The sequence below is a fragment of the Melitaea cinxia genome, chromosome 19 (assembly GCF_905220565.1).
Source record: "Melitaea cinxia chromosome 19, ilMelCinx1.1, whole genome shotgun sequence".
Lineage (NCBI taxonomy): Eukaryota > Metazoa > Arthropoda > Insecta > Lepidoptera > Nymphalidae > Melitaea > Melitaea cinxia.
Window position 1 is genome coordinate 3,006,987 of NC_059412.1, and position 144,179 is coordinate 3,151,165.

General features: G+C 36.4%; 7 protein-coding genes, 2 long non-coding RNA genes and 5 pseudogenes across 10 annotated transcripts; 4 read left to right on the forward strand and 10 right to left on the reverse strand.

The window, feature by feature from the left end:
- Positions 1–17,122: 17,122 nt before the first annotated feature.
- Positions 17,123–19,159, reverse strand: LOC123663058 (piggyBac transposable element-derived protein 4-like). The gene has a single exon (XM_045597798.1). It carries the CDS (start codon positions 19,157–19,159, stop codon positions 17,123–17,125), a length of 2,037 nt encoding a protein of 678 aa, XP_045453754.1.
- A 13,365-nt stretch (positions 19,160–32,524) lies between these two features.
- LOC123663059 lies at positions 32,525–33,841 on the reverse strand (annotated as a pseudogene).
- A 221-nt stretch (positions 33,842–34,062) lies between these two features.
- On the reverse strand, positions 34,063–37,178 carry LOC123662897 (annotated as a pseudogene).
- A 5,063-nt stretch (positions 37,179–42,241) lies between these two features.
- Positions 42,242–43,837, forward strand: LOC123663060. The gene is made up of 4 exons (XM_045597800.1): positions 42,242–42,455; positions 42,713–42,779; positions 42,911–43,013; positions 43,120–43,837. Exons 1-4 carry the CDS (start codon positions 42,242–42,244, stop codon positions 43,489–43,491), a joined length of 756 nt encoding a protein of 251 aa, XP_045453756.1. The 3' UTR covers positions 43,492–43,837.
- Positions 43,838–44,356: 519 nt separating this feature from the next.
- LOC123662665 lies at positions 44,357–45,717 on the reverse strand (annotated as a pseudogene).
- A 14,388-nt stretch (positions 45,718–60,105) lies between these two features.
- LOC123662576 lies at positions 60,106–61,221 on the reverse strand. The gene is made up of 3 exons (XR_006744506.1): positions 61,202–61,221; positions 60,712–60,807; positions 60,106–60,174 (listed from the first exon to the last, which is right to left on the reverse strand). It is a non-coding gene; the product is annotated as an uncharacterized LOC123662576 (long non-coding RNA).
- A 430-nt stretch (positions 61,222–61,651) lies between these two features.
- On the reverse strand, positions 61,652–62,759 carry LOC123663061 (annotated as a pseudogene).
- Positions 62,760–75,774: 13,015 nt separating this feature from the next.
- Positions 75,775–76,815, forward strand: LOC123663062. The gene has a single exon (XM_045597801.1). It carries the CDS (start codon positions 75,775–75,777, stop codon positions 76,813–76,815), a length of 1,041 nt encoding a protein of 346 aa, XP_045453757.1.
- A 6,085-nt stretch (positions 76,816–82,900) lies between these two features.
- On the reverse strand, positions 82,901–85,416 carry LOC123662922. 2 transcript variants are annotated; one of them, XM_045597691.1, is made up of 3 exons: positions 85,202–85,416; positions 83,309–83,887; positions 82,901–83,248 (listed from the first exon to the last, which is right to left on the reverse strand). In XM_045597691.1, exons 1-3 carry the CDS (start codon positions 85,350–85,352, stop codon positions 82,998–83,000), a joined length of 981 nt encoding a protein of 326 aa, XP_045453647.1. In that variant the 5' UTR covers positions 85,353–85,416; the 3' UTR covers positions 82,901–82,997. The 2 variants fall into 2 exon arrangements, with proteins under 2 accessions (XP_045453647.1, XP_045453646.1); XM_045597690.1 differs by having other exon boundaries at positions 82,901–83,887; positions 85,202–85,413.
- Positions 85,417–85,766: 350 nt separating this feature from the next.
- Positions 85,767–86,501, reverse strand: LOC123662923. The gene has a single exon (XM_045597693.1). It carries the CDS (start codon positions 86,469–86,471, stop codon positions 85,986–85,988), a length of 486 nt encoding a protein of 161 aa, XP_045453649.1. The 5' UTR covers positions 86,472–86,501; the 3' UTR covers positions 85,767–85,985.
- A 2,617-nt stretch (positions 86,502–89,118) lies between these two features.
- Positions 89,119–90,694, reverse strand: LOC123663064 (putative nuclease HARBI1). Its single transcript, XM_045597802.1, has 5 exons — positions 90,471–90,694; positions 90,082–90,371; positions 89,831–90,015; positions 89,426–89,648; positions 89,119–89,334 (listed from the first exon to the last, which is right to left on the reverse strand). The coding sequence occupies exons 1-5, from the start codon at positions 90,692–90,694 to the stop codon at positions 89,147–89,149; spliced, it is 1,110 nt and encodes a 369-aa protein (XP_045453758.1). The 3' UTR covers positions 89,119–89,146.
- Positions 90,695–93,744: 3,050 nt separating this feature from the next.
- Positions 93,745–97,885, forward strand: LOC123663065. Its single transcript, XM_045597803.1, has 2 exons — positions 93,745–94,722; positions 97,772–97,885. Exons 1-2 carry the CDS (start codon positions 93,745–93,747, stop codon positions 97,883–97,885), a joined length of 1,092 nt encoding a protein of 363 aa, XP_045453759.1.
- Positions 97,886–110,969: 13,084 nt separating this feature from the next.
- LOC123662921 lies at positions 110,970–111,623 on the reverse strand (annotated as a pseudogene).
- A 12,812-nt stretch (positions 111,624–124,435) lies between these two features.
- Positions 124,436–125,758, forward strand: LOC123662912. The gene is made up of 2 exons (XR_006744568.1): positions 124,436–125,238; positions 125,652–125,758. It is a non-coding gene; the product is annotated as an uncharacterized LOC123662912 (long non-coding RNA).
- The last annotated feature ends 18,421 nt before the right edge of the window (positions 125,759–144,179 follow it).

Below are 144,179 nucleotides of genomic sequence, written 5' to 3' on the forward strand. Positions count from 1 at the left end.
TACATGCCCCTTTACTTGCGCCCATATCAATTCGATAGGGTTCAGCTCGCAATGGTAAGGGGGCAGTCTTAAAACCGTGATCCCATGTTGTGCTGCCATTTCGTCTACAGCGTACTTATTAAAAGACTCGTTATATGGAATCAGTTCTAAAAGCGTAGCTTTAACCATATCTGGTTCGTAATGAATATTTTTATTTAAAAGCCAGTCTTGAATGGCAGCTTTTTTCCAGCTCATTTTTGGTGCCGTTTCCAATTTTCGGGAGTGGTAAGGTGCATTATCAATCACCACAATTGAGTTTGGTCTTAATTTTGGTAAGACTCACCGAACCACTCCTCAAAACAAACTGCATTCATCTCATCATGGTAATCTTCACAATTTTTCTTTGCTTCAAAAATCATGAGCCCCTTTTCCAGGAAGCCTTCTTCACTACTTATATGGCTAATTATGAGACGTTTACCTTTTCCAGATGGATTTTTTAATCCAGTGGTCAGTCCCTCCAAAAACGCTTGCCGAGAAGATTTGACTTTCTTGTCCACCCAACTTTTTTTTACAGTATGACCTTAAAATAAATATAGTACATGAACATTCAATATTACTATTAAATTTAATGTAAAATGTGTACCTATATATACCATTACCTGCGTTAACCCAAGTTTCATCTAGATAATATATATGTCTCCCTTCTTGTCGAAACTGACATATAGATCGCAAATAATGCTGGCGCCATGTTATTATATCATTTCGATCAATAAGTGTGCTCTTGCGTCACCGAGCAACAAATTTAAAAATAAGATGCTTCAAACTTTTTCTGAGGGTGTCTTTGGAAACCTTGGGTATTTCTGGATCATCGTTCATCACTTTTAAAATCTAAAATAGTAAATTTTATAATAGTTTGGAATCATTACTTATGTATATAAAAGATGTAGGTATAAAATAATACTGTCTGACTGATTGACTAACCTTTGCAATGGTTGGAGGTTCATTTCGGTAAAAGAACTGATGAACAATTCTTCTTATGGCGGAGAATGTAAATTCATCCATTTTATCTTTGAAACTTCGTTTTGGTCCAGTTTTTTTTAGGAGGAGTTGGCGGCGCACCTTTTTTTACATCCTTCAAAACGTTACAAATAGAGCGTGAGATTATTCCCAATATGTGAGCAACTTTGCTCACACATTCATTTTCTTCCACAACTTCATAAGCCTCCAACTGCGCAGAAGTTTCATTTATCACGTACTTTGTAGGCGTTGCGGATCATTACTTTTTCAGTAACAGTGAAAGCTTTTCGTGGACGTTTTTTTCTTGGTGACACGAAAACATCCACGTCTTTTTGTGATGTACTTTGCTGAGGATCAATTTTGATGGAAAACCAAAACAAAAAATAGATTCACTCAACGTTCACAAAAAACTATAAACGTAACAACAAACACAACGTAACAAAACTTTAACAAAAACCCAACAAAATAACAAAATATCGATTTGCAATGAAACAAGATATTCGTGCAGTCAGACTGGGAGAATGGAGCCGAATGACAAGATAAACAAAGTGGTAATAGCTGCATGAGCACGCACGGGTTGCCAATACAGAAAACTAACTAGGCTCTTTTATTATAAGTTTTGTTTTTAATATAAAAAATAAAAATATTAACTTTTTATACAATAAAGCAGCGGCTACTAATTAATAAATAATTATTATGAATAATTATGTATTTAAATTGTAATAATTTTACTTTCAATAAATCAGTTTTATTCATATATTTCTCCCCAAAACAATTTTTTTAATGGCGTTTTCATTACGAAGAGTTCGTTATATTTTTTAAAATTTTCTTCCGATATGCACTGTGTAGATGTACTCGGTATAGATGTACTTTTATGGTCATTTATATAGCTTTATCAGGTAAATCGGGAATATCAGCACAACAATTAGTGTTCTTGCTCCATGCCTCATCGTTTTCATCCCCAAGTTTTACCAATGAACCTATTAATAAAATTCATCATCACCATCATTCCAGCCTATTGCAGTCCATTGCTGGACATAGACCTCCACAAGTTCGCGCCAAAAATGCGTGAACTCATGTGTGTTGCCCATAGTCACCACGCTGGGCAGGCGGGTTGGTCTGGGCAGCAGGGCTGGCTTTGTCGCACCTAAGACGCTGCTGCCTGTCTTCGGCCTGTGTGTTTTAAAGCCAGTGGTTAGATGGTTATCCCGCCATCGGTCGGCTTCTTAAGTTTCAAGGTGGTACTGGAACCTTGTTACCCCTTAGTCGCCTCTTACGACACCCACGGGAAGAGAGGGGGTGTCTATATTCTTTGGTGCCGTAGCCACACAGCACATTAATAAAATTAAATATGATTAATTTAGAAGAGCGCTGATTGTGTTCGTTTTTTTTTTGCACGACAGTATCTCATCATATTTTTGAATGACATTTAAAAATAAATCCTTTTCTAGTGACGAGAAAGGTTTTTTCGTCTCAATATCGCTCATTTTCTCAGGACAAAGTACGTATTTATACTGAACAAGTAATAAATAAATTCAATACAACAAGCAACCAACAATTAATGAATTGCAATCAGTGTTGCTAACTAGTCTAATACAAAATTTGCTAAACTGCTGTTAAAGTTTTGCACCAATTAAACTAAGTGCTTCAAAATAATGCCAAAAATATGCTAATATTTTTCAAATAAAACTCAAAATATTTTGAATATTTATGACTTAATTATTTTACGTTCTAATATACTATGTTTTCAAACAAAATGTTAATATATTGGTTTTCATCGGCAGCCGATGTACTTGTAGAAGCAGAAGCCTCATTGTCAAGACTGTAACTCTCCTTGGTATCTATAGAGCGCCGTATGTTATCTGGAACTGTTTAAAAATAACAGCATTTCCCCGATCTCTTTAGGCCAAATCTGATGTATAAAATGGCATTTCAAGTTTTTATCGATAAACGGTTGCGAAGTTTAATTTTAACAAAATTCATCTGGCTGAAAACGCGTTCAATTTCTCCGTTAGCATGTGGTGGTGATAATAAAGATAATGCCCATCGAGATAAATCTGCAAAGGGGTTATTGCCAGCTGCGTCCTTGTAATCCATAACTTCATTCCAAAATTCTGTGACAGCCTCTGACTTAATCTGAGACTCAGCCTATCTATTGTATCTGCATCTACTTTGAATTCTTGGGCAATATTAATTATAGAAGGTTTGACTACTTTTAAAGTTTCTTCTACGGAAAATAAAGATATCTTCTCAAGTACTTCAAAATTAATTGGTAATATAGATCGCAATTCTGTTACAAGTTCCAGGGTTAAATCCAGGCAACGTTAACGTAAATTATTTTCCACTAAAGGCTGAACGTGGTATTCCTGTAATTTTGTTTCAAAGGCTATCCCATGTATGGTTTTGGATATAAAACCAAATAACTTTCTATATTTTGTCTAAAAATATCGACTCTCGCGGTTGGATTTAAAATACGCCGACTTGTAGATTTAACCAAGGCACTCAAATCTTTGTAAAATTTGTTGGGTCAGCATTGTTGCTTTGAAACAGCTTGTTCACATCTTGAACTTCCTCCAAAATATGTTTTGAAATACAATAAATATAAATGATTCACAGGATCATTATACATGTTGTATAGTGTTTCTGCCATATAGCAATTGTTATCGCGCCTGGCAATTTCAAATAGGAGTTTCAATTCCAGCCATTGCTCCAGAATATGGTTAACTGCTGGCTCAATTGATATCCATCGGGCGTTACATATCTGTCGAATTAACAATGGTTCGGAACCATTTTTAATGGTTTGACAGATTTTTTTTGTATTATAGCCGACGGTTCGATGAATGATTTAACCAATTATAGGTTTCTTATAAGGTATTTGATATTACGTGGCAGAGTTTCTTCTGAAGCATGAGATAAAGCCAACTGTAAAGAATAACGCACGCAGCGAGCTAAAACCAAATTATCATTACCAGTTGCATTTTTAGTAGGGCATGCACTCCGTTGTTAGTACCTGTCATCACCGTAGCATTATCTGTTCCGATACCGAACATTTTTTATTTATTTCAATGTTCAGATCTGATAATAATCCTTTAATGTCGTTGACTATACTACTTCGTCGTATCATTTTCGACAGGCTGTAACCAGTCCTTAAAATCCAGCATTTGCTCCCACTCAGACCGATAATGTTGACAGTATTTAGGCGACATGATAACTACTTCACAGAAAAACACTTTCTTTCATTTACAGTAAACTATCACTCCCTGCAACTACTCACTGAAGTATGCGGTAAAATTGTTAAGTTATATTTTAGAATATTTTATTATTTTGGTTTAGTTATATTCTATTTCACTTATTTCTTATAAGAAGGAGGAAGTAAAAGAATCCTGTTCGTCTATAGTATTGTATGTATAGTATTTGAATGACATTTATTGGGGACCCCCCCCCCCAAAAAAAGTAAAGAGCGTTAGTTATTAAGTTTACAATTTTGTCGTTAAGTTGGCACCGTGTCTTATCTAATATTGCAGTATTTCTAACACAACCTAATTAAAAATCAAAGTGTAAATATAAACTTAGATAATAAAACTGACAGTAGGAATACAAAAAATATATAATATATAGTAATTAATATATATAGAAGTAAATTTAGTATAACTTTAAATTTTTGGTCGGTGGACTCACGTAGGATTAGAGATACTAAGTCTAGTTTAATTAGTCCTCTAAGTTGCATGTGTAAGTACCAAGTTATCGAAACTAACAAAGTAATATTGGAATAATAAAAGCACGGGCATTATGAGCCCGTGGATATAAAAAAAAAAAAAAAAAAAAAAAAATTAAAAATCATCTAATCAACACAATTGGGCGATAATTAATACTTTGAGTATATTTCAAATATATATTTGACGTATACGGGCTAAATAAAGTGAAGTAAACTTTCATAATTAATGATTAATTTTTATTATGCTAAAAAAATATACTATATGCTAACCACCAAATATTAATGCCAAACAACATAAAAATATGCCAATTTTAGCATAAAATATGCCAAGTTGGCAACACTGATTACAATAAACCATGTTGATTCGACATGACTGACACTCATGAGCGTTTCATTTTACACAAACTTGTAATGAAAGAAACTTGTTTTTTTTTTATTTTATATATTAATATTATTATTAATTATTTATATAGAAATAAGAAAGTAGATATATAGATATATAATTTCTTATATCCTTTTGATTTATCAAATAATTACAAATAGCAATTATTTTTGCATGTTGATATAATTATTTAAATTTTGTTAAATATTTATTATTGAACTTCTTATTATTGAATTTATTATTATTGAATGCTAGCTATGTTTGATTGTTAATATTATCTTAACTTTACTTTTTTATATAAATTTGATCAATGACCTTTTTAAATGAATTTTATTGTTAACAAGTAGGATCTTTACTTTTAATTTTTATGCGAAGTAATTTTAATTATACTTGCTTCATGGCATTAATATATTGTGGAATGTTGTGTACCCCGTAATGGGATACATATTAGATAATAATGTAATGGTAAATCATATATAATGTTCTATATGTAAGTAAATAGATAAATAAATAATTATGTAGTGAAATTTAAGTTTTTTTTTTGTATTAACGCAAAATTTTATTTATACAAAATATTATACATATTTACAATTCACAACTTAAGAACTAAATATTTACAGATAGTTTTGGTATAAATCATGTCCGCGTGGAATTGTGCCAAGAATGCTGGCAGCATTTCCCCGTTGAATCGCTATGCCGATTCTCTGGGCAAAAAATGCACCAGCCCACTTGTCACCAGTGGAGGCAATAAGGCGAGGTGTTATTTCATTTAAAAATTTTTTTAGCACTGCTACTCCAAGGTCCAAGTGTTGCAGCGAGGCTTCCATCTCGGACGAGCCCCGGCAAAGGGCCGACACCTACAGTAAGTAGGATGAACAAGGACAAGGCGGGGGCGGTGGGGGTTCCAGAGTCGCCGGAAGAGGCCATACTCTGCAGTCCCCATCTTCTTTCCCGCCAATCCATAGAGGAGACCAGGAGTAGCTCCAGAATGGAGGCAGCTGATGAATTGGTGCACCTCTGTTCGACGGCTACAACCAATTCAAAAAATCTGAAAAGGGAGTATAAGAAAATGATAGGGCAGGCCATCGATGGCCTCTATGAATTGCTCGAGGCGAGTGAGGCGGAACTCGGGAGGTTGAAGGCTCGAGTGGGTGAGGGGGATGCGGTAGGGGTGGGACCGTTATCTGATGATGCCGGCCCCGCACCTGCAGTGGCCCTGAGCCCCTCGTTGAGCCAGAAGCTCGAGGAGCACACCCGCCTCCTGCTCGAAAACGGGCAGCGCCTGAAGGACCTGCAGGAGCAACTTAGTAAACAAGAGCAGGTGGTCGCAGCGCAGAGGTCATATGCGAGTGTGACTGCGGCTGGATCTCCGCCGAGAGGACAGGCCGCTCTACACTCGCTGGTTGTCTCGTCCACGGACGAGACAATGACGGGGGACGATGTACTCTCCCAACTTAGGGAAGCGGTTCAGGCGAAGGATGGCTGGACAAAAGTGGAAAGGGTGCGCAAGGCCAAAGACAAAAAAGTTATTATGGCCTTCAGCACGAAGGAAGAGCGGAGCAAGGTCCGAGAAAGGGTGGAAGAGAAAGGTAAGGGCCTCTTGGTCGAGGAGGTCAGTAACAGGGACCCGCTTCTGGTTCTGAGGGGCGTCCTCTCAGTTAACACTGACGAGGATGTGTTGAAGGCCCTAAGGAACCAGAATCGGGAGCTGTTCGATGGCCTCGACCAAGAGACAAACAGGGTTCGGGTTCGATTCCGCAAAAAGGCCAGGAATCCGCATGCGGGCCACGTGGTGCTGGAAACCTCGCCCACCCTCTGGAATAGGATTGTCCAAAAAGGATATGTACATATCGACCTCCAGAGGGTTAGGGCTGAGGACCAATCGCCGCTGGTCCAGTGCGCGCGATGCCTGGGATACGGCCACAGCAAGAGGTTTTGTGCGGAGTTGGCGGACGTGTGCAGTCACTGTGGCGGCCCGCACCTCAAGAATGACTGTGTAGACTGGGCGGCGGCCGTCCCTCCCTCGTGTAGGAACTGCAGGCGGGCGAAGCTGGACAGCGTAGACCATAACGCGTTCAGCAACGACTGCCCGGTCAGGAAGAGGTGGGACGACCTAGCGCGATCGACAGTCGCATATTCTTGAGGGTGCGATGGTTGGCGCGGTGGCATGCAAACGAGTAGTCTCAAGCCCCCTGGCGAGATACGCGTGGGACGGTCTGCGTGGGTCCTGGCTTCGGAGGAAACTTATATGTTTGTTGCGGAACAAGACCCGCGCAGAGCAAGAGGGGAGCGCGTGGCCACCGACCGCCGCACAGAACTCCTGCAACCAGTCGAACAGGGCAGCTTACACTACAAAGGGTCTGCGAACTTGGTGGCGAGTCCTATATTTAATGTAACACGGAGGCATTTAAATTAGTCGCTCTTCAATAAAGAGGCAGGCAATTATGCTATTTCTATATAATAAGTATATAGGTAGATAGCATAGGTTAAGTAGTAAATTTTAGCATTAGAATTAGTCATCAGTTCTTGCAAGTAAGTTTTTAGTATTTAGTTTAAAGTTTCAATGTAATAAAACCTAAGATCAAGATTAATAAATAAATTGTTAATAAGTAAGTAGACGTATAAATTAAAAATATAAAAAATTTGTAAAAATAACTTTAAGCATAGAATTAAGACCCTGTAGAATAAGAGTAACAATCTGTAGTGTTAAGAGATTGTAAAAAATTAATAAAAGTTGTAATGGTAATGATAATATCACCAAGACAAATAAAAATTTTATGTACAAAATAACAACTGAAAAACAGCCCTGTTAAAACAAAAATTAATACAAAACTGAACTATGTGTAATCATTTACCTTTAGAGTTAGAAATGATAAGTAAGGTACCCAGAATAAAGTAGGCCAAACAGTAGTGGGGAACCCACCCCGAGTAAGAGAGAGATGTATGAAAGAAAGAACAAGTATGCGGCATGAAAGTACGAGAGGCATGAAAGCGAGAACTGGAATGAAAGAGTAATTGCAGAAAACGTGCTCCGACCCCCATGTTGGAGGTATAGAAAAAAAAAAAAAAAAAAAAAAAAAAGGTCCAAGTGTTTCGACTGCAAACGGCACAAAGATGTAATTTGGAATTAGTGACGAATATTTGTGCCCTTTAGTCGTTTCAGCTTTTTCCGTTGCGGCTCCCGCTTTTAAGGCTGTTTCCCTGACATGAGACGGAGCAAGTGTGTCAACGCAGGTTGCGTCCCACAAAAGCGCCCGTCCCCTTTCCCAGGGAACCAACGTCAATCCATCAGGTCTCTTGCCATCATTGCGACTAATTCCAGTTGGCTCGATAAGAGCAGGAACGTCGATGGTGGCAAGAGCTCTTTTTATGGTATCGTTTAGGGAACCGTGGCGGGAAAACCTACCTGAACTCTTGTTACAGGAAAGGCCGTGTAGTCCGAAAGAATCGACCTCTTTTCCTCACGGACATCTTTGTTCAAAGCACAGTGGAGCTCCCAACCGGAGACCGAGAGCAATTCTAAAACTTTCATTGTCTAAAAGTGTCCCAAGATTTTTTGACGGTATTGCGTGTAACCAGTGACCTGACTCTTTATTTGACACAGCTAGAAGCCTGGCACGGTTTTTGTCACTTGTAAGATTTTGCGTCAAACTTATATGAGTATTGTGAACTATCGACATTATAGAGAACGGACAAGTTTCAACTTGTTAAAATTTTAAGTTCGTAAATATTTATCTAATTTATATAAAAATGAGTAGATGAATTCATACATGTTTATTTGTTTCCAAACACGTTAAATTTTGTTGACTAGTGTTGTCAAAGGATAACTAATTAAGTGATTTACACAATAGATTGAGTAATTAATTATCATTAAAACAGGAACCAAATAAAACCCTGTCTTCGTACCCGTACTTATTCAATTAATTATTCAAATTTTTTATTATTTCTGATTGATGCTAAGGGTTCGCACTCGAGTAAAATAAAAGACAATACTCAAATCGAATAACTATTTATTGATTGTGCATTATTTTAACCGATATTTAAAAGTACAAAACAATTATAATAAGTGTGATTGTAAACAATAAACAAGTCGAGAACATTAATATGTATTAAAATGTATCTAATTATTAAAGAATATTGAAAACAAAATAAAGAATAAACAATAAAGATATGTGTATCCCATTATTTATTTTGAATACGTGCATATAATAACATTAACTCTTATTAAAATTAACTATATTTTAAACGAATAATGACAAACAGAAGCTTTGATCAGATAAATACATAAATTTGTACAGTCAAATACAGGTAAAGCTTTATACTTGCAATACACTTTACTGTATACAGTGTAGATTGCAACATTTCGAATATTACAGTATAATAAATCATTATTAAATATCTGTGAAATGGTCGAAAACACGTCAGACATAAACCTGGCGATTTGGGACAATCACGACAGAAATAAATAGAGTCTACCCTTATTTTATTTATGAGACAATACCTACATTTTTTCATTTGGTGCGTTGAGATGGACCACGTGGCAAAACTAACGGCAAATGAATTTATGTTGTGGTAGTGGAGTGATCATAATACGAGTTTGAACTCGAAGAAGAGATTCGAATAATTTTATTCTAAAATCGTAAAACGTCAAAGATGTTTCATTGCACATTTTGAACAGTTGGTACGAATTTATGACACATATTTGAATAATGTGAATAGTTACTTTCTTATACCATTTTAAACTTTTGTGTTCACTATTGTAGTATGAAAGCAATTGATCGATCTTATCTACATTGCGCATATATTTTATATATTTTACAATAGTATTCGGCTTTAAAGTTCTTAGTTCTGGTCGTCGCAAGTTTTGCATAGAAACCATATCAGCGTTATGTTCGCTAAACAAAGCTATGACCTCTCTATTGCTATGCCATTTACAAAATGTTAAATTTTGTTCATTATTTAGTATTTATACATTCTCCCTTTTGTTATTTCGTGTCAATTTTTTTTTGGATTCCCAGCCCTGTTTTTGCGTAAAGTTGCCGTACAAAAGGTCTTTTTATTCAAAAGTTGAGTCAATTTTTTTTGGATTCCCAGCCCTGTTTTTGCGTAAAGTTGCCGTACATAAGGTCTTTTTATTCAAAAGTTGAGTTGCTAAAGGTAGGCTTGTTTATACTAGGATAATAATTGTTAATATACAAAAAATGGCCACAATTGAGGTACTCTTGTAAATAACAAATGGACCACTTTTTCGACATGACCACGGCCTCCTACCAGCAGATCTCTCGACCCGCCATATTTGTGTAATTTCTGACATATGCCAAAATTATCTGCCAGAACATAAATTTTATGCCATAACGACTGGCTTTTGATTTCATATACTGCCTAAATGAAAGTCTACCTCTCCAAAGCATCAAAGATTCATCTATAGCCAATTCTCTTGTTGGATAGTAATTTTTTCATTAAATGCATTAATCAACGTATGACTTTTATTAAACTCTTGTACATTTAAGACTTTTAAAATATTAAAAAATCGGTCTCTCCTCATGTGTTGACTAAATATACTTGATGGGAAAAGGTAATGAGACTTCCAAAAATCATTTAGTCTGTTCATTTTTACGTTTCCCATGTGTATTATGAGACCCATAAAAGTCTTTAATTCATCCATAGTCAGCGGATGCCAGCCTTTCATTCTACTAAAGTTTTTGAGATTTTGACTGATTATTTTAGATGCATACCGGTTAGAATAAGTTACAATGAGATTCATTATACGATCCAACATCAAAAGAAAAAATCTACTGGTTCTTTTTTTCTCATGCCTACTTTCAAACCAGTACGTTGTTGAAAATCGAGAAAATTCTAGGAATGTGGATTTTCAATGCACCAATCATTGACTGGTTTCACCACATCATCTTCAAAGTTTTCTTGAGGATGATCATCCTCATCTACGTCGATTTCCTCATTCAGTAAATGATCGTTATTACCTGATAATTTGTCGTAGAGATCTTGTTCACCCAAACTCTCCTGCGTTTGCATGACATAATCAGGTAATGCCATGTGAGCTAGGTGAAAATATCGCTGATAATATATTTTCCAGAGGTTTATCTAGATTGTGTCTGCGACCCGTGTCAAAACTTGACACTTGACACATATTGAATTGTAAGACTAAGAATTGAATACCTTGTTTTATATAAAATGTTCCTTGAGCCCTTAACAAATTTAACCTGAACCACAGCCTTTAGCTCAAACTCTTTAAGAGGCTCTCCAGCGCGACCAGCCTTTTTTTTTCTTTGGCCATTCATGACGCTGTTGAATTTCGACAATTTTGATGCACTTTCGTGCTCTAAGGACACAGTCTTTTAAATCTGAGAAATCATAAATTCCTCTTTGGCGCTTTATTTTCCGTACAATTCTTAACTTCCTCTTCATAAAATGTATAATCTCCACATTTATCACCTTTCGGCATATTAAATGAAATATTAAATCTTTTTATTGTTTGCCGGTAAACTTCAATACTACAACGATTATGTGGATGCTTGCGTTTATAATCTGCGTGCATTTGCTTTAGAGTGAGTTCTCGTGGTAAATATTTTACGTTTGGGGGCTTTATGTCTCCGGTAATGGCTAACTACTGGCTGATAACTGAAAATATGTTGCTCAATATCACTTTTCTGTATTTCCCTTCTCTTACCTCCACGGCCATTGTTTAATACTTTTCCGTACAATTTGCCGTTCTTTATTGCTTTACTTAATGCTATAAGAACACCATCTGTGGTAAAACCCAAGGTATCAAGGAAAAATTTGTGACACACAGGAACTAAAGAATCACATTTAGGAAAATAGTAGTACCCAGTTCTTTTTTAATAATTTCCTTATTGCAAGTGTCTATTTTGCGTTTTTAAATGCCCGTTATTTGAACCCATTTGTTCAAAGTTTCTTCGTGATAAAAAATTAAGGTTCCAATAACTATCCCAAAGGGGACTGTCCATTTTCAGCCCAGCGTGAACAGGATTTATACAAAAAAACAAATATACCAAAAATTTTCATATATTAAATCATAATTATTCGTGATTTTCAGTTGTATCAATATAAACTGATAAAAAGTTTATTTAATGAGTATTTTAATTCATTAATTGTATACTTCTAGTTTATTTTCGGTAGCTGATTTGATTATACAACGTTGCCAGTCTTAAACAAACAATAATTATCAACGAACAATCGATTTTAAAATGTTTTTAAATCAATTATTTGTTAAAATCGATTAAAAGTATTGTTAAATCGAATAAATAAGAAAAAAAGTTATCTATAAAAGTGTATTTAGTAAAAATACATTTAACTTTGGTGAAAAATAAACTACTTCAGAAACATTGTTATTGACTAAATAAAAAGCAAGCAATTAATTATATTAAATTCGATTATCGATTTAATCGATTTATTTGTTTATTGAAAATATTATTTATTATGGAAAACCTAAACTACAGACTTTTGCGTCATTCGGTCATTTGACTTCCATATTGCTTTAATTTAATTTAATTTACTCTTTATTGTACACATAAAAAAGTTTACAATTAACAAAACGATTCACAAAAAGAAATGTATAACAGGCGGTCTTATTGCTAAACAGCGATCTCTTCCAGACAACCAGCTTGGAGGAGAAAATGTGAAAAAAGCGGAAAGGGTGTACAGAATTAAAATTAATAGAACAGGAAGAAAACCAAATATACACACATACATACATACATATACACACATACACATATTAAAAATATATTAACTATACAAAAAAAACTTACAGAACACATTAGGGGAGAGTTGGATAATACCGTGCCCCTAAGGACTTGGACCTATAATTAGGAAACTGTATGATATTAAAAGAAACAAAATTGAGTAATTTGTAGGACATTTATTCAGCTACACATGCCGTATAACAAAAACTTCCAAAATATAAACAAAAAGTAATTACTGTCAATTTACAAAAAAAAAAGTAAAGACGCGGTATTGTCAAACTGGTCTGATAATATCGTGCCCAGGGTTGACAAAATCGTGCCCATATTAATTTCACAAAAATGGGTAAGTAATAAAAGTAAAAAATAGAAAAAATGAATACCATTCTAAGTAATTTTCTTGCGTGAAGATAGGGAGACCCAAATCTTTTTCAAATCAGTATATTAAGTATCACGCGATAAGTATTAACAAAACCTTAAATTCTTTATAACAACAAAAAGTAAATATATTTTTTTTATAACTAGAAGTCTTAGTAAATCTTTGAATTATATATGGACTAGTCAGTCTCAAAAATATACCTAATATCAATTAAATATCAGACAGCAAGTTATATTAATCACAACAAAAATCACATAAAAAATCTTTGGCAGAATCTTTTCCGCTACATGCCTTATGTATCCAATTCGAGCATCTACAACAACGGAACCACATTTCTCCATTACGACCAAATTCTTGACATACGGCGCAAATATCACGATTCTCTATGTCGTCATCTTCATCATCATCGCAAAGATGAGTTAGGGGCACATCATCCATACTATCTTCACTGCTGCTGTCGATACATCTCTTAGACTTCCCTTTGCCTTTCTTTTTTCCTTGCCTGACCTTTTTCTTCTTGCTTTTCATATTATTATCTTCATCCTTACTACTTTCGCTACTGTTCAAAACTTTTCTCTTGACAGACTTTCCTTTACTTTGTTTATTTTCTTTAGCTATCTTCTCTGCAGCGTTCTTTTCTTTTGCTCTCTTCATTTGTCGTTTTCGTTCTTTTTCCTCTAACTGCTCCTTTAACAGGTTGAATGCCGGAATCCCCGCGCGGAGTTGGCGGAAAATCCCTTACAGTGCCGCCGACTCCGCGCGGGGATGTCTAGCAGTTACGTTTCTAAGCCTCAGTGGAAAAATGTTTGCGCTCTGCCGACGACTCCTCGTGGGCACTCGTATATATATATTTATAACTTATATGTATACATGATGTATACTATATGCTTTGTAACATTGTTTTTACTTCTTTTATTTATATAGGTGCACATTTAAAAAAAAACAGTAACTGGCATCGCGGATATTTTTTATTGTATGAAGCTAAATTCCGGCAATGAACCTGTTAATGGTGTTGATGTGAGCACAATAAAGTACAGTTTTTTAACACGTTTCTGTATTTTTATTTTCTTTTGTGGTATAGGGCTCAACTCTTCTAAAATACTTAGTGAAGTGCTCGGCTCAGAGATATCCTTTCTAATATCTTTACTTAAAGCAGCGGAAGGCGTGTTTTCATTTCTATTGCTGTTAAATGGTATGTCTGATGCTGTTTCTTCAGCAAACATGTTAACAAGATTCTGGTCAGTTTGTCCTTGGGGAGTATGAGATCTAATTTCGTTAGACTGGTCTAAAATTGATGGTGATAATGGTAGACTATAAGTGGATTTGTCATGGCCAATTGCTAGTTCTATAAACTTCTTTTCGACACCTGATTGACTAACTTGCCTGGATGCTTCTTCAACGATAGGATCAGCAGTTAAAATATTGTCATCGTCGAAAATATGGGGATTTAACGGATATATCAGCGTCACTTTAAATCCCTTGACGGCTTTTTCCATCGTAGCCACTCGAGTATAAGCTTTATTAAAAATTGAAGCTAAGTGGTCATGTGTAATTTTTTCAAATGGGTGCATTTTCATAAATAAATCACACTCGCGAGAATACGCGGATTTTAATGGGCCGTAAAGTGTTATATCGAGTGGTTGCATCTTATGTGATGTATGAGGTGGCAGAGACAGGAGATGGATTCTATTTTCGCGACAAAATTCATATGCGTCGAGCGATTGATGACTGCAATGATTGTCTAGGATAAGAAGCGCTGGATTTTGCTTATGAGCCCCAATATTTTTAGCAAAATGGTGCAACCATTTCGTGAAAAGCTCTTCGTTTATCCACCCAGATTTAGAGCATTCATAGAGTGCTCCCGGTGGGCCACCAATTTTCAGGGAAGATTTAATTCTCTGTCGTGGATAAATAAACATCGGAGGAACATATATTTCTGTTGCGCTAAATGCACATAAAACTGTTAATTACTTACCTCTTTTCGAAAGTGCACGAAAAATTATAAGGAGTGTCGAAAAAAACATCTACAGCTCGTTGTATCTCCGTCGATGCGCGGACCGTAATGGCGGTGCGCAGGAAAGGATGTAGGCATGTCCGGCTTTGATGTATACGCACTGCATCGCAGAACTAGTGGAAAGTTTTTGAATTACACTAACGCGCGGAATTATCAACCGCGCGGTATTATCCATCTCTCCCCTACATAATATGTACACACTACGCATATACATGTCAACATAAGCACATATATACACACACATACATACATAATATTATAAATAACTAAGTATTATTAAGTAACAGTCGTAGAACAAATAAGAATATATAAATATATACAAATATCAGTGACTAATGACGAACTGGACGACAGTATTTCAAAGTCTTGAGTAGTATTTTTTAACCATCTTTTTAAAGGAATCCAGTGATGTTGCACCTCTAATGTGTAATGGCAAAGTATTCCATAGTCGTGCAGCCTCAATGCTAAAAGACTTGCTGTAGAAGGCAGTAGAGTGATTACAGATCTTCAGAGTTAGATTTTCACTAGAACGAAGTGATCTATTGTGTGAGTCACAGAGAAATTCAAAGCGTTCTTTCAAATAAGAAGGAAGGAAGGGATTAAATAATACAGAATATAGGAGAGATAATATATGAGTATTCCTGCTTTCATAGTGATATAGCAACCTACTGAAAGGTTTTCCGTCAACCGAGAATTCATCACTACTACGACGTAAAATACACAGTAGGCACATAAATAGGAAAATATATTTTGTATTTATTTCATATGTAAACAATAAAGGTCAGGCAGAGAAGCCATAAAAAAATATTATTGCAATTGCATGGTTGGTCGACGGACAGTAGGTTGTTGTGCCCATGTTATGACAATTATTTGGTTTTTGGGCTGGAAAAGGTTTCAAGATTTTATAAATCTACCTGCCTAGTTTTTAGATAACATTCTGTTAACGTACGAATCCGATTAATAAAACAAAAATAACAAAAACAATGATTGTTTATTTCAGAAACCTTCTTGTAATTATCCACAAATAAACAAAAAATGAAACACCTGGACACAAAACTATATCATTTTTCTAATTCCTACTTGTTATTACTACTAACTTAATATATAATTATTATTCTCAGTGACTGTCCACTCGGGGCCGAAACCCCCATACAAAGTGGACTCTATCTTCGAATGTAAATGATTTACATTTACGAGTACATTTTCTTGTACAGTTCTCAACTATCATTTGATGTTTCGTTTTTTGTTTTAACACGTTGGTGGACAGTACAAGTTAAGAATTTCTTCCTAAATGACACTTCTTATTCTCATACATTGCCTATGGGCGTAGTGTCAATGCGGTTGTATGTACAATGTTGTTGAGTGACAGAACGCCTATAGGCGCTTACGTCTATGAGCGTACTGTCATGTTGCATGTCATGAAAACTACGCATAGGGACTACACGCCTATAGCCGTAAAGTTGATTATACAGATAATAGTAATAAAACCAGTATTTTATATATAAATTTGTTTAATAATAATCACAAAATTAATCAGCCTCTTTTATAATTAACAAGTTGCTAATATAATCATCTTTTTATCTTGCCTGTATTGAAATTCAAATAAAACATTAAAACTCTTTTAGCTTTAGATGTACGTTTACCACTAGGTATTATGATAGTAATCACAGCAACATTTCACTAACAATGTTATTTAAGTACTAACTTGAACACAATACTATTCTATAAGGTTAATTTTAATTTAAATTTACTTATGTAATCAGCCTTTTTTAAATTCCGAAATTAAATTATCAAAATATTGTAGTCTGCCAGCATTATATTTTAAGAAGCAATCTAATGACAAAATCTGACCTTAATATTAATAATATTTTCTTGTAAGTTAAAACTTATTTAAATCAACTCGTTACAATATAATTTAATCATCATCAGGATTTAGTAAACTTGCATGATATGGTTCAAAGCAAGATGGGCAAAGAGGAGGTTTATCAGAACAGCCTTTACAACGATAACTCGTTTCCTTTCGTATCTTTTTTTGTGTACAAAATTTGCATTTCAAAAATGCAAATTTTTTTGTAGTTCCAGGTCGTGCAGGCATTTGTTCTGGCCAGTGACCTTGAATTACACTCCCATCATTATCGGGTATATTAGCAGTGCATGTCGTCGTGGGTCGGAATCGCCTGTTATCGTGAATACTGGACGTCTTTATCAAGTCGCTTCCCTTCAAATTTTTGTCCAGCCCAATAAATTCCTGTATCAGTTCTTCTCGGTAGTTTATGTACGAGTACAAGCTTGAATTATTTTTTTTATATTTTCTATAAAGAAAAAAGGCGTTCCACACTACAATGTCCATCATGTAAAATATTACTTTCTTGTACCATCTGATGGTTTTTCGGGGACAAGAATAGTAAGATACCATCTGATCACAACGATCAATGCCAGACATGTTTCTGTTATATGTATCAACTTCGGCAGGCTTTAAACGGGATTTGCCAAATCTGTTTGAAACTTCTATAATCGAGGGATGAACTTTAGTTGTAACCATCAGGACAGGGCGTTTATCTTTCCAATTGGAAACATATACCTTGTTTTTGCGAGCCCATACATGCTCGCCTTTTTTCAATTTTTTTGTCGTAATAAATTTAGGATTATCTTTACGACTCTTACGTAAGGTGCCGGTGCTATGAGTGTTCAAATCAAGCAATTTCTGTGACAACTTTACAGAGTTATAATAGTTGTCCATGAATAAGTGATGACCACGAAGCAAATATGGCCGCATCAACCTTAATACTAGTTTTTCTGTCTTAGATTCATCGCCATCCATATTCTGATTTGTTGTTTCCTTACCAGAGTACATCAATATATTGAGTACATAGCCATCAAACGTAGTAAGTTCATAGAATTTAATTCCGTATCGGGCTTTTTTTGACTTTATATATTGTCGAAAATGTAGCCGACCCCGAAATAGAAGTAGGGACTCATCTAATGACAAATTCTCGCCTGCACTATATATTTTTCTGAAGTTAATAGTCAACATATCTATGAATTTTATAATCTTCTGTTGTCCTTTAGCCTCCAATTCCGATGCATATAGACAGCGTAATAATTGTTCATACCGTCGCCCTGACATAGTGTAGGTAAAGATCGGATGATAATACATTGCTTTGGTTAAAGTAAAAAGGTTCCTTTGTTTAGGACATTTTATATGACCTTTCAGAAGGCTAAGTCCTAGAAATTTCAGCATTTCTTCATAATTGGTTTCACGAAAGACAGCTTTGCGGCTATATCTTGTATGTGGTTTGTTAGTTTGGCACAAAGATTTACCATAATTATTAGTACATATTACCAGATATTCAACGAAATTCCGTGGAAAAACAAGATGAAAAAAGTCCATAACATTTTCTATGTTATCAATGTTTACTTGAATACCAGAAGCAGCGTTATCAAAATTAAAATCAGGTATATCGGTCACCGTGTCAGACCAACCTTCTACTACTGAAGGTATCTCAGCAGATGTCCTGGGAGCATGACTGATTGGGCTAGTAAGCTGATCAGAAATATCTGGTGAATTGGGGCGATCATCTTGATTTATAAGCCGATCGTTTGACGATAAAGGAATGCCAGATGACGTCGCCTCCGAAACATGAAGGTTTTGGGTAACTGAAATATTCTCATTCCGTTGTTCGTCCTCGGAAGGGCAAAATGTTTTTTCACTATCATCCGAATCACTAGACGAAGAAGACTCACCAGATGAGTTACTAGCGTGTTTTTGTGGGCGGCGTCCAGCAGCATCGTCAGAACTCAACGACTCGTCGCCTGAAGGATAGTAGTCCTTGTCGGACCCGTATTCCCCATCATCAGCATATGGATCTTCACTAGATTCCGGAGTTTCAACTTCATTGAACAATTCTAACAACCGTTTTTGTTCCCTTTCGTACGGATCTCCAGGCGCCATCTGCAGATAAATTCATTATTGTTTCAATACCAAAAAACCGCATTCAAAACAAGCAACTACTAATATTAGAAGCACAATTACCTTATACGTAAGTTACATGAATTGAATTTGAATGTTTCGATAAATAAAAACACAAAAATACGTTGATAACTTAGCACTCGAACCGTTATTTGCGCGCGAAAGTATGAGGTGACACTAATCCTCCCGCCGACGCGCACTACGTGACTAAATGTATGAAAACACGACGCCCACGAGCGTACTGTGCGGGGAGAGGGGTACCGGAATTCTGTCAATGTGTGTGTAACTTGACATGTTGTAGAACTATGTACGATGACAGTAGGAAAGCCGCATTACTTTTGCGGTGACATTACAACATGTTCTTCCTTGTAAAAGTATTGAAAATCAAACGCCGTCAGACGTACTGCCGTGACACGAGTAATAACTATGACATCTACAGGCGTTCTGTCGTATCATTATTTACTATCTGAACGTCCGTGGACGTTACTGTCCACCAACGTGTTAACGATTTTTTTTTGTACGTTATTTTTTGTGAGTTATTTTATTTTTCGATTGAATGTTTGTCAGTGTAAATTGGACCAGGATAGCAAGCAATAAAAACTGTCTCATTATTATTGACACTGGAAGTAACCTCAGTTTCACGTTGCCACGTTAGTTTGGGTGGCGTCAGATAAAATTTGATAGGATTGCTTGTTGTTGGGCATTCATTTTCATAAGAACTGGAGCTATCATAGATAGAGTTTGACGGCAAATAGTCGACATCGGCGACAGAATCATCTAAATCGCTCAACGTAAACAGATCTTCTGTATCATTTAACTTTTCCACGCCATTATAGGGTTTTAAATAGTTTTTATCTATATTATTAAGTTCTGATTCGTTACGTGTTACAATTGAGTTGGTATTTGACGTATAGTTCGCGTCATGTAAAAAGAACGCTGAAAGAAACTGGAGGGGGTGCGTTTGCGCATGGGTATACTCGCGCACAAGTACTACTGTTTTATTTTTTAATTAGGCTTTCACTCGCGGCTTCGTATAATGGTTATTGGTTAATGGTTATTGGTTATTGCGAATTATTCGGACTAAATAAGTATAATAATTATCACTTTACAATATCACATTTTTTTTTTAAACAAAAGCAATAACAAATTTTTTTAGTTATCGAAATGTCGTATTCAAAAATAATAATTATCTGTACTCTCGATATTCGTATTTTAATAGTTTTTATGTGTTTAAAATGATAAATTGATAATTGTTTTTTAGTGAAATAAATAGTAAATGGAGAATTTTGTAATTTAAAACTTTTGTGCGCGATAATAATTTGAGTCGACGCACAGAGGGGTATTTGACCCAAAAAGTCGATCAAAAGTCGGAAATAATAAACTAACAAATTTCAGGTAGCCATTGCTATCTGGCCGGCGGTAAGGGTCTAAGGAACAATATTCTGTTATATTTATTTGTAAAGCATCACTCACCACCGCATGATCAGTCGTCTTTTGAGCGCATTGCTAATCGCACGTACTGTTACAAAGTGAATACACAAAAAAAAAAAATCTGTTAAGTTATAAGTGTTTTTGTGTCCAATCAAGTAAACTGTGGTTATTTTGATAATGGATATTGTAGAGTCAGGTATGTAGAAACTATATCATAAGCTTATTTTATAATTTTTATATAACATAATTAGTTCTGTTGATTTTTGAGAAGTGATCTACTTTGTCATTTTTGTTTTGTTTTGTAATTATGTTAAGAAGCTACTTGGTTATATTTCCGGACCTTTCCGAGATCTAATTTCTTTTACATCTTTTTACTTGATGTGTAATCTTTGCGTGTTTTTAAAAACCAGCTGCCAGAAAGTGCCAAAAATATGAATTCAGTAGATAAAAATTTAGTTGTGGTTTGCCAGGACATACTTGTTTTTGCGGTTACCTCTATTTATCTAAGCTTTTCCTTGTTATAGGCCCGTCTGGTTTGAAGATTGTGACACGGGAATACATCTATCGCATGACAAAAGAATACGAAGTAAAAGATTTTGCAAAAAAATTGGATTTAGTCGAGAAGCAAATTATAAATCGATCTACTATCCCGACCGAGCAAACGCAACAGTTTCTTCGAAAATTTTCGCGACTTAAATCGGAAATGAAAGCAAAATGGCAGGCTTCTAAGAGAACTGAGAAAGTATTTTTACAAAAATACCATGATTGGTTGCAAGTCACTCTCGAAATACCATTGAAATGTGCATCAAATATTGTAGGCCGTCCAAAGAAAGCCTTTGAAGAATTAACCGATTGCAGTAAACGTCGCAAAACAGTACATTTGAGAACGCAAAATCAGGCACAAAGTCTTGTTTATGCTGGTCAAATGGCACTTAGAGAATCTGGGAATGTTAGTGGAGCACAGGTTATAAAAGATATAATTTCATCACCATCACGTGCTAATAAATATCGAGATGTACTCAGAAAAAGGAATACCCCTGAGTGGAAAGTTACCCAATTAACGCCAACGTAAGCCTTATCTATGTTTGTTGAAGCATCTTTAACAAGAAAGCAATATGAAATCGTAAGAGAAAGTTCAAAGAAACTATATCCGTGCTACTCCATCCTTCAAAAAGCAAAATCAGATTGCTACCCAGGTACTGACGCTTACCGTGTCACTGAAACATGTGCGGAAATAAAATTACAGGCATTACTGGATCACACAGCCAAACGATTTATTTTGTACTTGGAAGAAGTATTGACATCACTAACACAAGAAGAATCAGCTCACTTGGAGCTCACTTATAAATGGGGTTGTGATGGCTCCCAGCAAGCTCAATTTAAACAAAGGTTTTCCAGTAGTAGTGACTCTGACGCCAACATTTTTCAGTCTTCACTGGTACCCCTTCAGCTCGTATGTAAGACCAATAACAAAGTAATTTGGCATAACCCATCGCCCTCTTCACCACGCTTCTGCAGACCAATGCGAATTAGATTCATTCAAGAATCAAAGGATATAACAAATGAAGAAATAATCTATCACAAAGAACAAATCGAACATTTATCAGGAACCAAAATAACTGTGGGGTCTGGAGAAGTGGTTGTCAACCACAAATTGCTATTTACCATGGTAGATGGTAAAGTCTGCAATGCAGCTACAAATACAACCTCGACCATGCGATGCTATATTTGCAAAGCTACCTCCAAAGAATTCAATAATTTATCAAAATTTGAAGGAATACATATAGACCCGAAAGATTTGGAATTTGGTTTATCCATTTTGCATGCAAAAATCAGATTTTTTGAATCAATACTGCATATTTCATATAAGCTACCAATAAAAAAGTGGCAAGTCCGAACAGAAGCTGAAAAGAATATTATAAAAGAAAGAAAGCAACATATCCAAGAAAAATTCAGAAGTGAGCTTGGACTAATAGTAGACGTATCTAAGGCTAATTATGGCAACAGCAACGATGGCAACACCAGCAGAAGGTTCTTCGCTAATGCTGAAACGTCCGCAAGCATTACAGGAATAAATAAAACTTTAACAGAGAGATTTGCTACTGTCCTGGAGGTAATATCTTGTGGACACGAGATCGACATAAACAAATTTGATGTCTACTGCCGAGATACAGCCAACCTTTACGTCCAGTTGTATTCATGGCATCCGATGTCGCCTACCGTACATAAAATATTGATACACGGCCCAACAGTTATCCAACATGCGCTTTTACCCATAGGAACTCTGTCGGAAGAAGCAGCAGAAGCACGAAATAAACATTTCAGACAGTACAGGGAAAGGTTTTCAAGGAAATTTAGCCGGATTCAGTGCAACATGGATGTCATTAATAGACTTTTATTAAAATCAGATCCATTTCTAAGTTGCATCAGACCCAAACCTCCAAAAAAATCAAAACCTTTTAAACCAGTAACAATGGAAATTCAGATGAAGAAAGATGGGATGGTTCTTCAAATTCTTATTAATTTCTTTTTGGAAAATTAAACATAAATAACATTATGAATGACTGTTTAATTTTTAAACCTATTAATATACCTTTATTTTACTATTTTTAACTCCAATGCTTATTTTTATAGTTATTTGTTCAAATAGAATTAAAATAAAAAGAAACTACAGATAAATTTTGATCGACTTTTTGGGCCAAATACCCCTCTGTGCGACGTCGAACTGTCAACCGCTGTCAACCAATAGCACACCGGCAAGCATGCGACACATGATAAACACTCCCGTCTCCCTACCCCGTACCACCAAATAGACCGATAAATCGCTTCTGCGCAGCTTCAAGGCCAGCGTTCTTTTTACATGACGCGAACTATACTAGGGTGTGGTTCTGTTAGTGAAAGCATATATTAGCATTAAGCATGTACCACATGCGTCCCAAATCAAAAATTATAAATTTATTTATTTAAATTAAAAATTTGTTATTAGATACGAGAAGAAGAGGTACTCAATTTATGTTTCATTTTCTAAGAATTTTTAACTTTTTTTGTTTTTAAGTATAATAAAAAAAAAAAACAATTATTTGATATTATTATTTTATTTCTTTAAATACATTTAAACACGTTATTTAACAAACTTTATTGAAATATTAAAAAATAACTCCGTTATCGTTTAAAAATTGGTTGTGACAAATTGACCTCACGTTATGCTATTGGGGTTATCTAGAAACGTTATGTATCTAGGGTTAAGGACAAATCAAACTTCATTTTCAAAAATCAAATGTATTAAAAAAAATTACAGTTACAATTTTTTTTACTGTTGAGAGTAACATTTCGAAATTATCTTTTTCATATAAAATATTTTAAGACTATCGTATTTTTAACTAAAAATTACATTCTTCTAAGGTTTGCCGTAGATAGAAAGAGATACTAAAAGATGACAGGATCAAAAATCAAATCCACCAAAATAGACATCAATTGGCACTAATAGTAGACATGACTATAACATCACTATAATACATGTTATATGTATCAAAACAAATAAAAAAAATCCTTTGAAATGAAAACCGAGCACAGCTTGTGCTTTAAAATTTTTAATTAAGTAACAAATTATAATCAAATCAAATAACATACAAAAAATATTCTCAGAAAATGAATATTTAGCCATATTGCTTGTTAATGTTTGTTGTGTCTAATTAGTTTTCGACATTTTAATTACTTTAAAACAGGTATTCAAAATTTAAACATAATTAAGTAATATCACATCAAGTCACCTGTTAACATTAATTATTATTACTTAATCCTATTACCTGCAACAATCATTTTTGGCGCATTGAGAACTTCTATTTGATTTATTCACTTACAATACTAATATCTTTTTCATTTTACTTTAAATACAGTTTTGGTTTCATCACAGCTTACCATTGCTATAACTTCAATCTCTTTGCCCGATATTTATTGGACAACGCAAAAAAACTTATGAAACTTCCCTTTTCCAGGAAAGTTAATAATTACATAATAAATAACCAGGCGTGATCTTATTTTCGTTATGGTAATTTTCTTCATCAGTATATATACTGAAAAATTACAGTAAAAAAATTAAAATTTAATAATTTTAATTTAATAATTTTTTTTTTTAATTTTAAATATACAGTAAGCGTATTTCGAGGTTCTTAATAAAATTGCTGCATAATCGTAATGTAAAATGTTCTCCATGACGAGTTGGTAATATAATGTTCCACAAATACAGCGCTGTGATCGGAAGATGTCTCCGAGTGAATCTCCATGTTGTCGTTTTAACGTCTTCTTTAGACCATCATATTTATTTATATGTATTGCAGTATAGCAATATTTCTTTTCGCATGGCTCTGATGAAAAGTACAAATCTGGATACAAAACTTTTAACTTTAATTTTGTGGAACAATCACTAAAATTGCCAATTATTTGCAATTCATCTAGATTTAATTTCGAAAAGTCAGGAGAAACTTTACATCCTCGATACGCGCGGTTCGCCTTCTTATATGTGCCGCGATACCGTTTTCTTACAATTAGGCCCAAATTCATAACTGTCTCAAACCTGGATTCTTGATCCGGTCTGGAATCACCTCCTAGTTTATTGTCACGCCTTTTATAAAAATTTGCCATAGGTCGAATGGTCTTCTTGAGGGATCCATCAGCATTGACTTTTTCTTTATTAAACGTCGATACGTTAACAACATCGACTGTGCCAACCAATTCGTTCTTAACTAACGTTACATCCTGTTTTACGATGGCATCAGGGATGTAATCAGATGGAGATTCATTCACTAATGAATTTTCGCAATGTTCTATAACTTCAGCAACAGCTACGAAGTGCGCTGTAGTAAGTGATAATACGTTGACGGCTTCTGTTGCTGTTTCATACGAAATAGGATCACACGTTATGATTTCTGGTGTGTGTATCGTCTTCTGAATGTTTGGCGTTTGATGGTAGATGGGCTTCTCAGGTTTAATCATATCAATTTTGATTTCGCCATGCTTTTCTTCAAGTTCTTTTACGAAGTTTTCAATATAGCCATCTTTCATAAGGTCAAATGGACTTGGGCCTTGTCCATATGGTATCAAGCCCCTCAAAGTAGCGGCATTAATATTTTCGTTGTAATACATAAATAGCGTTCCACGATAGACTTTGAACGCTTTCATCCGCTCTTTATCTCTAGGTGTTAAATGCGGCATTGTGACAATAAATGTTCCGGTAAGATTTTCTCAAAACGTCGCGGTGTAAACCGTAAGCTGGAAATCCACGCTTAAAACTTTACATAGCGACGCAGGAGCGGGACTGGAATCAGCACCCCTTTTATAAAATCTTAATCTTCATTGTCAATCTCACGATCGTCAGTTAGATAGATCACCTAAGCTATCTGCAGATTATATCCATTCCTCTTCAGTACTTGAGCCACTCTAGATATCATTCTTATTAGTTTTCTTTTTCACAACCTTTTGACTTTTGTTAGCTAATTTCTGAGCAGCCTTAAGTTTTCTTACTTCTTCTTTCTTTCTTCTAATCTTTTTTTTTTTCTTCATTACTTCCATTTCTTTTTTTTCTCTCCTTATTTTCGTAATATTGATGCCATTGCGTAACGTCTGTGGGATAATATCTTGTCCTCCAACATCCCCGCCGTCAACAGAATAGGATGTCAAATTGTAAGCTTGAGAACATATATCTTCTCTAATTATAGCTGCTGCTGCTGATACTATTCCTAGACGCTCTTTGTACTGATCAGATAGTGTCTCTTGGAACCAATTTCTGTGAATTATTTTATCCACAGATTCACAGGACCGCGCTTAGGACAACTGGTTGTTATTAAATCTTTCCCAATATGTTGAATAAGTTTTTCTTTTAGATATTGAGTAGTAGGTATACCCATCATCTCCGTCGAGAATTTGAGACATGCGCTCAATAATGTCTGATAATAAATACTGACATTCATCGCCGCTTTCGATTTCAGTACGAAGCTTCTGAAATGCTAGTTCTTTTTTATTTAACGGAGGCCTAGTACGGTCCCTTGGAATTTGTAAAAAAATTACATAACAGTCTTTGTGGGTAACGGCTTTCTGCTGCCACTAAATCAATAATTCATGATATTCTTTCTTTGACTCCCTTACCGAAATCATCACCACGTTTGTCGGCAACAGAGGTCAATTTATTTATTAGATTTAAAGTGCTATCCTCACATATTGTACGTCTGTATTTTTGAGGACGCTTTTTTTCTTTTTCAATATCAGCTTCGTTTCTACAGATAACGCACGATTTTTTGAAGTCAAAAGTAGATACACTAGACCGTGTCAATATTGTATGTGACACATTACTATCCGTAGTAGTTTTGCTGCTTTTAATAAATGATGGCCGAGTATAGTTTTTTCTACATTGTTCGTGCACAGTAAGCGGATTCGTTTGTTTTAACGCATTTTCAAGGCCATGCTCGCCTTTATTAATGTTTCATTGCCTCTGTTCACTGTTACCACTTTGCCAGTTTCAAGTGAAAGATTACACAATAAACACTCATTCATCGTTGTTCACTACTTCGAACCAACTATAGAAACGAAAAATAAAACGCCATGTAAAGGCAGAAATACTAATTGAAGGCCGCGCGATCGCTCGGGTCGTTGCAAAAAGTGACACGTATCAAGTAAAACAAGGCCGATGGCCGAATGTGTACGCGGCGGGCGTTGTTTACTCGATTCCCATAAGCACGAGTGGGATGGGAAGGGGACAGGGGTGTATTTAGGAACGCAAGCGGAGGGGTGGGGAGTTTTAGGACATTAAATTTCTATGTATTATGAGTACGTATGCAAATATTTAGCTAGTTAAAAGAGATTTTACGTTTAAAACCTAATACTCCTGAGCTAAAAATCGGTATGTCCTGATTCAAAAACTGCTGAATACTTATCTATGAGCCGAACAAAAGCAAGATCTATTGTAGTAAATGTGACAGGAAAAACCGCTGAAGAAAACTTCATAAAAAATTACAGGAAAACGAGTTTGCATTGATGGTAGATGAGAGCACAGATAAGTTGACAATCAAGCATTTAGCTTTAATAGCGAGGATAGTTAATATAAATTATGAAGTAGAAGATAGATTTCTAGCTTTGATACCGATCACCGACGGCTCAGCGAAAGTTTAGTACAAAAAAAAAAAAAAAACTGTCGGATATTTTAATGAAAAAGAAATTCCATACAAAAAGATATTTTTAGAAATAACTCGATGATCACTCATTTGAAGAATGACGTACCTAATCTTTTCACAATGAAATGTATATGCCATTCATTTGCGCTTTGCGCATCCCAGGTTCGTGAAAAATTACCGAGGGGTCTTGAAGATTTTTGCCGCGAAGTTTTCAATCACATCCAAAATTCACCTAAATGCATCGGTGATTTTAATACTTTTCAGGCGTTTACAAATATAAAACCACATAAAATGTTACACCCTGCACAAACCAGATGGCTATCGGTGAACGATGCCGTGAATAGATTGTTGGAACAACTTTCAACTATAAAATTATATTTCCAATCAGCAGTGTTTACAGATCGTCTTCTTTCTGCCCAAAGCATTTTAACAAAAGCCATGGAACTGACAACCGAATTATACTTGGAATTCCCACGATTTGCTTTACCAATATTCACAGATGTGAATAAAGAAATGCAGGCAGAAAAACCAAAGTTGTACTTATTACATGAGCACATCTACACAGCATATGTGACAATTTTAGAATGCTTTGTACAACTGGTTTATTTAGAACTAACAAAAGAAGAGATAAACAAAGCCAAAGATATCTTAAATGCCAAAGAACAAAAAATATTAAGTTGATGTAAACGACGTGCGAATGCATTTGTCGTTAATGGAAACATATGTTGCAGGAATGGTACCAAATGCCACGGACGAAAATGGGCCTGAACTTTACGGTCCGTTACATTATTGAAATATTTATCAATATTCGTTTCAAGTTTTTTCATTCCAAATGGCGAAACGATTCGTTATTTTACCATGGGATAGTAAATTGATTAATAAATTGAAACATTTTTGTTTTCCTGTGCCCTAGTACTTTATTCTGTTCTATAGGGACACTTCAAATGTTGCTAGGTGAGAAAAACGAATTATTGGATTACCAAAACGTTTTTTTTTTTGTCTTTCTTTTTAAGGTTTTTTTATTATGTACTTATGTTGCATAATAAGAGTATGCAATGCTATCATAATTTGCAATTGGTATAATGCTTTTATCTTAAGAGATTCTAATTATAAAAAAACCACTACTTTTATTTTTTAAGGTGACAATCGAAAGCGTAAAAAAATTAAGTCAGGTGTCAGTCAAGTGTCAGAGTCATTCGCTCGTGTTGCCACGGAGCATAGAGAATGTAGCATATGTAGTAGAGCATGAAGAATATACAGGGTTATTTGTAAAACACCAGCATCCTTGTAGGACAAGATAGTTAACATCATAAGTAACAACATTTGTTCTACGACTTTTGATATAACTCAATACATTAATTAAAAATGATTTTTTAAGCTTTTATTGTACTGTCCTGACATTTGTAAGTCTATGTTTCATTCATTATCGAAAGGACTGTGCGAGGCTCGCGCGCGCTCGCGCGCTCTTGCACTGCTAATAATAGTAATAAATAACACCTTTTCTGCCCGATAATTCTAGTTAATAAAATTAATATAAATTGCTTGGTGGGTTTGTAGGCAGTATCACAATATGTATGTCGCAGTAACTTAAGTGAAAAATCAAATTTTTGTTTTATCATGCCCCTGCAATACGTACACTGAGTCCACAATCCCTTCATACTTTACCAGGCTTAGGACTGGCTATATTAAACAAAATAAATAAATAAATCGTATGTATAGGAGGGCAAAACGGCAACATATCTGATCTGCATAACCTCTGGTTGTGCGGTAGACATCCGGTAGTTATCCGGTTCCCCACCTATACTATAAAAAAGTAGGTATCTAGATTAGCTATCTGAATTCTGAACATCGAAAATATGTGAAAATTATTAACGTAGCTAATTATTCTTTAACGTTTACTAAAGTTTAATTAAACCAATTTAATATCAAATAATGGCAGCTAGGTATTATTCACTTTTCATTGTTTAATGTAGGCGTATTTAAAAAGTGGAATCAACGTATTTACAATAATTAAAAAATAAAAAATAATTGACAATAAAATAATATTTACAAACTAAATATTACCTCTAAGGTTAAAGTCCCTTGCATGTCGGTGCCTATCGCGCACATAGCGTTCAAAATAGTCACCATCACAACCAACACACAGACCACATCTAAAAATCAGCTGTTCACTAACACGTGCTAACACTTCCGAATTAGTTTTTATTTGATTGAACGCACAAATTATTTTGTTAATGAGCATGTCACGGCTCGTAATTTCGCGACCACTGTACACTATTGTTTTAACGTGTCCCCATAAATAAAAGTCCATTGGTGTAATGTCCGGTGACCTTGGGGGCCATGCACGAGGTCCCCCACGTCCAATCCATCGACCAGGATACACCGTATTTAAATGTTGTCGTACCTCACGACAATAGTGCGCTAGTGCGCCGTCATGTTGAAAATACATATCTCGTAAGTAGGCGAGAGGTATACTTTCGTATTCCAACACTGGCAGCGTTTCAGTGAGAAACTGTAAATATGTTTCACCATTAAGTCGATCTAAGAAAACGGGGCCCAGTAACGTGGAATTTACTATTCCCGCCCAAACATTCACGCTGAATCGGTGCTGATAATTATGTGGTCTGGGTTCATGCGGGTTTTCGTAACACCACAAATGTTCGTTACGTGTATTGAATAAACCCACTGTACCAAATGTGGCTTCATCAGTCCAAAGAATTGTAGGCCGTTCAGCAAGCAACCAGTTACAAAAATTCACTCGTGCTGTTTTATCAGATTCGGTGAGTTCCTGAACACGATGAAGGTGAAATGGGTATTTGCCTTCATTGTGAATGATACTCCACGCGAAGTACTGTGACACATTGAATCTTTGCGCTGCGTCATTTGTGCTCGCTGCGGGGTCCGCCTCAAAGAACTCCAGGATCTCGTCGTGTTCATGTACAGTACGCCTTGGGGGACGGCCACTATCCCTCATCCTGTGCTGGAACTGGCCGTAATCTCGTAGTCGCTGTGTGGCTGCTAACATTGTCTCACGGCTCGGTGTAGGTAAATTCGGATACCTAGCTGCATATTGCCGACAGGCTTCTGACACATTGTCATCACACCTAGCCAGCGTCCTCACCATTTCCGTGTATTCAACATTAGAATAGCGGTACGCCATGGTTATAAAATTACTTTAGAGATAGAGATACAATGCAATACATCGATCGATACGAATAAAATAAGTACAAGTGGCATACAAAATCATATGACGCGGGCGCATCAAAGTCGCCGCGCTGACTGCCGCGGCTAGCGAAATAGTTCAAGTTCAAGGGCGCTAGCGCCGCTCCGTCCCTACCTCCCCCCTCACATTCACACCCGCAAGTGGTAACTGCTTACCTAATCTTTGGATGCGCGTAGAGTTTATAACATTCAAACGGAAAATTAAATTAATATTTTTTTTGTATGAAAATAAAATCTAACAAATTATCAAAAGTCGTAGAACAAATGTTGTTGTACATGATATTAGCTACCTTTTCCTGCAAGGATGCTGGTGTTTTACAAGTAACCCTGTATATGTGTAAATAGTAATTTGTATGTTTCATAAGTTGCTATTTCTTTGCAGATGAACTTCCAAATAAAGCACATGCAACTGCAAGTTTTGTCTCAAAATTAGACGAGCTGTTTGATGCTGTCAATGCAGATAACCCTGACCTGCGTAGAGGAAAAAAGCATTCCACAAACTTGACTTCACGGAGTCCACATATAGCCCTTTTTAGTGAAATGAGAAGGTTTATTTCTACTATGAAATACCTTTGGAGCAAAACAATTCCTCCTTCTCAACAAGGATGGGTACACACCTTAAATGCCATAGAAAGGTTGTGGAACAATTTACAGGCCAAAAACATTAAGAGCCTTTCCACGCGCCGGCGTCGTCTGAATCAAGATCCGTTGGAAAACTGTTTCGGCTGCATCAGATATAACTGTGGGTGCAATTATAATCCCACAATAGAACAATTTGTGGCAGGGGTTAAAACGGCTATTATAACCAATTTAAGGCATACATGGGATAAAAAAAAAATTGTGAAAATGGTACTGCCATGTTAGAAAATAATCTTTCAACGTTTTTAACGGCAGATTTTCAACAACAGCAACATGCAGCTATTGAAAATTTGACTGCAGAAAATTCTGCTAATCTAGACCTGGAAGTCATTGTAACTGATGCAGTTGAAGCAGTGGAACAGGCGACTCCAGAAGCACAAGCTTGTGCATATGTGTGTGGCTTTATTTTTAAAAAAACTAAGAAATAGTGACTGTAAAAATTGCCGAAAGGTATTTTTAACAGATGACCCTGAAGCCATACACCTGTTCACAACTTTTAGAGAGTATAATACTTCTCAAAATACCTTAAACTATTTAAATAAGGATATTGTAATATGTGTCGAAAGTATTGCGACAATTACTAATAATTACTTTCAAGAAAATGGTTTTGTTATTATTTTTTTTAAGATTTTAGATTAACATGGTTACTTCTATTACGAAAATTATTCGAAAACGGGATATTTACTTTATTGTTTTTTAAATGATATAAAAAAACATAATGATACTTTTTGTTTGTATTATGGTTATGAAGTAACTTAATACACATACGAATGCCGTTACGTAAATTAGTATTGATGGATAGTATAATCAAATTAACTTCCGGTCATACTTTATCCAGGCTTAGGACTGGCTGCAAAACATGTTATTTAAATTACTTTTTTGATTTTTGTATAGACGTAATAGTCGATGCAGGCGTATTTAGAGAAGGTCATTTGATTTTGTGTTCAGTTTTTAATTATTTTTCGAGATCTAAATACAAAATATTTATACAAAATAATTTTATTTACATTATGAATCGGTTTGGATCCAGATTCACATTTAAATAAGTGAGCTGAGCCACTTTATGTGTTTTAAGACGGGTGCGACGGTTATTAATTATGAGGCCTGTTTTACTAAATATCCGCTCACAAAGAACGGAAGTAGCCACTATATTCCCGTATTTCTGTACCAAAACGCTAGGTTGGGATAAATGTGACGGTTTAAGCGCCACCATTCCACCACTAATTATTCAACATTTTTTCTGGTTCTAGTAGCTGGAACTGGGTCTGAAAATACATTAATTTTGTTACGGGGGTCTAAGAATGTGCAAATACTAAAGGTAGCACTTCGCTCTAACCCTTCGAAACGCGTTTCTATTTATATTATTTCTTTATTTCTATTGCAAATAACTGATTTAGTTACGTTGCAAAAGGTTTCTCCCATAAGCTGGTCACTGGATCCTTTTAAGCACCTGGTCATTACAATAATTGTGCTGGCCGTAATAGAATTTTCTCCACTCATCGTTTTAGTGGCTCATCAAATGGTTTTAATACTCTGCAAAGCTCTGTTAACATTATCCACTCCTCATTTAATATAATGGGTAGATCTCTATTTAAAACTGCGATCGTGGCACGTATGTAGCTTTCGAGTTCTACAAATCTTTCCAGCATGTGAAAAGTCGAATTCAATCTTGTTGGAACATCTTGAATTAGGCGCTTCGGTATTTGATCAGGTTTTTACTGGGTTTGCACCTTCTATTGAAGGAAATACACCTCTCTAAAGCACTGGTGCTAGTTTTAAAATGACGAACTATATATTTTACCTTATCAAGTATATCTTGTACAATTCCTACGCTGTCTTGTATTATTAAATTTAGAGCGTGACTGTAGCAGCCATAATATTTCCAGCCCAAGTCCTTTATGGCTTTTTTTACATTTGGTGCATTGTCACTTATTACAAAATTGACTTTGTTAGAGATGTTGTCTTCGGTAGTTTCTTGTAACGCAATTTGTATATTTTCACTAGTGTGTGCACCTTGGAATGCTGCACATTTCAATAAAACCAATTTCATCTCTAGCTGTTCTGTTATGTAATGGCCAGTTATGGCAATATAAACATCATTAACTCTGGACGTCCACAGATCCTTAGTTAACACGTTCGCTGCGGCACCAATTTTTGCATACTTTCCATTCCTGCAGCACGAGGTGTTATCGGCCCGCACCGTAACCATACGTTAGGGCTACACGCGGTCTCTTAGACCCCACCTCCTTTAACAGACTAAAATCCATTTTCTGGCGCTAAAACAATGTATGTACATCATATATATTTTATAGTTTTATATTTCTCTTTTTTTAGAAGTTACGGGGGAACACATTTTACCACTTTAGAAGTGTCTCTCTTTGAAGTGTGTCTGTAGATATTAGAAACCTCAATATCATTTTTTTGTTTTTATATATTTTTTTAGTTTATATTTTTTTTACCGTTTTGTTTTTGTTTTTTTCCTATTTATCTGTGTGAAGTCTGAAAATCAGTGTCTACACACTGAGCTTGGACCCTCTGTGTAATGACAACACTCATATGCATTAGTGTATAAAACTATGTGCTTGAGGTGACTAGTATGTATATCCGTTTTTTTGTGTTGAAATGTTGTAGAAATGTTATTTTAATATACATATATCCGTTTTTTGTATTATACTCTTGTGTCGTCATGTTGTAAAAATGTATGTGTGTTGTCTTGCTGTAATAAACGTTTTATCTATCTATTTATTTTTGTGTGAAAATCTTAATGTGGTTCAGAGAATAGAAAAAAAAGGAAACAAGAAGTAGAAAAGAAACAATCCTATTTATCCTCGTTCCTGCCTCGTTATTTAAAAATACACTTAATAGAACGTGAATTAACCTAAAAAAAACAGTATCAATTTTAAAAAAAAAAATCTCAAAATATATTTTATACTTATTTATGAGTGTTTTTCATTGAAACAGAGTAGACAATAAGATTTTTTACACTGAGTGCACTGAGTCAAAATCTTTATGGATTTTTTGTCAGCTTCACGACATGGTAAAGATATGTGTAGTTTCTGGTAACAACCAACACATCTTCTTCGTTTTTCACCATTTTCGAGGCAATGTGCGCTGCTTTCAGGTTCTGAAAAATAACAAAAATGTTAAGATAATGTAATAAAACTGGTATTGTTACTAAAGTTAAATAGTAGATGAGAATAACAATGAAAAGGTATAAATGCATGAAATGAATGAGTTTGCTTTATGCTTAAAATATTGAAAGAGTAGGTAATAACTAAATAATGACCAAATGTCAAGTCTTAGTTTATGAAAGCTTCGACACGTTGACAATCGTCAGCCTATTGAAAATTTACTTATTTTAACTGTCAAGAGCAAGATTTAGAAATCTGAGTATTACATTACGTGAGATGTCATCAATTTCCTTTTTTTGTTAAAGATACTATAAGGTTCTCCACAAAGAGTCTTTTTGGTAATTTTTTTCCATAATTTTGGATTGAATTAAACACAATCCAGGCATTATTTAGCGCCGTACCGAATTTTAGTTCTATTAAAATTTTTCTCCACCATTTGATTCCTCTCTTCAACGTTGTATAATAAGAAGACATCAGCAGGCCTAGCATGCACGCCACGACAAAATTTTGTCTACCCCTTTTCTCGTATTATCTCTCTATGTCTACAGTAGCTAACATGCGTGCATGTGATACTCTTCTCGTTACGTCAATAGAAGAGATAATCATTAAATTTTAGTGATCTGTGATATTTATCTCTACGGAAGCTAACATGACATCGTAATTTTGTCGAATTTTGCCGTTTTAGGAAGAGAAACTTCTCGTCTTCAATATTATCGACGAGAAAGACGATAAATAAAAAATAAATAAAACCGGGTGCCTATTTTTTGTATACCATGGCGTTTCCCTATTATAATTATATAATTTCGGTAATTTCTTCTTATTCTAAATAATAATAATAATAATACTTTATTTCAGACCAAAGTATAAGTCCATATTGGGTTAGTACAACAAGACAAGACAACATTCAGAATAAAAAACAAAACAAAATTATATTAAAAAAATCAATAAGTAAAAATAAAATTAAATAGAATAAAAGTAAAATCAATAATCAAAAAAAAAATTCAAAAATTCAAAAAATTTTAAAAATTAAAAAAAAAAAAAAAAAAAACGATGCGTGATAGAATTACAATTATCTAATGTGCGACAAGATATAAAGCACAACACGAGCATATTGTTTTACATATATAATTAAATTCATTTCCTTACGCCGTTTTATTTTCCATATTAGATTTTTTAAATTAGATATACACTTTTTATCTTAGCCAAAAGGCCGAGAACATTGTTAAATAAAACATGTGTCACTCGTTTGAAATTATACAAACGTTGGCTCATCCCGGTTTGGCACGATTGGTCAATAACCTTGTAAATTCAACTTTACGACATAAGAAATAAGAATGATATTCAGTTGTGATTATGGTTGATAATGTTTCTCTACTCGACAAGGCGAAGTCTTCGGAAGAGATTTTGTCTCTCGTAGTGCGCATGTTAGGGTAATCGAGAAAATACTCGATGTAGACATTATCTCTCTCTCTCGTCAAGAGATATCTCGTTGTATGCATGCTAGGCCGGCTGGTCATAAAAGTAAATTCTTTTTTTGTTTTTGTTTTATTGTACAGCAGAACACATCGTGGTTTTTTTATGCATTCGTCGGTTTCTCTCTTCTTATTTACAGTATCTGTCAGGTTATCATCGTGATCTTTGCACGTAGTCAACATCAAAACATTCCGTTTATCCATCCATTTAATTACCTTAACGCCCTTTTTATTCATTTTTCCAATATTTTTGCCTTTGTTCAATTTGTAACTGGTAACTGTCTTTGGCAGATATTTTTGTATTTTATTAAGTGTTCCGCATATAAATGTTTTTTTTTTTTTGTGACAGAAGATCTTCTGCCAGGCCCAACGATGTGTAGTAATTGTCTACTATTACGATTCTTCCCACTTCTGTTAGATTTCTCTTCAGTCTTAACACTACTTTTTTAATGTGTTCTAATTCTTTTTTCTCAGTTTTTTTCCTGTATAAACCTCCAACTCATACTTCTTTCTCTAGTCATTACTGAACATATAAACTCGTTTCGATACAATTTGTTTCTGCTCCAGTACAAATTTAAATTAGGAACTTAACACAAACCCATTGCCATTAAAACAGCCAAAAATGTTTTCATTTCCTGAGAACTGGTGTCACTCCATTTTTTCATGCGTGAATTACGTTTCATATTTTGTTCATTTATTTGTATATACTTGTGCGTAAGCATTTGTTTCAGATACCATTATATCAATCATCTCATCTGTGACAAACATCTTGTATATATCTTCAGGTGTAAACCCCACAGATAAGGGTAAATTAAAAGTACATTTTCCATCGAATTCATTAAAGGTTATGGAACTTTTTTTATTCTTAAAAAAAATTGTAGGTTTTGTCACACAGTGACCATGTCACCTCCATCGTTCTTGACTACATCAATAACGTCTCTTTAAATATATTAGGGCTAATTTATAAACATTTCTAGCCTCTTCAGAAGTTGGAGAAGCCAGGATACTGTTGAATACCCCCACATTATTTAAATTAAATGCTGGGTACCGCATAAAAAAACAAACTTCTTTCAGTTTTGATTCGTACAAATTCCATTAAAACATGATGAACCTGTACAAACCAGGGACCCCGCGATAAAGCCGGTTGAATAGTTTTGTAACATATTCCTTTGCTTAAGGCTCTTTCATCAAAATATTCTTTCCACTCCTTCCAACACATATCTTTTAACGAGCCCAGTAGTTCCGAAAAGTATGGTACACAGTGTAATTCTATTCCCTCTACTATTGCGTTTCGAGCTAAGTTGTCCACTTTTTCATTCCCTGGAATGCCGACATGTGAAGGTATCCATTGCAGTATCACTTTTCTATTTTGTGCAATCATTTCATACATAGACCGCATTAAAGAGTATGCTATCGGAAATCATCGAACGGTTGAGGCGCAGCGAGCCACGTGCTGTAGTGCACTTTTCGAGTCCGATAAAATGACTATATTCTGATCCGGAGTATCAGTAACATAAGACAAAGCTTCTGCTATGGCAATTAATTCCAGACGCATTACTGAGATATTTGACGTAATTTTGAAGCAAGTCTGACTGTTATTTTGAACATCATAAAAAGCTGCACCTACACCTGTTCGATCTTTGGAACCGTCTGTAAAATTCTTGTATGAAATAATTACACATATTAGCTAATAAACTATTGCTATAATTATATTTAGTTACAACGATACCATCAATGTTTGATTGAATAGCTGGCCCAAGATCCATATTACTAACCCGGGTCTGAAGAGAAAACATTTCTAATTTATCACTACTATAAACCTGTTTATTTTTTAAAACTTGATGTAATTGCAGGAGCAGGGGTTTTTTTATCTCTCCAATAACTATTGTTGATTCGATTTTCTAAATTATTAAATAAATAACGCACATCTTTACTTCTTAATGATTTACATTTTAATAAACAGGTCCCTGCCAAATATTTTCTACAAAAACTTAGAGGAGGTAAGTTTAATTCGCATTCCATAACATAAATAGCTGTAGTTCTAATAAAACCACCTATTATTCGCATACATTGGTTCTGTATTACATCAAGTTTGTTTAAAAGAGTCTTACCACATACATGTATCATAAAAAAAACTACCATAGTCTAACCTACTTCTAATAATAGCTATGTACAAACGGCGTAAGTGTGATGAGTGTATACCCCAACCCGATCCCACAAAAACTCTGAAGATGTTTAAAAACTGCGACATTTTCTATAATTTCTTTAATGTGTTTTGACCATTTCAACGACTTATCCAACGACATTCCTAAATATCTAACACTGTCCACCGACTGCAAATCCTGATTTCCTAAAGTAAGGTATACAGATTCCCGTCTCCATCCTCTTTTAAAAATGCACACTTTACTTTTAGGTGGAGATATTTCTAAACCCAGATTTGAAAGTAACTGTGATAAAACGTTAAATGCTATTTGTAATTTATGACTACACACCTCTGCATTTATACCAGTCGTATATAGGGCAAAATCGTCTGCGTATTGGGACATATAACGTTTTTTATATATCTAGAAACATGCAATGTAGCCTGATTAAAAAGGAGTTGTAAAATAGGATCACCTTGCGCCAAACCACGGCCTGTATAACGACACATGATACCATCATTTAGTTGTATAGTAAGCCGTCTTTCTGTAAAAAAAATCCACAAATATGTGCATATTTTAATTCCTATTCATAGATCATTTATTATTTTAAGTAGTGATGTAATATCAGTATTATTATACGCATTATCTATGTCCAGAAAACATCCTACTGTGCATTTTTTGTCAGAAAATCAAGTCTGTATATTAGTAACCAATGAAGAAAGGTTATCGTAAGTCGAATATTATTTTCTAAAACCTGTAGTATTCCTTGAGAAAAGACCTTTTTGTTCACAAAACCATTGCAATTGTTTGTTAATAATACTGTGAAAAAGTTAACAAATACAAGACATCATTGAAATAGGGCGCAAAGAAGATATAGAACTGACTTCTCGGCCTGATTGGGGAATTGCTACAATCGTTAAGTCCCTCCTCTGGTTGGGAATAAACCCAGCTGTAAAAAAAATTATTAAACAATGTCAACAATATTTCTTTTCTATTACATGGAAAAAGTCTTAGCATACAATACGGAATGGCATCATAACCAGGGGAGGTATTTTTAGCATGTTTTAGGCACTGTGTTAACCCTGACATGGTGGTATCATTGTTCATAAATGACGGTGGTTTCGTAAAAACATAATCAGGCGTAAGATTTAATAATAATTCAGTAACCAGTATTTAGGTACTTGGCTTTTTGGTCCTTTAAATCCTTTGATCCGTTTCATTTTGCGCCACATATCACTCGATGAAACTGTGTGGTCTACCGAAGGCCAATACTTTTGCCTATCTATAAAAATAGCCTTTTTGTATACGGTTTGCGCCACACTGATTTTTATTTTAATACATCTAAATTAGCTGGAGTAGGATTTCTTCGTAAATTGATAATGCAAGTCGACGTTCTGCTACTATTTTTGATAAATCTGATGACCAATAAGATTTAGGAACAAAATTACTGCACGGGTTTTCATTTATTTTAATGTATGGAATGTGGATATCGGTGGCTAAGTTCAAATTATCAACAAACAAATTGTAAACCGACTGTATATTATTCTGAACAAAGAAATTACTAGAGAATAAATTATCTAACAAACAAGTATATGAGAACCAATCTGCCTTTTTAAAATTTTTTTTCAATAATGTAGGTTTACACTTTTCTAAAAAACAAGACAAAACAATTATTCTATGGTCACTGCCTAATGTTTCATTTGTGATATTCTAGTTAAACTTAAGTGCATCTGTTGATGCGAAAGTGTTGTCGGGCGATAGCTGTTGTAATATACCGTTACTTAACTTTATATGAGTCGGTGTACAGTCATTCAATGATACAAATGAGTTGTCTAGAATAAATTAACCAATTCTAAAAAGTTTCCTCTATTGGTACTGGTGTCGTTTTCTATATGTCCACGTAAAGCTAAATTTCGTTTTATATTTTATGTATTTTCGCAAGGAATCAATCTTACGATATCAAACATTCTGATAAGAATTTCCTGCCATTTCTTTGTTTCCTTTGCCACTATGTCTTGCTCTTTTTTGTCGATAGTTTGTCGTTTTTGAAGCCTGCTCTCCAATTCCTTCCATTTGCAATAATTTTGGTTGTGTATTGCACTTTATTCGTGAAATGAAACCTTACGATTTAATTTCCACCATGTATTAAATCCATCAGATGAGCAAAATTTTGATCTATTCGGTGTATCTACGTTCTCAAATAATCGACAGCAAAAGCAAAATAATGATGCTTTGAATGGAGAATAAGCCATCCAAGTACGTAAAACTTTTTCATCGTTAGTCATTGTACGGTAAAACCATTCTTTAGTAAGCCGTCTTGTTACTCCTTTTAATGTTAAAGAGCACGAATCTGAGCATGCTACTGTTGTCATTTCAGCGAAATTAGTACCAATATGCTGAAAAATTTATTGTCCTTGCTGAATAAGATGCATTCGAAGATTGTCGTCTATGTGTTCAGGCCATTTTCCAATGTCGTCGAATTTTGGTATTGGATAGCGGTCAATGCCGATGTTGTATCAATCTTTCTTCGGAACTATATAGAGTCTTCAGCTGTACGTCCACGTCTGGACATACAAATGAAGAATCTAATTCAGGGGATATTATTGGAATTTGATCTTTAGGAAAAATTTCAACACTTCTATCAGGTACTAAATTAACATGTCAAGGTCTTGTAATTTTTCAGCTTATTCTGTGTTTGATGGCCCAGTTGTCTGTGAGTGATGAATTTAAGCCTAACGTGGAATCTGACGTCTCAGGAACAAAACTTTTCACATACTTAAGTAAAGCCCCTTCATTTGCTCTAATATTTTTTAACTTAGCTTTTCTCTTACTACGGTAGATGCCCTACATTCTTTTACTCTTTTCATTTTTGATGCTAAAATCAAAAAATATTTAATGATAAATAAAAGTCCAAGTTGGAGTTGTAAACGAAACTATCGAACATTTCAAAAGATACCTAATAAATTTAAAAAAAAATCGTGCTTTACTATAATTTTCCGTTTTTAGGGTTTCGTACTTCAAAAGGAAAAAATGGATCATTTATTTATCTTTACTTTTATTAAATCATTTAATTGTCCCTCTAACTCTAATTGTCTGTCTGTTGTCCCTTTTTCATAGAAACGAGTACCTAAACATATTAAATTGAAATTTATATCTTTCCGGTCTAGCTAGATCCCTTTAAAATGTGAAAAAACCAAACTTGTAGGTGAACGCGATCAGATGTGACCATTTATGTTGTAAAATCTCGCAATTTAAAATATTACCGTAAATATTTTAGTTTAGTCAACAAGTTCACAAACGTGTTAAATAGAAATAAAGCTCCTAAAAATATGTGCGATAACTCATTCGATTTGGAATGACGTCTAGAAAAATGTTTTTAAGGGTTTACTAGCGCATAAAAAATGCTATTGTTATTAACAAAATAAGATTAAAAAGGTATTTAGTTTTTCGTTAATAATTTTTAAAATAATGATATTTACGGAATTTTGAAAAAAGATCCGGAAAGAGGATGAAATTACTCGCTCTATTATTTATATTTTTTTAACTCTGAAAATAGTGCTCCGCGAGCTCGTTATGGCATAGACGCGCCGTCTAAAAAGCCGGTATATATTACTTTAAATATTTTTTGACGTAACAACGTCTAATAAATCGATGAGTATCGGCAGCATCGGCAACATCACCTTCTATACAACTTACATACATTCACCCGGATTTCAATAATGAAAAGTTACACTATTCTGCAAATGATTCCGCCCCTTTTGTTGTCCATGTTTCAAAATGTGAATTAGAACCTAATAGTGAGATGATACTCCGATCCATACAGTTTGGAAATTTTTTGTTTAAAAACAATATAAAAAACGTCGTTATGGATGGTATTAAGAGGATAGGTCGTAATCGTATCTCTATTGAGTTTAAGTCAGCTGACCACGCCAATACCTTTTTGGACTTACCAGCAATCAGTGCTGCGGGATACATAGCTTCGATCCCCTCCTACAGCGTTTCTCGTATGAGAGTTGTTAGAGAGGTGCCCGTTGAATGGTCCATGGAGGAGTTAGCAGAAAACTTAGAAATCCCAAATGGTTATGGAAAAGTAGTTAGAGCACGGAGAATGAGCCGGAAATCATTTTCGGCCGATTCCAATATTCAAACTTCGATCTAGAGATCGTGGCAATCGAAGATAGAATTCTTTCTCTCGATCGATCCTCGATCTGCGTTTCAATACAACGATCTTCAAACGCCGATCGAGTTTCGACGAGCGTTTGGAGATCAATCCGTACCCTTCCTTGCGTTCCATTCTAATCAGTATTTATGTGACTGAGTTTTACTCATATTTTAGATTTGAGAGCATTTGATAACTTAACTACGCTACCCCTGGTACCACTGTCAAACCTCAGAACCCTATGGTTATGGAGATATCCATGGTTAAAGTTTTGAGGTTAGAAGAATAATTTCGTAGCTTTCACACGTTATTTTCACATTTCACACGCGTTTTTTCAAATTAATCTACCACCTTTAAAGTTAGAGGAACGCTTGGCTCCGGCGCTGCGGGAAGTGCAGCCCTTCCGCCCTTGCGTGCGAAAGCAAAAAAAAATAATTCTCGCAAACGCAATACATTAATTAGGATGAACAACATTAAGGTCAGCATCTTGTATTATAGATTATGTATTTAGGTACTTGCTTTACTGGTTTGTATTAGTTGTACATCGTTATGGTTAAGTTTATAAAGTTATCTTGTTTTTTAAGACTGGTGGTGGTGGTCCAGATTACATACCTCCGGATGAAGTCCTAGATAAGGTAGCTACTTTGTTAGGCAATAGGGTGGATGGTTTCACTTTCGAATATGGTGGCGATGCTGAACTTGTGCCGGAGCCAACAAACTGCTGGGTTTCTGCTAATGTAATTATTGCTGATGGTGGTGGTAGTGGGAGTGATTTTGTTTTAGAACCACAAATTATAAAATTAGATGCCAGCTTCATCTCCTGGTGTCAAGTTTTACAAAATGACGTATTAAATGATGCAGAAGACTCAGGAAAGTGTTCAGCAAAAGAACTGAAGAAATATTTATTCACTCCTAGAGCTAGTGGTATTGTATTATCTGCTTTTTTTATATTATAGTATAATTTTCAGTTAAACCTTTATAGACTACTTACTACTGCTGGTGCAGACCCGACAACTCAACTTTTTTTAATAACTATGATCGGATGGCAAGCAGAACAAGTAGTAAGCTTGATGGTTTGCATGATGTTTGCTCTTAACTTTTATTGCAATCTTGGACTTAAGGGGGCTGTAATAGAGGTTTTTGCTAACCCATTATGTTAGATGTTTACATAGAGTGGTAGACTGTAAGTCATTAGCAATTCATAATGATACTAAATCTCTGAACTCCTACAGGTTCCAAAAGAAAACTCTTCACCAAGGGTGATAAAAACCGTTCTGCCAGAGAACTTGGAAAAGGTGTTATTAGAAAAAAAAAAAAATTACAACTAGAGATAGATAATTTACAAAAAGATAAAAGTTAAATAAGATATTTATTGTTATTTTTATTTTAATTCATTAAATTATATTTTGTATTTTGATTTAATTTTGTAGAATAATAATAAGTTGCGAGTGTAAAAATGTTTGTTTTCTGTATTCCTTTTTTGATTTGTATTTTGTGTTATATTTCTATGTAATAAATATATTTTATAATATCTGCTTATTTTAATGTAAAAATAAACACAGTATTTTAAGTAAAGAAAATATTTATTTATTTGAGCACCAGCAAAGTACATACTAAACACATAACATACACACAAAACAGATAGAGTAAGTACCTTATAATAGTATATGAAAAGGCAAAATAACATTAATAATATTAAAAAATTCTAAAAAAAAATACAATGCTTAACAAATAAGCTTACAAATAAAAATTAGTTTATTAAAATAATAACAGCTAAATATTACTGACAACTTAGGAAATTAAATTTTATTAATTAGAAAATAATACTAATAACATTAAAATAATTTATACTATTTACTTTATATATTAGATACTAAAAATTCATCAATAATATTGAATTCCTCTTACAAAGTCGAAAAATATCCATTTATAAGCTAATTCCTTTCAACAATATCTTGCAATCCTAGAGCTTGAGATTGAGTGTCTGCAACAGAAGGATCTGTTACTAGGCTTGCTGGCAACTCTACTTCTGAAGGCATTTCTTGCATGTTGTATTTTCTACAGATATTGTGTAGAACTGCTGTTGCTATTATAACTGCTTGAACATTTGCAAGTGACAAGCGCAGAGGCAAAAAAATAACTGGGAAACGACACTTCCATACACCAAAAGTACTGAAAATAAGTTTTTTGTTAGTATAACATTAACAACAACTTATATTTGATTTTTATAGAAGTGTAGGTAGAAAATAAAAAAGTATTTGTAGTACCGTTCAATTAGATTCCTTGTTGCAATATGAGCATCATTGTATTTTTGTTCTGAGCTATTACTTGGATTTAAAACTGGTGTTAGTAAATATGCTCTATTGGGATAGGCACTATCAACAAGTAACCAGCGGTTGCCAAAGGTCCCAATGTCAAAATGAGCTGTAAGCAATAAATATATAGGCGAGATAAAAATCCATCTACATATGTATATGTATTTGGAATTACCCAAGGCTATGAATTTTAAAACTAGAATCCAATATTTAATTGTTTCTTGCCTCTCAAAACAGAATTGTTAAAGATAGTTAGAAGTAGCATCATGTGCAGAACCAGGCCAATGAGCTACTACATTCATCAGTCTCAAATCTGCATCACATACAGCCTGAACGTTTAAAGAAAAGTAACATTTTCTATTCCTGAATTCTTCACCGATTGCTTGCACTGAAAAACAAACCTATAAATCTTTTCTAAAAAAGTACCTTTTTTAAACTATAAATATATTTACTAACTTGGAGACTGTATACGTATATGAGTACCATGTACTGCACCAAGAATACGTGGGAAATGGGTTTTTTGGTAAAACTTATTAACACTGTTTTGGTGCATATAAATGTACTTGTTATATAACTTTGCAATTTATTTCGATATATTTTGAACAATTTTGCATGCTGTTGACTTTGACACCCCTACAAAGTCTCCTACAGTAATAAGTATTGTGCCTAACGCATAGAATCGAAGAGTCAGCAATAGCTGGTGAAGCGGTGAAACCCCATTATTTCTGGAAACAATAAATATTGTTTAATGATAAATCCTCATAAATGTTTTATTGATAACTGGCAATAGTACAACGCACAAAGGACAAAAGTAGATATTGAGACATTGCTTACTTACCGCTTTGAGGTTACTTTTATAAATGGCATAATTTCTGATAAAAGTAACTCTCATTCATTCATTTTTCGCTCTCTCAACTCTACCGCAGTTTTATTGATTCTAAATCTAAATGTAAATTCAGCTTCATTTAGTAAGCGCAAGTGGTTGATCCGCGTAGAAATTTACGAGGCGCCGGAAGAATTTCGTCATCATCGCAATCTGAAAGCTGTTCTAGCACTTCCAACTCCAAGTCACTTTGATTGTCAATTTGATTGGTATTAAGGTAAATAAGGTGATAACATTTAAAAAGGTGAAGTACCTAATTGATGAAAAGTAATAAAGAAAAAAAGATCGCAACGAAAACCACCAAATGTTAGGGATTGCAAATTTGGATCACACATAAGCAGAGCATGCACCCGGGTTTACCAGGTTCTCAAAAACCCGGGTTTTTCGTTGATCTTGAGAACCGGTTCTAAATAATATGAAACCCGGTTCTTCCGGTTCCGACCAAAATATTAAAATATAAAGTATTATTTATGTGGGATTAAAATCAAATAATCCAGTCGTTAAATTACTGATTTAATTGAATACACAGAAAATGGAATTACACACGTCTTGCCGTCTTTACTCTCTTAGCGCCACACCCAAACTCTCTGTCACACGTTCGTCTGTCAATGTCAATCATTCTTCACATCATGCATACTAACTCTTACATTCCCTTTCACGCATTCGTCTTTAAAGTTACACATCCTACAATCGGCCATTCCTGATCATGAGACTGGCCTCAGGCTCCACACATTCTACATAATAACTTAAAACTAACACATAAAAATACAATAAATAATAACAATATAGGTTAACAACAAATACACAGAAAATTACCTAGCATAGTAGCAGTTTTCCCTCACCACTAACCCGCAACATGGTTGTAAAATAAAATTGGAACAAATAAAAAATAAAAAAAATAAAAAACAGTACCGACTTGACTACAAACTTTCCTGGTCAGTAGTATCATAGTCCCCTCCGAGGTCATCTGGCCATGGTTTCATACAGTCTGCAGCGCTAGATGTCTTTATGGGTCCCTCACTATTGCTACTATACTTTACAACATCATACCTATCTTTACCCTTGACTTTATCCACTCTATAGGGTCCTAGGTACTTGGGTTTAAGTTTCATACCTACACCAAATTGTGTTCTCTTTATAGCCACCATATCGCCTTCTCTATATTTCCGACTTTCCTTTCGCTTATTATTAAAATATTGTCGATTTTCTTCCTGGACTTTGAGGATTTGTTTTTTAGCTTGCATTCTCAGCTCATCTCTAGTGTTAACAAAAATAGCTCTATGTTCTTGCTCCAGCAACTTATGAATTTCAATGTCCTCTCTCTAAGTCGCATTTTCGTTCCAATTAATAACTCAAAAGGACTTGTGTTAATACTCCTTTGAAATGTGCTATTCAGTGCCCGCTGAACTTTGCTCACATGTCTATACCACTGGGTAGGGTCGTCTATACATAGTTTAGTAAGAACGGATATTACAACACGGTTCACTCTCTCAACCTGTCCGTTACTCCTCGGGATACCAGTTGTTATTAGAATGTGTTTTATTTTCTCTTCCGTACAATAGTTCTCAAACTCCAAACTCGTGAATGCTGTTCCTCTATCAGTTATAATTCGTGTTGGATTTCCAAAGCACTGCTGATGTATTTGCAGCTTTTCTAAAGTATCTTTGCTTGTTGTGTCTTACAAGGGAAAAGCCAAGTAAACTTAGTGAACGCATCAACTAATGTTAGGGTATAATTGTACTGCTTCTTAGTCGTTGTCATTGGGCCGATATGATCTAAATGCAAGGTATGTAAGGCTATCCTCCTTCTCAATAGGATTCAGAAATCCTTCTGCCTTCCCTTCTTTTCTGCTGGCCAACAGACACGGAACACACGTAACAATAAAGTCTTCTATTTTTTGTGCTAAATTTTTGATATAATAATCTTTGTCAATTAGCTCAATCATTTTCTTTTTTGAAAAATGACCATTTGAATGAATTTTACTAATAATTTGTTTTTCAAAACCTTTAGGTATAACCAATTTTTCGTCTAATCCCTTGACTAACAGGCCATTACTTATCCAATAGTCCTTATAGGTTCCACTCTGTAATATTTCCTTTATAGCATTAATAATAATAATAATACTTTATTTCAGACCAAGTTATAAGTCCATATTGGGTTAGTACAACAAGACAACATTCAGAATAAGAAACAAAACAAAATTATATTAAAAAATCAATATATAAAAATAAATTAAATAGAATAAAAGTAAAATCAATAATCAAAAAAAAAAAAAATTCAAAAATTCAAAAAAATTTTAAAAATTTAAAAAAAAAGAAAAAAACAAGTTACAAATGGTGTTAGTAGATAAAACAGAAAATTAAGAAAATAAAATAATTAACAAAAAAAACTTATACGAAACTTAACTATGGCAATTTTCATTAAAAAGGCTAAGTACACACACGCTTGTTTGCATGTGTGTGTGCACCATTCCAGCTTCTCCAGAGTGGGCTGTCGAGTTTGTACGCCAATGTGCTGAGAAGGGCATTGGTGCTATTCACCAGTCGGCTCATCATAGACGATACACGTTTCCGGAAGATCGCGTAGAAGTCGTCCACACGAGCCTCCGCAAACATGGCAGATGCACTGCAGTAACGTGGCCTCCCCAGTAGCACTCTCAGCACATTGTTGTAGTGCACGCGAAGAGCTCTGAAGGCCCTCTGCGTATAGTCCGCCCACAGACTGCACGTGTAAAAGGTTTGGCAGTATGCTCTAAACAGCGTTAACTTTACCTTTTCGTTACAACGAGCAAATCTGCGGGCCAACATATTGCCCCGGACCGACAGCGCCCTTCGCTCCCTCTCTAAATCGCCGTCGTCCACGAGGCGCTCGTTAACTATATGGCCGAGATACTTGAACTCAGCCACCTGTTTCAGGGGAGATCCACACAATCTTATAATGGGCTGAAAGTTCGTGGGTTTGTTTTTTCCCCTGAACACAAGGAACTCGCTCTTTTTGGCGTTGTATTTGAGCCCATTTTTCTCTGCATACTCCTCACAGATTTTGAGTAGCTTCCGGAGGCCACTGACCGAAGGACTAAGCAGAACCATGTCATCCGCATAGCTGATGTTGTTCATAAAAACACCATCAACCGAATATCCGACACCGGCTCTGCCAAGCCCCTCTATCAGCTGGTTAATAAAAAGGTTGAACAGCCTTGGTGACGTAAGCCCACCCTGCCTCACTCCACAATTGAGCTTGTAGGGGTCACTCATAGCGTCTCCCCATTTAATTACATTGGACTGGTTACCATACCAGTACTGCAACAACGACAACAGCTCCGGCCTTAGACTCGTTTCCGTCCTAAGTTTGTGCCACAGAACTTTATACGAGACAAGGTCAAAAGCTTTGGACAGGTCCAAGAAGCACGCATACACCTGCGTTTTCCGGTCTGTGTAGTACCGCACAGTCTGCTTGAGACACATAATCGCGCTCTCCGTAGACAATTCGGGTTTAAAACCGAATTGAGCATCATGAATATTGGTGGCTTTCTTTAGATGTGTATCAAGCAGATTGTCCAGAACCTTAGCTATGATAGTCGCTAGGGATATCGGCCTGTAGTTGGACCCATCCGCCACATCACCCGTCCTGTTCTTCACTATAGGCACAACCACCGTCATCATCATTGCATCCGGCAGGTGACCATGCCTGACACAGAGGTTGTAGAGCATGGTAAGGACGCTGGAAAGGTGCACTCCAGCATATCGCAAGTTTTCGACACTCAGGCCATCATGTCCCGGGGATCTCCCCCGCTTCATGCTCCTTATTGCGTCATTAACCTCACATACAGAGAAGCTCAATGGGTCCATCCCGGGGTCCACAGTGTCCCGAGTACCATTCTCCGTAGGATCAACTGTATTTAGAGGTTCCACCCTAAAATGAGTCTTAAACATATTGGCAATGTTTTGACCTCCTGTTATACCTCCCACTTCCACAGGAAGGCCCGCCCGTGCATTCAGCCTATTTGTTTGCTGCCAAAATCTACCAAACTGCTTCGTCTCATGTGTAGAAGCCAAGATGTCCATTTTAATTTGGTCCTCGTGGTCCTGACACCATTTAAGTTTATTTTTGAAAAGCCTACGAGACTCCCGCATATTGTCATATATAACTCCACTACTCGGTCTCCCAGCCATAACCCATGACTGAAAACACAGACGAGCTCTCCCGTGTAGTGGCCTTACATGCCTATTCCATCCCGTAACATAACCTTTTTTATTTCGCCGTACAATTTTATGACTAGCCATTGCTCCTGACTGCAATATGCTTACAATATGAGAGTACATATTATCGATAACTAGTTTATGTTCAGCTTTACAGCAGGTTTTGCTACAACATTCTATAAGCTCCATAGGATAAACTATTTTACTTAATTTATCATCACAAAAATCCGTAAATAGCTTAGTCTGATCACTATCTCTCTGCCCCCAAAATATCTTATTATGACTACCTCGAGATGAAACAAACTGAGTATGTAAGGGGTTTAGGTTACAAAAAAATTCCAAAGGATAGTGTGGTCAGACCACGAGACACTATTATTTACGGTTATATTCTCAATGTAGCCCCTAGCCATGCTAGTTACTAAGCAATGGTCAAGCCAACGTGTACACCCATGAACATCACTAAAATAAGTAAACGTCTCCCCATTGTTTGGCAAAAGTTCAAAGTCTGCACAACACCATTTTTGTTCAACACAAAATTGCTGCATTTCATTAAAAAATAATTCACCGGGTTGAGCATTAAAGTCTCCTAACACAAAAACCATACTAATTCCACTGTCCTCCACAACCGCATTAATTTCGCTCAAACAGTCTGTGAATTCTGGCAAGTTGTCAGTACAGTCAGTAGGCATGTAGACCGAGAATATTAACACGTTATACTCACGTATTGTATACTTTATAGCACAGAGCCTCACATTATTGCACTTCACAACAGATACAGCAGTAAAAGCACACTTACGCCACAACAGCGCGACGCCCCCGTAGGGACGGCCGCGCAACATGCCTGCACTCGTATCTACTGCTGACGTCCCCGTGGCTACAAAATCGTCATTCACAGTACTTAGGTAGGCCAAATCATGCGGTAGCAACCAAGTTTTAGTGACTTACAGTTAAAGCTAGTTAGCTTTAATTTATACTTATCATCTCTAGTTGCCTTCTGATCCATTATTTATATTGTTTTTCTTCGTATCCCGTTCTGTCGTTGCCATCCTTCCCTTCCCAAATATTATATATCTTCTAAAGTATATATTTTCCGGCCACAATTCATTATTTGTAAATAATGACAATTTACTTCTAGGTATACAAAACTTAAAGGACGTATAGTCTTTTTCAGCTTTATTATTCTTTACTCTCTCTGGCAGTATATGTATTTGTGTTTTCTCAAAGATATATTCAGCAACATCCCGCTCTGTAGCCAATTACGTTTACTGCAGCCGATGGATCGAAAAAAAACCAAAATGACTTAAAAAATACTTTAATTAATTAAAATAAAATTACAATTAAGAGATGTGAAACCTATTCGATGCGAGAATTAGGAATGACAAAATTTTGTATAAAAATTAATAATGAAATTAAATTTAAAATATGACGAAATCGCTGCGTCGGCGGCTCGTGGCTGGACGGACGTTGCGACATGGGCTGCATCGGTTTTCCGTTGTTTATTGAATATGGATATTAAATGCATGCTCGGCATTTTCATGGATGAGCTTAGGGTACTGTATGATAGATAGTACGGTTCCGTACTTAACACCTCCACCCGCAGAACAGCAACTATTTTGTCAGCTTCAGAGAAAACGTTGCTGGAAGTTCATCTCGTCTCTTGATGCCTTTATCCATATCTTCATATACTGGTGTCTTAGGCGTTTGCTGCTTCTCTTCATTTTCTGATTTTAAGGGCCAACATCTATATTTTCGGCTTACTAATACAACGATAACTACTGATACACATAAAATTAAGATATAAAATGGTATCGTTGTATGGTATAAAACAATTGATTGTGTCTTGTCAATCTGTATAGGGGTTTCTAGTAACAATTTATCTTGGATGCTGTGAAGATCATCTAGACTAATCATCTTGGAACCGGTATGGGTATAGGTAGTCGTTTGGTTAATTTGGTTGTATGGGATCCTTGATAGCTTCAGCGGCTGGCCTTTTATCTCATCATTTTCGTTGATAACGGTGAATTCTTTAGTTCGCAACAGGCAGTTCATGGGAATAGTGGCCAAATAGCTTCCTTGTAGTATATTGAATTCTTTTCTCTCACAGGCTAACTGTACTTTCTCCGGCTTAGGTAATGAAATAACATAGTGTTGATCATCCAGTTTATCTATTGCTACAGCAGACAACATAACCTTCGTGAAGTGGCAGGTTTCCTTAAGATTTTGGTTGATAATAAGCTCTTGAATGCAGTCTGGTTCTGTACGAATTTGATGACTTATTTTTTGGTCACAGAGATATAATATCCTGCTATACTTCGGGCATTCAGCCTCTATGTACACGAATGCTTTTTCGTTTGTTGCTATATAAGGAAAGGGAGGAATAAGGGCTAGTTGTTTTTCATTTGGAACGATGGATAGTTTGTACAAGTTATACCTGTCTATGTATATTATAGGAAATTTGTAAACTATAACTATTGTTCTATCATGATAGTATGAACCTGGTTTGATTAAGTCATAATATTCCCGTAATTCTAAATCAGGAATTTGCTCCTTACTGTATATAGTTATTAACTTATCTAACATCGTTTTTAATACTCCTATATCTATCATAGAATGATGAGTGCTGGAGGCACGAATAAAAGCCATTATATTTTCTAATCTAATTATTTCTAGCACTAAATCCTCTACATTATTACTTATAATTCCTAATAATTGGGCAAACTGAGCAGACTGGACTAAACTGTTGTCTCTACGAGTATTTACTTCTATAAGAAATTCTAATGTGTTATTAATTTTTTCTTGATTTATAGTTAACTGATCTAAAATACCTTTATGTTGTAACATCCATTCTTTACTAAGACTAATATGACTATTGAATTCGGAAATAATTTTATTCTGGTTGTTTTGCAATATTTGAATAGCCTCATTATACTTTTGAGCATCAAGATAGTCTAAATTACCAGTAACACTTTTTATTAATGATCCAAGACTATCTACAAGACCTCTTTTAACTCTAATGGGTTCTAAAGATTTAACTTGACTTAGTACCTTGTTTAGCTTGTCTGTAAGATAATTAATCTGGTACTCGTAAAGAATGTAAGTTTCATTGTTCAGTCTGGTCTTAAAAGTGTTAAGTTGTGTCTGTACAGAATTTATCTTATCTTCAATATCAGTCAATTTTACATACTGTATAAAGGAGTGGTAATGTGATATTAGTCTGGTCGGTCCTAATTTGTAGGGCAAAAGTCCAGGTCCATCGGCTAAGCTCTCAAGTCTTATGGTTTGAGGATGCGTCACGTGTATTGTCAGCAGTAGCAGAATCCTGTAACAATCGGTTATTTTTAGGGGCGCGTTTTAGACGTGACTTAGCTACGGGGCCTCGCTTTTTTGATGTGTATATATGAATTGGTAAATCAGCTAAGACTGTGTCTTGTGTGTAGCGAGGTGCAGTTTTCTGACGAGAAGCAAAGGGATTTTTAATAAAAACTTGTTGTCCTGGAACATATTCTACTTCTGGTTCGCGAGATTTATTTCTATTTTCAATTAAGGCTGTTCTATTGCTCAGTGAGGACTCATTAATTATGTCATAAACCTGTTTCATTAGTTGTTTATGATTCTGAGCGTATTGTTGCAAAAGATGTTCGGTAAAATCTATGTCAACGGGATCTCTAGGATCGAAATGTCCGTTCAATAAATCAAAAGGTCTACACTTTGTAAAACTGTGAATAGTACTGTTGTATGCTATAATAGCGTATGGCATTAATCTAACTACTGGTTCATCTTTGTGTTGTAACTTAAGAATTCTTATGTGTTCTAATAGGGTCGAATGAAATCGTTCAATGTTACCGTTATCATTAGGGCTATGAGGTAAAGTTTTATGATGGATTATCTTATGGAGACGAATAAACTCTGAAAAAAGCTGATTAGTAAATTCCGTACCGTTATCGGTTATTATAGTGAAAGGTATTCCGTGGTGAGTACTGAAAAGTAATAATGCTTGTAAGATGCTAACAGCGGTTCCATCTCGTAAATGATACGCTTGACCGTATTTAGTAAAGACATCAATGAAGGTGATATATTTTTCGTTTTGAACTGTAAAGAGGTCCATGTGGATAATTTCAAATGGCTTGGTAGCAGGGGGTACTATATTAAATTGAGGTTTAATGGGATTTCTGTCGTATTTACTTTGACCACAAATAGTACATTCATTAATGTATTTAGTGATCTGCTCTCTCATTTTCGGCCAATAATATTTCCTAGACAGAGCGAGGTAACATTCGTTAATACCACGGTGGTTCGTTTTACCGTTATGATAATTCTGAATGATGTCTTGTTGTTGAAGATAATCTTTAACATTATCGAGCTCAGTTTTACTTAATACGAGGTTAAGAGAGGAGCTTTTAAACTTTTCTTGTAAAATTGGTATTATCGAATACATTTCTAAGGGAGGATCTATCAATATAGCTGTTTTAACTTTCGGGTTAACGTATTCATTAATAGAATTGATAACATCGTTTTCTAAACTAGATTTCGACAACTGAATAGCTATCCGCGTATGGTTTTCAAATGGCTTAGTTATAATCGGTCGTCGTTTTACATCACTAACTACAGTAAAGTAAATTTGTCTGTGAAACTTGTTAAGGGGAACGTCAGTGATCGGGACTTCTAATATAGGTTGTTCATTACTAGTGTGTACGGTGTCAGTTGAAGAGTTTCTATGTTGAGATGGGGGTGTTTCTGATGGGTTATTAATCATTGATTCAAGCTCTCTAATACTATCCATTACCGATTTAATTTCGTCAGTTTCACTGATGTGAATTTGAACACGAGATAGAGCGTCTGCGTTGGTATTAAATTTACCTTTCTTATATATGACCATAAAGTCGTATTCGCTCAGTCGAAGTCGCCATCTTGTTAGTCGTGAGTTAGGTTCTTTTAGATTCATCATCCACTGTAATGGTCTGTGATCAGTAACTATTTTAAATGTTCGGCCAAATAAATAAGGTCTAAAGTATTTCGTTGCCCATACTATTGCTAATAATTCTTTCTCTATTGTACTATAGTTGAGTTCGCTATCATTTAATGTACGAGACGCGTAACAAACAGGCTTGTCAGAACCTATGGGTCCCTGAGATAATACAGCTCCGATGGCTACATTTGAAGCGTCTGTGGTGAGATTGAACTCTTTGTTAAAGTCTGGATACTGAAGGATGGGGTCGTTAATTAAAAGAGTCTTACATTTATTAAAAGCTTCTATAAATTCTTGACTGTGGACTACCTTACTACCTTTTTTTAAACATAACGTGAGGGGCTTAGTAATACGGGCAAAGTCAGGGATGAATTTTCTGTAATAACCAAGAAGACCTAAGAATTGTTTTATTTCCTTGGGTGTACTAGGTATAGGGTATTTTTCAATAGCTAAGATTTTGTCAGGATTAGGATTAACACCTTCTCCGCTAATAATATGACCAAGATAGGCGGTCTCAAGTTTTAAAAACTCGGACTTGTCCATCTGTATTTTAAAGTTGGATTCTTTAAGACGTTGAAAAACTTTTTCTAGGTTTTCCATATGTTCCTGAAGGGATGTACTGTAAACTATTATATCGTCCAAATAAACTAGACATATGTTATTTTGAAGACCCTTAAGGACATTGTCCATGACTCTTTGAAATGTAGATGGTGAATTTTTTAAACCCATTGGCATTCGAAGAAACTCGAAATGGCCATGTTCCACATTAAATGCGGTTTTAGAAATATCCTGAGGGTCCATTTCGACCTGATAGAATCCACTAGCAAGATCAAGGGTTGTAAAATATTGACACTTGCCTAACTTGTCAAGGACATCGCTAATATTCGGTATAGGATACTTGTCGTCTATTGTTTTTTCATTAAGTTTTCGAAAATCGACTACAAGACGCCATTTCTGTTTACCGGATGCATCTATTTTTTTAGGGACTACCCATATGGGTGAACTCCATGCAGAGTCTGATGGTCTAATTATACCTTGTTGTAACATTTTTGAGATTTGGTCTCTAACCTCTTGTCGGTGAATAAAAGGATATCGATAGCTTTTAGTATATACAGGAACTTCGTCCTTCGTTCGTATGCGATGTTTAATTTTGTTAGTAAAAGTTAATGGCTCCCCATCTATATAAAACACATCTGCATAACGAGCACAAAGTGTTAACAAGTTAGCCTTTTCTTCTTCATTAAGATGATCGGTACGTAATCGCGACAATACTTCATTTACTCGGTTTGATTTTCCTAATGGTTTGCAATTAAAATTGAATATCTCAGCGTAAGCGGGTTGATCTAATGAAAATATGATGTCGTTAGGTGAAGGATTTTCTATTTCTACAAATCCGCGACTACCGGTAACAGTTGTAAGACATTCGTGAATAATGCAATTACATAGAACTTGTTCGTTAATAAAAACTTCGCCATCCGGGGCGTTAATGGGTATTTTTACTAATTTTGAACTTCTACCTGGGATAATATCTTCGTATAAATTAACGTTACGGGAATTGTAAACCTTAATAAAGTTTGTTGCATTTCGTGTAATTAATTTGAAATCTTTTAAATCTATTTTAGCTTGCCACTCAGATAATAAATCTAACCCTATTAAACCATCGAAATAATCATGAAAACGATAAACGAATAACTTTATATTATTATCTTCATTGAATTCGTTAAAACAGGGCAGTGTTACGGAATAATCATTTCTACTAATACCATGTACGTTTGTAACTTCGAAGGGGTCATAATTTAAAGGATAATTAGGATAAAAATTTTGTACGGCCTCGGGGCTAATAAACGATTGGTTAGCACCTGTATCTATCAAGAACTTTAAAGGTGGCTGTGAGATTTCAATATAGGGCAACTGTCGTTGAGTCTGTAAATTAACGTCTATCCTTGCTCTTTTGATTTTTTGTCTACTTGAAAATCCTGAGGTTGGGATTCACCGCTAGGGCCTGGCTGAGATTCTAACTCATTTACTATTTCATTGTCATAACTATCGTTACAGTAAGTCGGGTTGGCAGCATAATCATAGGGGTTGAAGTAGTCATTCGGGTCTGTATAATAGTCATAGTCCGGATAGTCAGTATAGTATGAACAGTCGGGTGAATAAAATTCATTTAGATTGACCTCGCGTGTTTTAAAATAATTAGTTGGTGGTGGGTTCCCAGATTTACGCCAATCATGACCTGATATCATAGGCTTAGGAGTATAATGTTGAACTCCACTCATTGGTTTCGCATTAAAATTTTGTGGTGGATTTGATCGGGGTGGTAAGCGAAACACATTACTTTGGGGGTTGTAATTCGGTGGTGGTGCGCGAAACATTTGTTGGGTTCGACTAGGGAAACGATTTTGTTGACTATTGAACTTAAAAGCTTGGGGCTGTGCGATAGGAGAGTTAAATCTAAAACCTTGGGGTTCCGGCTGGTAATAACGCGGTCCTACTGGAACGGGCCAGTTAGGTACGGGTCGCATAGCGCTGGGCGTATTTAATACTATGTTATGTGACGTAGCTTTAGACGTATTCTGAGTATTATGCTTAGGAAGATCATTACGCTGCTGTAAATAAATTACATTTAGTTCTTCTTGAACGAATTCTAAAGCCTTTTCAATAGTTTCCGGGCGCATGCAACGGATACGTGAACCTAGGGGTTCTTTTAAACCTCGTACGAAGGCCTGCATTGTAACCTTTTTATAAAGTGTCCGCTTAGCTTCAATTGTCGTCTGTAAGCTCTCATGTAACGTTACGTATGTCATTATAGTGCTGAACAAGGTTTGACATTGATCATAAAATTCCTGAGGGGATTTATTACCCTGCGTAGCTAAGGAGAGGTCATTGTACAAAGCCGTTTCATCTCTTTGATCCGAAAAATTATTAATTAATGCTGATCTTATACCAGTCCAAGTGTCAGGGATGCCGTTGGAATTAATAGTTGACGCGGCGGACCCTGTTATTTTATTTAGTATACCGTTTAAGAGACATAAATTACTTAATTCACTACCTGGCTCGGCACTCGCATATTGCAAAACTATTTGATCACATATATTTATGAACCTAGTTAATATATTCGGGTTACCATCGAACTCTGGCACCAGGCGTAAGGCCTTAAAAATAACGTCGGGATCGTATGACATGTTTGAATTATATGAAATATTTAAATTAAAATCTAATTTACTGTCTATATTTCTATAACTATCTACTATGTAACGACGAGCCTGACGGGATGCAGGTTCCCGGGGACAAGGCTTTTCGTGATGAAAAATCTTGAGGATAAAATGACTTAGGATAGAAGGAAGCAACACGAGAAAGATTCAAGTGTACTTACATATGTTTCATCTCTGGCTCTTTTTCGTGAATCGATGCTTGGATTCTCCACTCAGCTTGGCAGTTCCGTAGATTCTGGATACTCGTAGCGTGACTTGACAGCCTCCCGGGCGACTCGCGAACGCGAATATCGATATGAGAAAATTCTAATGCTCGCGAACCGGCCCGCGAGTATCCTACCGACTGCGCCAATTACGTTTACTGCAGCCGATGGATCGAAAAAAAACCAAAATGACTTAAAAAATACTTTAATTAATTAAAATAAAATTACAATTAAGAGATGTGAAACCTATTCGATGCGAGAATTAGGAATGACAAAATTTTGTATAAAAATTAATAATGAAATTAAATTTAAAATATGACGAAATCGCTGCGTCGGCGGCTCGTGGCTGGACGGACGTTGCGACATGGGCTGCATCGGTTTTCCGTTGTTTATTGAATATGGATATTAAATGCATGCTCGGCATTTTCATGGATGAGCTTAGGGTACTGTATGATAGATAGTACGGTTCCGTACTTAACAAGCCTCTTTAGAAACATTGTAAATAAATAATGGAATCTGCACATCCGCCGCCCTGAATTTCCCAAGCGGGTTTATCACAGCAGTTCCTCTCAGACCTTTAAACCGTGACTTTTTACGCTTTTCAACTCGTATCCATTCCCCATCAATTACATCTTGCTTCTTTACGGCGCCTTGTATATCGGCATTCACTCCATTGCATGACGTCATCATACCAGCTGACTCGGATGAAACGAGCGCTCGAGTCGCCATCTCCGTCCCTAACACGGGTGCGACAGAGACAGCTTTATGATCTTTCGCCACCTTACCGCTCACGTATGACAAAGATCGATGCGCGGGCGCCTCATATGCGTTTGCCTCGTGTACGTTCGAAACCGCAGTTACTTGTCGAGGGGCCTCCACGCGCTCTTGAGGTGCCGCTTGTTGCTTATGTGCGAATAGGGCAGGCTTATCCATCTCCACCGCGCAAACGCTGGCGTCCGACAAAGTCAGGTGATCATCCACCTGTTTTTGCACTGTCGTTGTCGATGTATTATTCTCATCCAGGACGGTCATTAACCCCATCGGCCCGCTGTCACAGTCGGGGCTATCTTGTAAGCAAGAACCACCTCTCGTACGATTGACATTAGGGTGACTTATGAGTTGCCCTCGTCGGTTCTTATGATACTTTTCAAATTCAAGTTTTAAATCATCTTTTTTAACGAAAATTTCTTGAAATACCGCACATTTCTCACTTATGGCACTGATCTCCCTCTGCATAACGAGAATATCCTTTAGTAAACGCGTCGCGTCTATGTGTTCAAATGTGACTGGGGGTAATTTTTGGATGTCTCGTGCCACAAACGTTGGAAATATCTCAGGATCTGCCCCTTTCAATAACCAAATGATGTCTTCTATGTTTTTTTTTTTACCCGCATCGCCTCTTCGTTTGATTTTCCTTTGTTGTACAGACTCGAACAACAAGCTTTTCGCCTCAGCGATGTCCTCCTCAGAAAACGATTGCCTGCATAACAACGCTAGGCTCACATTATTCATAACATCAAGTTTATTTTGCACAAAACACAACACTTCGTTAATAATAATGTCACAACTATTACATTTAATTCTTGCCATTGTCTATCGCGTGAGGTCAACGACCTACAACCAATCGCGCGCGCTGACAACATACCATCATCTTGCTCTTGTGCCTTCTTGAATCTGTCATGCAAACTCATCTCATTCAACGCTACATAGGGTATCCTGCTAAGTGTATCGGTATGGTTCATCTTGTCCCCAGCACGGTGCTCAACAACAAAGTCATAGTCCTCCACCAGCAACACCCATCTTGCCACTCTCGTTGTGAGATCTTTCTTTCGCAACGTCATCTCAAAGGCTTTGCAATCTGTAACAATTTTAAACTTAATTCCATACAAGTAACATCTAAATTTTTTAACACCTTCAATAACAGCTAGAGCTTCAAGCTCATAGCTCGAGTAATTTTTCTCTGCGGCACTAGTCTTTCGACTCATATAGTGTACTGGATGTAGACAGCCATCTTCCTCATTCCACTGTAGTAAAATAGCTGAATAGGCCACCAGCGATGCATCTGTATGTAGCTCCGTCTTATACTTAGGATTATAAATTTTTAACACAGGGTTGGACAGGGTTGGTAGCTAACAGTGTTTTCAACTTGTTAAATGCAAATAACTCTCTATCATTAAACTGGAATGATACATTTTTTTAAGCAAGTCTGTTAAAGGCTGTGCAATTGATGCATAATTAGGTATAAACTTTCTAAAATATGATGTTAACCCTACAAAACTATGCAGCTGTTTGATTGATTTTGGAAAGGGGTATCGAACCACAGCTTCCGTCTTGTCTGGTGAAGGCCTAAACTCTCAATTTTCAATTAGATGTCCTAAGTACTCTACCTTCTTACATATCAACTGACTTTTCTTCCAATTGATCTCGAGTCCATACTCTGAAGCCACCCTTAACACTTCCTCCAAACGTTCCACAGCTTGTTCCTCATTCTCTGAAGGTATTATTAAATCATCGACAAAGATCAAAACCATACCTCTTGCAACTAAGTCTCTGAATATTATATTGATGAACCGAGTAAAAACCTTAGGGCAAACTGCAAGACCAAACGGTGCTTTTAAAAACTCCCACTGACAGTTGTGTGTAACAAAGGCTGTATATTTAATTGAATCTTCATGAACGGGTAAATGGAAAAACCCATTTTTCAAGTCTATAGTACTAAATATCCTAGCATTCGAAAGCTTATCAATATGATCTTGAATTACAGGCATTGGATACTCATCCTTTATCAGCTTTTTGTTTATCAGTCTGTAGTCAACACAAACTCGAGGACTACCATCTTTTTCTAGCACTAAAACTACTGGACTTGAGTATTCAGAGTAACTTACCCGTATTATTCCATTTGCCACACTGCCGCTGCTTCCTGGCCCGCCTTCGACGTCCTGAGTCCAGAAATGGGTTGAGATACGGTATATTCAAATTGAAAATCGACCGTTACAGTACGTCGTCTTACGTCGTTCGATGACTCCTCTGGATAACTTGATTTATATCCCGGACGAGCCCCCAAAATTTGTGGGATTAAAATCAAATAATCCAGTCGTTAAAATACTGATTTAATTGAATACACAGAAAATGGAATTACACACGTCTTGCCGTCTTTACTCTCTCAGCGCCACACCCACACTCTCTGTCACACGTTCGTCTGTCAATGTCAATCATTCTTCACATCATGCATACTAACGCTTACATTCCCTTTCACGCATTCGTCTTTAAAGTTACACATCCTACATTTATATTTTGTTGTTGCCAGATAGAATAAATTTGTTATTTTAACAAATTTATTCTATCTGGCAACGTCGGACTCGCGTGCATCGCGAATTTTCGGGCCACGTCTCACGCGTGGCTCTGATTGGTTGTCTTGTCGCCAGGCGCGCCAGTCGGCGCGGCGCCGCCGGCCGCGTTTTGATTGTCTCAGCGTGGATGTCAGAACCAGGCCAATGAGCTTCTACATTCATCAGTATCAAATCTGCATCACATACAGCCTGAACGTTTAAAGAAAAGTAACATTTTCTATTCTTGAATTCTTCACCGATTGCTTGCACTGAAAAACAAACCTATAAATCTTTTCTAAAAAAGTACCTTTTTTAAACTATAAATATATTTACTAACTTGGAGACTGTATACGTATATGAGTACCATGTACTGCACCAAGAATACGTGGGAAATGTGTTTTTTGGTAAAACTTATTAACACTGTTTTGGTGCATATAAATGTACTTGTTATATAACTTTGCAATTTATTTCGATATATTTTGAACAATTTTGCATGCTGTTGACTTTGACACCCCTACAAAGTCTCCTACAGCAATAAGTATTGTGCCTAACGCATAGAATCGAAGAGTCAGCAATAGCTGGTGAAGCGGTGAAACCCCATTATTTCTGGAAACAATAAATATTGTTTAATGATAAATCCTCATAAATGTTTTATTGATAACTGGCAATAGTACAACGCACAAAGGACAACAGTAGATATTGAGACATTGCTTACTTACCGCTTTGAGGTTACTTTTATAAATGGCATAATTTCTGATAAAAGTAACTCTACTGCAGTTTTATTGATTCTAAATCTAAATGTAAATTCAGCTTCATTTAGTAAGCGCAAGTGGTTGATCCGCGTAGAAATTTACGAGGCGCCGGAAGAATTTCGTCATCATCCCAATCTGAAAGCTGTTCTAGCACTTCCAACTCCAAGTCACTATCACTGTACATTTTTTACAATTGAATGCCGGATTGGTATTAAGGTAAATAAGGTGATAACATTTAAAAAGGTGAAGTACCTAATTGATGAAAAGTAATAAAGAAAAAAAGATCGCAACGAAAACCACCAAATGTTAGGGATTGCAAATTTGGATCACACATAGAGATAAGTCAAATGAGATTTGTCAAAGTCAAAAGATTGGCTACTGAAACCCATCAACTGCCATTTTCAAACGGAGGACGATCCGAAAACTGTTCGAATCCGGATCGGTGTCTCTGACGGATCGCTTGCAGTTTTGGATTGCATAATCAATCTATGGTTCAGTTATTGAAACGGTTTCTCTAAAATTTAGATTGCAAACTTAAACTCAGATCAGTAAAAATGGTTTGAGATCGTTCATTGGAATCGGTCGTTAATGAGAATAATGCCCTTGTATGGATCCCTACACAGTCTGTTGTTCTCACATATACGGGGCAGAAACTTCCTTCCCGTGTATTTTGTTATTTCACATCTTTACCCGTTGAAACTTACATTTTACCTATAATTCAATGCAATAAATGCTGCCGTTTTGGACACGTAAAGGCACAATGTAGGTCTAAAGCTAGGTGCTACAAATGTTCTGGAATGCATGATGAAGAAAACTGCTCAGTGCAAAACCCCCTCTTGTCCGTTTTGTTCTAGTCATCATAAGGTGAATGACTCATCCTGCCCTGAACATTCTAGACAAAAATCAATTAAGCTTGTTATGTCACAGGAAAGCATTTTTTACCTAGAAGCCTCTGCTAGATTCCCGCAGGTCAGGCGCTCATTTGCTTACTCAACCAGAACCAATACTACCACTTCACCATCTACTAATGATATAAGACAATCATCTCCTGTAATATCTTCTTACAAAAAAACTGTAGTTACACAGCGACGTCCCTTTTTGCCTACAAGCTGCAAGTTATGATCAACAATTAGGGCAACAATCAGGCAATTATCGAGTCCCCTCCTTCAATCTCACATAATGGGTGTGCTCTCCCACAAAACGCAATCTCTCCGAACGACAATCTAAAAGAACAATTAATTTATCTTCTCGTTAACATGATTTCCCGGTTCAGTGATATCGGCTTACCGTACTATACTCTAAAAAACTTAACTCAGCTGACTTCTCTGTTAACTCAAAATGCCCAACCGGATCATTCAATCAATCAATCAATTAATTCAATTCAAGTACAAGTCTAAAACTCGCACGTATAACATCGGCTCTACAAAAAAAAAAAATCTTAAAAAATAGAATTTCGAGCCGCGTGCGTTGCAAAAAGTGGTGACCGTGATAGTATTAAGTGTAGTCAGTCATCAAGTGTAAGTGTTCGCAAGTCTGTGGAGTCCCTGGTTCCCGTATCATCAGCGTCGGAACTTCAGAGCCTTGGAAGGCGTAGAAAAACCGTAAGCACGGATTTGAAGAATTGATAGTTTGTAGCCGCCGGTGAGACCTACCGTTTGACATATCTCTTGTCTCTGTAGGGGTCTTGGTTCTCGAAATATAAGCATCTAAAGTGAGCGTACATAGCCTCTCTATAGAGGAACAACATCCACGTGCCCGCCAGGCCGGCGCCGACGAGACCCAAAAAAAAACAACTTCACCTAGAGACAGAGTCACGTACGTCAAGAACATCACGTGCGCCTTACAAACGACGCGACTGACGTAACGGCGTTCCACCGACGGCAATCGATCTGTCGAGGATTCGGCCCCAGACCAGCTCTGAGGAAGACCAGCTCGCGGGTAAGAATCCAGGGAAAACCGAGCTCCCTATTTCGCACCCCCCCTTGCTGCGGTTCGTTAGAACCGTAGTAACGAGACCCTTCCACACCCCCAAACTCCTAGGAACCACCCCCTACCCCCTGAAGACTACCCCCTAAAAATGATAATTAGTCCCCAAAACTACCCCTTGGCGTAACCCCGAAAACAGCCACCCCCGACCCTCGGTGTTGGAGCTCATTTAAGAGGGGAAAACCTGGGGAGTAACCTCCTATATATACCTGCCCCCCCTCCCCCCATACCAATTGTGGGCCCTCCCCCAAATCAACGCCCCACGAGACCTCCCACCCCTCCGCGCTTGGTTGACCTCACTCCCGCGGGCCATATCTCCGGAACCAGCAGGGATACAACAACAACTTGGCTCCAACAGAATTCCCGGATTCAACACCTTGGGAACGGGACACTCTCAAACAAAAACAACATTCATCACTACCGGTCACCACAACCGTCGAACTTGGTACTCCACGAGGAAGCAACGACATCGGCGTCCTCGTGTCACTGCAACATCGGCGTCACACCATCCTTGCGCCACGTGAGTCCCTAAGACCGACCAACAACCTTCATAAATTAATTTGTTATTGTCTTCTTTTGTTTTCTTTTTCTTTTTTTTTTATTTATTTATTAGTAGTCGACTGTACTTATAGATTTGTACATAAACTAGCACGTAAGTAGTTAATAAGCAATGTCTTCCCACGCCAAAAAGGTAACCGAGGCGTCATCGGTGACTTCAAAGTCATCGGTCTCGCTTCGCAAAAAAGTCCTCAAGAAACTCGCGAGTGTAACCGGAACAAACACACCTGCCGCACCGCTGCCGCCGACGTCAGGCGACCAACGGAAGAACATCGCGGAATATAATGTCGTCCACACTGACACAGCTTCGGAGCCCCCGCTGTCAGACTTGGAGGACATTGAAACGTCCTCGGTGGGCTCTCCAGCCTCCGAAACCAGCAGGAGGACCTCCCTCCTCTACACCACTCCAAGGAGAGGAACGGGAGTTGAGATGGACCACGTCACGGCGGTGGCCAATCAACTATTGCAACGTGGCAAAGAAGCTCTGGAAAGCGTCGGCAACATGAAACGCGAGGCGAAAACCACCGCTTATGAGTGTTTGCAGGGTCTATATGAGACGATCCTATCACTCTCGGACTCGCGCAGCCGGCACAAGTGCAACCTTGAGAAGGAGCGCACCCGTCACGCCCAAGAACTCGTGCGGGTCGAAAGAGCTCACGCCAAAGAGCTCGCAGACCTCAAGAAGATGCTCCTCTCGGGGATGCAAAAATGCAGTTGTGCGCGCGCTGCGTCTCGAGACGGTCGTGTCACACGTGATTACAGTGAAACCGTTACGGCGGCGGCGTTACAAGTTTCGAAAATGACGTTAAAGTGTAATAGTTGTAATATAGTTATTAGCGAGTTATTAGCATACGTGCAAAACAAGCTGTCTGTAGCAGATGAGGACAGCATTGTTAGAATATGTGCTTCTACGTTCTCATCGGAACAAATTGAGGATGCAAAAAACTTGCTCGTGAATTCCCTACCGGCGGATCAGCGCAAAACTACGAGGAAGGGTAAAGGCAAAGAAAATCGGTCCATGAACGATATAATCGGCCTTTTTAAGGTCACCGACCCTGACGTTTTGCCAATTTTCGTGGCGAGAGATTTAGATAAATTGCCTCCGATTACATTTGATCACCTGGACGTATCTAAACTACTGAAGGATCTGGCTGTTGTGCAGGCTGACATTAAAAATATCAAGTCTTCATACGTAACCGTAGACCAGCTGGAAGAGCTTAAAAGGGAGTGCCAACATTTTAAGCAAACGTCGCCGCCCTTTTCGGCGGTAAAGGTGAATATGCGAAGAGGAGCATATCGGGACAGTGGTCCGATTGGATTGTCGCAATTCGATGATACGATTATTACGAATCAAAGTCAACATCTTAACGAGGAACCGTCATCTCCGAAAGATTGTAATCTGAATTACAGATGTATAAATTTTATGGAGGGTAATTATAAATCTCAAGTAACGGTCGGCAGCGTTGTCTCAGCTGGTGAAGGAGCGCGCGTCGCGGAACAAGTAATCGGTGCGGTAGCGGGTGCGGGCCGGCCGAGTATTGCATCATCGCCGACGCCCGCGCCGACCGAGCCACGAGCCAGCCCGCCAGCCAGCTCGGGGGCAGCGTCGAAACAGGCAGCGGGTGCAATTGCGCGGTCGTTCGCCGAAGTAGCGAGCGCGGAGGGGGAGTGGAGAGTGGTGCGACGAGGCCAGAAACAAACGAGATACCGTTATACGGGAGCCGCGGGTGTCTCCAACGAAGAAAGTAATTTTAAAGCGGCAGATCGAAAAGTGCCCATATTTATAACGATGATTCATCGGGACACGACGGAAAACGATATTGTGCAATACGTTTACAATAAAACGAGAGAAAAGATAATACTCGAAAAGATTTCCTTTAGTAAAGAAAACAAGGACTACAACGCTTACAAATTTTTTGTATCAGAGCGGAAAATAGATATTTTCTTAGATAAAACGCTTTGGCCCCAAGGTGTGATTTTTAGGCGCTTCGTCAACTTCAAGCGCAACCATAGCTCTGGAACGAACGGTACAGTGAATACCGTGAACGGCCCGACCCCAAATGGTAATGGATAAAATTTTCCCGTGTACTTTTGTCAGTTTTAATTGTAAGAGTATAAAACGATCAGCTGAGCATGTGAGGCAGTTGTGTCAGTCATCGGATGTTATTGCGCTTCAAGAAACGTGGTTATTTCCATACGATATTCAGTTTCTTAGCGAGATTGATGACCGTTTCGGCAGTACGGGCACCTCTGCGATAGATACGGCGGCGAGCATGGTCTGCGGTCGACCTTACGGAGGTGTAGCGTTATTGTGGAATAAAAGTGTATTTCAAAATGTGTCAGTAATAAACTGTGATAATCCGCGAATATGTGCGATAAAAATAGTGCTGGGTGATAGGTCCATCCTAGTGTTTAGCGTATATATGCCGACGGATACAGTGGTAAATCTCGCGGAGTTTACGGACTGCCTCAGCTCGGTGAGTGCTATTATTGATAATATTAATATAGAATGTGTCTATATACTCGGCGACTTTAACGCGCATCCAAACGAACGCTTTTATGAAGAGTTGACGTGTTTCTGTGACGAACAAAACTGGTCATGTATAGATGTACAGTTTTTAGGAGTGAGCGCGGACACATACACATTTGTTAGTGAAGCCCACGGGTCGAAAAGGTGGCTAGATCACTGTATAACCACGAAATCTGCGGTATCGTCTATTTTGAATGTTAGTGTAAAGTACGATGTTTTGTGGTCTGACCATTACCCTTTAATAATTAAATGTAATTTGGATATTGTTAAACCGAAGGTATACGAGTACATATAAAGTTGTAAACGGGATTCTATGGGGAAATAGAAAACCGGAGGATATTTTATTATATACGAAATTATGTCATGAAAAATTGAGATCAATCGATTTCCCCGAAGATTTTCGTTCTTGTAGTGATTTTACTTGCGAGTCTACCGATCACACTTTACTTATCGATAAATTATATGGCGAAATTATAGATATTTTGACGGTGGCCGCAACGGAATCCAACACTGTAGGATTGCGTGGCGGGAGGCGGCCGGTGGTTGGGTGGAACAGATATGTGCGCGATGCTCACGGGGAGGCCAGATCTAAATTTTTAATGTGGGTTTGGTGGGGTAAACCAGATAGTGGAGAAGTATATGAGGAAATGCGGCGTAGTCGCAATGTATTTAAGTCACGCTTACGCTGGTGTCAAAACCACAGCGAGCAAATTAAAATGGACATTGCGGCTACGCAGCATTCGAACAATGACTTTAAGAACTTTTGGAAATCTACCAATAAATTAAATGGTAGACCTGGCTTACCAGTGAGCGTTGAGGGTATTAATGACCATAGTATTATAGCGGACATGTTCAGAGACCGTTTTGCGGTGACGTCACCGTTGGGACCATCACAGCTTGGAAGAGATGATTGTACGGGTGGTCAGGAGATTGAAATCCGATTTACAGCAATGAATGTCAATAATGCTATAGCCTCTATGTCCCGTGGCAAGTCTCCTGGCCATGACGGTCTGAGTATTGAACATCTAAGATATGCGGGTCCTCATCTGCCCGGAGTGCTTGCAATGTTTTATAACTTGTGCATGGCACACTCGTACTTGCCTTCAGCGCTGATGAGAACTGTGGTGGTGCCAATTGTGAAGAACAGGACGGGGGATGTGTCTGATAAATCCAATTACAGGCCTATCTCACTAGCCACGGTTGTTGCGAAGGTTCTTGACAGTTTGCTTAGCGTCCACCTTGATAAATATATAAGCTTACATGATAATCAGTTTGGTTTCAGGCCAGGTTTATCAACTGAGTCGGCCATACTATGTCTGAAGCAGACTGTTAAGTACTATTCGGTTAGACGTACATCTGTATATGCCTGTTTTCTCGACCTTAGCTTTTGACCTGGTAAGTTACGATATCCTATGGCAGAAATTGAAAAATACTGGACTGCCTGAAGAAGCAACCAGAATCTTCAAATATTGGTACCGTAACCAGGTCAATGTTGTGCGATGGTCCGAATCTTATTCGCAGCCATATAGGTTGGAGTGCGGAGTTAGACAGGGAGGCCTAACCTCCCCTAAGCTCTTCAACTTATATGTCAATGCCCTCATAGAGGAGCTCAGTGGCACACATGTCGGTTGTCACATTGACGGAGTATGTCTTAGCAACATCATTTACGCTGACGACATGGTGTTGCTGAGTGCTTCTGTTTGTGGCTTAGCGAAACTGTTGAGCATATGTGAAAACTATGCTCACAGTCACGGCCTTATTTATAATGTGAAAAAAAGCGAATGTATGGTCTTTCAGGCCAAAGGAAAAGCATTACCATCAATTGTACCACCCATTAAATTATATGGTACGCCGTTAAAGAGGGTGTCGCAATTTAAATATCTTGGTCATGTGGTAACCTTTGACTTGAAAGACGATGCTGATATCGAGAGAGAGCGCAGAGCATTGTCGGTTAGGGCGAACATGATAGCTCGCAGGTTTGTTCGTTGTTCCACCCCGGTTAAAGTAACGCTCTTTAGAGCTTACTGTACTTCATTTTACACAAGCAGCCTGTGGATCGATTTTACGCAGAAACAGTACAATGCTCTGCGCGTTCAGTACAATAATGCTTTCAGGATGCTGATGGGACTGCCTCGATGCTGCTGTGCGTCGGGTATGTTCGCTGATGCGCATGTTGATTGTTTTCACTCGACCATGCGCAAGCGGTGCACATCCCTGGTGCGCAGGGTTAGGGATAGTCCCAGTGGCATCCTGAGGGCATTTGCTGACAGACTGGATTGTCAGTACCTGAACCACTGCCGTATGGTTCACGTGCTGACAAATCAGGGCTGTATTAGATATAAGATATAGATTAAGGTAGTTTTAAGTTTACTAACATTAGACTAGTGTTTTTCTTATATATGTTACTAACAAATATGATCTTTAAGGTCGAAATAAATGTTTTTTTTATTTTTATTATTTTTATTATTATAAAAAACACAGACTGATGTCGTGGAGACGCTGAGGGAGGCTAGAGCCGTACGCTCCTGGCTAGAGTACGAGACGGTGGAACCTTTCCGGCGGATCCGTGACATCAAGGAAGTGCAGGCGAATCAGGACGAAAAACTCAGTGAGCTGCAGAGGGTGCTTTCGTTGGCTAGGACCAGCGGCGAAGCGACTTCGCAGACGAACGATGTCCAGGGGTCGCTTTTTTTTTTTTTTTTTATAGCCTGTAAATGCAGGGTTGTGTAAGATAAATTAGGCACGCGAACGATTTTAAAGAAATATTATCTTACCTTAATAAATAGCCTCATTCGTAGCCTTGCTCCTTTTATATATTATATAATGGAAGCGTGCGTCGTCGGGCTTACGTCTTCCCATGTCCGGCGCTCGCGGTGGTCTGAGCTTACCTGAATTCCGTGCACCCGACGACGTAACATCACATAATTTCACTACTATTTATTTACTTATTTATTTATGCGAAATATATCTTCTCTGTCGTTACTGAAATTTATTTATTTATTTTGTTCCATTTTACATGTTTATTTATAATATTTGTTATATACATGTACAGATATGTATATGTGTGTATGTGTATTATATGTTTATGTGTGTGTATGTGTATGTATATGTGTGTGGTGTATGTATGCATATATAATTATATTGCTAGAAGAAAGGAATGATACTTGTCGCGCTCGTCAAAACAGGGGTATCACTGAAAATCAGCGTTGGTTTTTGTTTTTATGAAAGCCAACTCCAAGCTGAGTGATATACCTTTTTGGGGCACAGCACTTAGCCGCAGGCGGTATTATTTGGTCATTTAATCACACATTTTCACATTTCTTGTCTATTCGTCTTTTTTTTTCATAACTTCTTTGGAATTTTTTTATTTACATTTTTTTTTCCTTTTTTTTTGATGTTATAGTTTTTTGTAGTCTATATTACTGGTCTTGTAAATTTCTTTTTTTTTTTTCTATATGTAGTTATTTATTAATTATTATAAGGTTTATTTAACTGTGACTTTTTTGTGTAAAAACTGTCTGCATTTTTGAGTGATGCTCCGAATAAACGTGTTTCTTTCTTTCTTTCTTTCTTTCCTCACTACCAAAATCGACGACATCCCGCTGGTCTTGGATGACGAAGGTCGCCCGCAAGCAAACACAAACATCGACACAACACTAAAAACACACCTGGATGAGTTAAAACAATTCATAAAAGTAACAAACACTCAACCATCCAGTACACAACCTCACCCGCAAATGGATCTGACCCTTCTATTCCAAGACTTGAACGAAAAAGTCGAAATTATGTCCTCGGAGCTGCGAGCCTTGAGGGACTCTAGCAGGACCATCGCATCGCCAAAAAAACCGACACTGGTGTTGTATTTTTGTTTTTTAATTTTAATTTTTTGAGAAAATGAAAGCCATTTTTTAATCAATTTGTCTTGACCACAGAGCACAGAGTAGCGGGCGAGCCAAAGACAAGTTTATTGTTTTTTTTTAAAGAATTATAACATAAAGGTTTTATCAGACAAAGGATTAATAATTATTACTATCTAACACACTCCCCTAATTTTAATTCCTTTGTCTTTTATAATATGTTGTACAGCAGTTTTACAAACGTAAAAGAATGAATTTAAGTAAACAATTTGTAATAAGTGGCTAACACATAAGTTTTAAGCATAAACAAAATTCCTTAAATGTAACTTACGTAACAATCTTATTTGTATGATAGATAAATTTAACTTTAGCTAATATTTTTGTGAAAATGTCTGCTGTTTGTTCATTTGATGAACAATATTTAATTATCACATCACCATTTTTCACTTTTTCATGAATGAATTTGTAGCGAACGTCTATATGTTTTGAACGTCTATTTATCACTCCATTTTCAATAATTCTTATCGCACTTTGATTGTCCACAAACATTGTCACTTTAACACTATTAGAGTTCAAAAGTTCTTGAATTACTGATTTTAAGTATAGAAGTTCTTTGCAACATTCAGCCGCAGCTATGTATTCCGCTTCAGTGCTGGAAAGTGCTACTATAGGTTGACGTCTTGTGCACCAGCTTATTGGACAGTTGCTAAGGAATATAATATATCCCGTAGTGCTTCTTCTTGTTTCAGTATCTCCTGCATAGTCCGAGTCACAGTATGCAGTTATCTCAATATCTCTTTTCCCTTTTGGATAGGTTAGTCCTTTCTTTTTTGTTCCTTTTAAGTATTTTAGAATTTGTTTTAAGTTGTGAACATCTTGATCTGTTGGATTTTCTACTTTTCTACTGCAATAATTTACAGCAAAACTTATGTCGGGTCTGGTTTTATTTGAAATGTATGTTAAGCTTCCTAGTAATTCTCTGTAAGGAAATACAGTGTTCTTAGCAGATTCTACTCTTTTACTTGATTCTATAGGTATTGCTGATACTTTTGATCCCATCATGTCGTAATCTTGCAATATGTTTTCTACAAAAAATTCTTGTTTTAATTTTAACTCGTTTTGATTATTCATTATTTCCATTCCAACATATTTGTTAGGGTTATTATTTACCTTGGTTATAAATCTTTTACCAATTTTTGTCATGATATTGTCTATTTCGTTTTCGTCTTCTCCAATTACTATTCCATCATCCACATGAATACCTAAGAATATTGTGTTATTTTCATTTTTTAAAATACATGGTTCAGTTGCAAGTTGTACTAAGCCTTGACTGTTCAAATAATTTGTAAATGTTTTATTCCATTTTAGAGGTGCCTGTTTCATGCCATACAGGGCTTTTTGCAGTTTGCATATACCTTTAGCACTCATTCCCTCTGGTGTGTACATATAGATTTCTTCATCATCATTTAATTCGCCATATAAGAATGCAGTTTTAATGTCAAATGTTTTAATTTTAAAATTGTTTATGGCTGCTATAGCTAAAATCATTCTTAAAGGACTACTGCTTATCACAGGACTGAAAATCTCATGATAGTCAATTCCTTCTCGTTGTTCAAATCCTCGAACTACTAAGCGAGCTTTGTAGGTGCCATCATCTTTTATCTTCAATATCCATTTATTACTTAGAATCTTTTTACCTTTAGTGTCTTCTTCGTTTACAATTTTCCATACTTTATTTTCAATCAAAGATTTTTTTTCATCATCAATAGCTTTTTGCCATTTAAGTTTGTCTTCACCGTTAATCGCTTCACTGTATGTCATCATCACATAATCATCATATCTCTGTGGTGGTTTTCTTAGTCTTTTTCCTGGAGCAGGTGTAATTTCTTTATTACATTGTATAAATGTAGTTGGTTGTATGTCTGTGTTTGTTGTGTCTGCTGTATTATTTGGTATACATATATCTTCTTCATTAGATGTTCCTTGTTCTTCATTTATTATTTCTTGAATTTCATTTGGTATGTTATCCTTTTCATTATTTTGAGTTTCATCATAGCTTGTTGTTAATTCAATTATGTCATTTTCTTCATTTATAGGATTACTTTTTTCTTGGTTGTTAGTTTTTACAAACTTTACATCTCTTCTTATTATTATTTCTCTATTTTCAGAGTTCCAGAGTCTATAACCAGTTGGAGCATAACCAACCAATATGAGCTTTTCACTTCTTTCATCAAGTTTCTTTAGCGGTTTTAATATTTTTGTATATACTTCTGAGCCAAATATTTGTATATTTTTCACATTTGGTTTTTTATCAGTCCACATTTCTATAGGAGTTTTTAGTTGACCGTCTCGTGGAGTTCTATTTAACAAATAAGTTGCTGACAATACTGCTTCACCCCACATTTCATTGTTCATGTTCGATTCATATAATAATGCTCGTACTTTTTCCATCAAGGTCCGGTTAAAACGTTCAGCTTTACCGTTTTGTTGTGGAGTATAGGATACCGTATAGTCTATTTTTATTCCTTGGTTTTTACACCATTCTTTCAGGTTATTGCTGGAGTATTCTCCACCCCCATCACATCGTATGACACTGACTTTAAGGTTTGTGTATCTTTCTACCTCTTGTACATATTGTTTTAAGTACATAAATACTTCACTTTTGTTAGTTAATAGGTAAACTTGAGTATAGTTTGTATAGTCGTCAATGCATGTTAATACATATTTCTTGTTATTCCATGTTTCAGGTGAAATAGGTCCACATATGTCTGTATGTATTGTATGTAATATTCTTTCAGATTTTTGTCGAGTATGAAATGGAATTCTGGTTTGTTTTGCTTTCATACATATATCACATGTTGAGGTAAGTGTATCTATATCCTTATTGGTAATATTTATCCCTTCTACTGATTTAATAATATTTTTTAATGTTTCTTTTCCAGGATGACCATATCTACGATGCCAATCTTCTGCGGTTTCTTTGTCATATGAAATTAAGACATTTTCTTCAGTATTTGTGTTAATATTTATGTTATATAAACCTTTTTTATCTTTCTCACCTTGTAGTATTATTTTATTATCCTTTTTTATTGTTACTTTATCTTTAGTAAATATGACAACTCCTTCCTTCTCCGTTATAGCATTAACTGACAGCAAATTTTTCTCTAGTTTAGGAACATATAGCACGCCATCAAAGTTACAGTTTTCAGACTTAATTTTACCGATTTTAGTGGCTGTGATAGTGTTATTTGTTTCTGCAGTTTTAATTTCAATATTACATTCTTTTTCATGACTTAAAATTGAATTTTTATTGGTCAAATGACTTGTACAGCCCGAATCTACCACAAAAGTTTCTTCGGTAGCCAACAAAGATACCTGATTCTTCCTGAAGAAACAGTTTCTTTCTTCATGATTATTTTTCTTGCAAATAGAGCAAGGTTTTACTTTTTTCTTGAAAAAACAATTATTTTCTTCATGATTATTTCTCTTGCAAAATGTACAGAATTTCTTTTTAAAGTTTTTATTGTTGGCTTTAAAAGCAATATTTTCAGTAGTAGTACTTATAGTTGTTAAACGTTTTTCTTCGGCCAAAAGTCTTGAAATTAAATTATTAGTAGTTTTGTCAGATGTTGCTGTCGACTCCCATGCTGTTATAAAGTTATTGTAATTTTCTGGTAATGTTGATATAATTTTTGTTATGAGCATGTTATCGTTGATATTTTCACCCAAGCAGTTTAATTGGTACACTAGGTTTTCGAGCGAACTTATGTGGAAAGTCATGTCCTGTTTGGTATTGTATGAATATTGGAAAAATTCTTGTAAAGTATTGCACTTTTGTTGGTCACTTTTCTTTCCAAATATGAAGCAAAGTTTTTTATACATTTCTGATGCGGTTTTACATGACAATAAAAGTGGTAAATGTTTTCTGTCTATTGTACTTGTAATAATTTTCTGGGCCTGTGCATCTTTTTTTAATTTTTCTTTCGAGTCTTTTGGCGTAACATCGCCATCATGCACAATTTCATATAAATCGTTACTTCTCAAATGGATTTCCACTTGGAATTTCCATAGTATAAACGTTTTTTCATTCGTAAGTTGCTGTATACGCGATAAAGAATCTTTTTCCTCCATCTTTAAACACGCCGACTTTTAAACTTTTTTATGTTTTTATAGTTGGTTGTTATTGTATTTTTCACTTTACTTTAACGCTTTTTTTTTATTTTTATTTTTAATTTCCGTTTATAGGAACCACTTCTATGCTACCATGTTGTATTTTTGTTTTTTAATTTTAATTTTTTGAGAAAATGAAAGCCATTTTTTAATCAATTTGTTGTTTGTTTGTTGTTGGGCGAGCCAAAGACAAGTTTATTGTTTTTTTTAAAGAATTATAACATAAAGGTTTTATCAGACAAAGGATTAATAATTATTACTATCTAACAAACAGAGATGGCGGTACAGGAGGTCAAGGAGACCCTAAACACGATCAAAGAAGGGGTCACGAAATTGGCTCCTATGGCGTCAACCAGCTACGCCCAGGTCGCAGCCCGACCTAAACCAGAGAGTGTGGAACAAAGACCCAACCACACTCTCATAATCTCGTCCCAAAACAAGCAGGAGACCAGCGAGCAACTACTCGCAAAGATCAAATACTCGCTGGATCTAAAGAAGTCTGGGGCGAGGATGGAAAGGGTCCGGAAGGCGCGCGACCAGAAGATCGTGGTGAGGTGCGCCTTAAAAGAGGACATGGCTAAGATCAAGGGTCAGGTACAGAAAAATTCAGGACTGACGGTGCGGGAGCCCACAAACCAAGACCCCCTGGTTTGCGTGAGGGGAGTGCTGTCAAGTTACTCCAACGAGGAAATTGTAGACCTCATAAAAGCACAAAACGGCTACATTCTCGAAGGAGTCGACAGGGCAGCGCTTAGGATGAAGGTGCGGTTTAGAAAACGCGCCCGAAACCCCCACGAGTGCCACCCGATAATCGAGCTCTCCCCGGCGCTCTGGAGAAGGTTTGTGGACAGGGGAAAGATTTACGTAGGGTTCGGAAGATGCGCCGTTGAGGACCAGTCTCCGCTTGTCCAGTGCATGAGGTGCCTTGGATTCGGACACACCAAGGCCTTCTGCAAACAGGAAAATGACGCCTGCAACTATTGTGCCGGCGAACACACGGGGGGAAACTGTCCCTCGAGGGCGAGAAGCGAACCACCCAAGTGCATAAACTGCTTCAGAGCAAAAAGATCTGGTCCCGACCTGGCACACACAGCGTATAGTGCAGAATGCCAGGAACGAATAAAATGGGACAACATAGCTCGATCAAGTACAATACTGCTAAGGGCGACCCGGAGGCCAAAGTTGTGGTCCCTTACGGAGAGACGGTCGGAGCAGGATGCGCTTTGCGCTTCATACAAGCAAACCTGCAGCGCTCAAAGTTGGCAACGGACGAACTGCTTCAGGTGGCCCGGGAGAAGAGGATCTCTCTCGCTCTAGTACAGGAACCGTACACCGGTCTTCTTCTTCTTCTTTTTGTGCCTCTCCACTACTGGAGGTTGGCCGTCAGCTCAGCGAATTTTTCGCGGTCTCGTGCCAAGCGAAACAGCTCTTCCACGCTGGCGATCTTCATCCATTCGCGGATGTTGCGCAACCAGGACTTTTTTCTTCTTCCAACGCGTCGCTTGCCCTCTACTTTGCCCATCATTATAATTTGGAGCAGCTGGTATCGCTCGTGTCTCAAGACGTGGCCCAAATACTCGGCTTTTCTCTTCTTGACGGTTTGCAGTAACATCCGGCTAGTGGCGACGCGCTGGAGTACTCTCACATTCGAAACTTTCTGTGTCCAGCCAATACGGAGCATTCTGCGGTAACACCACATCTCAAAAGCTTCTAAACGCTTCTGGGTGTCAGCTCGCAAGGTCCATGCCTCGCAACCGTATAACACTACTGGCCAGACATAGCAGTGGAGTATTCTTAGTCTGAGCTTTATGGATAGTTTGCGGCTGCACAAAACCTTCTCCATCCTTTTAAGGCTTGCTCGGGCAATTTCAATCCGGGTCCGAATTTCTTGCCCACAGTCCCATTCTTCATTTACCCAAGCACCAAGGTATTTGTACATACGCACCCGCTCTAGGTATTTACCTTCTACTTGAATTTTCGGCTCTAAACCCTTATCGCCCGACACCACCAGAAACTTGGTCTTGCTAATATTCATGCTCAACCCCGCCTTCACACTGCACTCGTTAACTCTGTTCACCAATGTCTGTAAGTCGTTTTCTGAAGAGGCGATAAGCACGGTATCATCGGCGTATCGTAGGTTATTCACGACTTGACCGTTAATCTTGACGCCCACTTCCAACCCTTCCAGAGCTTCAGACATTACAGCTTCCGAGTATATGTTAAAAAGCAGGGGAGACAATATACACCCTTGACGGACACCACGGCAAATTTCAACCTGATCGGTCTCCGAATGCTCAACTCTCACAGCCGCTCTTTGGTTCCAATACAAGTTCTTAATAACCCGTAAGTCCTTGCCATCCAGACCTATATCCCTCAAACGTTCCATGAGTATATCATGTCTTACGCGATCGAACGCCTTCTCATAATCAATGAAGCACAAGATAACATTGGTCTGCATGTCTTTGCATTTTTGTACTAGAACATTCAAGGCAAAGAGCGCCTCCCTAGTTCCCATGCCGGGTCTGAAACCAAATTGACACTCCCCAAGTTGTTCATCGCATCGAGGTCTTATCCTGTTTTGGATGATCGCTAGGAATATTTTAAGTACGTGGCTCATTAAGCTTATTGTGCGGTATTCTTCACATTTCTTTGCTTTTGCCTTTTTTGGTATAGTTATAAATGTGGATTTTAGCCAATCATCGGGTAAAGAGCCCGAGTTATACACCTGGTTGAAAAAGTTGGTTAGGGCGTTTAAGTGTTCTTCTTCCAACAGTTTGAGAATTTCTACTGGTATACCGTCAGGGCCCAAAGCTTTACCAGTTTTAGCAGATCTAAGTACTTGTTTCACCTCTGTTGTTAAAATTGGTGGTCCAGAGTCATCCGTGATGAAAACATTCGCGGAGCTCCTAGAAGCATCCTCAAACATTTTGACTATGTAATCACTCCATATCTTTTTCTTGCTTTCCAGGTCATGAAGAACATTGCCCCGATCATCACACAGTATATTCAAATTGTGATTCCTATTAAGCCCCGCAAGTGTTTTGATCTCCTTGTGAAGGTTAAATCCGTCATGTAACTTTAAAAGGCCTTCGATACGTTCGCATTTGGTCTCATAGAACTTATCTCGAGCAGATCGAATTTTTCTAGCAATGATCCTATCCAATTCGTCGTACCTCTTTGGGTCTGCGGTTTTATATGTTCGGCGTTCATCCATCAACTTCAGGATCTCCTCAGTCATCCATTGCTGTTTCTTGACCAGATGTTCAGGCTGTAGATAAGTCCGACAAATATTGCTGACCGCATCCTTGAGTGTTGACCACGCTGTCAAAGATGTTAATGGGCAGGTCAAGTGCTCATTAGCCCATTCGTTTATAGCGTTTGAAACTCTTGCTTTAACTATGGGTTCTTTCAACATATTTAAATCTGTGCGGAAATTTTGTTTTTGCTGAGCCAGTTTTTTAAATTTACAGTGTAATGTTGCTACGACAGGATTATGATCAGACTTTATATCTGCTCCCGGATATGTAACACAGTTCTTGATTGAATTTCGGAATCTTTTGTTGACCAATACAAAGTCTATTTGATTACGAACTATGTTGTTAGCTGTATGTTGTGGTGAGGTCCAAGTGTACAAACGACGAGGGTGAAGCTTAAAGAGGGTATTTGCTAGCATAAATCCTTTCTCTTGGCAGAACTCTATTAAGGTATCACCTCTTTCGTTTCTGGTTCCTAATCCGTAAGCTCCTGTCACCCCTGGCACAGACATGGAACCAACCTTAGCATTGAAGTCACCCATTATTATATTTAAATCGTGTTTTTTGGTATATTGCAAGAGACTTTCAATTTGAGCATAGAACTCCTCAATTTCGATCAAAGGTTTATCCGCTGTAGGAGCGTATATTTGAATTATATTTAAGTTTGCTGGCACTGCAGTTATTTGAATGAGCATTGCGCGATTTGACAAGGGCACAAAATTCGTCACTGATTTAGAGATCTCCTTGCTCATAAGGATCCCCACCCCATGATGGTCAAATGACTGGTCGCTGCCAGAGTAGTAAAGGATTTTTCCTTCAGCAGTTACATATTTGTTTTGTCCAGTCCATTTTGTTTCGCTTAAGCCAACAATGTCAAGTTTAAGGCGCTCCATCTCCTGTATGATGTTAGAAAGTTTTCCGTGCTTCCTCATGCCTCTCACGTTCCAGGTTCCCACTCTAATCTTTCTCGTCTTCATAAGTTTCCCTCCGGAGATTCTTCGCACCCCTGTCCCATTAAAGGGACGCCGGAGACTCGGGGCCATACCTATTGTCGTACTATTCATGAGAGCTGATCTACTAGGGATGTAGTAATGACGGTGGTATCCCGTTGCCTTCCGCCATTGCAGTTTCGTGATCGTCGCGCCATGCCTTGGCTGCGCTCACGAATGTTTGACTTGAGCCCTTTAAACTACTATAGTTTTGTCCTCAAGCCAATACTGAGATCGCTGCTACCCAACCCCAGGTCACAATAACTAGGTCTTTGTGACAGGACTCGCCTCTTCCGCTGTTTCCACCGTTGAGGTCTTCACCTGTAACCCTAGGCAAGGGGGCTGTGATATACCCCACAGCACTGGGTCCTCCCCTGAACTTAGCCATCGACTTATCCCGGCTTACTGAGATACGTGATGCCCACCCCCGCGGCGTGGACGCGTCAGGGAAGAGTTGCTCAGGTGAACGCTAGAGAAGGTGACTCTAACATTCCAAGAGCCGGGTTAACGGGCTTGTTTGTGCCCAAGCCCGACAGCAAGTACACCGGTAGAACGGGCGAAATGAGGCAATACCCTGGCACGAAGATCATCCAGTGCACCCTGGGCCGCCAGAAACCAGTAAAGGCGGCGATTATCGTGTTCGGTGACAACGTGGAAGTCATTCATGACCCCCAAATTTCACCGAGAACGTGGCCGCCGTCTTCGTAAAGGCCGGCCGACTCGAGCTTGGCATACTGTCCGTCTACTTCGAACCAAGGGACCAAGACATGGAACCACCATCACATAGTGGCCGGTGACGTCAATGCCTGGAGCCACTGGTAGGGCAGCAGCTCCGAAGACCATCGAGGAGCACAACTCCATAGATTTATCACCGAGATGGACCTCCACATCCATAACAGCGGGGAAGTTCCTACGTTCGAGACTTACAAAGACAGGCTATACTCGAGTTGCGTAGACCTGACTCTAACCAGTCAATCCCTTCTCGCGAGACTGGAAACCTGGCGAGTGGAACGAAATCTGATCACATCTGATCACAACGCCATTACGTTTAGCCTGCGCACTAAGGGGCCCTTGAAACCATTGGACCCAATCTCGACGCGCAAATACAACACCAAAAAGGCGCGATGGACAGATTTCTCCGCTACCCTAACAACTGACTTCGCGGAAGAAAGTGTCACTCTGGAAGCCGTACTAAATGTCTCGAACAAGGACGATCTCGATGGAATAATCGCAAAATACACGAAATAGACAACGGAATAAAACGATTTACTTTCTTTACCCACAAAAACACCTAATTTAAACTCGTATTTTATATTAACAGGTAAAACAAAATATTGGATCTTATTTGTTTCTCATTGGTAAAACGAACGAAGTTCTTTATTTTGTTGACAGGCAGAACAGAATAAGTGAGTTTGTTTTGTTCCGCTTGCTAACGTGTTTGTATATTAGTCTCAGTTAACAAGTTGTTGCGTGCGCACGTGTTCATTTCATCAAGTACTTAATCGAATAATAAATTACTGTGTAATAGTGAATCTGTGTAAAATGTTTTCCAGTGGAAAGAAGATTGTATCTTTGTTAATCAATGACAGTGGAACACAAGGTAATTTTAATTTACATACGTAATTCAATTTTGAGGTTATAATTGTGTTTCATTTAAAATAAAAGATTGTCATGTTGTTTAAACGCTAAGTTAATGCCTAGTTTATGTTTCTAGGGCAACATTCTTATTCTAAAAGTGATAGCGAACTAGTTCCACGTCATGCTGTTGTAGCAGCTGATGTTCATCAAACGAACAACGGTGAACCTTCCAGACATCGATCAGGTATAGATTTCTGCATAATATAAAGACAAACATAATTATCAGCCAAAAGCATATTATCAGTCATTCATTGCCGGGAATAGGTCTCCTCAATAATCATGTATTTCTGTTGCCGCTATAACAACAAATATTAAAAACAGAATAAAATAAACATTTAAGGGGGCTCCCCTACGACAAACGTGATTTTTTTTTGCTCGTTTTTGCTCGATATTGATAACGACAACAAATAGACGCTTGAAATATTCATAGAATAAACATTTTTTAATATCATATCAAAAATATTCTATCAAAGATAATATGATATGATCAAAGATAATATCAAAAATATAGTATAATTTATAGAATATTTAGTTATATATTCACTTTAAAAATAAATAATTAAATTTAAATGAAAGAAATACTTAAGAGGGGCTACAACGTTACAACAAACGTGATTTTTTTTTTGCTCGATATTGATAACGGCAACAGCAACAGCAAAACGTTTAGTATAAAAGTTCAAGTTTATGCAAATCCGACGCGTCTCAAAACAACTCGAAGTTATAAAACTGTTCCGAAGACACCATTCATCTCGCGGGACTCGACCGGGAAAACTATGTATTTCTGATTTCACGCAGATGCGCTGTAGTGATGTGCGCTACACACGTTCGAGTAGAAAAGTCGATTTTGTTACAAATAAAAATAATACGTTGAAAACCAAAAAATTGTACAACCCGTTCGCGTTAAGGCCTGTTCAGACCTAAGCGGTATTCGCTACCGTCTGCGGCAGAGAAAACCCAGTGGGTATGCGGTAATATTACTGTTCAGATCTAAGCGGTATTCGCTACCGTCTGCGGCAGAGAAAACCCAGTGAATATGCGGTAATATTACTGTTCACACGAAAACGGATTTCGCTATCCTTGTGGGTAGAATAACGCGCGGTAGTCGAGTTTCGCTCAGAGAGGTAAGAAATTTGCGCCAGTTAGTCATTTCTGAGTCGCCAAAGAATATACACGTCAGTCACGTTGTAATTTCTGCAGAGCATCTGATTTTAGTGATGGATAGTGATGAAGAGGAAGTTTTACTTTTATTAGCCTTAATTGACTCACCAGTCAAGAAAAGAATTTGGATCCATGACATCAATAGACAACACCGAATTCATGGGGAATTCCACACTTTATATCCAAGATTAAGATTGGATGAAGATCGGTTTTTTAATGCATTCAGAATGACGACTGAGAACTTTGATGAAATATTAAATATAATAAAGGAAAATATCAGCAAATCATTCACTAAATATCGAGAACCCATATGCCCTGAAGAACGCTTAGCAATAACGTTGAGGTAAGGAAAACAAATTTGAATATTAATTGACGAAAATCTTTATTTTAGATAACTAGGAAGGAACTTTGATTTTTTACAATATTAACACAACTTTTATCTTAACCTAAAACCTTCTTATTAGATTTCTGAGTGTTTCTGTTGATCGTAATCTATTTCGTGTTCGTAATCGAGACCTTCTCCAGTCAGTGAAGGTGCTAGAGGTGATAGAGCATTATCTTGAATACAACGCAGAGCAGACTGCAGTTCAGAATCATTAGTAGACTGGGGACTACGAGAATAACATGATTGTTGAGACATACAACGATCATTTTGGCTTGTGTTAGGCTCACTACGAGAATAACATGATTGTTGAGACATACAACGATCATTTTGGCTTGTGTTAGGCTCACTACGAGAATAACATGATTGTTGAGACATACAACGATCATTTTGGCTTGTGTTAGGCTCAGTGGTGTAGTAAGATCGCAGTGTTGTTTCTCGTTGTAGACTACGTTCTTGCTCTTCTTCCAATTCCGCTTCCATCATAACTTGAGCTATTTTCATTTTTGTTATAATTTTACGTCGCTCAGAAAACCTGTCTATTGTTTTTGCATATCCAAGCATAACATGTTCAATCGACGATAATTTATCTGATTTTGTATTCAAGTACGTAATCACTTTATCAACAGGATGTTCGTTAACAGAAGTCCTTTTCCTGGAACCCGAACGTGAAGTATAACGTTCGGATGATGCTACTGAACTTGACCGTTGTGTTGAATTTTCATTATAAGATTCGGGTTCAGTAATATTTTGGGTATCAGATACGCTTTCTTCTTCTCTTGCCACATTAGTATCAGTTGGAGCAAATCCTATGTGATCTTTTAAAAATTCCATTGAAGATGCCCACTGCCATTTGCTGTAACGACTGTAAGATTTAAACGCACTTTGGCCTGTAGTGGTTTTTGTAGTTTTTAAATATTTACCATAAGTGTCCCGTAGATTTTTCCATTTCATTTTGGCTTCATCGCCTGTAAAAAATATAGTTTATTTATAATCTATTCAATTACTTTTATTCATTAGTTATACTTAGACCAGTTTAAAACCCTGAATTTGTTTAGGTTAGTAAGGTGATAAATACTGAGGAATCTTAAAAACCAAATTTTTAATAAAAATGGCTTAGGGCGTGGACCCATGTCTACGGAGCGGCGCCGTTCGCCGTGCAACGGTATGGCATCGCCACCGGCGGACGGCGCGACGCCGTGCCGCACCACGGTACCGCGAACGGTGCGCCGTCCATTGCCCCTCATTCGATCGAATCAACAGCGAAATATCGACTGAAAGGGGCAATGGATGGCGGGTCCACGCCCTTAGACCTTGAGTAAAAAAGCTTATTAAATATTATTTTTTTTGCAGATTTTTAGCAAGTGGAGATTCATTTCGCTGTATTGCAAACAGTTATAGAGTAGGTTGCTCAACTGTCGCAGAAATTGTTGATGAAGTTTGTGATGTTATTTGGACTACATTACAACCCATATACATGAAGCCTCCTACAGAAGAAATGTGGAACTTAACATCTGAAGAGTTTTATAATATGTGGCAATTCCCCAATTGCCTCGGCAGTATTGATGGAAAACATGTCACTATCGTTTGTCCGCCTAATTCAGGCAGCAATTATTTTTGCTACCTCAAAAAATTTTCTGTCGTCCTTATGGCAATAGTAGGACCACACTATAATTTTTTATGTATCGATGTTGGAGGTTTTGGAAAAAATAGCGACGGTGGAATTTTCGAAAACTCTGTCATGGGAAGGAGGTTTAATAATGGGACTATGAATGTTCCAAGGCCTAAACTATTGCCAAGAACTAATGACGTCACACCTCATGTGTTAATAGGAGATGAGGCATTCCGATTGCAAGCACATGTAATGAAACCATTCAATCAAAGAGTTTCTAGGGTTGATAGAAGAAAGGAAGAATACAATAAGCGCCTATGCCGAGCTAGACGCGTTGTTGAAAATGCATTTGGATTACTGGCTCAAAAATGGCGAATATATTTCAAACCCATGCACCTAAAAGTGTCTTCAGCTAAAAAAGTGATAAAAGCAACATGTGTACTCCATAATTATTTACGCTCTAAAACTTGCAATACCCCGTACTTGCAAAATATGTATTTTACTACTCAACAAAATAATGCAATGAACAATGAATATCAAAATTTTGAAACTTTGCAACTTTCAGGCGATAGGGTACGTACACAATTTGTCAACTTCTTTAATGGCGGTAGTCGTATTTAGTACAGAATTGAAAGATAATATAATAATATAATAAAAGATAAAAACTTACCACTTATGTTACATTTTTCTCCTATCTCATCCCATATTTTATTTTTCATAAATATATTTTTATAATCCGTAAGTGACATATCATACAAAACTGGATTGCACTTCACCATCTCAATAAATGAATCGTTATTCGTTCGTTTCGATGACGCCATGTTGCAAACGCGTCCTTTCGCTAAGGAATATCGTGCGTAACTGTTGTCATGTTAACCCCGCTTGCGGAGTGAGGGGCGATATGCATGCCGCTACTCCCGCGCAGTATGTACCTCTACCCACAGCGGCAGCGAATATCGCTCAGGTCGCTCTAGCCGCGGTACTTGATACCAAATCCTGAGCGAAACCCGCGCGGTATGTACCTCTACCCACAGCGGCAGCGAATATCGCTCAGGTCGCTCTAGCCGCGGTACTTAATACTAAATACCTGAGCGAAACCCGCGCGGTATGTACCTCTACCCACAGTGGCAGCGAATATCGCTCAGGTTTGAATAGGCCTTTAAGTTTGCCGCTGGCGATATGACGTCATTCGAAGCGTAGCGTCAGCAAAAAAATAAAATAAAAAACATTTAAAATATTTTCTATTTATTATTATTTAAAAAAAATTGGGAATGTCGGTAAAATTAGAGACATTTAATCACTAACTAAGGTGTTTAATCACTAATTTCTATTGATTCAATACCAGACATTTCACCCTCACTGTCACTAAAACTTGAGTCCATATCACTCACTAAATCTGCCCCCACTGAAATTATAAGTTCTCTCTCGTTTATTTCTTGCAGCCGATCACTTTCTCAATATTGCTGTCGTAATCTATCAACATGGTTAATTTCTGTCTTCCAATCATCTGCAGATATACTTTTTATAGCATCGCGAGTTAACTTCTCTATTTCTTTTTCAGATTGTGATACGTTTTTGTCGGCCACTCGCTGTTTCATTAGATTCCAAATGTACTCGATTGGATTCAAATCACATTGATACGGCGGTAGCCGTAATACTTCGTGACCTTGACTTTTAATTAATTCATCTATTTCATATTTTTTAGGTGGCGCGTTCCGTTTTATTAGACAGTACAGCTCAGGATTCGTAAAATTTTCTTCGAAGTCAATGTTCCTTTCGCGTAACCAATTTTTCATGGTTTCCTTTAAGGAATTTGAATTTGGTAGTCTGTCAATCTGCTTACAATGGTATGGTGCATTGTCGAGAACAATAATGGAATTAGGCGGCAGATTTGGCAAGAGTTTCTCCTTTAACCACTTGGTGAAATTTTTATTATTCATTTCATCGTGGTAATCTCCACTTTTACCTTTGCATTTATATAATACCTCTGCGTTTTGGATAACACCATTGTCTTGTCATTGTCAGGCTGAAAAGGAGGATGAGATGTCTTGCGAGGAAACTATGACGTAATTTCCTTTAATCGTGTTTTATCTTGATAGCATTTTTAAGTGCTGTTTTATCTACAGAATTAAACTGTTTAAACTTAATAAAGCTCATAAGTAATAAAATTAATATCGCCTGTTTGTTTTTAATGTAGTAATTTGCAAAAAAAATTACAGGTAGAATTTTTTTACCGCCTTAATTAAAACATTATTTCAATATATTTTAACATCAACATACTTAATACGGGACAGTGAACTGTTCCTAATATAGTAGATAAAGATTAATGTGTATTTAACAGATTTACACGTTATTTACCTGTTTCAGGTAAAACGAAATAACTGCAATACCTTCACGCCAACTTTCCCCTTTTTTTAACTTGTTATGACAATTATTGCATAAATTAATGTATCAAAACAATCTTAGATAGTATATCTAAGTACAAGTAGTGTTTTTTTTTATAATTATTGCTTCGTCGTTGACCCATTATCATCCAAAACTTTAAACGCCTTTTTCTCATTATAACAGTATTACTACTTATCTGGTTCTGCGAGAATACCCTCGATATATATATATATATAAATTAAAAAAAAAATAGCAAGTAGTGTATAAATTTTGGTATTCTAAATTATTATTGAATCTGGTAAATGTTTTTTAGTTAAATTTAGTATATTAAGGGCCACTTGCAGCAAAATTACAAAAATCTCGATTTTATTAAAACTAGATTTTACCCTAAACTCGATTTAACTTAAGTCTCATCGAAGTTGCGTTGCTCATAATAAAATTATGTCCAGTTTAACTAAATCGAGATTTTGCGTATCTTTCAGTCGCCGTTCGTTCTTTACGTTCCGTTTTAGATAAAATAATGTACACCAAAGCAATATCGCGTACACAGAAACGTATATTTATCAGTGTCAATCACAGAGTACATTGTAATAGTAGGTGTCAATTTGTTATAATATAATTTTTATAACAATTTGTTATAATACAACTAAAAGCCATTTAAGCAAAGAAGTGAACTGAACAATTTGTTAATTTGTTATATTCATAGGTTATGTTTCCGCGCATATTTTAAGTCAAGCAGTTTTGTTTTGTGTTGTGTTTTTGTTATAGTTGATTTTGTGTTTTTCGAGTTTTCTGATTTTCCGTTTGCAACATTAGAATGAAAAAATCCAGGGCGCCTAATTTTACTAATGATGAAATAATGCATCTTTTGATACTTGTTGAAAAATATCCTGTCATAGAAAATAAAAAAACAGACGGAGCTACAACAAAAGATAAGCAACTAGCTTGGCACAACTTAGCCATTGAATACAATTCGCACACGAATTTTTCACCAAGAACTGCCGAAAACTTGCAGTCTTGCTATAAAAACCAAAAAGTTAAAGTTAAGAAAATGCACTCCAACGAAAAAATGGCTATCAAGGGTAAGAGATAACTTATTTTTGTTGTATTCAATATGATTTCATGCATGTACATATACATGGTTGATTTATATGCTCTTTTGAAATGCTGTTTATTATTCTCTTTTTAGCACCACTACTTCTAATGCTGTTGAGGAGTATGGACAGGACTGGGACAAGGTAGCACAGACAGTAGATATTAGCAACACAGAGTGTGAAGAAATGTTTACACAATTGTCGAAGAAGACAAAAAAGGAAGATGCTTTCCACAAAAAGGAAATAAATCGCACAGGTATTTATAAAGGATTTTGTATTTTTTACTTGTATCATAAATTTTTAAGATATCATTAAGTTTATAAAACACTGAACTAAATATATGTTAATTTTAGGAGGCGGCCCACCTCCGGGAACTGGCTGCAGTGATCATGTCGTTGAAAAGGTCAAAACATTGATAGGTCCCGCTTTGGAAGGTATATATACTATTTTTGATGGAGACGCAGAATTCATGACGGAGCAGCAAGCGTCAGTATCAACAGACACACAGTTGCAACCCATTGAATACAAAGGAGATTTGTCAGAAACAAAACAAAAAATAAAAAATGGTGAGGTTATTGAACAATAATAGAACTATATAAGTAATTGTGAAAATAATACATTTTGGTTTTTATTTCAACACAATTGTGGGAGTCCGCTAGATAAAGCTAATTATTTTAATTCATTCTGTCATTTCAGATCATGATTACATTAAAAATGATCTCAGAAGATTGAATCTGATGAAAAGAAAAATTGATCCTAGCCTAGAATCATCAAAAACAGGTACTTTTTATAATTTTAAAGCTTTGTAATACATATTATTACTTGACACAATAATATATCATTTATATATATTTTGTAGATAAGAAAAAAGAAAATGTTACAAACTCGTTCAAAGAACTGGCAGAAGACAAGAAAGAATTAGTGAAATTGCAAAAAATACTAGCTCAAAGCCAAATACAGCATCAGGAATTAGTCACAGAATTAGCGAGAGAAAAATTGGATCATGAAAAGAAAAAAAATGAAATGGAGTTAGAATTCCTTAAACAAAAATATGAATTGGAAATTTCATTATTAAAAAGTAAAATAGTTAAATAAAGTACACAACAAGTTTTATTTAGTCTTTTATTAATTGTTTATTATAACCTGGCAAAATAGTTATTTATTAATAACGTTCTTTCAATATTGCCTGTTATACTTCTAGGCAAAGTAGTATTGTTAACTGGCATCTCAAGGGTATATGGTTCTTCTCCACCCTCAGGCGGTGGTATCAAATCCTTTTGGAGAATTGCAATATTATGTAGAACTGCAGTAGCAATGATAATTCCTGTAATAGCAAAGAAACAAATGTTACATATTAGCATTATTTTTTATTTTAATTATTGACAGTGTAATAGGTACCCATAAATATATTTTACCTGGCACTCTTTTTAATTTCACATTAATGCCCTTTGATAGAATAGGAAATCTTCTCTTCCATATACCAAATGCACGTTCTATCACATTTCTAGTTCTTATCTGTGATTCTTGATATAGTTTTTCACCTCTAGTACTAGGTGCATTTTCAGGTAAAGGTGTCATCATATATCTAGTCTGTGCATAACCACTATCCCCAACCAATAATTTGTCATTGTAAACTCCCTGAAAAGTGAAGAGATTTTTAGAGACATTATACTATTTTTTAACCGAATAAAAAAAAAAAAAAGAAGGAGCAAACATAATTATTATATCAGAAATACTAGCTAAGTATATGTTCGATACATGCTAAGAAAAATTATTGTTTAAATATTTATATGAATTAAGTAGGTATGTATCTTAAATACCTGTACAAAGTTTCTCTTTTGTGCACAGTTATCCCAAATATTGGCATCATGTACTGAACCATGCCAACGGGCCACTACATCTAAAAAAAGTAGATTGGCTGAACATATGCACTGGGTATTAATGGAAAAGTATCCTTTTCTATTCCTATAAATTTCTGCATGTTCATCACCACCTATTGATAATAGATAACATAGTTATTTAATAAGTAAATTTTACAAAATGCAATGAAAAAACATTTCTGGAAACTTACCTGGAGATAAAATTTTTATATGGGTGCAATCTATTGCCCCAATGACACGGGGAAATTTTGCTACATCGTAAAACTTAGCCCCGACACTGTTTTGTTCAGTAGCAGTAATGGGCATTTTTATAAAATCTGAATATAAAAAGGCAATAGCGTGTGTCACTCGGTGTAATATTCTACAGGCGGTAGACTCATGAGCTCCAATGACATCGCCACAAGCAGTTAGTTGGCTACCAGTTGCGAAATATCTTAATGTGCATAAGAGCTGGTTCATTGGTGATACAGCGTTTCGGTTCCTAAACATATAACAAAATTTATGATTGATATTTTAGGTTAGCTGCATACCTTTATGGTTATGTTTATTTGAACTTGCAAACTACCATTAATTAGCTCACCTGTTGACATCATTTGGAAAATTATGAACAATTTTATCAAGCAGGAACACTGCGCTTTGTTTACTTAAGCGAAACCTTTTCAAAAATTCGTCTTCTCGTAATGAACTGAACAAATCACTTTGAACAAAGACTCTTCGAAAGAAAAACGGCGTTTCCAAATACTGCAGGATTTCTTCATCATCATCTGATAACAAATCGTACTCATGGTCCAAAGGAAAATCCATTTTCATAAGACAACAGAAAGAAACGAACAAATAAACAATAACGTCGCGTAGGTATTCGCAAATGATGGTTAACAAAATCGAGATTTAATTACGCTAAACCGACTCTGGTGCCGATTTAACTTTGACGTTTATTTGAATCGAGATTTAAGCTAAATCGATGACGTGCAAGACATTCAATCTGATTTAAGGCAAAATCGAGTTTTAAATCTAGATTTAACACACGCTGCAAGCCGCCCTAAGTAACTGTTTGGAAAAACAATTTATAATAGAACCATCCTCTTTTTCTTTTTTTTTTTTGTAGCTTAGCTACATTTCATCTTTTCTTTAGTTATAATAAATAATTATTAAATCTGTGTTATGTATTTTTATTCTAAATGCATCATTCGTTTGTCGGAATAATATCTTGGCGCCCTATTTAAAATAAATCTTAGATATTTATTCCGCTCCAGGGTTTACAAGACCTCACGTCCCTGTGATACTAAATTTGAAATTGATATGTATGTCTCATAGCTAGTCCGGTCAAATTTTAATGATCCAACGGGAAGCGCTACAACGCCTAACCGAGTGTCTTTATACCAGAACAATGTCATCAACTGTCTTGACATCAGTTTCTATAGGCGTTAACAAAACTCTAAAACGATTTCCTATAACTCCAAAAGCATTTTCAACGACGCGCCGTGCTGGGGAAAGTTTGTAATTGAATACTTTCTCTTTATAGCCAACACTGCTAGAATATCGATATGGTACCATAAAATTTGGCATTAAAGCAAATGCTTCATCTCCTATGAATACATATGTCATCTTATCTGGTATTTCCTCTTAAGGAATTTGGTACTGGCAAATTCAAAGTATTATTCAGTAATCTACTATAAAAATCTGTACATTTAATAACTCCTCCATCTGAAACCCTGCCATTTGTGCCAACGCTTACATATATAAACTCATAGTTAGCGTTTACAATAGGAAGTAATACAATGCTGTGAAATTGTTTGTAACTGTAAAAGTATGATCCACTTCCTTGTGGTGGTTTGATCACCACGTGTTTTCCGTCTACTGCTCCCGTGCAATTCTCAAATTGCCACATTTCTTTAAAATCTGAAGCTATCTTGATACACTCCTCTTCTTTTGAGGGAAACTGAAAAAAAAAGGCCAGATCTATTCATTACATTTACATGTAATCCGAAATGGATAGAAATTATTCAATTGCTGCTTCCCGGACAAACATCAAGTGATCGTCACGACATCACCGCACGTGTTTTCAGGCAAAAAATTCGGTCACTAATGAATTACATTGTTAAGCAACACGTCTTTGGGAATACTCGATGCTGGATGTATTCAATCGAATGGCAAAAACGAGGCCTACCGCATGCTCACATTCTGATTTGGTTAGTCGAAAGAATTCGGCCAGATCAAATAGATGACATCATATGTGCGGAGATTCCTGCTCCTGAAACCGATCCAGACCTACATGATGTTGTAGTCACGAATATGATTCATGGACCGTGTGGCACTATCAACCGACAATCACCGTGCATGGTCGAAGGCAAGTGTTCCAAACGGTATCCACGAAAATTGACGGCAGAGACCATTACAGGCAACGATGGTTATCCATTGTATCGGCGTCGATCGCCCGATGATAATGATAGAACTATCACAACTAAAGTGAAAGGAAACGATTTCGTAGTTGACAACGGTTGTTCCATATTCGCCACTTTTTTCCAAAACATTCAAAGCACATTGTAATGTTGAGTATTGCAATTCGGTCAAGTCAATTAAATACATTTGCAAATATGTCACGAAAGGGAGCGACATGGCGGTTTTTGGTATCCAAACATCCAATACCAACGATGAAATCACGCGCTATCAAGTTGGTAGATATGTGAACTGCAATGAAGCAATTTGGCGTATATTTTCATTCCCTATCACGAACGTCATCCCACTGTTTTACATTTGGGGGTGCATCTAGAGAACGGTCAGAGAGTATATTTCACAGCGTCCAATGCTGCTCAACGTGCCGAAACACCTCCAGCGACAACACTGACCAGTTTCTTTGCGATTTGTCAAAGCGATCCGTTAGCACGAACTTTGCTTTACTCAGAAATGCCACGTTATTACACTTGGAACGCTACATCGAAGAAATTTCAACGTCGGAAGCAAGGCGATGCAGTTCCTGGTCATCCAGATATGCGTTCTACTGATGCTCTTGGTCGTATTTACACAGTTCATGCGAAGAATGATGAATGTTTCTATTTGCGGTTGTTGCTGGTACATGTTCGAGGGCCAACATCATTTGAATCACTACGAACTGTTAATGGTATCGTGTGCCCTACATTTCGTGCAGCATGTCAAGAGCTAAATTTGCTTGAAAACGATACTCATTGGGACACGACAATCGCAGAAGCAATTATTTCTGCATCTCCAAGTCAGATACGCACATTATTTGCTATCATCATTTCAACATGCTTCCCATCGAACCCACGTGACCTGTGGAACAAATACAAAGATAACATGTCAGAAGATATTTTACATCGAATTCGCGTCAGCTCAAGAAATTCCGATCTTGAGGTGAATGAGGAGATCCATAACCAGACTTTGCTCTTGATCGAAGATATGTGTTACCTCATGTGCGGCAGTTTGTTAGTTAGGTTAGGAATGCCAGCGCCAGATCGCGGAATGAATAACGTATTTAATAGAGAATTGGAACGTGAACGTGAATATGATCCACAAGAACTAATCCAATCAGTTCAAACGAATGTACCTCTGTTGAATCCTAAGCAAAGGGAAGTCTATGATACACTGATTAATGCAATTGATGATGGAAATGGCGGCTTATTTTTTTGGATGCCCCCGGTGGAAGTGGGAAGACATTCCTCATGTCATTGATTTTGGCCACTGTACGTGCGAGATCCGAAATTGCGGTAGCAATTGCTTCTTCTGGAATAGCGGCCACATTGTTAGACGGATGCCGTACGGCTCACTCAGCGTTAAAATTGCCATTAAACCTTCAAACTACTGAACAACCGACATGTAACTTTTCGAAACACTCCGCAATGGCCAAAGTTTTAGTAGCATCAAAAATCATCATATGGGACGAATGCACAATGGCGCACAAACGCGCATTGGAAGCACCAGACCGAACATTAAAAGATCTGCGCAATGACTCGAGATGTTTTGGTGGTGCAATGATTTTATTATCTGGCGATTTCCGACAAACACTACCAGTCATTCCAAGATCTACTGCTGCCGACGAAATAAACGCTTGCCTCAAAGCATCAAATCTGTGGCGATATGTAAAGAAATTTCAACTGTCTGTCAATATGAGAGTTGCATTGTTGAACGATCTATCTGCTGATGATTTCTCGAAGCAATTGCTGACTATCGGTAATGGCCGTGTTCCTGTTGACAAATCGAGCAGTTTGATTTCATTTCCTCCAAATTTTTGCAATTTCGTATCATCAAAAGACGAGCTTATCAACAAAGTATTCCCGGATATCATTGCTAACCACAAAAATACTAAATGGTTAAGTGAGCGAGCAATTTTGGCCGCTAAAAATAAAGATGTAGATGACCTCAATTTTATAATTCAAAATCAAATCGTAGGTACTTTGTATTCATTCAAATCTATCGACTGTGTAACAAACGAAGAAGAAGCCACTAATTATCTAACTGAATTTTTAAACTCCTTGGATGTGCCTGGTTTACCACCGCACAATTTAAAACTTAAAGTTAGCTCGGTAATCATCATGCTTAGAAATTTAAACCAACCAAAACTGTGTAATGGAACGCGTTTGGTGATAAGAAAACTGTTGAGCAATGTGATTCACGCGTCGATACTTAAAGGAAAATTTAAAGATGAGGAAGTTCTTATTCCAAGGATTCCGATGATCCCAACGGATATGCCCTTTGAGTTTAAACGAATTCAATTCCCGATTCGTCTTGCCTTCGCCATGACGATCAACATCACAGGGCCAATCCTTGACTATTTGTGGCCTCAATCTAGAAAATGCATGTTTTCCTCACGGTCAATTGTACGTGGCATGCTCACGTGTCGGCAAACCATCCGCTTTATTTGTTCTTGCGCCTGACCAAAAAACAAAGAATGTCGTTTACCACAAAGTGCTTGAATGAAAATCCTATTAATGAATTAATCAGAGTTTTATTTTTTTTCCCAATCTGCACAACATAGTTTTCAATCATTTTTTTTCTGACATGAGTTTGAAGTACTTAATTATTTATTTATTTATTTTTTTATTCTCATTCTGTATGTATGTTTTCATCATCATTCATCATAATAAAATACTTTTTTGTTTCTATCTATATAAATATATTATTTTGTATCATTGTTTTACGTTCATCAAAGCCTAAATTAGTTCAGCTAAAAAGTAATACGACATTCATTCACTGTTAGGCGGTACGAAGTTCGCCGGGTCAGCTAGTTAAAGAATAAAATTAACCCTTAAAGTAATTTTATTTACTATACTATACATTGAACTTCAAAAAAAATCTACCATAAAAAAAAGAGTTGTTTTTAGCCTGAATTAATTTACGACATGTTCTTGTAGAACGTTGCATTACATGTCAAAAAATAAAAAGGTTTCTATTGTCTGTGGTAAGTTCAAATTAGTTATGAAAAATAACCGACATGGTGCATGGTTCTGTTAGGATGCCGACCCTGTTTGTCTTTTTAAAAAAAAACTATTCTACACCGCTAACTGCTTTATTTAAAAGATTGGACACAATGTTGGATAATTGACTTCCGAACTTTAATTGATGTCCGATCTACTCGGGGCTCTGAGTCTAACTGACTATTTTAAAATAAAATAATATTATCAAAGAAAAGGAACAATACAAATGCTGAGTAATCATAAAACTAAAGGAAAAATACAGTGTATAATATAAATGCTTATGAAGCTTTTACTGCGTTGTAAAATGGGATATAACAGCCCCCCCCTTTTGACTGAGCTTTTTCTAAATTAAGATGAAGCGAAGTTCGAAATAGAAAAATCATTAGAGTTCAGAAGTCATTACAAAATATAGAAATAGAAAACAAAAATTATAGTAAAATATTGCAAAATAATTTTGTAACAGTATAAAAATTCGAACAGTTTTACAATTAAATCGTATAAAAGAAACAGAGTAAAATTTAACTAACAATTAATGTACAATTGAATAATAAAATTGTATAAAAATTAAACAAAATTGTACAAAAAGAAATAGTAAATGTTATTTTTTTTTTATGAAATAGTAAAATTAGAAATTAAACTAAAATGTAAAACATGTATTAAACAAAAATAATGAATTTTGCAAATAACATAGTATGCTTAGCGAAATAGTAAAAATGTAGCAATTAAATTTATTAGCTTATTAGCTTTATTAGCTTATTATAATATAACATTTGTTAAATAAGTAAAACAGGTCGTTTTACAAAAGATTTAGGATTTAGTAAATCACATTGATAAAATAATATAGTAGAAATAGTAAAATAGCATGACATAGAAATTAAAATTTTATAATAATTAATTCATTTCTTAGTACTAACAAAATACAACTTGAAAAATAAAATGAGACATGAATTAGTTATTAAGATTTCGTGCAGAGGAATAGTGAACTTTGCTTACACTTTTATAAGGTTCATAATTGTTACAATTTGGTAATGATTTTACCGATTTATCATCTTCTTCAGAAATTGACATATCAGTCATCTCAATTGAATTTGTAATTTTAGAACTATGTTTCAATGACTTTTTATTATGACACTGGTTAAATATTTGTATACAATATCTATCTTTACCTTGACGATTTCTTAAACATTTAAATAGCTTATAGGTTAAGAATAAAAATAGGAATACAATTAAAATATACGTGAATGCGGAATAGTATGAGCCATATTTAATAAAGTGTGATTCATTTTGAAGATTATTTAATTCTAATTCTAAATTATCCAGCTGATGATTCGCGTATTTCAAAGAATCTAAATTAATTTTACTTAAAGAAATTGGCGTTAAATATGGTAAACTTTGATTAAATATGCTCTTTTTACAACAATCGTCTTTTGTTATATCGAAACTTATATCTATAGCTGATTTAACAGAAAATTGATACGTAATTGTTGGCACTAGTTGAATAGTTTTAGAATAACCAATACAATTTTCAGTTAATTTGACAATGCCTGTGCCAATAATAGAATGATCAGTGATATCATCATTACATTTTATTATTAATTTATTAATATCGGATTGTACATAAATCCATCTGTTATTTTTTAATTTATGCCATATATCGATTTGGCCGAATAATAACTTGGCGTTACATTCAGAAGGTAAAGAAAGAGTTACCTCTGTTAATAATTTCGATTCACAATTAGGATTAGTTATGCTAGACAACATAGTAATTTGTTCACAAATAGAATAGTTATTATTAATAAATTTACAATCATTTAAATTATTAAGCATAGCATAATGTATTCTGTCGTCACTTAAAGCGGTATAAGAATCAGAAGGTTGGATAAGCGCAAAAGTTTGTACGTGGGACTCATCGTGAGGAGTCGGTAATGGGATATTTTTATAAACAGTGAACTTATCCGGTGTTATTAACGGAATTTGCAAACTGAAAACAATCTTATTGTTATAATAATATGAACTAAGTTTCGAAACATCAATCAATGAATGAATATTATGTATATTTAATTGAACTGGAAAGTCTAAGTGTTTGTTTATTTGATTAATATGCTTAGTTAATTCATTATAAAGACTTAAGGGGCTTATTACACTAGGGTGCAAAATATTTAACTTTGAGAATAAAATAGCGTTTACAGTTGTATCTAGCAAGTTAGAAATAGAAAGTAAGGAACTTTCAATTATATTTAGCAAATTATTTATTCTAGAAATATGAAGAAGCAAATTATTAGTTTTTGTAACTTGCGAAAATATTTCATTCATGTTATTAATTTGGTTATTTAATCTTAACTCATTCTGGTTTAATTTATAAATCGTGGCGTTAAAATTATTTATTGTCGATTTAATTATGTGAATATTATCTCGAAACAAATTGAATAATTCTGATTCACTTTTCCGACAGGATTCTATCGCGGCGTCATATTTTCTCGCGTCATCTGCGTCTAGAGTACCAAAGAAAAATTTAAGGATTTCCCCTCCAAATTCTAGAGATCTTTTAACTTTATTTGACGATTGATTATTAATTATTATATGCTCTAAAGATTGCAGTTTAATGTAATTGTACTTTATTAAAATTTCAACGGGATTTGAAAAATCTTTACATTGAGAAAATTCGTCAGTATTTATTTTTGAACAAAGGTTTAAGGTATCGTATAATAAATTTTCAATTTTATTAAGATAAGGATTTAAAGATATAAGGTCTATATATGTTATGACTTTCCAATAATCGTTATAAAAATTAATATTCGTAATAGGTTCAAAATAAATTCCAGGACTATGAGATATAGGAATAATACTCGATTCAGCGTGGCTTCGGCTTCCATAGCATAAAGCTCTGAAAAATATAATAATGAATAAATTTAAGGTGTAGAAATAGCAGGCTTAATCTCGTTTGTGTGATATTTAATATGTTTACGACCTATTTGTATGGTTACATTATGTTTATTGTGTACTTTTATGATTTTGTATGGACCTTTCCATATCGGTGATAGAGCCTTACGGAGTCGGTGATGGTATTTTACATATACTGAGTCACCAGTTTTATATGAAATTTCGCGTGAACTATAATCATAATATTGTTTAGACTTTTCTTTGCTATTAATTATATTTTGAATAGCTTTTTCCCTACTGACACGCATTCGATATTGCAAAGATCGAATATATTCATTGTAAGTTGTATTGTTATTGGTTTCATATAGAGAATTAGGAATGTTAGGTTTATGACCATATAATAATTCATAAGGGGTGAAATTAGTAGTGCAATGAGGAGTAGTATTAATAGCTAGTATTGCGGTAAATAAATAGCAATGCCAATCGTTCTGGTTTTCGTTTACGAATGATTTTAAATATTCTTTTAATGTAGCATGTGTGCGTTCTAGAGCTCCATTTGTTTGTGGATGATAAGGTGTAGTAAATAGGGCTTTAACTTTCAGGATTTGAGTTAATTCTTTGAATAATTCTGACGTAAAACAAGTACCTAAATCCGTTAAAATTGTTTTAGGGAAACCGAAAAGGGACATAAAATGTACAAGATTTCTGGCTATTTCTTCACTGGTAGCCGTGACCATGGGATAGGCACTAGAAAATTTCGTTAAATCATCTTGTAGCGTAAGAATAAATTTGAATTTTTGATAACCTGCTTCAGGTAAGGGACCAACGATGTCGAGAGCTAAACGTTCAAATGGTCTAGTAGAAGTAGAAGTTATCTCCATTGGAGCCTTATTTGACATTCTCAATGGTTTATTAATTTGACATAATTGACATTTCTTTACATAATCTACGATATCAGAGCGCATACCTTTCCAGTAATAGGCAGCCTTAATTCGATTATACATACGATTTGACCCTGGGTGACCTGCAATAGGTGAGTCATGATTTTCTTTTAAAATTTTAGGGATTTCCACGGGAGTAGGATAAATTAGTTGGTTCTTATATATATGAATTTTAATATTAGTGTTATGGAAAATATAAGCAATCATGTTATATATTTTAATATAAGCTAGTTTAGAAAATGGATCTGAAAAATCCGATAAAGCGAGATCTGTAATATCAGGATTCTCAGTTACAATTTTATTTCTAAGTTTTATAAGTAAATTGTAAATATCTTTAAATTTAGTTTCTTCATAATGATGAACTTTAGTAAACAGAAAATAGTAAGATTTATTTTTATCGTTTACGCATTGAATTGTAAAAGGTTCGCGTTCAGAATTTAATAAGTCCTCGGGCTTTTCTAACTGCGCTAATATTTCTTCACAGTGAGGTATCGATGAGTCGAAATCTAAAGAGACAGGACAGACAATGGTTTTTTGTTTAGATAAATGTAATCCTTCTGTGCATTCCAAAATTGTAGTATTCGAAGTAGAAAGTTTATTAGTAAATTGATCCTTAAAATATTTTTCATAACTAGAATTATTTAAAGTGTTAATATTTATAACATTGACGGGACAGCGAGATAACGCGTCGGCGTTAGAGTTAAGACGACCTTGTTTATATACGATTTCGTAATCATACTCTTCGAGTTTTAGGCGCCAACGAATGAGTCTACTACCGGGATCTTTAACGTTAAATAACCATACTAATGGTCTATGATCGGTGACAATTTTAAATTTGTTACCATAAAGATAGGGACGGAACGTCTTGACTGCGAATAAAATTGCTAAAAGTTCTTTTTCAGTGGTCGAATAATTACCTTCAGGACGATTTAAAGTACGCGACGCGTAAGCTATCGGCTTATCTTTACCTACAGGACCTTGGGATAAAACTGCACCTACGGCGTAATTACTTGCGTCCGTGGTTACTATAAACGGTTGAGAAAAATCTGGGTATTGAAGCAGCGGGGCATTAATTAATTTTCCTTTCAAAATATCGAAAGCGATCTGTTGTTCCTGAGACCAGTGAAAAGTTGCGTCTTTTTTTAATAAAGAAGTAAGTGGTTTAGTTAATTTGGAGAAATTTTCGATAAATCGGCGATAATAGCCTACTAGACCTAAAAAAGACTTAATTTCTTTAGGATTTTTAGGAACTGGGAATTGTGAAACGGCCTTTACTTTATCAGGATTTGGGGAAACACCTTTATCGGTGATAATATGGTTAAATTGGCGAAATTTGTCGAATACAAGTTTTAATTTCATCACGTGATCTTGTAAATTTTGACTGTATATTATACAATCATCTAAATATATATAACAATGTAAGCCTTGTAACCCTGATAATACGGTATTCATTAGCCTTTGAAACGTGGCTGGGGCATTTTTTAACCCAAAAGGCATTCTAGTAAACTCGTAGTGTCCAGACATGCTTGAATTTGTGCTTATTGTGAATCCTGTTTTTGGAGCATCTTTGGGACATGTCTTTAACTGATGGAAACCACTTGTAAGATCCAGAGTAGTAAAATACTTGCAATGACCTAGTTGGTCAAGAATGTCGGTGATAAGAGGTAGTGGATAAGTTTCGGAAACAGTGACGTCATTAAGGCGACGGTAATCAATTACTATTCTCCACTTTTGTTTGCCAGAAGCATCCATTTTTTTCGGAACTACCCATACCGGGGCGCTCCATGGCGAAATAGAAGGTCGGATAATATCTTGGTCCAACATCTTTCGAATTTGGGAATCGACTTCCTCTTTATGGCACTCGGGAAACCGATAAGATTTGACATGAATAGGAGGTGCATCACCTGTATTAATAGTGTGTTCAATAGCATTCGTGAAGGTTAAGGGTTCACCGTCTATATGAAAAATATCTGTATATAAAGAACAACACTCTAAGAGAGCTTTTCGCTCTTCATCATTTAGATGTGAACAGCGTATAAGCCTTAAAACTTTATTTGCACGATCAAATTTATTAGTCGAAACAGAATTAATATTAAGACAAGATTCCGAATCGAAACAATCACGTTCAATTGGCGTTAACTTTACATGATAATTCTTTACTTCAATATCATTTTCAGTTGTATTTAAAATAGAAAGATTTATTTTCTTATTTGGTTTTACCTTTACTATACAATTAGCGACATAAACACCTTCACTTAAGGTGTGATTTAATACGAGAGCTTCATTGTTATGATATAAGTCGGGCGAGTAATTTGATACAGTGCACTCGATAACGGCTTCGGCACGAGCCGGAATGATATAAGTTGGCTGTGTATAGATAATCGGAATAGAATGATTCATTATTGTCATTTTAGAATAATAATTAATATTTGATTTAAAATAATTGCAAAAATCGCTACCGATAATTCCATCATAATTATTTAAATTAATATTATCTTCTGTTACGTGAAATTTATATTTAAATATTTCGTTAGAGATATTAAATTCCATTTGAAAGGTACCTAATGTTTCCACAGGATTTTCAGAACTGTTAATTCCTTTTAATTTGACAATTTCATTCGATAAATTTGGTATTTGTAATAGACAGGAACCTTTTATAATACTGATAGATGATCCTGTATCGACAAGGAAACACAACTTATTCGAGGCAAGTTTCGAATTTAAATAAATATGAGGTAAAGATACCTTTTTGCTATAATTGTTAATTTCATATATAAGTTTGGATTTGTAATTAGTATTTAAGTCACATGTATGTAACATAGTTTTAATATTATAGTTAGTATTTTGGGTATTATTTTGGCAATTAATTTTACCACTAGAAATAGTAGAATTAAGTTCATTTGATCGAGACATATATTTAGAGTTATTTAAGTTAGATTTGAATGAAATATTCTTAGAGTTAGTAACATTTTGACACTTATGGTGATTAGTTTTACCTTGAAAAATAGTAGGACTCGGCTCTTTTGGCTGAGATATAGATTTAGTAAAGTTAGTAGGATTCAACATTTTTAGTTGAAATTTAGATTTAGTAGAACAAGTAGGACTCAACATTTTTGGTTGAGATTTGGATTTAGTAGAGTTAGTAGGATTCAACATTTTTTGTTGAAATTTAGATTTAGTAGAGTTAGTATGACTCAACACTTTTGGTTGAGATTTGGATTTAGTAAAATTAGTAGAAAAGTTAGAATATGGCGTGTCCTTATGACCTTGAATGGATTTTGGCAGACACGGAACCAAAATCCTTTTTAATTTAAATCTTCATGACGATTAGTCGATTGAGAATCATTTATATAATTATGTGATTCGTTTTCACATGTATGTGCACCGGCAATATTAGAATTAGCATTTGACGTGTCATGGTGCACGTTGCTTGTATTCACACGGCGTTTCATATTAAATTGACGCTTGCGACATTCCATGATCGTATGACCGACGTGTTTACAATAATTACACGTTTTATTATAAAATATATTAGAGTTTTTATTTAAATTATTATTTGGATTTATGTGAAATAGTTTTCGCGAATATTTAGGCTCTTTATTTTTATAGCAATCTGAGGAACTATGTCCTACCTTATTACATATTGAACACTGTTTCTGAGGTCTTGAATTAATTTTGTATAAATTAAATAATTTTTCCTCGTCAGTTGCGTATTGTATCGCATCACTGAGAGTTAGAGGGTTTTTACACCTGACGATATTAGAAATTGAAGGGTTAAGCCCTAATAAAAATGAATTTAAAGCAAGGTCTTCCATGGCAGCTATACGGCCTGGAAGCTCGCTCTCGTCTTTACAGCTATAATAGATATCTGAATGTATTCGCGTTAAAATTTGCTCTATCCTTAATGAATATTTTGTTACGTCTTCATTTGGCAATTGTTTCGAATGTTGTAAATCGGACAATAAATGAGTCGCATGTTTCTTTTCTCCGAATGTAGACCTTAGAAATGTTTTTAAGTCTGTCCAATTTGAAAAATGTTTTAAACTGCATGCAACCTGAGCTTTACCTTCTAACTGCGATAATATGAATTTACATAAAATTTGTTGTTGGTCTGAATTAGCCAGTGACATCGCATTCTCACAATTGGTGAGAAATGCAGGGAGTGATTCTCTATCCCCACTATATGATTTGATAAATTTTGTTAAAAAGGATAAAGTTATTTTTTCAGACATTTCGGTTCTTTTTAGTGATTCCGCTTTAAGAGACATTAGCTTTAAATACTATTATGTATGCTGAGCTTATAAATAGGACAAAAAAATACAATAAGTACAATATGACAATGGTAGAATTAAAATGCTTAAATATAAAATTAAGTAGATTCAGAGTTTATAATTACGATTTAGAACACTGATTTAGAACACTAATTTAGAAAACTTTACTAATTTTAGCACTTTTAGCTGTTAAATTTTCGATTTGGTACTTTAAAAATATCACAAAACACTTACAAGAAAACGGCAACACACACTCGCATGTCGTCGCGTGGGAACCGGTGTCGCGTTGCGGTGACGTCTCTCGTAACTGGAGCGGATGGAATTTTCTTGGTGTGGTGAGCTAGACCTGGAGACCCGGAGACTTGGAGCGGGCTCAGACGATATGCTGAGGCTGACCGTCGTCCTGGATGCAGTAGCTGGAGCGGGCTCACGCTTAAGAGCGGAGGCTGATCGTCGTCCTTTGAGCGGCTGGAGCGGGCTCACGCTGGAGAGCGGAGGCTTATCGTCGTCCTTTGTAGTTGACGCAGGCTTAACCTTTGGTCAAGGCTTACTGTCGGTCAAAAATTAAGGGTGGCTCTGTTCGGATACCAGCGTCTGTTGTTTGACTCTATGTCGTCAGACTTCTCTGGTATCCCACTTCTGACACCAATTTGTTAGGATGCCGACCCTGTTTGTCTTTTTAAAAAAAAAACTATTCTACACCGCTAACTGCTTTATTTAAAAGATTGGACACAATGTTGGATAATTGACTTCCGAACTTTAATTGATGTCCGATCTACTCGGGGCTCTGAGTCTAACTGACTATTTTAAAATAAAATAATATTATCAAAGAAAAGGAACAATACAAATGCTGAGTAATCATAAAACTAAAGGAAAAATACAGTGTATAATATAAATGCTTATGAAGCTTTTACTGCGTTGTAAAATGGGATATAACAGTTCGCTTTTGCTAAGGTAACTTTTATTTTTTTAATATGTTTTATGTACTAATTTAAAATATCTGATAAATAAAATATATCTTCAAATGTTTATTCTATTTGATTTTTATATAAATGATTTGCTGAGATCATGATTTTGTCTGTTTTTTTTCAATTTTTATTTTAATGTATAGTATATACTGTACACTGCTACCGTTGCTCGTACCTAACATTTTTTGCTATGTATAGAAAAATAAACATTGCTACTAACCCGAAAATTAAATGTATATTTGAGTTAAAATTGGTATAATAAAATCGATTAAATGGACTTTATTTTTGAATATTTTATGTTATGTTTTAGACTGCTTCAAGCGCAAAATCTACTGGCCTTGGTGCCTGTGCAAAATGTTGATTCTGATGCTATTGTTAGTACAAGCAGCGATGATGAAGTTAAAACCCCAGAAAGTTTACCTGCACCTTCGTTAGATTCTTCGCTTGAAAGGCTTTAGACAGCTGTGATGAATCTCCAGATAGCGAAGAAGACCTAATTTAAGCAGCACTTTCACCGGTGCTTGATGAAATATGTATTTCCAAATCCTACCCAATGTAACTACGACGCTCTATCTTCAATTTCATCCATTCCATCTTTACCCTCAGTTCAACCATCTACAATGCTATCAACATCCAAACCTATAGTCACTCGCATACAAAGAAAGCGTTATGAAAATAATTTCGTTGCCCGAAAGATAAAAAGAACACGCATAAAAAATATACAGTTATCCTTTTGTTAGAAAAATGTACCATCTCAGCACAAAGCTTAAATACAAAATCACATTTTCTAAGAAGATGTCACCATTGGATTATTTTTATAGATTCTTTCCAAAGGAAATAATAGCTACTATTACAGATAACACCAACCTATACAGCATACAAGAAACCGGTAAATCCATCAAAGTATCGAATGACGAGATATTAGACTTTCTAGCCATTTATGTTATAATAGGTACCGTGATTATGCCGTCATACAAGGATTATTGGAGTACCTCTTTTCACTATTCCAAAGTTGCTGAAGTTATGCCCCTAAAACGATTTCAACAAATAAGAAGATTCATTCATTTCACAGACAATACTCAAGCTGATTTGCAGGACAGATACTACAAACTTCGGCCTTTAATTGATTATATTCGATCACAATGTTTGTTGGTAAGAAGAAAACGCCAATAGTATAGATGCTCAAATGATCATATGATCATACCTCACTACTCAAATGATCATACCTTGTAAAGGTAAGAAGGCAGGCAGTCGTCGTCAATACAACCCTAATAAACCAAACAAATGGGGCTTCAAAAATCTTGTAAGAGCCGGAGTATCGGGCATAATTTACGATTTTTTACTTTACGCTGAAGACATTACTTTTAGGGGCATCTAATTTTCAAAAGAGGAGGAATCTTTGGGCGTTGGAAACAAAATTTTTATCGCGTTATGCAAAACAGTGAAAAATAAAGGTAGTGTTGTATATTTTGATAACTATTTTACATCTATGGAGCTGATATATTTACTGAGGGAAGATTATGGAATTTTTTGCTTGGGAACCATTCGGCAAAACAGATTGAATGATGCTAGCAAGAAATTACTTACAGATAAGAGTCAGAAGAAAAAAGGTAGGGGAACATTCAGTCAAGTTGTTTGCAATAAAAATAAGCTAAGTGTGGTAAAGTGGTTTAACAATAAACAAGTTACTTTAGTTAGTTCCTATGTTGATGCATATCTATTAGAGAAAATAAAAAGATTTAGTAAAAAAAACGGTGGTTGTAACTTGTCCTCAGATCGTTAAGCATTATAATCGGCATATATGCTACAAGGCAGATATGCTTATATCATTATATCGTATAGGAATTAAGTCCCATAGATGATACATGAAAATTTTTTCAGTTGTTGGATATCTGCATTAATAATGCTTGGTTGTTGCGACGTAGGCATGATAGAATGTCTCAAACCATCAGGAAAATGGATCACCTAAAGAACTTCCGAAAGAACGTACGTAAAGAACGTACCACGTCTATGCGGGACTACTATTAAGAGATAGAAGAGCGTCAGTGAAGGAGATAGTCGGATCAGATGTCTCAGTTTCTATTCAAAAATCTCTAAATAACGTTGAGACATCTAGGCCAATAATAGCTTCGAGTGACGATAAAGCAAGTAAAACAAGCCTCCATGCATCTGAAAACTCTCCAAAACTTAATCAAATTTTCTCACCATAACCTGTGAATGATGTTGAAGTACCAATTCTATATAATAACCCATTGGATAGAATCGAATTCGCTTACTTACGGAGGGATTGCTACAAACTTATGAAACAATGTTATTACCGTTATATCCTAAATATCGAAGAAGCTATTGGCAATAATCCGAAGTATTTCTGGACACATATAAAAAACATGCGTCGTAAGGTGTCAAATTATCCTAATAGAATGTCTCTGAATGATCGTGAGGCTAGTAATAGGCAAGATATTTGTGATTTGTTTGCCGATCATTTTTCGTCAGTTTTTGTTAGGGAAAATATCAATTACAACTTATTTCCACAGACAGTACCCCCAAACTTTGTAGGCAGTACTTATTTCTCTAGCCAAGACATTGAGAGTGAGCTATTGCGGTTAGACAAAACTAAAAGTCCTGGCCCTGACGGAATTCCACCTGTACTAATATATATATGTGCAAGCTTACTAACTGCCCCTCTGACTCTCATATTTAACACATCCTTGAGGACAGGTATTTTCCCTGAAAAGTGGAAGGAGGCGCGGATTGTACCAGTATTTAAAGGTGAAAACGCTGCTCATGTTATTAATTATAGACCTATATCGATTTTATCTACTGTGTCAAAGGTCTTCGAGAGATTGGTCTATAAATCATTTTTCAAGGACTTGGTACGGCACATTGGTTGGCACCAGCATGGTTTTATATCTGGTAGATCTACAGTCACAAATTTATTCTTGTACGTAACCAACCTTATTGAGAATATTGATAACAAATTGCAAGTTGATGCTATATACACAGACTTCTCCAAGGCCTTTGACAGGGTAAATCACGCATTACTTGTTAATAAGCTGAGAACATTTGGTGTAGGAGAGAATTTGCTGAACTGGTGTGCATCTTACCTTCAGCGGAGATCTTCGACTGTTGTGATAGACGGATACGTTTCACAGTCTTATATTGCCTATTCCGGTGTACCACAAGGCTCTACTTTGGGACCAGTATTTTTTTAACATCTACATAAACGACATTGCCTCGATATTTCAACACTCGAACGTGTATCTGTTTGCTGATGATCTCAAATTGGTTAAAACCATCAGAAACATCTCTGACGTTGAACTATTGCAACAAGATCTCAACCGTCTTTCCCAGTGGTGTAATAACAACCAAATGTTTCTCAATGCCAAAAAATGTCACCTCATCAGGTTCACCAGGAAACATAACTTTGTTCAGAGTCAATACTATATTGATACTGAAAAACTGGCTGCGGTTCGATCGGTGCGTGATTTGGGTGTCATACTAGACAGCAAATTAAAATTTACCGAACATATCGATAGCATAGTCACCTCAGCTACAAAATCACTGGGTTTTGTATTGAGGAATTCCAAAGAGTTCAGACAACCAGCTACAACAATTAAGCTTTACAATAGTCTGGTCAGAAGTAAGCTAGAATACTGCAGTCAAATTTGGAGTCCTCACTACAAAATCCATTCGATTCGAATTGAAAGAATACAAAAGAGACTGCTACGTCATCTCGCGTACCGCTCGAACGGCAGTCATAGTAGTAGTTCATACGGGGGTAGATTGATACAATATAATATGTTGTCACTGAAATCACGAAGAATTATTTCAGACATGATGTTTCTGCACAAAATACTCAATAACAGCATTGATTGTCCACCAATACTTCAATTATTTAATTATAATATACCATCCAGATTACCCAGGGAACCGCACGCCTTGATAAATGTATCCCTCTATAAATCCAATTTGGGCAAGTATTCCCCTTTGGCTCGACTAGCACGTACTTGTAACGGTCTGTCGTCAAAGATTTCTGGCCTTGACATTACTTTTGATGGCTTGCATGTCTTTAGATTTAGATTGATCAGTTTCTTCATTGCTAATTGTTTACTAGAGTAATTTAGTTGTTGATATTATTTTGATTCCAATTTGTTACTTTCATACAGTTATTGACGTGTATTTGAGAAGCTTTTTATATATAAAATTGTCAAATAATTATATTTCTTTTTAAAAATCTATATCATTTTATCTAATTCAGTATTAAATCTAATCTAATTCAATAATTAAATCTGATCTAATTCAATAATTAAATCTAATTTTTGCTGTTTTTTTTTTTATGTATATTTTTATTTCATATTTACTATTTGATTATTGCATGTTGTGATTACCTTTAAAAAGAAATACAATTAAACTTCTTTTGATCAATTGTGTAAAATATTTCTTTTGTTATTATTGTTGTAATTTCTGTTGGTAATCCTAATAAATAAATAAATAAATAAATAAATTCTTTTAAGCGCCATTGCTGAGCCCATTGTCGATCACTATAATAATGCTGAAATTCACTCAAAGGACAGCGAATTAACTGCACTAACCCCTGCAAATATTAATGAACTAACGCCTTTTGCACTAATAAACTATAAGCTTTGGTGATTTACCTTCCATTTTATCAAGGAATATTCCAACTCCCATACCTTCTCCGATGAATTCACACATTTCTTGACTCTTTCAGTTCTATCCATGATGGTGAACACTGGACTCAGTCACCATTAATTGCTACCGCTTCTAGTGCATATTGATGATTCAAGCAGTGATGAACGCTCTACTCCTCCCAATAAAAAGTCAAAAAAAACGTATCCGTCGTACATCTGAACAAAAAATTACAGCTCATTTAGTTTTGAAATAACTGAGATACGGAGTTTTGAGACGAAACATACGCGATTTTCCCATTGTGCGCCGTCCCCATAATAACACGTTAACTTCGTGTTCATAGTGCTGCTGTGCAATTCTCTAAGCATATATATCGTTACAGCCTATATGACAGCAGCTGTTACAACGACGAGGGCTATAAGGGTATTCCCTAAGATTAGTATCTACGCTGTTCGACACTAGCGCCGCATGGCTGTAGACGGCGTGATTTGAAAACAAATATTTGTATGTGCTTATTATGAAATCGGTATTCTCCAAAGATAAATGAAAAGCATAGATGTAGTATAATAAGTTGAACAAAGTTCCTTATCTAATGCGCTTTTTACTCTAACGTCAAACTACCTGTCTTGAAACGAAATAGCATTATGTCTCCAACTATATCTTCAAGCCGTGCGCTCCGCATCACCTCGGCGGCTACATTGCTTGAAAGCCAGCTGGATATCAAAGGAGCTTTTGTGTTTTGCTAATAATTTGTGATTTAATCAAACGAGTGGCAAGGAACATGTACAAGTCAAAATCTGTCCGTCATTTGTATAGATATTACCGGACAATACTCACATTGATGTAGTATGTAATTTATTGAGTTTCACGTCAGCTTTGATGAATCTATATTCTGAAAATAAATATATTACTTTTCTGAAAAACAAAACAAGGAACTCTTATGAGATGTCTTTTTTTACTGTTTTAGACAAGTTTTAACATAATAATTGACAAAGGGAAAATTATCAAATCCATAAATTTAAATGAATGGTCTTCATTAATTTCTATATTTGGTAGGTATATTCAGAATAGTTTTCTTGTTTTCAGAAATTGACAAAAAAAAGGAAACTTATTGCTAAGTACGATATTGATTCAGTGACAACAAGATCAAGTGCTACAAATTATGAAGAACAGGTGATTTAGTGAATTTATAAAATAATAAATTAATATGGAAATTTTTATTTATTTTAATAAATATATTGTTTTTCGATAGAACGGTATAAATATCGACATTAGAAATAAAATTAAATCGTTGGTGGTAACCACTGAGAAAAAAAAAATCCCATGTGCTACCAGTGGTGACTACTGGGAATAAAACTCCCAGTACCCCTCTTCAACGGATCTTAGGCCATGATTATGTAGATACCTACAAAAGTACAAGACTGATCTTGTTTTTTTTATTTTCATTTGCAGATTCTTTGTGCGCCGCCAAAAAGAAGTCGGACTTGTCAAACGGAGAGTCGATAAAAATAGCAGTATTGAAGAACTTAACAAAATGACAAAGTTATTAAAAAGATACCAAATTTTAGCAGCAAGGCGTGGCAAAAAATTGAAAATTTGCAACGTAAATGTACTCGGCTCGTAAAAAAAGCAAGACTTGGAAACTATAATTCAAATATTCCATGAGCCAATGGAAAGTGAACAAGTCAGTATTCTCAAGAATAGTTTAGAAGCTGATAATGAGGTACTGTATTTGATACATAATGGAGCCTTAATTTATTAATCAAAACTCAATATAAATTTTAAATTTAATTAATTGCCTTTAATACAATGTGACACCGTGAGAAGTTGAATTAGGAAGGGCCGGAAAAAGTTATAGACAATATAAGACTATGCAAAAGACAATGAATTCTATAAAGGAACTACAGATAATAATTATACAAAAGATAAAGCAAACTACAGAAAATAATTAATTAACTAATAATAGATACTACAATAATTCTACAATTACTACTATAAAAAAATATATAAACTAAATCGCCTTGCGCGGCAACATCCTCCCGCCTCGTTGAAAGGAAGCCCTTTCAACCTTGAAGATCTTCAGCAGTCGGTATGGGACAGAGGCGCACAAGTGGCCGCCGTACGCAGCCTCTAGTGGTGGACAAGTCCGTGACCCTGGATACGCCGTCTGGACCCGGGAACAAATGCGTCACTCGCCCAAGCCTCCAGCACAGCGGAGGGACGTGGTCTTCATGGATGAGAACCAAATCACCGACGTTCAGCTTAGCCTTGTTCTCCATTTGGTTCGCTGTTGTATTTCCGAAATGTATTCCCTCTGCCGTCTTTGCCAAAAATGCTGATACATTTTTTCTATGCGTGCATATCGTTGCAGGGTGTTCTCGTTGTGGTTGTCAAACGCCTGTGTCGGCGGCGCAGTCAAAGATCTTCCGATTAGGAAGTGCCCTGGGGAGAGGGAGAGGAGATCGTCAGGGGATGATGACATGGGACATAAAGGGCGACTGTTAAGTATCGCCTCCACTTGCGTAAACAAAGTTAAAAGTTCTTCGAATGTGACATGACTGTTGCCCATGACACGTTTTAAATGGTGTTTAGCGGACTTAATGCCACTTTCCCAGATTCCGCCGAAATGTGCCGCTCGACTTGGTGAGAATACAAATTTAATAGTTTCTTGAGTGGCAAAGTCAGACAGAGACTCTTGATTGGTTTTTAAAAAATTGCCCTAACTCTTTGGCAGCGGCGACAAAATTTCTACCATTATCGCAAAATATTTCCGCCGGCTTACCTCTTCGTGCAATAAACCTTCTAAGCGTCATTGTAAATGCATTTTTGGACAAATCACTTACGGCCTCTAAGTGGACGCATTTGAAACGTTAGCAGACAAATAAGCAAAGATAACATTTTATGAGTTTACTGCCACGACCTTTACGGTTTAATATTTGAAAAGGACCGGCGAAGTCCAGACCGACAGAGATAAAAGGGAAATCTGGGTTAATTCTCTGAGCTGGGAGATTACCCATCAGAGGGCACAAAGTTTTGCCGCTAACGCGTCGGCAGCGCGTGCAGTTTTCTACCGTGCGCCGAGCGAGTCGCCTTCCATTTATAGGCCACACTCGTTCCTTGACCAGGGACAACAACAATTGAGGTGGCGCGGGCATATTTTTGTTGTGCTCGTGAACAAATATAAGTTTAGTAAGTCGATGGGACGCATGGAGTAAAATTGGGTGTTTCTTTTCGTACGAGTAATTAGTGGCATCGATTCTGCCACCGACTCTGATCAACTTCTCGCTCATAAAAGGTGACAACGATAAAATTTTAGCTGTGGGACTCAACAATTTATTTTTACTAAGAGTTTCGTACTCTGTGGGAAAAGAATCGACCTGAGCCATTACACATAGTCCGTTGAATGACTGGCTTAGCTCATCTACGGTTAAGTTTCCCAGCCGTTTATTTTTAGTGTTTCTCGAGTTATAAATGAATCTGTGAACATAAGCAAAGGAACGTTGAAGTCGATTGAGTGAAGAATAATTTTCAAAATTAATGAATGGTTCCGCAACAGTAGCAGTATTTGATTTTATTTAATACGTTCATGTTTATTGTTACTGTTATTACTAGACGTAGGTGCAGAGGGCGCTGGCCGTGAGATCACCGGTAAGTATTTAACATTATTATCATATTTATTACGATTGAGTGCCTCTAAGACATCAGCACGATCAATTAAAAATTTATGAAATTGATCCAAAGTCGGGACATCATCGAGAGTGTTACGGTCCTCCTCCCACTTCATCAGAGTCCGGCTGTCAAGCTTAGAGGACAACATAAAAATTATCATTGCACTGGTAATTGTAATGTCATGTCTGGCTTTCCATTAGTATTGTCAACTACGCCGTTTTCGTCACACGATGATAAGAGGTACACCATCTTAGATGGCTTGGGTTTATAAGATACTAAGGTCAACGGACCATCGAAACAAAATATAGACGATCCCATGGGGCGAGAACGCGTATTTTTTAACGCTTCTAGAATTTCCCTTTTATTTGATCTTATAGTTTCAACCATTGTCAAATTATATGAACTTTTTAGTAAGGTTTTTGCCAGTGGTACGGAAGTGAACCAATTGTCACACGTAATATTTCGATTACTACCGTGTACTGTTTTTGTCAACTCCTTAACATAAAACTCGCCAAGAGGAAGGCCATTCGTTTTAGTACTCTTACCAAGGTAAGGTATCGCATTTATCATATACTTTGTTGCAGCGTCACATAACATTGGGAATTTTATTCCATATTTATTAGGCTTATTCGGTATATACATCCGAAATGGACATCTACCTCGAAAACCTAATAACTGTTCATCTACCGTTAAGTTTGTTCCTGCCGGCCTAGCATGCGCGCCACGACAAAATTTTGTCTACCCCTTTTCTCGTATTATCTCTTTATGTCTACAGTAGCTAACATGCGTGCACGCGATACTCTTCTCGTTACGTCAAGAAGAGATAATCATTAAATTTTAGTGATCTGTGATATTTATCTCTACGGAAGCTAACATGACATCGTAATTTTGTCGAATTTTGTCGTTTTAGGAAGAGAAACTTCTCGTCTTCAATATTATCGACGAGAAAGACGATAAATAAAAAATAAATAAAACCGGGTGCCTATTTTTTGTATACCATGGCGTTTCCCTATTATAATTATATAATTTCGGTATACGAAGAGCGGGAAATGCGAAAAGTCGAGTGAAGTGTGCCATATAATGACACAAAAAACGTATTTGCGCCCTGTTGCTTCTTATTCTAAATAATAATAATAATAATAATACTTTATTTCAGACCAAAGTATAAGTCCATATTGGGTTAGTACAACAAGACAAGACAACATTCAGAATAAAAAACAAAACAAAATTATATTAAAAAAATCAATAACTAAAAATAAAATTAAATAGAATAAAAGTAAAATCAATAATCAAAAAAAAAATTCAAAAATTCAAAAAATTTTAAAAATTAAAAAAAAAAACAATGCGTGATAGAATTACAATTATCTAATGTGCGACAAGATATAAAGCACAACACGAGCATATTGTTTTACATATATAATTAAATTCATTTACTTACGCCGTTTTATTTTCCATATTAGATTTTTTAAATTAGATATACACTTTTTATCTTAGCCAAAAGGCCGAGAACATTGTTAAATAAAACATGTGTCACTCGTTTGAAATTGGTCAATAACCTTGTAAATTCAACTTTACGACATAAGATATAAGAATGATATTCAGTTGGGATTATGGTTGATAATGTTTCTCTACTCGACAAGGCGAAGTCTTCGGAAGAGAATTTTGTCTCTCGTAGTACGCATGTTAGGGTAATCGAGAAAATACTCGATGTAGACATTAACTCTCTCTCTCGTCAAGAGATATCTCGTTGTATGCATGCTAGGCCGGCTGGTGTATAGTTCAACCTGCATTGATCGATGAAAATATCCCATACCTTTCTAACAGGTAAAAAAGCATCATCTTGTCTAAGAGTCGCCCGTAATGACTTGTCATCCATTCTTAGACATCGTAGTAAAAACTCAAACCTTTCTTTACTCATTACGCTAACGTATCGAGTACCAGAGAATGAGGCATCGAATAACTCATCGGTAGACAAGTTGGTTGTCCTTCATAACAGCCGTCAATGCAAGTATTCCTATAAGCGCCCTCTAATCTCTGTGACATTAGTATTTCTGTAACTTGCTGATATCTCTTTTATATTTACACGTTTACGTAGCATTTCTTCATTAGTCCATTGCACTATCTCTTCTATGATTTCGTCTGTGATGAAAAGTTGAAAACAAAGTAACGGTTCGACGATATTCCGGCACATTCGAGTGGGTCCTCTGTTTGTACGTACTGTAAGCGACGCAATATTATCTATGATCATGTATATACATAATCTGTAATGTGTTACAAATCTGTATGTTGGTAATATTATAAATTATAGTGTAAGGTATAGTGTAAGTCATTATTGTAGTCGTCCAGTAACCGTCGCTGCGATCGGCACGTTTTAATTAAGTCATTTGTAAAAGCTCATATCTATCCTCAATAAATATATCCCCACCACAATTGTTTTATATCCGTCCAAGATCGACCTTCTACACGTACTATATTGATTGAAGAAGTTCTCCCGCTCGATCTACCTTTCACAGTACTCCAAACATGGTTAATCTTTGAGCGTAATGAACGTAATGGTAATACAATGATTCTGTTTGATGATGACTGAGGTATATCTGTAGTAGTTGATTCAATAGACGCATTTTCATTTTGAACAGCCTCTTGACTAACTGGCTGGCTTGAACACTCAACGTAGTCAACTACCTCGTCTTCCACGTCACTTATAACTTCATCTTCTGTAACGCAATCTTCTTCTTCTGAGTTTGTATGTTGTGAGTGTTGTCATTTACTAAAATGGCCGCTATATCGTCGGTTCTTAACTGTCTAGAGGACGCCATCTTGTTTTTTCTCTAAAATAATATTGATTCGTTATTAAGACAGTAAAACACAACTCTAACTCTCTTGAAATAGCTCTTCTTAAAAACTTAAAATAAATGTAAAAGTTACACAAAGCCTAAACATGGGTCAAAATGACCTACAACAGTACTATAACTCCAATATGAAGGGACTTACCAAGACAATACCGCCGTCTCCTATGGGCTCTTAGCAGGTACAATGTTAGTTCGATCAATCACGACGATCGAATGAAGTGTGCGAAAGAGAAAGCAGATATTTGTTTGCGTGTGGGTAAAAATGACCTAGATTGGGCTTCTAGGGTTAAGGTATGTTTATTGATATTGATAAATGACTTATGAATAATCAAGTATTTTTAATCATAAAACACAAATGTATGTATGTAATTATATAAAAAAAAAAACAAGTTATAATTGTAAGCTATAACATTTCTTTGAAGTTTAAATTTTTATGTTCTATAAATCTAAAATCACAGGCTCATCAGCTTCATTATTGTCTGTTCTAAGCAGTGTTCTGTTTAAATATTCAGGTTGAAGCAACGGTAGTGCAGCTGATGCTGAATTTTGGTGTTGAATCTCAACTTGTTGCAGAATCCGGTGTCTGAAAGTTTAACAACTCAAAATTTAAATCATTTCGCTCGCTACTTTGTTGAAATATGGAAGAGCTTAAGTCTTCTGGCTGTGGACTTGGTGTGGCTATATAACTTTGCACTGAGGGAGATTCTGTACGTATAGTTGAAGAGGCTGATGAGCAACGATAGCTAGGCGTTTCTTGCTGTTCAATTTCACGGATCTCCGCTTCAGCAAATAGCTTAGTCATATCAATTTTTAATCGAGCTTGTGTCAGTGGAGTGTAGTTTTTTAGAGGTTCTGCGTAGCTTATGAAAAGCAAGTCAATGGCTGTCTTTCGAACTTTATTTTCATTACGATCTTTAAGGTAATTTACAACTGTACATGCAAGATCAGCCGGTTTAGGTTTACGTTTGCGATGACCAATATTGGAATTATCTGCCGGTATAACATTTTCCTGATCAGACTCTGTTTCATTTGTAACTTCAATGTCCGGGGAAGTAATAGCGATCGAAACAGAAGCAATTGGTGTCGAAGCAGTAAGTATTGGTGAAACAACATTTGATGAAGTCGACCTCAATGCTGTCGCTGTGTCTAAAAAGGACATTTGTCTAGCCCATGGTCATTTTTTATATCTTGTTGCAGCTTGTCCCGTGGTTGTTCGTAATGTGCGTTTATATTTTGAATAACAATCCCTTAGACTTCTCCGTCTCTTCTTAAGAGCGTCACTTGAAATAAATGAAATAAATATTATATTTTAAAAATTTAAACCAATAGATAACTTTTTTCAGATATTTGGCAATGGGCGCCTCGTAAAGCAGTATAGCATTCTCTTATAGAGTGGGAGTAACTACTGTGGCAACAATAGTAAAGAAACTTGTGAGGTGATTTGGACAGTACTGCAGCCTTTGTATATGCCCACACCCACTGAAGAAACTTGGAGGAAAAACGAGCTCGGATATACACATAATATGAAATATCCTAATTGCGTGGGTACGATCGATGGCAAGCATGTTTATCTTAAAGGCCCGCCTAACAGTGGCACTGCATTTTATTGCTATAAGAAAAGATTCTCCTTAATACTACTTGGTGTTGTCGATCCCAATTACATGTTTACTGTGATTCATGTCGGTGGATATGGAAAAGATAGTACAACACTATATTTGAAAATTTGATTTATGGGTTATTACATAAACGTATACGGAAAAGAATCCCTAGAGATACAGTGATGACCATAGAATCTCTCATCGATAAGTCACGTAGCGTGGAGGAGTCGTTCATAGAGAGCACATCATCAGCTACTGAAAATGTATCGACAACGTCGCAGTCGCACAAGGCGTCACCGACCGTTTTCCACGAGCATGTCGTGGATCACGCGTCGACACGTTCGAACGTGTCGCGCGTCGCCGTTCGCGGTTCCCACGCTTACGTAGCGGCGAGGAACGCGCTGCCATTACAGTCGTCGTCCCCGCAAAATGTAAAAGTGATAGTGATAAAAACTTATTTTGTGTATATTGTAAGTCGCGTGGACATGTCTGCGATACATGTAGAGAAAGAAGATAAGTAATAGTAATAAAACTGTATCATGTTATGGTTGTTGTGAGAAAGGTTTTGTTAAGAGTAATTGTCCGAAATGTAAAACTAATGTAAGCCCTAAAGATTTCTATTCGATGAATTGTGATAAGTTTTCAAATTTGTATTCTAGTGTTAAACAGTCGCTAAGTCGACCCATGCTAGATATAAGTATCCAAGGTCAAAATGGTACCGCTTTGCTTGACACTGCAGCTAAACGTAGTATCGCGGGTTATATCCTCTACGCGCTTCTCAAACGTTTAGGTACGACTTTTGGCGCCGAAAATATGTCCATTAAACTCGTGGATGGTTCCGTTCGGAATACGGAAGTATTATTAACATCTGTCAATGTTGAATTATGTTCGTTAATAGTAACGATTGAATTTATTATATTTCCCGATGCTTTATATAATGAAACATTGTTAGGTATCGATTTCATTACTAAAGCACAATTAGTGATAGACTTTTTTAACATGACTTGGTTCATAGCGATATAGCCTCAGGACATTCACCCTTTGTCGTGTGGGAGTCCACGCGAACCGTTAAGCTGCGTGTCGATCAATTTATTGCGCGATGATGAGGGAAGGTGCTTAACGGAATTAGAGAGGATACGTCTGGCGGAGGTTCTCGGTGAGTATGCTGATATTTTTGAGGAGGTCGGGGAGTCGACTCCTTTTGCGGAGCATCGTATCGACACCGGTGACCACCTTCCAATTGCTGTACCCCTGTATCGTCTAACGCCGGCGAAGAATAAAATAATGCGCGCCGAGCTCGATTAGATGCTAGCGGCGGATGTTATAGAGGAATGTGAGTCTGCGTGGTCAGCACCATGTGTCCTGGTACCTAAGTCTAATGGTACGTATAGGTTTTGCGTTGATTATAGGAAGCTGAACGGTGTCACGAAGACTGATTTCTATCGCATGCCGCGTACCGACGAACTTCTTCAGTTCACTAACAAAGGTTGTGTGATGACCTCGCTCGACCTCCGAAATGGCTATTGGCAAGTGATGACCTTGGACAGAGATAAAACGGCTTTCGTGACGCCCTTTGATACGTATCGCTTCAAACGCATGCCGTTCGGTCTGAAGAATGCACCAGCAACGTTCCAGTGGTTAATAGACCGATTCTGAAGTGGTGCTTTTCTCCAAGACGTTACTATTTTAGCCTATCTAGATGATCTCCTGGTCATATCTGACAGTTTTGACAAACACCTTTTAGATCTCCGTGCGGTATTTGACTGTCTCCGCGTATTCAAACTACGAGCAAACAGAGATAAGTGCGCTTTTGCTTGGAAGTAAGTCAAATACCTCGGTCACGTGATCTCACGGGAAGGTATATCCTCTGATGATGATAAGGTACGTGCTGTATTGGAAATGAAGGAACCCAATAATCTTCAGCAACTTCGTACATTCCTTCAAACTTGTTCGTGGTTCCGGAAGTTTATCCCGAATTTCGCAAGGGTAAGCGAACCACTCACTCGTTTGACAAGAAAGAGTCAGACCTGGATATGGGGCTCAGAGCAGGCAGGTGCGTTTGAGTCTCTCAAACGGCTCCTTACCACGGCTCCTATTTTGATACAGCCCGATTATTCTAAACGGTTTATCCTTAGGACTGACGCCAGTAACTTTGCACTGGGCGCATGTCTACTCTAGGGGGAGTCACCGCCTGCTGAACGTCCGATTGAGTACGCCAGCCGTCGCCTGACCCCGACAGAGCGCAACTACTCAACGACAGAGCGAGAGGCGTTAGCAGTCGTCTGGGCCGTTGAGCGGTTCAGAGACTATATTGATGGGCATCAGGTATGTGTTCGCAGTGACCACCAGCCCCTGAAAGGTTGTCGTCACTTAAGTCCCCAAGTGGAAGGCTTGTTCGATGCGCCTTAAAAATTCCAAGCATATAACTTACGATTCGAGTATACTCCCGGGAAGGCCAACGTCATAGCTGACCAGCCGGTTTTAGATTTGATGCTTTGTACCGTTGGCACTCTATACAGGTTTTTAAATAATCCGTAACATACCGTCTAAACCCAGGAAAATAAAATCGTTGCGAGATACGATGACTAGTCTTCTGGATTCCTCCGTGAGCAGCGGTGGAAGAGTCGTGACACTCGAACATCACCTTGCTACGCAAGCTCGCGGGGACAACAAGTCGTGGTTCCTCCGACTCGGAATCTTCGGAATATCTATATAAGACACCTTGAGCGAGCAGGTACCCTCGCTCGGTCCACCTAGTAATAGATAATTCATCGATACCTTCCAGGTCAGTGAGGATTTTTGACACCTCTGGGTCGGACAACTGTGCATCCCGTGTAGTGGTGGCATCCCAGTGCGGCACGTCGACATTCACGGGGCAGACTCCACAGTCATCTGATGAATCGGATTCAACTATTGGGCGGCTAAGCGTGAGAAGCTTTATGAGTCGTTGCAACTTAAACAATGGAAAGATCTTCGGAGCGAGTACCAAAATAACATCAACCAAACTACTTTAAAAGAACAGCCTATTCATGAGGATGAAAGGCGCACACCGAGAACTTTATTCTCATTTGCTTTTGATTGCGTTACAAGAAAAGGTCGTAAAGCAACCCATGAAGGATATGATGACCAACAGTATTTTTATATTTGCGATGAAAGTTTACGTAAACCTGACGCCCTAAAGACTGAAATTAGACTGCATTGTAAAAAACCCTCCAGTTATAATGTACCTGAATCAATTAAAGAATGTGTTTCAAATGATACTAAAAAGATCTAAATATTAGAGGATAAAATCGTTTCTTTCGAAGAACTTCTTTTAATGAAGATTAAAACAGGAAACAACGCAAAGCTAAAGCGACACAAATTAGGGCCTGGAGCTGAAATAATAACATATGATGAAGTTGTTAAGCGTAAGACAGCGGAAAAAAAAATAAAAAATCTGAAAAAAGAACCTAAGATTATTAAAATAAAAAAAGAAGCAGGCACTAATTCATCGGAACCCATACCTGGTCCGTCAGGTATTACAAAAATATATTCTAATAAAAAGCCACTACAGACAAAATCCATATCAAAAAAAGATAAAGGTATTGGTAAAAAGAGTTATATCAAGGAAGAAGATCGCGACACAACAACCAGAACTAGAAATAAAAAGCGAGTTGCAGTGGCTTCAGAAGACTACTAGTGTATCAGATTGTATAACGACGGTTAAAAGGAAATAGGGCAAAAATAAGCGACATTTTGGTCAAAAATGAGTTATTATGCCATTGGACTTAAAATTTTCTGCTCTTTCGAATGCGCTTACTCCCATGGCTCTACGATGACTTTTTTTGACGTTTATGCCCAAGCAAAAAAAAAAAAAACATTTTATAGTGTTATTTTTGCTAACCGACGAAAATTCTGCTCATTTTTGCTATAAAGGTTTTTTTTTTTAATTCTTTAATTTTTTTTTTTTGGGGACTTTTGTCTACACAGACATGCCAGCCCCATCATGCTATAAAGGTGATTGTACCCCTACAAAAATGATTTATTTATTTATTTATTTATTTTATTTATTAAACTTTATTGCACACACAAAAAAGAAGATACATTTTAGAACGATTTGATACAAAAACAAATAATGTATGCAAAGGCGGCCTTATCGCTTAAAGCGATCTCTTCCAGGCAACCTTTAATAAAAGTAGTCTAAGAAAAATATGTCGGTAGTAGTGCGCAATCGACAACGCAAGTTTAGCACATATAATTAAATTAATTACAATACATTTAAACGGTATATATCTACATAAACATATAAACACATATGTAAACACATACATACTATATTTATACAAACATACAAATAAAAACAATATACCAATAGAAACATATACATAATTAAAACTATGTAAGAGTTAAGTAGTATTTGTGCAAACGATTCTTAAAAATATTTATAGACTCTGCTTGACGGATGTTATTGGGTAGGGAATTCCAAAGTTTGATCACTTTAGTAGTGAAGGAGTTACCATAAGCATTAGAGCGACAAAGAGGTACCACAAGCAAGTTATTACTACGGGAACGCAAGTGACATTCAGTGTCATGTCCTAAAAAACTAAACCTTTCCTTAAGATAAGGGGGTGTGTGAGGGTGATAAAGGATATTGAACAATAAAGAGAGGGCATGCACATTTCGTCGCTGTCTAATTGGTAGCCAACCCAACTGTTGTCGATATTGAGATATATGTTCAAATTTGCGCAACCCGAATATAAAGCGAATACATATGTTTTGTAATCGTTCCAATTTGTTTAACAGTTGTTCAGATAAATCGATATAAACAATGTCAGCGTAATCTAATAAGGGTAGCAGTAAGGAAGTAGTCAAGGCAACTTTGGTTTTAAAGGGGAGAAAGTTCTTCCAACGTTTTAGCGAACCTATTGTTGCAAAGACCTTTCGACTCACCTCGGCAACTTGAGGCGCCCAGGTAAGAGTGTTGTCAATTAATAACCCCAGATCTTTAACAACAGGAAGAGGTGAAAGAGCGACGGAATCGAATAGGATGGTAGGTAAGTCGAGTGAATTAATTTTGGAAAGCTGATATGAGTTGCCAATAATAGTCACTTGAGATTTATTTGGGTTAATCAGTAAACCGTATGAATGACACCATGTAACGATTTTATTTAATTCAATATTTAGAGTAGTGATGGCGTTAGCGATGTCAACAATAGGTGTAGTAACATATAGTTGCAAATCGTCAGCGTAAAAGTGATGTTTTATAGTGAGGAGTGAAGACAAAGAATTGATAAATATAGAAAAGAGCATGGGTGACAGAACTCCTCCCTGAGGGACCCCGCAGGAAAGAGTACAATAAGCAGAACGTTTATTGCCAAAGCTAACGCACTGTTGCCGTTCATATAAGTAGGCCTGAAACCATTTGGCAGCACATGGAGCAATATTTAGAGTCCGTAGAATTGCAATAAGTAAATCATGGTCAACGTTGTTGAAGGCATTGCTAAAGTCAAGAAGTGCAACAATCGCCACCTGTTTACTGTCCATTGCAAATCGGATATCATCGCAAATTTTTATAAGAGCCGTGACTGTGCTGTGTCCAGTCCGAAACCCAGATTGAAAAGGGCTTAATAAATTATTAGTACGCAAGTATAGATTAAGCTGAGAATAGACAATACGTTCAAGAACTTTTGATAGAAAAGGTAATATAGAAATTGGTCGAAAGCTGGTACCAGACGAAGAAGGAGATTTCGGAATAGGGACAATCAAGGCTTTACGCCAGGCACTGGGAAAAGTACAAGAGGAAAGAGAGAAGTTAAAAATATGGCAAACCACAGGTAGGATAAATTCGAGCGATAAAAGAATCATTTTCCTGCTTATACCGTCATTGCCAACAGCTTCCGTTCTAATTGCATTAATTTGTTTCTTAACCTCCAGCGGAGAGATGTCGTTAAATTTAAAGGAAGCATGCTCCGGAATTGGTAGAGAGCTAAGGTAGTTTAGAGTTGATAGTTTGGCTTGTGTATCAATCTTAGTAGTATGTGAAAAATTTCTGTTAAGAGCATCAATATCAAGGTGTTCACTGATACAACCCTTCTGCCGCCCAAAGCCGAGTGTCTTTAGAAACTTCCACGTTTGACGAGGGTTATTGTTTTGGAGGGAAGAGTGTATAAATTCACGCTGTGCATCACGGCAAACTCTACTGCAGAAGTTACGCAATTTTTTGTATTTTAATAGATTGTTATCAGTAGGTTTAACTTTATATTTAAACTTAGCAGCGTTGCGTCTAGCCATTAATGTTCTTAACTCTTGAGTAAGCCAAGGAGCTGGGAGATGCTTAAGTTTTACAGGTCTTGGGTTTTGGGTTTTGGGTTTGTTGTCGGTAATGCTTTTTTACTTCACAAGGGTGCCAAGTTTTTGGTTGTTTATGCCTTTTAAGCATTTCAACTGAAAAGTACAAATGTTGCTTAAAGCTTACTTCCATTTCGTAATTTAACAGATCTATGGCGCTTGTGCCCTATATAAAAAATGCATACTTTATTACTCTGGCGGTTATCCCCTATTTCCATTCAGTTCTTAAGTCAGCCAAGTCGGTTATGCCCTATTACCTCAATTGATTTTAATATGACACTGGTGGTTATACCTTACTTCCGTTTACTATTATAAATACGATTGTCGCTAATTCCATATTACTTAAATTAAATTAGATATCATGGTGTCGATTATAACATATTTCTGCGTTCTACAATCATACTTATACGTCGCTTATACCGCAATACCAAATAAGGATTTAATAACGAGTCGGGGCTTATGCCATTGGATTGATTGGATTATGCCACAAAAAACAGTTTTAAACGCTCGCTTGTCCCGCCGCAACACTCAGCCGCGCGCTGTGACAGCGTGAACACGCGCGACTCGTTCGCTCCTATATTTAATAATATCGGGACCCACAGGATTGGTAAGCTATCTCTTTTTATTATTTGTGATTATTTATTATTCATGCATTGTTATCTATGTTACCTGTATTTCATTCAATGGTATTATTTTAGGTTAAACAACGGAATGAAAAGGCCGAAAAAGGGACATTTTAGAAATGGCTTTGAAGTCAACAGATTTACAAAAACCTAAACCAGTTAACCGAAAATTCGACTCTACTTTGAAAAAGGTAAATAAGTAGTCATTTTATGCAGAAACATTGTAGGTATTTTTAGATAGATATTTTTTATAGCTGTCTAATGTTTCGTAGTTATTCTAGCATTTATAAGACTATTTCCTTTTTTTTAAATAGCGTATAGCCCTACCTGCCTGAGTCTGCTTTATTGATCAACTTAATACCGCAAACTACGACGGACATCCCACCACCAGTTCTGCTCCAGATGCTATGTCGGAACATTTTAACTGTTGTGCACTGGATGCTGCAATAGAGATCTGCTTTGCGTCTGATCCTGTAGCAACTCACATCACCCCTTCTGCCTCAGAAGATGAGTCAAATTTCCGTCCTAATTCTGCAAAGGGAAATGAGATGAACCCTACATCTGCCACCAATGACTGCTCTGCGTCTGGTCCTGTAAGCACTCCCGTCACCCCTTTTGCCTCAGAAGATGAGTCAAATGTCCGTCCTAGTTCTGCAAAGAAAAATGAGATGAACCCTACATCTGCCATCATTGAAAATTCTACGCTAACAATCACAGAACTAAGTCTGCCTCCTCCACCGGAATTTTCTCAAAGTAATAATAATTCACCTTTAGTAAAATCGGCAAAAAGAGAGAAAAATAGTCGAAAATCGAAGCAATCTGTTGACGTTCGTCCATGCATATCGTCGGTGATATTCTGAAACCGCGGAACTAACAGTCTTTAAAACCGCGTATTTACAAAAGTAGCAAAATCGAGATTTCGCGGGCTTAGCTTTGTTGTAGTGATTGGCTGCGTTCTGTGATGTTGGCCGGGCCGAAAATCCAATAGGAAGCCGTGAAATCGAATGTCTTTTAAACCGCGAAACGTCAGGTGATTGTTTATTGTGCCCAAACCGCGAATCTACGCATCATAACATGAAAAGTGTGTTTGTTTAACGAAGCGTGCGTGAAATAGTGTGGTTTTTATTATAAATGCTGCAATAATTGGTAAGTGAACACAATAATTCCATATTATATTGGTTAAGTTACTTTTTTGTATAGTTTCTTATTTGAATTATTAATATTTACCCTAAAAAAAGTCTTTAACTTTTTGGATGTTAGATACGCAGTTTTAAAACACTTCACGTTTTTGTTTTCTGTTACATACGCGGTTGCAAAATTGGTGTACCTACTCGTAACTCAAGATAATTTATTGTATTTAGTATCATAAAAGTACACTGCGACTGGATGTGTCTGTACTAATACCTACTAGTAGATAATAATAGTAGCCAAGTAGGTAGAAGGTAAAGTTTTTCTGTTTGTAGAAAGTTATCTCTGGAAATTTTGAACCTATCTTTGAGAATTCAACTACTATTTAAATATAGTTTTGGTAACTGATCCTACCTTTGTTTTTTTTTTAGTTTACGTCATGGAGCAAGAAAATGAATCTGCGGATGTATCTGTTGTCACTTTAAGAGATCTAGAAAAACGTCGCGCCGAACTTGTACGTAAAAAGCAGCTCATCTTGGATAAACTGAATAATACTAACTTACACATCCCAAATAAAAAATTACAAATAAATAAATATTAACTGAACCGTCTCCAGCGACGCAACTGTCATGTTTCCCAAATGCCTCTACATCCGAAAATGTTCATGATAGCATTGCATACTGTGAAACTCTGACGGCTGTGTGAACTTGGCACCCGACTTTGGAAAAAATTTTCTTTTTTGGATTCATTTAATAGATATTGGTTAGTAGTTGATAGTAGTGACAACAACTTTTTTTGTAGTTGTACAAAAAAAAATTTTTTTCGCACCAAAAAATATTGCATCCCCCCACATTTAAAATAAATTTTTTTTTTCTTCGATTCTTATAGAGGAACGTTAATAGATGATTGTAGTGCATTTTGTTTTGTTTTTAGTAAGCTAGAAAAAAAAATATTTAAAAATATAAAAAATAATAAATTGCGAGCAATTATCGTCATGAATTTTACCTCTATAAAATCAATTTGAAAGCCTCAATAATTACAATTACAGGTTAATTGAACGATAATTTCCGTAGCGATTTATAGTCATCATTTTTTTAGTTAGTGATAGAATTAATATGACATACTCGTAATATATAACAGTATCAGATGCAGTGAAAGTAAGAAAACCAGTGATTCAGTGCGAGCCAGTTACCGATGGATGGTCTTCACAATTACTGCATACGTCTAAAATGATTGAGGGACCTCTATAGAGGTTTTTGATTAAAAGACTTTCGTTTGTAGTTGAATAGAACTTACAGAAAATTGAAGTGAGATCCGCGGGAGTACGAAAATTTCGACTTCGACTGATTCGATGCGAGCCAGTTACCGATGGATGATCTTCACAATTACTACAAACGTCATAAATCCTTGAGGGACCTCCAAAGAGGTTTGTAGTGAAAAGACTTTTGTTTGTAGTTCAATAAAACTTACTGAAAATTGAAGAGACAGCCGCGGAAGAACGAAAATATCGATTTCTACATGTTCCGTGTGAGCCATTACATATGGTTGGTCTTTACGATTACTACAAACGTCATAAATCATTGAGGGACCTCCAAAGAGGTTTGTAGTGAAAAAACTTTCGTTTGTAGTTGAATAGAACTTACAGAAAATTGAAGTTAAAACCGCGGAAGTACGAAAATTTCGACTTCGACTGATTCGATGCGAGCCAGTTACCGATGGATGATCTTCACAATTACTACAAACGTCATAAATCATTGAGGGACCTCCAAAGAGGTTTGTAGTGAAAAAACTTTCGTTTGTAGTTGAATAGAACTTACAGAAAATTGAAGTGAGATCCGCGGGAGTACGAAAACTTCGACTTCGACTGATTCGATGCGAGCCAGTTACCGATGGATGATCTTCACAATTACTAAAAACGTCATAAATCCTTGAGGGACCTCCAAAGAGGTTTGTAGTGAAAAGACTTTTGTTTGTAGTTGAATAAAACTTACTGAAAATTGAAGAGACAGCCGCGGAAGTACGAAAATATCGATTTCTACATGTTCCGTGTGAGCCATTACATATGGTTGGTCTTTACGATTACTACAAACATCATAAATCATTGAGGGACCTCCAAAGAGGTTGTAGTGAAAAAACTTTCGTTTGTAGTTGAATAGAACTTACAGAAAATTGAAGTTAAAACCGCGGAAGTACGAAAATTTCGACTTCGACTGATTCGATGCGAGCCAGTTACCGATGGGTGATCTTCACAATTACTATAAACGTCATAAATCATTAAGGGACCTCCGAAGAGGTTTTTAATTAAAAAACTTTTGTTTGTAGTTGAATAGAACTTACAGAAAACTGAAGTGAGATCCGCGGGAGTACGAAAACTTCGACTTCGACTGATTCGATGCGAGCCAGTTACCGATGGATGATCTTCACAATTACTACAAACGTCATAAATCCTTGAGGGACCTCCAAAGAGGTTTGTAGTGAAAAGACTTTTGTTTGTAGTTCAATAAAACTTACTGAAAATTGAAGAGACAACCGCGGAAGTACGAAAATATCGATTTCTACATGTTCCGTGTGAGCCATTACATATGGTTGGTCTTTACGATTACTACAAACGTCATAAATCATTGAGGGACCTCCAAAGAGGTTTGTAGTGAAAAAACTTTCGTTTGTAGTTGAATAGAACTTACAGAAAATTGAAGTTAAAACCGCGGAAGTACGAAAATTTCGACTTCGACTGATTCGATGCGAGCCAGTTACCGATGGATGATCTTCACAATTACTACAAACGTCATAAATCATTGAGGGACCTCCAAAGAGGTTTGTAGTGAAAAAACTTTCGTTTGTAGTTGAATAGAACTTACAGAAAATTGAAGTGAGATCCGCGGGAGTACGAAAACTTCGACTTCGACTGATTCGATGCGAGCCAGTTACCGATGGATGATCTTCACAATTACTAAAAACGTCATAAATCCTTAAGGGACCTCCAAAGAGGTTTGTAGTGAAAAGACTTTTGTTTGTAGTTCAATAAAACTTACTGAAAATTGAAGAGACAGCCGCGGAAGAACGAAAATATCGATTTCTACATGTTCCGTGTGAGCCATTACATATGGTTGGTCTTTACGATTACTACAAACGTCATAAATCATTGAGGGACCTCCAAAGAGGTTTGTAGTGAAAAAACTTTCGTTTGTAGTTGAATAGAACTTACAGAAAATTGAAGTTAAAACCGCGGAAGTACGAAAATTTCGACTTCGACTGATTCGATGCGAGCCAGTTACCGATGGATGATCTTCACAATTACTACAAACGTCATAAATCATTGAGGGACCTCCAAAGAGGTTTGTAGTGAAAAAACTTTCGTTTGTAGTTGAATAGAACTTACAGAAAATTGAAGTGAGATCCGCGGGAATACGAAAACTTCGACTTCGACTGATTCGATGCGAGCCAGTTACCGATGGATGATCTTCACAATTACTAAAAACATCATAAATCCTTAAGGGACCTCCAAAGAGGTTTGTAGTGAAAAGACTTTTGTTTGTAGTTCAATAAAACTTACTGAAAATTGAAGAGACAGCCGCGGAAGAACGAAAATATCGATTTCTACATGTTCCGTGTGAGCCATTACATATGGTTGGTCTTTACGATTACTACAAACGTCATAAATCATTGAGGGACCTCCAAAGAGGTTTGTAGTGAAAAAACTTTCGTTTGTAGTTGAATAGAACTTACAGAAAATTGAAGTTAAAACCGCGGAAGTACGAAAATTTCGACTTCGACTGATTCGATGCGAGCCAGTTACCGATGGATGATCTTCACAATTACTACAAACGTCATAAATCATTGAGGGACCTCCAAAGAGGTTTGTAGTGAAAAAACTTTCGTTTGTAGTTGAATAGAACTTACAGAAAATTGAAGTGAGATCCGCGGGAGTACGAAAACTTCGACTTCGACTGATTCGATGCGAGCCAGTTACCGATGGATGATCTTCACAATTACTAAAAACATCATAAATCCTTAAGGGACCTCCAAAGAGGTTTGTAGTGAAAAGACTTTTGTTTGTAGTTCAATAAAACTTACTGAAAATTGAAGAGACAGCCGCGGAAGAACGAAAATATCGATTTCTACATGTTCCGTGTGAGCCATTACATATGGTTGGTCTTTACGATTACTACAAACGTCATAAATCATTGAGGGACCTCCAAAGAGGTTTGTAGTGAAAAAACTTTCGTTTGTAGTTGAATAGAACTTACAGAAAATTGAAGTTAAAACCGCGGAAGTACGAAAATTTCGACTTCGACTGATTCGATGCGAGCCAGTTACCGATGGATGATCTTCACAATTACTATAAACGTCATAAATCATTGAGGGACCTCCGAAGAGTTTTTTAATTAAAAGACTTTTGTTTGTAGTTGAATAGAACTTACAGAAAATTGAAGTGAGATCTGCGGGAGTACGAAAACTTCGACTTCGACTGATTCGATGCGAGTCAGTTGCCGATGGATGATCTTCACAATTACTAATAACATCATAAATCCTTAAGGGACCTCCAAAGAGGTTTGTAGTGAAAAGACTTTTGTTTGTAGTTCAATAAAACTTACTGAAAATTGAAGAGACAGCCGCGGAAGAACGAAAATATCGATTTCTACATGTTCCGTGTGAGCCATTACATATGGTTGGTCTTTACGATTACTACAAACGTCATAAATCATTGAGGGACCTCCAAAGAGGTTTGTAGTGAAAAAACTTTCGTTTGTAGTTAAATAGAACTTACAGAAAATTGAAGTTAAAACCGCGGAAGTACGAAAATTTCGACTTCGACTGATTCGATGCGAGCCAGTTACCGATGGATGATCTTCACAATTACTACAAACGTCATAAATCATTGAGGGACCTCCAAAGAGGTTTGTAGTGAAAAGACTTTTGTTTGTAGTTGAATAAAACTTACTGAAAATTGAAGAGACAGCCGCGGAAGTACGAAAATATCGATTTCTACATGTTCCGTGTGAGCCATTACATATGGATTGTCTTTACGGTTACTACAAACGTCTTAAATGATTAAGGAGCCTCCAAAGAGGTATGTAGTGAAAAGACTTTCGTTTGTAGTTGAATAGAACTTACAGAAAATTGAAGTTAAAACCGCGGAAGTACGAGAATTTCGACTTCGACTGATTCGGTGCGAGCCAGTTACCGATGGATGGTCTTCACAATTACTATAAACGTCTAAAATGATTGAGGGATCTCTCGAGATGTTTGTAGATGAGATATTTTTGTTTGCAGTAGAATAAAAATTACAGAAAATCCGAATCCTAAGTAAACTGTAATGTTACTAATAATAAGACTCTCGTTATTATTTCCAATATATAATTCGAAGTCTTTTCATTGTAATTTCTTAGTAATTGTGTACCCGTAAACAAAAAGAAAGACTTATATTTTTACACACACAAGAAAACACACCCATACACACAATCATACACACTCCCGTTAGTAATGTTTTTTTAAACATTATATTAAGTTTAGTTTATTTTAAATACATATTGAATATTTTTATTATGAAAATTTGTCGTACGGACACGACGACCTAACTATAATAAGGTTGTAATGATAATGGTCACTTTACAACTTTGTTTTTTTTGGTATATATAATTGTGACTACAAATTTTGAAATTATTCATTTTTCATATTAATCAAAATAAATACGTCTTGCAATGCGGCAAATACGCCACATATTATTTTTGATTCTTTAAAACATTTGCGTTTTATCGATGACAAAGACAGACTAGTACTGTAGAGTAGCGGTGTCTGGGACATTGCAACTATTGCAATAAACGCTAAGATGTCGAAAGATTATCTTTATTTATTTGTCGCAAAACAGGAACAATATTTAAAAAAAAACACGTTATGCGTATGCCTGGAATCTACCGAAAATGAGAGTAATGTTGAAGTCACTATTGACAACACTGTTGACGCTATATTAGTCTATCGGTGAAACAAATTGCTTGTTACCTACTTTACGCAAAGATACAAATATATCAAAAAGTGAATATAATAGAAGTAGTATAAAGAAGTGAATAGTCCGCTCTCAAAAGAACCGTTAAAGGAGCATGAATACGAGGTTCTTTTCGGAAGGGCGGATGCTCTCTACGAAATTTATGTTGAAATCTATTTTTTCGTACTTTCGCAACTCTCACGTTGATTTTATATAACTTTTATTGTAGTACAAACCAAAATTTCTTCACCACAAACCTTTGTAGTAATTGTGAAGATCATCCATCGGTAACTGGCTCGCATCGAATCAGTCGAAGTCGAAATTTTCGTACTCCCGCGGGTCTCACTTCAATTTTCTGTAAGTTCTATCTAACTACAAACGAAAGTTTTTTCACTACAAACCTCTTTGGAGGTCCCTCAATGATTTATGACGTTTGTAGTAATTGTGAAGATCATCCATCGGTAACTGGCTCGCATCGAATCAGTCGAAGTCGAAATTTTCGTACTTCCGCGGTTTTAACTTCAATTTTCTGTAAGTTCTATTCAACTACAAACGAAAGTCTTTTCACTACATACCTCTTTGGAGGCTCCTTAATCATTTAAGACGTTTGTAGTAACCGTAAAGACCATCCATATGTAATGGCTCACACGGAACATGTAGAAATCGATATTTTCGTACTTCCGCGGCTGTCTCTTCAATTTTCAGTAAGTTTTATTCAACTACAAACAAAAGTCTTTTCACTAAAAACCTCTTTGGAGGTCCCTCAAGGATTTATGACGTTTGTATTAATTGTGAAGATCATCCATCGGTAACTGGCTCGCATCGACTCAGTCGAAGTCGAAGTTTTCGTACTTCCGCGGATCTCACTTCAATTTTCTGTAAGTTCTATTCAACTACAAACAAAAGTCTTTTAATTAAAAACCTCTTCGGAGGTCCCTCAATGATTTATGACGTTTATAGTAATTGTGAAGATCATCCATCGGTAACTGGCTCGCATCGAATCAATCGAAGTCGAAGTTTTCGTACTCCCGCTGATCTCACTTCAGTTTTCTGTAAGTTCTATTCAACTACAAACGAAAGTCTTTTAATTAAAAACCTCTTTGGAGGTCCCTCAATGATTTATGACGTTTGTAGTAATCGTAAAGACCAACCATACGTAATGGCTCACACGGAACATGTAGAAATCGATATTTTCGTACTTCCGCGGCTGTCTCTTCAATTTTCAGTAAGTTTTATTCAACTACAAACAAAAGTCTTTTCACTACAAACCTCTTTGGAGGTCCCTCAAGGATTTATGACGTTTGTAGTAATTGTGAAGATCATCCATCGGTAACTGGCTCGCATCGAATCAGTCGAAGTCGAAGTTTTCGTACTCCCGCGGATCTCACTTCAATTTTCTGTAAGTTCTATTCAACTACAAACGAAAGTCTTTTCACTACATACCTCTTTGGAGGTCCCTCAAGGATTTATGACGTTTGTAGTAATTGTGAAAATCATCCATCGGTAACTGGCTCGCATCGAATCAGTCGAAGTCGAAGTTTTCGTACTCCCGCGGATCTCACTTCAATTTTCTGTAAGTTCTATTCAACTACAAACGAAAGTCTTTTCACTACATACCTCTTTGGAGGCTCCTTAATCATTTAAGACGTTTGTAGTAACCGTAAAGACAATCCATATGTAATGGCTGACACGGAACACGTAGAAATCGATATTTTCGTACTTCCGCGGCTGTCTCTTCAATTTTCAGTAAGTTTTATTCAACTACAAACAAAAGTCTTTTCACTACAAACCTCTTTGGAGGTCCCTCAAGGATTTATGACGTTTGTAGTAATTGTGAAGATCATCCATCGGTAACTGGCTCGCATCGAATCAGTCGAAGTCGAAGTTTTCGTACTCCCGCGGATCTCACTTCAATTTTCAGCAAGTTTTATTCAACTACAAACAAAAGTCTTTTCACTACAAACCTCTTTGGAGGTCCCTTAAGGATTTATGACGTTTGTAGTAATTGTGAAGATCATCCATCGGCAACTGACTCGCATCGAATCAGTCGAAGTCGAAGTTTTCGTACTCCCGCAGATCTCACTTCAATTTTCTGTAAGTTCTATTCAACTACAAACAAAAGTCTTTTAATTAAAAAACTCTTCGGAGGTCCCTCAATGATTTATGACGTTTATAGTAATTGTGAAGATCATCCATCGGTAACTGGCTCGCATCGAATCAGTCGAAGTCGAAATTTTCGTACTTCCGCGGTTTTAACTTCAATTTTCTGTAAGTTCTATTCAACTACAAACGAAAGTTTTTTCACTACAAACCTCTTTGGAGGTCCCTCAATGATTTATGACGTTTGTAGTAATCGTAAAGACCAACCATATGTAATGGCTCACACGGAACATGTAGAAATCGATATTTTCGTTCTTCCGCGGCTGTCTCTTCAATTTTCAGTAAGTTTTATTGAACTACAAACAAAAGTCTTTTCACTACAAACCTCTTTGGAGGTCCCTTAAGGATTTATGATGTTTTTAGTAATTGTGAAGATCATCCATCGGTAACTGGCTCGCATCGAATCAGTCGAAGTCGAAGTTTTCGTACTCCCGCGGATCTCACTTCAATTTTCTGTAAGTTCTATTCAACTACAAACGAAAGTTTTTTCACTACAAACCTCTTTGGAGGTCCCTCAATGATTTATGACGTTTGTAGTAATTGTGAAGATCATCCATCGGTAACTGGCTCGCATCGAATCAGTCGAAGTCGAAATTTTCGTACTTCCGCGGTTTTAACTTCAATTTTCTGTAAGTTCTATTCAACTACAAACGAAAGTCTTTTCACTACATACCTCTTTGGAGGCTCCTTAATCATTTAAGACGTTTGTAGTAACCGTAAAGACCATCCATATGTAATGGCTCACACGGAACATGTAGAAATCGATATTTTCGTACTTCCGCGGCTGTCTCTTCAATTTTCAGTAAGTTTTATTCAACTACAAACAAAAGTCTTTTCACTAAAAACCTCTTTGGAGGTCCCTTAAGGATTTATGACGTTTGTAGTAATTGTGAAGATCATCCATCGGCAACTGGCTCGCATCGACTCAGTCGAAGTCGAAGTTTTCGTACTTCCGCGGATCTCACTTCAATTTTCTGTAAGTTCTATTCAACTACAAACAAAAGTCTTTTAATTAAAAACCTCTTCGGAGGTCCCTCAATGATTTATGACGTTTATAGTAATTGTGAAGATCATCCATCGGTAACTGGCTCGCATCGAATCAATCGAAGTCGAAGTTTTCGTACTCCCGCTGATCTCACTTCAGTTTTCTGTAAGTTCTATTCAACTACAAACGAAAGTCTTTTAATTAAAAACCTCTTTGGAGGTCCCTCAATGATTTATGACGTTTGTAGTAATCGTAAAGACCAACCATACGTAATGGCTCACACGGAACATGTAGAAATCGATATTTTCGTACTTCCGCGGCTGTCTCTTCAATTTTCAGTAAGTTTTATTCAACTACAAACAAAAGTCTTTTCACTACAAACCTCTTTGGAGGTCCCTCAAGGATTTATGACGTTTGTAGTAATTGTGAAGATCATCCATCGGTAACTGGCTCGCATCGAATCAGTCGAAGTCGAAGTTTTCGTACTCCCGCGGATCTCACTTCAATTTTCTGTAAGTTCTATTCAACTACAAACGAAAGTCTTTTCACTACATACCTCTTTGGAGGTCCCTCAAGGATTTATGACGTTTGTAGTAATTGTGAAAATCATCCATCGGTAACTGGCTCGCATCGAATCAGTCGAAGTCGAAGTTTTCGTACTCCCGCGGATCTCACTTCAATTTTCTGTAAGTTCTATTCAACTACAAACGAAAGTCTTTTCACTACATACCTCTTTGGAGGCTCCTTAATCATTTAAGACGTTTGTAGTAACCGTAAAGACAATCCATATGTAATGGCTGACACGGAACACGTAGAAATCGATATTTTCGTACTTCCGCGGCTGTCTCTTCAATTTTCAGTAAGTTTTATTCAACTACAAACAAAAGTCTTTTCACTACAAACCTCTTTGGAGGTCCCTCAAGGATTTATGACGTTTGTAGTAATTGTGAAGATCATCCATCGGTAACTGGCTCGCATCGAATCAGTCGAAGTCGAAGTTTTCGTACTCCCGCGGATCTCACTTCAATTTTCAGCAAGTTTTATTCAACTACAAACAAAAGTCTTTTCACTACAAACCTCTTTGGAGGTCCCTTAAGGATTTATGACGTTTGTAGTAATTGTGAAGATCATCCATCGGCAACTGACTCGCATCGAATCAGTCGAAGTCGAAGTTTTCGTACTCCCGCAGATCTCACTTCAATTTTCTGTAAGTTCTATTCAACTACAAACAAAAGTCTTTTAATTAAAAAACTCTTCGGAGGTCCCTCAATGATTTATGACGTTTATAGTAATTGTGAAGATCATCCATCGGTAACTGGCTCGCATCGAATCAGTCGAAGTCGAAATTTTCGTACTTCCGCGGTTTTAACTTCAATTTTCTGTAAGTTCTATTCAACTACAAACGAAAGTTTTTTCACTACAAACCTCTTTGGAGGTCCCTCAATGATTTATGACGTTTGTAGTAATCGTAAAGACCAACCATATGTAATGGCTCACACGGAACATGTAGAAATCGATATTTTCGTTCTTCCGCGGCTGTCTCTTCAATTTTCAGTAAGTTTTATTGAACTACAAACAAAAGTCTTTTCACTACAAACCTCTTTGGAGGTCCCTTAAGGATTTATGATGTTTTTAGTAATTGTGAAGATCATCCATCGGTAACTGGCTCGCATCGAATCAGTCGAAGTCGAAGTTTTCGTACTCCCGCGGATCTCACTTCAATTTTCTGTAAGTTCTATTCAACTACAAACGAAAGTTTTTTCACTACAAACCTCTTTGGAGGTCCCTCAATGATTTATGACGTTTGTAGTAATTGTGAAGATCATCCATCGGTAACTGGCTCGCATCGAATCAGTCGAAGTCGAAATTTTCGTACTTCCGCGGTTTTAACTTCAATTTTCTGTAAGTTCTATTCAACTACAAACGAAAGTTTTTTCACTACAAACCTCTTTGGAGGTCCCTCAATGATTTATGACGTTTGTAGTAATCGTAAAGACCAACCATATGTAATGGCTCACACGGAACATGTAGAAATCGATATTTTCGTTCTTCCGCGGCTGTCTCTTCAATTTTCAGTAAGTTTTATTGAACTACAAACAAAAGTCTTTTCACTACAAACCTCTTTGGAGGTCCCTTAAGGATTTATGACGTTTTTAGTAATTGTGAAGATCATCCATCGGTAACTGGCTCGCATCGAATCAGTCGAAGTCGAAGTTTTCGTACTCCCGCGGATCTCACTTCAATTTTCTGTAAGTTCTATTCAACTACAAACGAAAGTTTTTTCACTACAAACCTCTTTGGAGGTCCCTCAATGATTTATGACGTTTGTAGTAATTGTGAAGATCATCCATCGGTAACTGGCTCGCATCGAATCAGTCGAAGTCGAAATTTTCGTACTTCCGCGGTTTTAACTTCAATTTTCTGTAAGTTCTATTCAACTACAAACGAAAGTTTTTTCACTACAAACCTCTTTGGAGGTCCCTCAATGATTTATGACGTTTGTAGTAATCGTAAAGACCAACCATATGTAATGGCTCACACGGAACATGTAGAAATCGATATTTTCGTTCTTCCGCGGCTGTCTCTTCAATTTTCAGTAAGTTTTATTGAACTACAAACAAAAGTCTTTTCACTACAAACCTCTTTGGAGGTCCCTTAAGGATTTATGACGTTTTTAGTAATTGTGAAGATCATCCATCGGTAACTGGCTCGCATCGAATCAGTCGAAGTCGAAGTTTTCGTACTCCCGCGGATCTCACTTCAATTTTCTGTAAGTTCTATTCAACTACAAACGAAAGTTTTTTCACTACAAACCTCTTTGGAGGTCCCTCAATGATTTATGACGTTTGTAGTAATTGTGAAGATCATCCATCGGTAACTGGCTTGCATCGAATCAGTCGAAGTCGAAATTTTCGTACTTCCGCGGTTTTAACTTCAATTTTCTGTAAGTTCTATTCAACTACAAACGAAAGTTTTTTCACTACAAACCTCTTTGGAGGTCCCTCAATGATTTATGACGTTTTTAGTAATCGTAAAGACCAACCATATGTAATGGCTCACACGGAACATGTAGAAATCGATATTTTCGTTCTTCCGCGGCTGTCTCTTCAATTTTCAGTAAGTTTTATTGAACTACAAACAAAAGTCTTTTCACTACAAACCTCTTTGGAGGTCCCTCAAGGATTTATGACGTTTTTAGTAATTGTGAAGATCATCCATCGGTAACTGGCTCGCATCGAATCAGTCGAAGTCGAAGTTTTCGTACTCCCGCGGATCTCACTTCAATTTTCTGTAATTTCTATTCAACTACAAACGAAAGTCTTTTAATAAAAAACCTCTTCGGAGGTCCCTCAATGATTTATGACGTTTGTAGTAATTGTGAAGATCATCCATCGGTAACTGGCTCGCATCGAATCAGTCGAAGTCGAAATTTTCGTACTTCCGCGGTTTTAACTTCAATTTTCTGTAAGTTCTATTCAACTACAAACGAAAGTTTTTTCACTACAAACCTCTTTGGAGGTCCCTCAATGATTTATGACGTTTGTAGTAATCGTAAAGACCAACCATATGTAATGGCTCACACGGAACATGTAGAAATCGATATTTTCGTACTTCCGCGGTTGTCTCTTCAATTTTCAGTAAGTTTTATTGAACTACAAACAAAAGTCTTTTCACTACAAACCTCTTTGGAGGTCCCTCAAGGATTTATGACGTTTGTAGTAATTGTGAAGATCATCCATCGGTAACTGGCTCGCATCGAATCAGTCGAAGTCGAAGTTTTCGTACTCCCGCGGATCTCACTTCAGTTTTCTGTAAGTTCTATTCAACTACAAACAAAAGTTTTTTAATTAAAAACCTCTTCGGAGGTCCCTTAATGATTTATGACGTTTATAGTAATTGTGAAGATCATCCATCGGTAACTGGCTCGCATCGAATCAGTCGAAGTCGAAATTTTCGTACTTCCGCGGTTTTAACTTCAATTTTCTGTAAGTTCTATTCAACTACAAACGAAAGTTTTTTCACTACAACCTCTTTGGAGGTCCCTCAATGATTTATGATGTTTGTAGTAATCGTAAAGACCAACCATATGTAATGGCTCACACGGAACATGTAGAAATCGATATTTTCGTACTTCCGCGGCTGTCTCTTCTATTTTCAGTAAGTTTTATTCAACTACAAACAAAAGTCTTTTCACTACAAACCTCTTTGGAGGTCCCTCAAGGATTTATGACGTTTTTAGTAATTGTGAAGATCATCCATCGGTAACTGGCTCGCATCGAATCAGTCGAAGTCGAAGTTTTCGTACTCCCGCGGATCTCACTTCAATTTTCTGTAAGTTCTATCAACTACAAACGAAAGTTTTTTCACTACAAACCTCTTTGGAGGTCCCTCAATGATTTATGACGTTTGTAGTAATTGTGAAGATCATCCATCGGTAACTGGCTCGCATCGAATCAGTCGAAGTCGAAGTTTTCGTACTCCCGCGGATCTCACTTCAATTTTCTGTAAGTTCTATTCAACTACAAACGAAAGTCTTTTAATCAAAAACCTCTATAGAGGTCCCTCAATCATTTTAGACGTATGCAGTAATTGTGAAGACCATCCATCGGTAACTGGCTCGCACTGAATCACTGGTTTTCTTACTTTCACTGCATCTAATACTGTTATATAGGTATTACGAGTATGTCATATTAATTCTATCACTAACTAAAAAAATGATGACTATAAATCGCTACGGAAATTATCGTTCAATTAACCTGTAATTGTAATTATTGAGGCTTTCAAATTGATTTTATTAAAAGAGGTAAAATTCATGACGATAATTGCTCGCAATTTATTATTTTTTATATTTTTAATTATTTTTTTTTCTAGCTTACTAAAAACAAAACAAAATGCACTACAATCATCTATTAACGTTCCTCTATAAGAATCGAAGAAAAAAAAATTTTATTTTAAATGTGGGGGGATGCAATATTTTTTGGTGCGAAAAAAATTTTTTTTTGTACAACTACAAAAAAAGTTGTTGTCACTACTATCAACTACTAACCAATATCTATTAAATGAATCCAAAAAAAAACATTTTTTCCAAAGTCGGGTGCCAAGTTCACACAGCCAACTCTGACTTTAGATTTTTCTTCGGATGATGTAAATAATGATTCCGATTATGTTCCATTATCCGAAATAACAAATTTACAGCCTATTGCTACTCCATCTGAGTCTGTTTCTAATGAAAACGTTGAATGGTATGTGGAGAGAGAAATAGAGCCTGAAGTGGCCAAAGAGTCACGTACAAGAAAAAGAAAGGCTGATCGAAGTTCGTGGGCAGTGTCAATTAATAAGAAAAAATAGAATGTTAGGAAAAGAGTACATAGGCTTAAAAAAAATTGACAACGTTATTCGGAAACAAAAAAGACCTAAAAGAGCAATAGGAACGAAATGTAATTCAGCGTTTTGTAATAAAAGCAAAGTAATGTTTTGCTCACAATTAACGGAGGAGGCGACGATGGACGAGGAGACGATAGGATTTACAAAAATCTATTTTTGAAGATTTTTGGAGTAAGTCGTGGCAAGAAAAGAAAACATTTGTGATTTCAATGATTGACAAAGTACCTGTTAAAAGAGGGAAGAAAGGACATAACTCTAGACGTTCTAATACTAAATTTTACTATTTACAAGTCAATGGGAGGAAAGAGAGAGTTTGCTTGAAAACATTTCTAGCTACTTTGGGTATAAAGGAATGGACTGTACGCTTTTGGTTAGGCGAAGGAAGAGGTGATGCTAGCTCTAATACAGAACTTACAAGTAATTTAAATACTACCGCTACTCAAGATTACAGTACAAGCAAAAAATCGTCTGTTAAGGATTACCTGACTTTATTACCGAAGTTACCATCTCATTACTGCCGTAAAACAACCACTAAACAATATCTGGAACCTTTATTTCAATCAAAATCTCAGCTATATAATATGTACGTAGAATTTGCATCATCAATGTCTAAGCCAAGTAGCTTCAAGAAAGTTGTTTTGTGACATCTTAGATGAACAAAACATTGCACTATTTCAACCCAAGAAAGATGCATGTTATTATTGTTGTTCATATAAAGCCGGCAACGTTTCTGAAGAAGACTACCAATACCAAATCCAACTGAAAGAATTGGCTCGAGCTGAAAAACTTAGCGACAAGCAAAGCGCTCAAAGAGGACTTCTTCATGCTGTGACCGCCGATTTGCAGGCTGTTAAGCTGTGCCCTTCGCTAGCAGCTAGTGCTTTATACTTTAAGACTAAATTTGCTGTGCACAACTTTACTTTAAACAATATTGCAACAGGTCATGTAACTTGCTACTGGTTCGACGAAACCGCCTGTGATTTAAGAGCTACCACTTACACATCTTTTTTTCTTATTTGACTAAGTTATTAGGAGAAGATTGCAGGGATGTTGTCATTTGGACGGATGGCTGCACTGCACAGAACAGAAACTCAATAGTTTCTAATGCCCTTCTAAGATTAGCAATAGACAAAAATATAACAATTACACAAAAGTATCTAGAAAAAGGTCACATTCAAATGGAGGTTGATTCCGTACACTCAGTGGTGGAAAGAAAGCTGAAAAATGTTGAAATTTTCCTTCCATCTCAGTATGCCTCAATTACAAAAGAAGCCAGGAAGCATCCTTCTCCATACCAAGTGTTTTAACCAGATTACACCTTTTTAAAGACTACAGTCTAAAAGAATACCAAATTTACGATTCCATTCGTCCTGGCCGTTCTGCTGGAGATGATTGCGTAGTGGATCTGAGGGTTTTAAAATATAATCCTAACGGCGCAATAGAGTTTAAAAAACACTTTAAAGATGATTTCTGCCCACTACCTCGGAGACCGAAACCTATTTCAGCTGTAGTAAATAATGTACCTCCCCTGTATTCATCTAGACTGCCTATATTCGAAAGTAAGTATCAGCATTTACAGCAATTAAAGAGTGTGATACCTGCAGATTGCCACTTATTTTACGATAATTTGCCATTTAAGAAAAAGTAAAGTTTCATTGATCTCATTTTTTAATAAAGACCTCAAAGTGCAATTATTATTCTATTCAGAAGTAATATTTTTATTTATTTTATTTTTATTTAACATTTTGATTAAACGTTTTTAGTTTTAACTGTTAATTAGTGAGTACCCTACAACAAGGTATTTTTAACACACTTAGCTTTAAAGAGCTATTTTATTTAACATTATGGGGATCTATGGTGTTATTTTCCTGTATAATGTTAATTACCTAATGTACCAATGATAATTATGTGCCAAAAATTAAACTAAGAAGTTGACTGAATAAATAGTAATAACATTTTGATTATATCTTTTGCTTTATTTTGGCGGACAATTCCGCGTAAGTGACATAAAAAAATCTTATTTTGATTTTATTTGTGATGATAAATCCGCGAAAGTCGATTTTCTAATTCATTAGTAAATATTTTACATCAGCTAATGCCTACAATATTAAGAGAAATATTATAATTTGACAATTAAAAAGTTTAAACAATAGAAAGTCAAGTGGTTTAATAAAAATATTACGTTTTTCTTCGTTCCTGTAAAATTCACTGCACCTAACTTACCCGGTTTTAAACACTGTTAATTCCGCGGTTTCAGAATATCACCGACGATATCAACCGATGATACCACAAATGCACAAGCCTATAACATTGAGAACAGCCCATCGCGCAAAGAAGTCGGCTTATTTAGATTACATGTCCGATGATGAGGTTGCTTTGTTAAATGCCTTCGGCGATGTTGGAAACTCTGATGAGTGGGAACCGGAAGTAAGTGGCAAGAAAAAGAAGAAATTATCAGTTGACCCCGAAGAAGAGACAGTAGGTGATAGGAAAGGAAAGAAAAAAAAGGTGAATAAGAGAAGAGACGTTTCTCAAAAGCGCCTAAGTGGACAGAGTTACATAAAAACAAATGGAAAAGTTTCTGAAGGAAAAAAAGTTCAACCAAACCCTTGCACTGGTAAAAAATGTGGGCATAATTGCGGCGATATTACGTAAGAAAGGAGACTTAGCATTTTCAAACATTTTTGGAGCCTAACAGAGCAGAGGAGAAAGGATTGGATCGTAAGCCTGACTCAAAAAACTCTCACACTCTTAATACTTTAAGAGAAAAAGAAGCAAGGACTCAGAAAAACGCAACACAACGTACATATACAATATAACAGATGGTGAAACTCATAGACCAGTCTGTCTGTAATTCTTGTGCCAAACACTTGACGTCACACATAAATATATTTATTACACGGTTTCAACTACTGATCAATTCGGTAGTGCCAAGGAATCGAAAAGAGGTAAAAGTGTACCGCCTAATAAAACCAGTAATGATGATTTAGTAGCTGTCGAAAATTACATTAAATCATTACCCGTGGTGCCGTCACATTACTGTAGGAAAGACAGTACCCGAGTTAACTTTCCAGCTGAGTACAAAAATTTGACCAATTTGTATAGACAGTATAAAGAACACCGTAGTTTCCAAGGACTAAATTTTGTTTCAGAATGTGTTTTCCGAAAAATTTTCAAAGAAAATTTTAATATAGCATTCCACGTTCCCAAAAAAGATAAATGCCTCAAATGATTTTATAACTGTTTCACTTTTCACAATATCTTAATAAATGACAAAATACATCAGTTTTTCTAAAATTTAAAACTTTGAACGGCTCTCCTGAACATTTCATCTTTTGTCGCTTATCCCCTATTTTCTTTTAAACGTCGATAAGTATTTACAGTGATTTAGACATTGTAACAGCGATGAATCTAAAACTAAACTCCCGATGAGATGGCAATACCGAAAAGTTACAGCGAAGAAAGACAAAAAGAAGGTATAAAAGTTGATTGCAAAATTGAAAAAAACAATTTTGAGGAAAAAGAAAAAGACAAAACTATTTTTGACACAGACATTGATTATGCTATGAATGATAAGGTACTGGTACAATACTATTCTCGAAAGAAATGGACGTACTATGTAGGCTTTATAGAAGGATTTAAACCTGGTAACGACGACGATGAAGTATATTACACAATAAGGTTCTATAAGGCTGTGAAAAAACCATTAAGGTTTATTCTAACAAAAAAAATTTACCGTGATGATGTGCCAAGCATACATATTTAAAAAAAATTATGCTTAGTGCTGATCTAGGCAATCCAAAATACTTGGTGTTGTGTAACAACGAAGACATGATATATTTTAGTTAGGTGATTATATTGGTTAAGATTTAAATAATAATTAGGTGTAGAAAAGGCCTATGCGTGCCATAACTAATTAATTGTTGCTATACTGAGAGGCAGGGTTTTAATAGTGAACGTTAAGCTAATTTGTACACTTACTTCAAATGTAAGCACTTTCACCGTTATACTTTTATGTGATTTATATATGTTCCTACTCATTTTGTTTTTTTATTATTTGATGTATATTTGCTAAGGTAAAGTTAATTGTTATTACTTACTTTAAAGAGGGAATATGTTGTTATTTTTTTTTTAATTTTTTGGTTTCATAAATACAGTAGTAAACATTCCTAGTCATTCAAGTCTTTTACGAGTGACTTTTTTCAATTATGTTGGTAAAAGTAATTTGTATAATTATTGTTTTATAGATATGTATGCACTACAAATGTATAAATATTGTGATTTTTGCTCATTTGTGAAATACAAGGAGTTTGTTCAAAACATTTTTATAATTAAGTATAATTAGCAATTTCATACCAAGGTATTTAAATAGATATTTTGTGAATGTTCATCGTTCAATAGTGTCAAAGCCAATTTTGATTAGGTTAAGGTAAAATTAATATTGTG

Coding starts and splice junctions, on each gene's coding strand:
- LOC123663062 (XM_045597801.1), top strand. CDS start 75,775: ATGGCGGTACAGGAGGTCAAGGAGACCCTAAACACGATCAAAGAAGGG.
- LOC123663058 (XM_045597798.1), bottom strand. CDS start 19,159: ATGGCGCCTGGAGATCCGTACGAAAGGGAACAAAAACGGTTGTTAGAA.
- LOC123662922 (XM_045597690.1), bottom strand. CDS start 85,352: ATGGCGTCATCGAAACGAACGAATAACGATTCATTTATTGAGATGGTG. Junction 83,888..85,201: donor AGAAAAATGTAACATAAGTG/GTAAGTTTTTAT, acceptor TATTTTTTACAG/GCGATGAAGCCAAAATGAAA.
- LOC123662923 (XM_045597693.1), bottom strand. CDS start 86,471: ATGAATAATAAAAATTTCACCAAGTGGTTAAAGGAGAAACTCTTGCCA.
- LOC123663060 (XM_045597800.1), top strand. CDS start 42,242: ATGGATGGTATTAAGAGGATAGGTCGTAATCGTATCTCTATTGAGTTT. Junction 42,780..42,910: donor TCAAACCTCAGAACCCTATG/GTTATGGAGATA, acceptor AGGAACGCTTGG/CTCCGGCGCTGCGGGAAGTG. Junction 43,014..43,119: donor TTAGGATGAACAACATTAAG/GTCAGCATCTTG, acceptor TTGTTTTTTAAG/ACTGGTGGTGGTGGTCCAGA.
- LOC123663064 (XM_045597802.1), bottom strand. CDS start 90,694: ATGGATTTTCCTTTGGACCATGAGTACGATTTGTTATCAGATGATGAT. Junction 90,016..90,081: donor TATAAAAATTTTATCTCCAG/GTAAGTTTCCAG, acceptor AACTATGTTATC/TATTATCAATAGGTGGTGAT. Junction 89,649..89,830: donor AAAAGAGAAACTTTGTACAG/GTATTTAAGATA, acceptor TTCACTTTTCAG/GGAGTTTACAATGACAAATT.
- LOC123663065 (XM_045597803.1), top strand. CDS start 93,745: ATGGCCAAAGTTTTAGTAGCATCAAAAATCATCATATGGGACGAATGC. Junction 94,723..97,771: donor TGTTTTCCTCACGGTCAATT/GTACGTGGCATG, acceptor CTTTTCCGACAG/GATTCTATCGCGGCGTCATA.